The sequence below is a fragment of the Mustela erminea genome, chromosome 7 (assembly GCF_009829155.1).
Source record: "Mustela erminea isolate mMusErm1 chromosome 7, mMusErm1.Pri, whole genome shotgun sequence".
NCBI lineage: Eukaryota > Metazoa > Chordata > Mammalia > Carnivora > Mustelidae > Mustela > Mustela erminea.
The window spans coordinates 52,213,417-52,335,312 of NC_045620.1; the positions used below are offsets into that span (position 1 = coordinate 52,213,417).

Below are 121,896 nucleotides of genomic sequence, written 5' to 3' on the forward strand. Positions count from 1 at the left end.
CAGCACTGTCAGAAATACAATAATATGTAAGTCTTCCTCTAAGCCAACCCCAAAGGGACCCAAGGTCATGTACCAGGGTAACTAAGCATCAAAGAGAAATAATGAGTTTTGAGGGCTTACTAAGTATATATTGATATTAATCTCTAGACCAAAATATCTCTGTGTTCTACCGTTCAGAGCAAATCTGTAGCATATTCTACTGACAACTGTAATTTATGCTTTTGAGAAACAGCTGCTGGTTTCTTACTGAACTCTTGTAGAGACTGAAAGTTTGACCACAGAACACCAAATTAGTAGGCAGCACAACTTGACATCATGAACTGGGTGCTTTCTGATCCACCAAGCAATATGGCTGTGCATGCACAGCAGGAATTCATTATCAAGTGATAAATGCCTTACTTCTTTTGATGTGTAAGAGTCTCTTGGACAGAGAAAGGTTTTACAAGATACCATGAGGATAAATAGAGCATTCTTTGACCCCATCAATAGGGGGACTAACAGAAGTATTACAGGCAGAAGGCATTGGGAAGTTATTAGATTAGACACAAACGTGATCATGTTCCATCCATTTTGAGAAATCAGACCCCCTTCCCTAGATCTCCTTGTCATAAATCTTCCAGTTTTGTTCTAGGTCCCCAAACAATCAACCAAACCATTAGCCACTGTCTAATGATTCTTATCTCTGGCTATCTCTCCCGTTCAGCAAAGAACTCAAAGTTCTGTCTACTGGGGAGATTTCTCTTCACCACTGTCCTTCAGGCCCACCTTGAAATGTCTGAATGCAACAGCAGTTTGTTTCTTGTTGGTGCTACCTAATGTTGTGTGGATACATCACATAGATCCAAGTTTCTATGTCCCTCTCATATCATCATAGGGAGTTTCTATAAGGCTTAAGTTTGGAGGAAGGGAGGGGCAGCAAAACAGCAAGAGTGGACATCAAGACTCTCTGCCTTCTGGACCAGCTTAAGGCCAATCTTATATATATTTATTTATAGGATCAGCTGGGAAACAATGTTGGAAGGGGGAGTTACCCTATAGAATGCCTCCAGCTGAGAGCAATATATGGTGCCATTTTTTCCACAGAATTTATAAGTCCAGAGATCAATGGGGTGGAATTGTTAAAGAACACTTTCACCGTTACCTGATAGTCTATCACAATTCTTGAAAACTTGGTCTAGAGGTTTAGAGTTTTGGGTTGTCAAGGGGCAGGGTAGGATGCTTTACCAAAGGGATACAGAATGTTCCCACTGACTCACGTCATGAAATGTGGCAGTTTGGGGCCTCCTTATGCCACTGCCTCAGAGCAATAGGCAGATAGAGAAGGGGACTTCATGAGCTGTCTAGGTAATACATCCTGAATCCCAAGGGGATATTAGTTTGTTTCTGTATAGTAGGGGTAAGAGAGGACCAGGTTTGGCACCCAGGGGATTTACTGAGCTCTTCTTAGTACTTTCATGCCCAAAAGTAAAATTCAGTAGAAAACTACAGCTGTCTGTTAAAGGTAGGACCACTGAGGACACACATGACTCAGAAATAAAGGTTTGTGTCATTCTATCCGGTAAAGAATGCCAACTACATCATGGCAAAGGGAATTTGGAAAGGGTGGTAAAAATATAGTAATAATAATAATATCATCCTAATGACAGTTTCAGAAATGAGAACTATAGTAGTTTTAAATAATAAAATAGAGGAAATATATAAAAATAAAAACATAACATACCTAAGTTTTTAAATTATACATACACACATCCACTTTATCTGTTGCCTATTTTTTTAAAGATTTTATTTATTTATTTGACTGAGAGAGATCACAAGTAGGCAGGCAGAGAGAGAGGAGGAAGCAGGATCCTGGCTGACCAGAGAGCCCGATGCAGGGATCGATCCCAGGACCCTGAGATCATGACCTGAGCTGAAGGCAGAGGCTTAACCCGCTGAGCCACCCAGGTGCCCCTGTTGCCTATTATTTTAGATAAGGAGAATTGTTGTTATTTAACCTGTGTAGTTCATTAACCACATGTGAAGCCACAGATAACGATGTATGCACTTTGAGGTGGATCCAGAAATTGCTGGGGCTTTGTGTCTCTCTCTTTGAAGGAAGAGAGTATCTTAAGGGGAGCCGATCCTGGTAGTTGGATTCAGTGACGTTATTGTATGGGAATTAAATATGCCCAGATATATGAGAATAGAACCACAACAGGAGTTGCTGTGCCAGTTATTTTTCAACTGCTCTCATACCTTCTCAGCCCTCAGCCTGCCTGCTCTGCTCTATCAGACTTTATTTCACAGACTTCCTTGCCAGCTTCCAGTTAGGACTGGCCAATGGGAGGAACTGGCAAGAGATTGGCAGGAAGGAAAAGGAGAGAAGTAGGGCACTCCTTCTCCATTCTCCCTCCTCTTGCAGCATCTCCTTCAGTTCTGACTAGGTGGGTTCTCTCCCATAGCACCAATTCTGGTACACACAGGGTCTGCTGGCTTTTGGATATCAGGCTTCACGTCCTTTCTTTATCCTTTCTGACCTAGGGAGGTAGTGCTTCCTGAAATCACTAATGTCTGGAATACCTTGCCATCCACTGTGCTCTATCAGCTTCCTAACCCATTGTTCCTAATTCCCCAGATTCAATTCCCCCTGTTGATCTGTGTTATTTAGGCTGTGTCTCTCAAGCCTAATTACTACTATGTGTGCTGTCACATCACTAGAATGTAAGAATGTCTATTATCTGCCTTTTTCCCCACAAAATCCAAAAGAGCCCCAACATTTGTGAACCAGTTAAAAAGTCAAATTCACATACATCAGTGCCCTGCAAAGGACATCCAAAACTGAGCTTGCTCTGGGAAGCTTTAGGACTATTGCAGTCTTGCCCAAAGAAAAGGTCACAACCATTTTACAACAAACAGCTGCGTCCTAGAATTGTCCTTTAATCATATATAGTAATCATGCTAATGAGCAAGGGGTCATGGCCTCCAAGGAGCTAATTATCAGTGTGATGGCTTTTCCAAGTTCATCTGCCTAAGTAGCCACTCTTTTCCCCTAAATACACGGGCAGGGAAACCTTTCTTAAAGGAAAATTATATTCTAGAAATCAGCTCTCCCAGACCTGGGGCGCCTGGGTGGCTCAGTGGGTTAAAGCCTCTGCCTTCAGCTCAGGTCATGATCCCAGGGTCCTGGGATCTAGCCCCACATCGGGCTCTCTGCTCGGCAGGGAACCTGCTTCACTTCCTGTCTCTCTTTCTGCGTGCCTCTCTGCCTACTTGTGATCTCTGTCTATCAAATAAATAAATAAAATCTTAAAAAAGAAAGAAAAGAAAAAGAAGACCCAGATCTACTGAGTGAGTCAGGAATTCAAATTTCAACATGGTTCCCAGTTGGTTCACTTTCACCTTCAGGTTTGAAGAAGCACAGTTCCATGGTGTAGAGGTTTTTATTAAAGTAATTTTAAAAAGTTAAAATAGTCATGGGTAAGCATACAGACTGTCATGGTTTGAGTCTGGGTTCCGGCACTGACTGTCTTGGGCAGGTTGTGGCACTGAAGGAAGAGCAGAAGGCAGGTCTGATCCCCTGAGGCCCCACGCAAGCCTGCGATAGCAACTACACAGGGAGGGCACGTGGCTTATTTTGAATCAGAGCATCTCCTCCCCAAACCCTGTAAGCACAGAGAACTTCAGACACTGGAAGTGACACCCATTCCCTCCTGCTTCCTTCTCAACAAGGCAATGCCCTAGGCGGACATCCCTACTCCCGGCTTTGGGTAGACCCTGGTCAGCTGAAGGCCCATGTGCTCTTTCCTTAAAGAATGAGGGACCTTTTCCCAGAGTTCTCCAGCAGCCTTCCCAACACATCTCATTAGCCAGGATCAGTTGCTGGCCCTTGCAGAATTTGCCTGGCAAGACAACAAACATGGCAAAGGGCCAAAACTGACCAAGATTTCTATACTGAGGTAAGGTCACCCTCCCTGACAGTGGATCCCTGACCATAACTGGGAAGGAGCAGCTCTGGCATGAGAAGGCAGCCACATCCATGCTACTAAAAGTAAGGCCCTCGGATGTCAGCATGCACAGGGGGTCTACCAGGCCAGCTGAAACAAATAGGTATGGGAAGCAGGGGAGTGTAGGAAGAGGCCAGGGCCCCACCTTCCCCTATGCTCAGGACCTACACCCTCCCTGTCTGCTGCATTCTGGGGAGGTGGAAGCCAACAGTAGGGGAGGCTGCCACCTCAGAGGTGGAACATTTCCTGTTGGACCTGAATCCAGAGGAAGTAGTTTGCATCATTCTCATTGAGGAAATGATATTCCCCAGGTCCATAGGAGCAGAAAGCAGCTACTCATCTTTCCTGGGGGTTTCAACAGGTAAGGATGGAGAAGGACATCAGAAATGTTTCTATTTCCTCTCCTCTGGTTTTGCCTTCCACCCCCAAGGGCCGTGGGCCAGAAGTGTGTTGGAGGCATTCCCAGGCACAGGTGCAGGAAGGCCAGGCTGTGGAATCCCATGTTTGCTTCCGCAAACACACTGGAGAAGCACTTTTCCTTCTGTGTGATTACCTCCCATGGCCTTGGTAGGAAGAACAATATGCAGAAAAACAGAGCCAACCTGAGAGGTGGCTGAAGAGCAAGCATTCTGATTTAAGCAGCCAGCCTGAACAGAGAGGGCCCAAGGGCACAACAGGCCTGCTTTACTCAATGGTTGAGATCAGAAGCTATCCTTGCGGGCCTTCTCTTATCAGGGACTCAAGGTGGCTATTAAATACATTGTCAGCCCCTATAAAGGTCCCTTTCCCAAACCAGGGCTCACTCACCCATTTCTGGCTGAGACACGTAGAGGGTCAGAGGTCTTTGAGAAAATTCCCTCATCTTGGAAGGAAGCTCCGGGGAGAAACGGGGTCTCCTACCATAGGCAGTGTCAGTGTCTGGCTATAATGGGGGCCCACATCCACAGCCCTGGGGGGTTTCACCTGAACACAGCAGTCTAAGGATGACAGAGCAGAGTGATGGAGTGAACCTGGGTCCCTGATGATATCACTGAATGACCATGATACCTCGGGAATGTTGTGTGATAAGAGATAATGAATACTCTTCCTAAAACAACTTGGTCTTGTTTTTTGTTTTATTTTTGTTTTTTTGTGGATTTTTTGGAACTTAAAGATAGTAAGAGTCCAAAGTCCTCCCAATAACAGAGTAGCCTTGCTACTCACACTGATAAAGCAAAGTCTCTTCTCTGTGGCCGGTTTATTAAGGTAATATTTTACCTTGCACCTGTATATTCCTTCATTATTTGTCAATACACATGGTCACAACCTACCTGCTAATGTATTTTGGGGTTACCTGGGGGGAGGGGTACTCATTCTTCCATCTTCTGATATTGGCTCTGAGATGGATAGAGTGTTTTGGTTAGGGCAGCAGCCACTCTATGGGAGGAGGACCACATACATCTCTGAGTTTTTGAGGGTTTGCCTTTGTAACACACCCATCCTGACCCCCGGAAATGGTGATCCATGAGAGCCTGACTAAGCTTTCATAGGTGACATGCAATTACTGCTGTGAGAATAAATGTCATGCTTTCCTAACTGCACCACTGCCTGCCTCCCCAGGTTACACCTGCCAAAGGGCTGCAGGATGTGGTCTGACCTGGTGATAGGACTCCAGCCCAGGTGATCTCATCCAGGCTCCCCATGTCATCTATGAGCTCTCGGCCCTGACCCAGACCCTCCCTAGGCTCTAATTTCCAACTGGCTGCCTAACCTTTCCCCTTGAATAAGTATCTCAAACTTAACCTATCCTAAAATATAACCCTTGGTTTCCCCCTAAAACTTGCTCCTCCCACCAGTTCATCATCTCAATAAAGCCATCAAATTGTTCAGGTAAGACAATGGGGATCATTTGACACAAACCAAATAAAACTAACTGGTGATGTTGGAAAGCAAACCAGTGGTTCCCTCTGGGGAGGTGGATGGAGCAGGGACTTGGAGAGGCACAGAGGGGCTCTGGGAGCTGATAAGGTGACTTTCTTGGTCTGGGCAGTGGTCACCCAGTGTGATGATTCATTAAGAAGCAGTAGCTTACCCCTTACTCTCCCTTCAGAAGAGCAGACAGGCCCAAGGGTATTGCTTTGCTTCATTTGAAATATGTTGGTATTTAATATTACCTTACATTTGTATGTTACTCTTGGATTTTTGTATGTTGAGGCTATTTGGATGTATGTTATTGTTATTTATTTTTTTAAAGATTTTATTTATTTATTTTTGTGAGACAGAGAGAGGGAGGGAGCATGAGCTGGGGGGAGGGGCAGAGGGAGAAGCATACTCCCCGCTGAGCAGGGAGCCCATGCAGAATTCCATCCCAGGACCCTGAGTTCCTGACCTGAGCCAAGGCAGACACTTGATCTACTGAGCCACCCAGGTGCCCCTATATATTTTCAAAGTTTATTTTAATATTCTTTGAGATTGCTACATATTAATGTTTCCATGACTGTCTCAAAAATATTAGAATGTCACGTGAAATGACTTGGAGCCTAATTCTTTAGAATGGGCAGAAATTGATGCAATGTGGTGGTCTTTGGTCAGGTGGCCTGAGTTTGAACCCTGGTACTGACAATTAAGTTTTAAATTGTGTCTCAGCTTCCCCATCTGTAAAATGGGCATGGTGATGATAAATATGGCATTCAAATGCAGTAATGTACATTCAGAAAGGTGTCTGGCAGGATCAAGTGTCATATAACATCAGCTCCTTCTTTTTAGAGAAAAATGCTTAATGGACGATATCATTCATATACAAAAGAAGAAGGAATGGCATACTGAACCACACACATCCAAAATCAGGCTTCAGTAATTATCAACACATGACTGGCCTTTTTCCATTAAGACTTCTATCTGCTTCCCCCTCCCAGCCAGACATAATACCATTTTACCCAAATATATTTTAGTATATAGGTCTAAAAGATAGGCACTCTTTTTGAAAACATAACTGGGATTCATTCTTGACTCTGTTCCCCAGATTTCTCCATTCACTCTGTCAGCAAGTCCTGAGGATGCTAACTCCAAAACAAATCTCCTGCCTGGACCTTGCTTTTGGCCTCTACCCCTTCTCCTGGTCGAGGACTCCATTATTGCTGGGACTGCTCTCTGGTGTCCCATCTCTACCTCTCGTCCTCCAGCCCACCACTCCATTCTGCACAAAACAGTCAGCAATATGCTTTTAAAAGATGTAAATCATACGATGTCACTCTCTTCCAGAGACTTCCCACTACATGGAGAATATGGTCACAGATTCCTGCCAGCCTTCCCTCAGTAGCCAGCCCTGGTCACTCTATTATTTCATTCTCTCTTCTTCCTTCCTAGATTCCTCTAATGTTTGATTTCTGCTTATGTGCCCAATTACTTGCTTACTTTTTTCACTCCCCCAATGGATTGTAAGCAACTCCAGAGCAGATATGGGGGTCACTTGCCACTAGCCACAGAGCTTCGCATGGGGGTGGAGTGCAGTAAGGTGACCAAGGAAGGTTTGTGGAATGATATGTGTTCCAAAGTCTGAGTCACAGCTGTGCTCCAAAGGCTTTCAATAGGGAAGGGCATAAAAGCAAGTCTAGTTTTGTTCTTAGGCTATAACTTTGCAGATCTAATGAGTTGTGCAAGTGACTTCTATATTTCTATGCCTCCCTCCTCTAGGAGGCCTGCTAATCTTCTTCTGGTTTCCCTGTTATATTCTCTCAGGTGTTTATTCATAAGATATGAGTTACTTATGACACTGAAATGGAATCATTTCTGTTTCAGCATTCATTCAATTCATTCATTCCATCAAAGAGAGCATCCTGAGGCTGGAGGACTGACTCAAAGGACAGCCCTCACCTGAACTCCCACTTAAAACTATTGGCAGAGGAGCACCTGGATAGTTCAGTTGGTTAAGCATCTGCTTTTGGCTCAGGTCACAATCCCATGGTCCTGGGATCAAGCCCTGCATTAGGCTCCCTGCTCAGTGGGGAGTCTGCTTTTTCCCTCTGCCTCCTGCCACTCCCTCTTTCTCTCAATCAAATAAATAAATAAATAAATAAAATCTTTAAAATCAAAAAACTATTGTAAGGATCAAAATGGTAACTCAGGTAAGTGCTAATAGCAGAATAAGTACTACTTAAGCATTGATTGTGAGCAGCCATTCTAAGAACAAATATTTACTTGTGAAGAATGGGAGTCTCTGTAATCAAGCATTTATAAGTTCTAGAGTTGCTTTGGGATCATGATATCACAGTAAGAAACTATTTTACCCGTCGCGTGTGTTTGTTTACATTAATAAACTAGTATTAAGCACCTGGTATTTTTCACTCCTGTGCTAGATACTGGGGAACGAATGGTGACCAAACAGATGTAGACCCCCGCCTCCAGGGAATTTACATTCCAGCAGAGAAGACAGACAATAAAACGTTCTTACAAATATTTGATTGCATAATTTGAAGGGACTTACCTTGGTCTAGGAGTCAGGGAAATATTCTCTGAAGAGGTAGTGGTTAACCAATCAAGCTTTCTGCAGTGGCTTGAAATAGCCGCTCTTGGAACTGCCCTGTATTACCTTCCAACTGCTAATTGGATGTTAATATTATCTTCCCTCTCTGACCTTTCTTATATATTGTATTCATGAATCTATGGTCATTGCCCAAGACAGCGATACCAAGTGAAGCCATGTTACTAGGGCTCCACCACCCTATTTGACTCACTAAATTTGCCTCCAGGGTTTTGTTTTTTGTTTTTGTTTTTTAATTCTAAGTAATGGAAATCCACCTACTCTAGCTAAAAGGTTAAAAAAAAAAAAAAAAAAAAGACTGATCGATAAGGACACGAATGTAGATCATGAAACCCACTGCAGCTTCACAAGGAAATACCCAGGACATTGGAAAAAGTTGTTTCCAAGTCCTGCTCCCAGCCACAGGGTCACTTGACTCCATTTCCATCTGCACATGGCCCAATTTCTGCCTTTACATATTGTAGACGTGAAAATGAAAGAACATGAGTTCCAACCTTGGTAAGTTACAGGTAGAGACTACACCAGGTGGAGTTGTCACACAAAGGGAACTTTATTTGCGACAAATAAGGAGATCACAGGGAATAAGTTCCAAAACTGGGAGTTAACCTATAAGCAAGTTCTTTTTATTTAGGATTTAGGATGAATATTCAGAGCGAGGAGCTTTGTCATCACATGTAAAGGCAGGCATAAAGCTGTGCAGGCACACTTAGAAAAAATACCTACACATGCCTGCATACATATGTTAATGAAGCTTGTGCTCCTCCAAGGAGCACAGGGGTGGAGACTTTAACATTATAATGAAGCAGATATAACCCACTGGCAAGAGAAATGGGCTACAGGTGTGACAGGCACAAACTGGATGTGGTTTGGGGCTCCCTATTGATTAAGTTCTAGAACCTAGGTGAGGTTCAGTGGGCTGAGGTCCGGAGCCGATGACCAAGAAAGAATTCTTGAGACATTTTTGGTGCAAAATGGTGGTTTATTAAAGCACTGGGACAGGACCCATGGGTAGGTGGAGATGCAGCTGCCCCGGGTTGTGAGGGATGGCAGGTTATATACCCTGCGGTTGGGGGAAGGTGAGGGGAAGGAAGGGGTCAATGGAGTTTTCATATGCTAAAGAGGGCCTACAAGGTGCCAGGATGTCCAAGGCCTACCTGAGGCCTTGCCCTTGCGGCTTGATCAATGTTGTCTTTAGACCAGCCATTAACATTAAGATAGTTGGGAGACTTTTTGGTGGGGTTTCACAGTCCTGCTACCAATTGTCTTTGTTAGTGAGATTTAGGACATTTGTAAGCCAAGGGAGACTCCAGTCTTGCAGGACTGTGAGCTCTGCAAGTTAACTATTTGCTTATTGTTCATGGCAGTCAGGGCTGCCTGAGGGATGCTACACATATGATTGAGGGGGAGCGGATGGAGATGGGGTGCAAGGCGCCAGCTTTTGCTATGTCTTCAGCCAGCCTTGTGCTCCCTCATCATTATTTCTGTAAGGAATGCAAGGCCTTGCTTACTTTTGAAACAACACAGAGAGTTTCACTACTGATTTATCATCTCTGATATTCTTAGGCTATTTCCTGGCCTGGTAGAGACTGTTAGTTTTTGCATTCACTTTGTTCTCTTAAAATCTTTACTGAGTTTTTTGCATTTCTTTGTAATCCTGACACCTCCTAGGAAGTTTCCCAAGAAGCCTGCTTGGGCAAGTAGAGCAGGTAAGTAGGGCAGATAGATCCTGGAAACTAGCTGGGGGCTTGAAAGGACTTCCCTTCTGTCACAAAAGCCAAGTCTCATCTTTCTTTTTCTGAGGACCCTAACTCTTTCTGCATACACAGCCATAGCTATCCTCTTATCTCCAGGCTAGCATGTCCTTGTGCAGTGGCCAGCACAGACGGGCTTCTCTGGTCCCAATTCCCAATTCTCAATCAAGATCTACTGTGTTTGGTACAGTTTGGGTCATGCCTTCAGATGTGTGAAGGAGCAGGAGCTGGCTGAGGACAAAGCAAAAGCTGGCGCCTTGCACCCCCCCCTTCACCCGCTCCCCTCCATATGTGTAGCATTCCTCAGGCACCCCTGACTGCCATAAAATGATAAATAGTTAACTTGCAGAGATCACAACCCTCAGCGTTATCGGCAACGAGCGCCGCAGAGGTCCAGGTTCGAACCTGCAATAAACGACCCTTGCTGATTGGCTTTGACTCACGTCTCTGGTGGTCTTTTAAGGTGGGGGTAATACTCGATTGGCATTTCATGTGTTTGGGAGGGTCACCTGGGACAGATGTGACCTTGCAGGGACCACTGCTCGGGGTGGAGGAACAATGTTTAAGTAAAGAGAGCCCTTGGTTGGGCTGATGCCTCGCCAGATGCATACACATATTCCAAGATCACCAGATGTGGAAAGCAAGCCAGGGGCCCTGCCAAGCAGCCATATTGGAGCCTGAGGCAAAGGGTAGAAAATGTTGGTGCTCCCTTTAGATTTTCATGTATTTTGTAATGATTTTTCCCCCAGAACATTAAAGTAGTTAATGGTTAAGAAAATTTTGAAACAGGTTTATTAGAATTCCCTTAAAATTATTTTAAGTTTAAATATTTTACTTACACTCAAAACAGAATTATAATTTTACTTTCCAGGCTTTAATGGAAAAACCTTATTAATAATACTACATCAAGGGGCGCCTGGGTGGCTCAGTGGGTTAAGCCTCTGCCTTCAACTCAGGTCATGATCTCAGGGTCCTGGGATAGAGCCCCGCATTGGGCTCTCTGCTAAGTGGGGAGCCTCCTTCCTCCTCTCTCTCTGCCTGCCTCTCTGCCTACATGTAATGTCTGTCTGTCAAATAAATAAACGAAATCTTTAAAAAAAATACTTTATCAATACTTCATTAGCCATTTTAAAAATACGTAAAAATGGGGTGCCTCGGTGGCTCTGTCATTAAACATCTATCTTCAGCTCAGGCCATGATCCCAGGGTCTTAGGATCAAACCCCACATCAGTCTCCCTGCTCGGTGGGAAGCCTGCTTCTCCCTCTCCCACTCCCTCTGCTTGTGTTCCCATTCTTGCTGTCTCTCTCTGCATCAAATAAATAAATAAAATCTAAAAAATATAAATAAATAAAAATACATAAAAACATGAATATAGGGAAGCACATTATTCCCTTTATCTCAGGCTCCAATGTGCCTTGGATCTTCATTTAAATTTTGAATATGTCATTCATCATAGATTTTTTGCATTCATGTGATTTTTTAAAAATATTAAATCAAACTATTAATCAGATGACTGAATTTTCTAGCACTGTCCCCCTCACAGCTTGTGCTCTAGGTAAATTCCTCACCCTGGTCCTTAACTGAAATATGAGGGTCAGTCACCTGAAAAGAGATTAAAAATATAACCAACTGACAGAAAGTAACCTAGGGAGTGTGCGCAGTGAGGTCTCCCTCAGAAGACCAATGTGCCTGAGGAGGGAAGGTCAGAGGTCAGAAGTAGGAAGTAGCCTGAATGTGGTGCAGCCCCATCCCACCCTGTCTCTTAGTGCCCTGTGTAGCTGGTGTCAGGCTTCAGAGTTCCTTTGCTTTTAGAACCCGTTGGTTCTCCCTTGTGTCTTAGTGAAGTTTTTTCAAATGCCGCAGCTTTTCTGCAAGGAAAAAGGGCTTTATCCACCCTGGGAGCAGAGAGTTTAAAATGGGAATAGTGAACTCCTGGAGCTAGTGTGGGGTGACAACCATAATCAAGTAGTTGTAACATTCATACTGGGCTTCCTGTGTGTACACATGGGCCTCAGGCCCAGAACCACGACTCTCCCACCTGTCAGTGCACCAACCCCCTGAGCGTTAGCGTGCCGTCCTTACCTGGAGAGTCTCCTTTCAGATATAAACTTGGGAAGACCTGGGTTTATTTTAATAAAGCATGGGCTCATTTACTAATGGCTGCAGCACTTGGCTTTACACAGAGAACAAAATCTCAGGCTGAAAGGATGCATGTTAGACATCTCCCATCAGGGATTTGGCCAGAAGAGGCTGGGTACCCACTCTTTTTACTGCTGTAGGGCAGGTAGTTGAAGTTACTGACTGGATTGTTGAGGATATGCAGTGCTAGTCCCACCTCCATTGCCTTCTTCTGCCTGTCTCTAAACCTCGCAAGATTATCCATGCACTCTCTTGGCAATCGAAGCTCAAAAGCAGTCTGCAAGGAATTAAATTCACTGGGTGCATGAAGGCGTGCATTATAAATAAAACGCCAGTGGAGGAATTTCACCAGTGGATTGAAGAGTAACCTTGCTGCTAGCATTCACTCTGACCTTTAGGATCCCACTGGCTTGTGAATCGAGGTTTTGTTCTTTGGGGCCACATAGTCCGGGAAGCAAACAAAAGCTGCTCAGAGTTAGCACTGCATTGCTATTCCTGGGAGTGGGGGAAGAGCAGGAACAAACCAACCAGGGAAAAGTCCCTAAAAGTAGACAGTGTGAGCAGAGTGTTTTCTGCTGACTTCCTCTTCTGTTTGTTCTAAGTGATAGGCTCTGGACCCTGGCAGTCGATGGGGTTCTGTGATCTGGAAATCAAATATTGACAAGCCGCTGAGGAAACAGGGCAGGAAACAGAGTCCAGGTTTGGACAAGAGTTCCATTTCTTTGGAAAGTGGAGTGCTGGCCTCAGCTTTAAATTCCAGTCCAAGGCTGAAATGAGGCAGCATTGCTGCAACTTCCCCAGCTACAGTGCTCTGGGTGCTCTTGGGGGTAAAGAAACACTGGAGCCAATTCATAGTTCCTGCGGTTTGAATGTGGTCACTGCGAAAACCTGATTTTCTTTTTTTACCTTAGAGAAACTTTGCACATGCTTTCTTAGTATTCATTTTAGATTCTGGAACATTCTACGTAACACAGACTACTCTCCTTCAACCATGCTCTCTCCCTTCGAGACTTAATTCAGGCCTGTGGCCTTAAATACCATCAGTGGCTGATGGCTCCTAACGTGCATCCCAGCTTCATTATCTCCTCTGAGCTGCACAGCTGGATGTTTAACTGTGCATTGACACTTCTAATCACCTCAAACTCACTATGGCCAAATCTGAACTTCTGAGTGCTGCCTCTCCCAGTTTTCCCCTCAACAAGTTCATAGCCATCCTCCCAGTTGCTCAAAGCCAAAAACCCAAGAATCACCTACTCTCCCAAAATATATCCTGAATAATTCTGCTCCCATCCTCTCACTGACAGAACTAGAGTGTAAGGCACCTTCCCCATTCGCCTAGGTTATTATATTGTGAAAGCTTCCCTCCTTCCTTCTCTATCACTTATTTTTACTTTTTTATGTTTTAAAAAATCCTTATTATGGAAAATTTTAAACATACAAGAAGTAGAGAGTATACTATAATAAGCCTCCATAAACCCATCAACCAGCTTCAAAATATCAGCATTTTGCTCATACTATTTTTTTTTTCACGCACATACTGGTATTTCACACAAACACTGACTGGTATTTTATTTTATTTCAGAACATTTAAAGCAATTTTATCCTGTCACGCCACTTTTTTCTATGAATTCTTCAGTATGCTTCCGTAAAATTCTTTCATTTTTTAGATTTTATTTTTTTATTTGACAGAGAGACAGTGACAATGAGGGAGGGAACACAAGCAAGGGAAGTGGGAGAGGGAGAAGCAGGCGTCCCACTGAGCAGAGAACCCCATGCAGAGCCCTATCCCAGGACCCTGGGATCATGGCCTGAGCCAAAGGGAGACACTTAACAACTGAGCCACCCAAGCGCCCCATGTAAAATTTTTAAGAAACATAATCACCAAAGTATTATCATAGCTAATAAAATTTGCAATACTCTTTTCATACTGTACATATTGTCTTAAAAACCTAATTTTACAAGTATTTTGATGGGATCAGGGTCCAAACAATTTCCACATATTGCATTTGGCCAATTTGTTCCTTAAATCTCTTTTATAATCATCTTTCCCCTCCTTCTATGCCATTAATTTGGGGGGAACTTGGTCATTTGTCCTGTGGAGTTATCTGGATTCTGAATCAATTGATGACACCCTAAGGGTGTCATTTAAATTGTCTCACTGTTCCCTGCTATTTCTTATAAGAAAAGTGGTAGCTAGCTCTAGAGGTTTTATTAAGTTTAGGTTACATTTTTATGACAAGAATAATACATAAGGGATGCTAAAAACTTCCTTCTGCATATACCAGGAGGTTTAAAGTCTATGATTCCAGTTTTAGTGCATCTATGACTGACTTGTGACTTATTTTATATAGGCTACTATTCAGAATCCCTTCAAGTCAAAATTAATGGAATGGTGCTATAATTTTTAAAATTCTGTGAGAATTCTATTTGGTGATCCAAACCTAGAGTCTACACAGTAAGTGGGAAGAGTGAAACAACATGATTAGTTGTTACTGCTGAAGACAAGGGATAGGGATAAGGACATGGTAATAAGGCATCCAAAAATCACAGGTCTCCTGTCTCACCACTGGGATCAGATACTGAATGGATCTCACCCTGATATGAGCTCTTGACCTTGACTTGCATCCTTTTCTTCCTCCAAGGTGCGACCCTCACCTTTACCCTACCAGCCCTTTGTTCTGTCTGGACTTCTGGAGAAGGGTGCTCTGCCAGAAGGGGGTCTTTGCTGATGTTACATTGACTTTTACATTCTCCTTTAAAGAGAAAATGCCAGTTACTTCACAGCATAGTCAGTACTAAAAAAAATTATTGGTCTCACTAAGAATGGGCCAGTCATCTCTTGAATGATTTAGAAAAATGATGAAACAAGATATTTTGAGTTCTGAGAGTTTAAGAAAAACCGGTCAAGAGAACTTTAGCCAGCAAGAAGTTGAGGATAGGGGAGCTGACAGTTCGAGGCTTAGGACAGGACAGATACTAGAGTAAAACTTTTCAGCGTTAGTGTCTGCTTAACAATCCAATCTTCTTAACAGTCCAACCCATCCATCCACTGCAGGCTTTGCCCCAAAAGAAGATAGGTCAAAGATACATTCTCTAGTGACCCCGTTATTATGAGGGATAAACTGCGTGTATCAAGAGGAAGGGACAGTGTTTTGGAAGGGAAGAGACTAGACCTTGGGCTGCTACCTCCTAATAATGTATAATGGTTTTAAGATTAAGCAGGTCTATGAATTGCATTTCAAGCTGTGTAGAAAGACATCAAGTTAAACTTAGCATATACTATCTTGTTGAATTCCCATAACAAGCCTATGAGATTGTAGGTATTATTCATCTTTATTTTGCTGATGAGAAAGCTGAGCCTCAGAGAAGTAAATCACACTGATTTAAGTCTCACAAGCTAGTAATGTGTTTTTTTTTTTTAATGGATTTTATAACTCTGTCCTCTGAAAGGCCTAGAAACAGTGATAGACCCAATAGCAATGTGCACCCTAGTTTTCTCTATGGCATTTCTCACACACACACACACACACACACACACACACACACACAAACCACAACAAAAACTAGGCTTTTTTAAAGAAGTGTCCAATTCCAGGTATGGCAAGGGAAATGTACAAAATGACCTTGCAACATATTAAGGAGGAAGAAGGAAAGCAAAGAAGTAACAGCGACTACTAGAGCTGTGTCAAAATGAGTTATTAGCTAACTTGAGAGCCAACAGAAGTCAGAAAGACCCTCTCAAGTTGGCTATGAAAATTAGAGCATCATCATCATAAAAAAAAAAAAGATAAAAGAAAATTAGAGCATCAAAAATAATTAGGGAGAGTTGAAAAACATTAAATATGTTAAAGCTTACGATTCATAAATATATCTTTAAAATCTCATTCCCTGGGCACATCTGGAAGATTCTAGGAAACCATTTTGTTGTTTGGAAAATTGACAAATAAAGGGGTAAAAACCTATGCATCTATCTTTCTTTTCCCATATGAACTGTATCTCAGTATGACTGAATAGTTGATGAGAAGTTTCTCTTTACAGAAGTATTCCAGCTAATAATTGAAGAGGGAATGATAGAATTAGGAGATAACCAGTTGGCAACACTTAATGAAATAGTGTATCTAGACACTCATATTCAATAACTGCAAACTTCACACTTATATATACAAACAACAGATATTATGGGTCTCCTGATAAATGTACAGAATACCACTTATGAGGTGTTATTGGCAAAATGGAACCTGAATATAATTAAGCCTGTAGATATAAATACTAATTTCCAGGAAATAAGGGGATAGAAGAATATACTAAATGACACCGTGGGGATACAGTTGGCAAGATCTAGACTGTGGGAACTCTACAGGAAAAATGAACCAATTTCTTCAACAAATAAATAGAAACTACAGGGCACCTGGGTGTCTCAGTTGGTTAAGTGTCTGCCTTTGGCTCAGGTCATGATCTCAGGGTCCTGTGATCAGGCTCGATACCAGGCTCCCTGCTCAGCAGGGCATCTACTTCTCCCTCTCCTTTTGCCTCTCCCCAAACCCTCTCCTTCTGCTCATGCTCTGTTTCGAGTTTTCAGTCTCTCAAATAAATAAATAAACTCTTCTAAAAATAAATAAATAAATAAATAAATAAATAAATAAATGCTATGAAACTTTTTTTTTTTGATGGAGTAATTGGGGGAGAAACTTTTCAGTTAAGAGACTTAACATATAACCAATTGAAGTGCATGAACCAAACTTGGACTGTGTTTAAAAACAACAACAACTGTTTAGAACTCTGAGAAAATGGGGGAAATTTGGACACTCTGGATATTTGATGATATTAAGGAATCATTGCTGATATTTTAGATATGATGATAATATTGTCATTATATGATTTTGTATGTGTGTGTGTATACACATTTTCCTTTTAGGGACAAAAACTTTAATTTTGAGTTTTATTAAGAATTTAAAAATCTAGGGGCGCCTGGGTGGCTCAGTTGGTTAGGGCCTCTGCCTTCAGCTCAGGTCATGATCTCAGGGACCTGGGATGGAGCCCCGCATCTGGCTCTCTGCTCGGCGGGGAGCCTGCTTCCCCCCCCCCACCTGCCTGCTGCTCTGCCTACTCGTGACCTCTGTCTATAAAATAAATAAATTAAATATTTTTTTAAAAAAAGAACTTAAAAATCTAAATATTTCAGGGCACCTGGATGGCTCAGTTAGTTTTGGTTCAGGGCATGATCTCAGGGTCTGGGGCTCCTGGGTGGCTCAGTGGGTTAAAGCCTCTGTCTTTGGCTCTAGTCATGATCCTGGGGTCCTGGGATCGAGCCCCACATTGGGCTCTCTGCTTGGCAGGTAGCCTGCTCCCTCCTTTCTCTCTCTGCCTGCCTCTCTGACTACTTGTGATCTCTGTCAAATAAATAAATAAAATCTATTAAAAAAAAAAAAGATCTCAGGGTTCTGGGACTGAGCCCCACATCCAGTTCTGCTCTCAGCAGAGAGTCTGCTTAAGGATTCTCTCTCTCCCTCTCTCTCTCTCTAATAAATAAATGAATCTTTTTTAAAAATCTAAATCTTTCATAGAGGACTGGGAAGCCTCCCCGGACACTACACACTCCTGCATTAAACACCCTCACATACCTCACTGCACACACACCTTGATGAGGTACAATTCAGCAGCACAGGGAGTGTCTATATTTTTAAAATTTGTATAAAACAGGCATTTAGATTTCAAAATCTAAATTACCAGCAGCAGTTTTAAGCATTTCAACAATGCATATGAATGTCACTTTTTCTGATGTCTGGGATTTTCTTCAAAATAACAGGAGACATGTGGTGCCTGGGTGGCTCAGTGGGTTAAGCCTCTGCCTTCAGCTCAGGTCATGATCTCATGGTCCTGGGATCAAGCCCCACATCGGGCTCTCTGCTCAGCGGGGAGTGTGCTTCCTCCTCTCTCTGCCTGCCTCTTTGCCTACTTGCGATCTCTCTGTCAAATAAATAAAATCTTAAAAAAAAAAAAAAGATTAAAAAAAATAACATGAGACAAGGGAAAGTGGGTAGGAAAATAGATGAAAGAGGATTTGACAAAACAGCCAACAGTGGAGCCTGGTTTGTGGGTTCACTGGGGCTTATAGATATTTTCCTTATTTTTGACGTATTCCAAAATGACGTTAGCAACAACAGCTAACTGTTTCCCTCAAGATAATATCCTTGGCTCTTAAGAACCTACAATCTTTTGAGAGCAAATCCTATTTCCTGCCTTATCTTCTACTTCTTGAAAGTCACTTTCTTCTAACCAAAATATGTTATTCATTGTCTTCCAATGGCAAATGAAGACCCCAGACTTTGAGGACATGCATTATATTGTCCTGTTGCTGGACCCATTCCATCCATCATCACTCTAGGTACATGGTTCCTCCATCTCTCTCCTTTAATCCTTCCCATTGGACTATACACTTTTTCCTCTGGGAACATCAGTGACACATTAGTATGTGTATCTCACCTTTAGCACTGACATTTTTAGTTACCTTTCTGTATACAGGTGACTTTCCTCCCTAAGATATAAGTCCCTAGGATCCAAAACCTTGTCTTGTACTTATTGGTACACACAGAAGACTTGGCACTATGGTCTATAGTAAGTGATGAAATAAATATGATTTAAATGGCTATAATGACTCAGATGCTAGAGGTAGAGCCTTTGAAAGGAAAAAAGATGGTGATATCTGAAAGCAAAGGTGGGGAAAAGAAAAGCTAGAAGGAGGCAAACTTCCCAGAAGAGAAAAAAAAGTTACCTGGTGACAGCCTTTTGAATACTTTGGGTTTAGCATGGGAGGATTTTGTCTTATGCCCTTAGCAAATAATATTAGCAGATTTCCCCAGGCTCTAAGTAAAGTGTCATTTTGTGCACACATAAGGGACTTTTATTTCCTGCTTACAGCATACCACTTCTGTCTGTCCCAAATGTTCAGTTGCCAAAGTACACAAACTGGCTGAAACATCCCTGAACCGCTCATCAAGTGGACATTACTCAGTTCCTTTTATTAATCCTAATTTCTTTCTAAAATGTATCTCAAACAGCCAAAGGAAAATAAAGAAAGGCTATTTGAGAAACGGAAAGCTCGCCTCTGCCATTTACACTGCTGGCTAGAATATTATCCCTTTCTTCCCTAATTCATTTTTTTTAATGTGGCAAATACACATAACATAAAATCTACCATTTTAGCCATTTTTAGATCAGTTCAGTGGCATTAAGTACATTCCATGGTTGTGCAACTATCACTACCATTCATCTCCAGAACTTTTTCATCTTGCAAAACTGAAACTCTATACCCATTAAACACTATGTCCCTATTCGTTATCCCCCAATGCCCTGGCAGCCCCCACTTGACTTTCTAGCTCTATGAATTTGACTACTCTCAGTAGCTCACATAAGTGGAATTATACAGTATTTCTCTGTTTGTGCCTATCTTATTTCCCTTAGCATAATGTCTTCAAGATTTATCCGGGTTATAGCATGTATCAGAATTTCACTCCTTTTTAGGCTGAATAATAGTCCACTCTATGAGTATACCACATCTTGTTTACCCATTCACCTACCAATGTCATTTGGGGTGTTCCTACATTTTAACTATTGTGAGTAATCCACTATAAACACTGGTGTAGAAATATCTGTTCAGGTCCCTATTTTTCAATTCTTTTGGGTATATTCCCAGCCTAACCCATGTTTGGAAGCCATTATTTGCAGTTACACTTCTTAGGCATACTGAATATTTCCCTTCTCCCTTCTCTCATTTTTTAAGGAATTCCAGAAGATTTATCTTCAATTACTAGCCTTTGGTATAAAGCCCCATATAAAAACCAACAGCCTCTGAGTGTCAGGAGATTGCCAGAGTTGATTTGGAAACAGGAGCCAGGTGGGTATGGATGGGCGCCAAGCCATCTGATTCAGTCCTTCCTGCTATACCTGAGCCTGATTTACAATAACAGATGCTTCAGTCTCTGGGCTTAAGGATTTGGAACGACTGTTCAGTAAACAGCAGTCAGACAGGGTAAAAACAGAGTCCAGGAATCTGAGCCTCCCATTGAGCAATGGCTGAGTGTGGCTGTGATTCACGGGAGCAGGAAGCTGGCAGCCAAGTTAAGGATCACAGTGACACACTGTGCTAATGAGGCATTGCTGTGGCCCTAGGTGACTAATCAATTCTGCCCTTCGCAGGCTTGAGTTTATCAGCTTTTAGACAAGGGATCCTGTGAAACAGCCTTACTGTTCAGAGCCATTGTGAGGAAAGATTAAATATTTAAAGTGTTTCGGGCTTTGCAAAAAAGAAATCATATAATTCGTAAATGTTTCTGTGAATCCCCCGCTATTGATTAGTGTAGGCTTTCCGAAAAAAAGTTGAAGACCAAAGAAAGAGAGAAAATCTGCAACCCCTTCTGAGCAAGCAGTTCTGTGGGTTCTTTTCTGATCTAGTACTGTCAGAAAACATGAGTGACCTATAGTAACCTTCTGTAAAAGGCCTGTCTGGGCCTTTAGATTACAAACCAATTTCCTCACATGATTTCCAGAGTCAAACAACTACTTAATTAAAACCTGCAGAAGATTCTGGAGGGATTCTCTTTACCACAACGCCCAGTGAGATGGAGAAACATCTGCTTTATTTTCTTAGCATAAATTTGGACTATTTAAATCCATCACTATTATTAATTCCTCAATTCAGAAAGTAGAGAATAAAAGCACTTGAAAAAATCTCAGTGATTCTCTGCAGATGGGGAGGTGCTGTAGATCAAACTACCTGAACATGTGAAAGGTCTGAAAACAAAAACCATTCTAAGCATTAGGCAAACTACTTCCTTCTTTCCAAGATTATTGGCTAGAAAAGCCAGGTGACACCTCTTTTAAATTGGCCCCATGTTTGCCATAAAGGGATTTGGCCAGTAGCAACATTTGTTGAATCCAGGCTCTGTTCTGGAGCATGGCCAGAACTCTCCTGGAGGTAGAAAAAAGTCTCCAACCTCTATTTCAAGAAACATCATCTCAGGGTGTTGGCAGAAGAACCAGGGAGTCTTACAAGAGCATCAGCTCAACAATGCAATTTCTTCGGCACTTAAAACTGCTTTTTAACAGTTTCAGTGGTTTTTAATGGTTTTCAGCAGTTTAGTGGTTTTTCTGGAAAGCCAGTTCTAGTAGCTGAAATCAGGGCCTTATGAATGAGCCATTAAAAGAACCTAAAAGACAACAATATTGTATTATAGTCACTAATCTTGCTAAGAGACTAGAACTTAATGATTCCAATCACTAAAAAAAGAGGATAATTATGTAATGTGATGGAGGTGTTAATTATTGCTACAATGGCAATCATATTACAATATATAAATGTATCATATTATCATGTATATGCTTTAAATTTAGACAATGTATTTATCAAATATATTTCCATTAAAAATAAATAAAAACTATTTTAAAAGGATTTTTTAAAGTATTGAATAATGGGACCCCTGTTGCTAGGCTCCATTTGAAAAAAATTTTTTTATTACTTTGCAAACCTACTCTTTGTATTACTTTGTATTACTGTGTATTACTATATTAGGGAATCAGAAATTGATTTTCTTTCTTTCTTTCTTTCTTTTTTAAGATTTTATTTATTTATTTGACAGAGAGAGAGAGAGAGACAGAGATCACAAGTAGGCAGAGAGGCAGGCGGGGGGTGGGGAAGCAGGCTCCCTGCCGAGCAAAGACCCCCAGGGTGGGGCTCAATCCCAGGACCCTGAGATCATGACCTGAGCCGAAGGCAGAGGCTTAACCAACTGAGCCACCCAGGCGGCCAGAAATTGATTTTCTTAACATATGTGTGAAAGCTGAATTGAAATGGATTGCTTTTTAAGCTGGTCAATGGAAAAAGTTCACACAGAAGACCAGCAATTAGATCACTATCATCTTTTTGTAAATGGCTAAGCTCCAGGCTTCAAAGTCATTTTCAAAGCCAAGTTCAGGACAAATAAGAACAATACACACCAGTCCAAATAGGTAACATGCACATCTGGTGGGAAATTTAGAACTTGGGTTTGCTTTTATGGAACATAAAAATGAAAGTTTCAGGAAAAAAGTTAAATCTGATATGGAAACTACTTTCAGAGAGCAAACCCAGTATTTACCGCATCTTTAAATGAACTTAATTGTTCCAGTGAATGCTAACTTAATTCTTGCATGATAGTTTTGTTCTTTCACCTAATTTTTAATGTAAGTTGCATTAAGAGCACAAAAAATTTCGTCTTTTGTCCTGATTCCCCAAATGTTTTTTTTTTTTTTTTTTAAAGATTTTATTTATTTATTTGACAGAGAGAGAGCACAAGTAGACAGAGAGACAGGCAGAGAGAGAGAGAGAGAGGAAAGCAGGCTCTCCACTCAGCAGAGAGCCCGATGCGGGACTCGATCCCAGGACCCTGAGATCATGACCTGAGCCGAAGGCAGCGGCTTAACCCACTGAGCCACCCAGGCGCCCCATGATTCCCCAAATGTTAACATTTGCCACATTTGCTTTAACTTTCTCTCTTGCTATTTTTTTTTTTTCCCTTGAGCCATGTGAAAGTAAGTTGTAGATACAATGCTCCTTAGCCCAGATACTTAGTGTGTATTTCCTGGGAAGAAAGACATTATTTTACACAACCACAATGAGTAAAGTCAGAAAACTAACATCAAAATGTTAATTTTGATGCCAAAATGCCATTATAATCTACAGACATTATTCAGATTTTGTCAATCATCTTAATAATGTCCTTTACAGCAAAAGACAGACTGGATCCTGTGTTGCATGTGATTATCATATTTCTCTAGTCTTTTTTAGCCTGGAACAATTCCTTTCTTTTTGTCTTTTATGATATTCACATTTTTAAAGACAGCATGTCAATATATTATAGAAAGTCCCTCCATTTGGGTTTGCTAGATGTTTCATAATTATTCCATTCAGGCCATATACCTTTGGTAGAAATTTCATGGAAGTAATTTCATAGAAAAGTAAGTATTCTTTCCAGTGCCTCATATCAGGAGGCGTATTATGGTAGTACACAATAAGTTCTCATCAAAAACTATGTCTTGGCATGCTCTTCTCAGTAGGAAACACATGAGAATTGTAAGCCATCATCAGATTCTTAATAGCCTTAGTATCATTCTGTATTTATTTACAGAATATATATAGAGTACGTCTTATTCCTGTCTACAATTTAGCACCCAGAAAAGTACACGACATCTAATTGCACTCACTAATACCTACTGAGTGAATTACTTTTCAAGAGGAGAGCATTCACTTCATCTTCACAAACCATCTTTTGTGACATGGCAACCCACTCTGGATCTCCTCAGTCTTGGCTTCTTTCTCAACTTAGACAGGATCACACAGCGGTCCAGTCTAGACACAGCTCCCTCTTAGGATATGACACGTGATTCCCCTCTGAAGCTCAAAGTGGTAAACTGCCACTCACTTCAGTGCTGGAGAATGTTGGGTCACTAAATAAACACATGTTTAGAATGAATATGCTAAGTAATTTTCTCACTTCTGCCAAATACTGAAGTTTCATAAAGTGGATTGAAGAACTAACTCATTAACATTCAAAAACATTTTGCAATTCATAGAAAATATTAGGATCATCAATTTCAGACTTCCCTATAAATTGGTGTTAACACTCAGGATGTAGGTCCTTGTCATACCCTATGTGTTAAGGATGGCTGACAGATGACTAAATAAACAGGTCAGCAATAGAATATTTAACTGGAAAAAGATGATTATAATTGTTTACCAGGTTTTAATTTCTTCATAGATACTCATTTGTGGTTTGACTTTATAGTATGCACAAATTAGTATTAGAGTGAACATTTATCTTTTTTTGCTGTAGATCTAAACTCCTTCCTATGTTCTCTCTTAATTTTTAATATTACAAGTGATTGTTATTGTTGTATTATACAGTCAATAGTCCTTTTTTAACTTGCCCACATATGCACATCAATGTACACATCACCACATATGTCTCAAAATTTCCGTCTGGGATTACTTTGGCTTTTTCTCAATATAGTTCTTTAATGACACAACTATGTTAGCAGCGAATTCTTTCAGTTTTTACTATCTGAAAACACCTTTGTTGTGCCTTCAGTCTTGAAAGACCTCTCAGCTTCATCGTCAATTACAACTGACTTATTTTTGTCAGTGCAGTGTAGCCATCATCTCCTTGGCCTTATGGCCCTTACTGCTCTTATTGCTATTAAGAGATTAGCTTTCAGCCTGCCTGTCCATTTTGGAGAGATAATGTGCCTTTCTCTCGGCTTACTTTAGTGCTCCTTCTTTGTGCTTGGTGTTCTTCAGTCTAAGTATAACATACGCAGCTGTCAGTTTCTACTCGTTTATTCTGGTTGTGATTTGTTGGACTTCCTGATCAATGATTGCCATTATAATGCCAGCTGGTATTTTTCATCAGTCAGGACATCAGAAAATTCCATCACTGTTTCTCTATCTCCTACTGGAATCCTAAATTCATGAATGTTAGGTTTCATCCTACCCTTTATGTATCTTACCTTATTTTTTACATTAAAAAAAAATCTGTCTCTGAGCTGCATCTAGAAAATTTCTTCAAATGTATCTTCCAGTTGATTTATTTTTCTTCTTCTTCTGAAATGTTCACCTGGTATAAGGCAGGCTGTTCATTAAGTTTGTCCATTTTAAATTTCAATTACTATATATTTTATTATGAAAGTTTTGTTTAGGAACACCTGGGTGGCTCAGTAGGTTAAGCGTCTGCCTTCAGTTCAGGTGTCATGATCCCAGGGTCCCGGGATTGAGTTCTGCATAGGGCTTCCTGCTTAGCAAGGAGTTTGCTTCTCTTTCTGCCTGCTGCTCCCCCTGCTTGTGCTTTTTCTCTCTTTGTCAAATGGATAAATAAAGTCTTTTATTTTTTTTTTAAGATTTTATTTATTGACAGAGAGAGAGAGAGAGCACAAGTAGAGGAGCAGCAGGCAAAGGGAGAGGGAGAAGCAAGCTCTCCTGCAGAGCAGAGAGCCCCATGTGAGGCTCAGTCCCTGGACCCTGAGGTCATGACCTGAGCTGAAGGCAAAGGTCAACTGAACTGAACCAACTGAACCACCCAGGCATCCTGGATAAATAAAATCGTTTAAAAAATGTTTTGTTTAATTCTTTTTCAAATAAGTTTATTCAACTTAGAGTTTCTCATTAGTTGCTCACATTTTTGTGATGATTGTTCAGAAAGGAGTATGAAGAAATCTATGCCCAGAGAAAGCTCACCACATAGTAAAGAAAATAGGTAGAAAAACTAAATTACAACATCATAGGGAAAATGCAACAGGGAGCATATAACATATAAATGTAGCCAACTCATCAAAGGGTTCCTAAAGAAAATGACTAACTACAAATTGCAAGTTGAAGTTACCAGTTAATCCGTATTTCTCTTGAGCAATAGCATTCATATGATACCAGCTGTTGCATAAACTAGATTTTTAACAGTATTAAATAGTATCAACTCCAAGCCACAGGAGAAAACAAATATCCATGGACTTTTTGAAAATCAACCAATCTCTGACAGCCCTGGTATCTCCCAGTCCCTAATTTTGAGTCTTAACAGTCATTCTTTGTGCTAGATACCATCCATTCATCCCCAGATTCATTCTCTCCCTAGGGGACAGATAATCTGGGTTTAACTGCTTCAGTTCCAGTCACTGCTGAGAAGCACAGGAGGAGGGAAGCTGACTCGCTCCTTGCCCTTGGCTGTAGTTCTGCAGTGGCTGTGTCCTTTGGGATGAAAGGACTTGCTAGACAGCGCCTTTCTCCAGCTTTCAACAGGCGCTGGTAACATTTCAGGCTTGAGGGTTTCCCTGGGTGCCTCAGGCTTCCCTGCTGGTTTCTTATTCCTCCCCATTCTTTTTAAACTTGTTCTGAGAACAAGACACCACAAGACTTAGATATCAACAGTTAACGGACAAGATGAGTTCCTTCGTGTCAAGGGAAAAAACCCCGAAAATTATAATCAGGCTGAATGACCACGAGGAACAAAACCAGTCAGCACCAAGATGACAAGCTTGCACAAAATTCATCAAAATTTGCAGAAAGATCCTGCTATGCTACGCATCTTATCGTACTCTTCAGCGGTAGCTGCCACATCCTGAAACTGCTACCAGAAATGGTGAGCTGAGTCTTGCTGGTCACTCTGCTCCTGAAGTTTGCAGTTGGGCGCCTGAGTCTGACCAGTTTTAGAGCGTACTTTTGGTTTGCAGCATAGGCTGTGTCTCCCCAGTTTATAAACCTCATGGCAATAAAGTTTTTCCTTCCCTCTGACCAAATCTTTGCATTCCAAGAATTTTTGTTAAGAGTTCCTTCATTCAAAAGTCTTTTTAAAAATTCCAGTGGAACATGCCTTCTATTTCCCATCAGGATCCTGCTTACTACAATTTCCCAAAATGGTTTTCCACAAGTCTCAGAGGGTCCCCTTGGGTTTGATACTTCACTAGAACAACTAACAGACCTCAGGAAAGCGCTATACTTTATAAGTATAGGTTTATTGTAAAGGATACACATAGGGAAGAATCTGGGAGGGTCCAAAATGCATAGTTTCTGTGCCTTCTCCCTGTGGAATCAGGGTGTGTTACTATTGGGGTTTCATTATATGGACATGGTTGATTAAATCATCGACCACATAATGAACTCTATTTCCAGGCCCATCCCACCTCCCGAAAGGTGTGACTCAAAGTCCCAACCCTCTAATTACATAGTTGGCTTTTTGTTTTTTTGACCAGCCTGCCATCCTAAAACTATTTAGGGACCTATCATGGGTCACCTCATTGGCAAAATGAAAACACTCCTATCATTTAGGAAATTCCAAGACATTTAAGAGACTCCATGACAGGAAGCCAAGACAAAGACCAGAAACATTCTTTATTATACAACAATGATTATGAAATGGCTTAATGGACATGTAGCTTCTCCCAGAGCACAGGATTGTCGAACTTCATATTAGTAGTGGGAAGGGACTTAACACACAAATCAATATACAACTTAATTTGAATGCTATTTGGAACTAGGGTTTCCCAAATTAAGGATTTGGCAAATTATGACAGATGTTGTCATTAAACCTATGAATTGATATCTATATACTTACCTCACTTTCCAAAAGATTTGGGACCATGAACAAGCCGCCTTTTCAAAGATCCTAAAAGTATAATTCACTCAAACCATAGAAAATAGTCCAAGTGGAGGCAACAAATGTGAGCTGAGGGCTCTGTGGGCTTAGATCCACACCCTATCTCAGCCACAATATTACTCTTGCCTTATCTCTGCTGCTCCATGTATAATACCAAGAGCTGGACAAGATGATATCTGCCATTCCACGCCTGCCACAAGTCAACTGCCAGTTCCTACAATGATAGCATCATGTGTATTTAAGTTTCAAATAGCTAGCACTTGTAGACTATTTATGATATATAGTTCTCAGCTTTTAATCTTAGAAATTTTCTATCATATATGATATTGAGATTTAAAAATCAATTCTCCAGGCACCTGGGTGGCTCAGTGGGTTAAAGCCTCTGCCTTTGGCTCGGGTCCTGATCCTGAGATGGAGCCCTACTTCAGGCTCTCTGCTCAGCAGGGAGCCTGCTTCCCTTCCTTTCTCTCTGCCTGTCTCTCCGCCTACTTGTGATCTCTGTCAAATAAATAAATAAATAATCTTTTAAAAAATCAATTTTCAATTTAGTATATGTATATATATATATACATATATATATACACACATACATATATATAAAGTTAATTTTTATATTAAGGTAGAGATTTATCATTTTTCAAGTTTGTAGAAATAAGGCCCAGAAAAATGAAAAATCAATATAATTTATTAAAAAAGAAAAAACTACTTTAGGCCAAGTAACATTTGTACTTGCTGGTGGCTATTCAGTAGTATTTATCCAATTCCAAAATATTTTACATTTAGTCAGACATTTAACAATTAAATAATTCCCAGATTACTTGTCAAAAAAAAAAAATGAGATTCTTCAAGAAGAAAAGGAATAACAACCAGAACTACTTAAGTACTTTTGTAAGATTGACAAAAGTTGCCATTTGGAAAGGTACCATGTCATCATATTGATAAAATGCCTTGAAATAAAATGAAATGTGGGTAGATTTTAGAAAATATAAAACAAGCAGACAGATTGGGGGAAGAAAAATGCATCCACATAGAAAACGTAAGAATGTTAGTAAGCATATAAAGGGGAAGGGCTTACCCTAATAAACTAAATATGGCTATAATGGGAATAACAGGAAATATATTCTTTAAAAGTTCGTGATCAGTTGTTCGTAACAGAAATCAGGAAAGGGGTATTTACTGCAGTCTCTTAGGTGTCTTGGAACATCTTTGTGTTAGCAAGAAGGTTGTAGGCTGAGCTTCTAAAACCCTCCCAGAATACTACCACAGAAGAGGACCACTGGAGCTGCCACCTCTGTTTCTGTCTGGGAGATGGAGAATCAAGAAGTCACTGTTCCAGATGGACCAGAGTTAAAAAGCTATGATACCCTGCCACCCAGGATCTGTCACCAAAAGCCTTTTGTTGGGATATTCATAGCACACTCATTATAGCCCTAAAAAGAAACTACTAAATTGACATAAAAGACATAAATTGTGTTATAGTCACACAAGTATACAGTAATGAGAATAAACAACCAGTCTGCAATCAATAACACAACTGAATCTTACAAACCCCATTCAGGAAAAAAGTCAGACACAAGGAGTATATACTATATGATTCCATTTATGTAACATACAAAGTCAAAATTAATCTGTGGAGTATTTCATATACTCCCATAAAAAAATTTTAAGTACCTGCCTCAACTATGGATCCAGGCCCCACTGTCCTAGCCCCAGTCCACACCAGCAAACTCGATGCCTGTGCTCTGCTCTAGACTTGGATGACTCTAAGGACCAAGGCTCTACTCCCAGGAAAGATCTCCATCCCCAGCTTGCCTGTGGAATGACAGAGACAGAAGAACCTGCATATCACCTTGACCTTCCTAATCTGCACAGCAGTAATTTGATGGAAGCCAGTCTAATTAAAAGTTCTCAAATTTGAGGGTTTAAGAAGTATAGCTGCAAGTTTGGAATATGCCAGTTTCCAGAGTGAGGCATAGGACAGGGGGTTAGGATGGAATTGTGGGATCAGTGTGCAACTCAGCATCCTTTTACCATTCACTAGCTGATGTCCTTGATATTTGCCTCTTTAGTTTAATCCTGCCTCATCTGTTAACAGCTTGATGCTGTAGCCTTCTCAGGGACTATATTTTATAAATTAGATTTTATTGTAAATACATTCAGATAAACAGCAAAACAACGAAAAATGGAAAAGTCATGACAGGAAACCAAAGTATGTCTTTTTTATTTTTTTATTTTTTTTTGACTTTTTCCCCCTTGTGCAATATTTCAAACATATAAAAAATGGTGAACAAATATATACCCATCACCCAGCTGTACCGTATTTAAACATCTTGCTATGTTTGATTCTGCTCCTTTTTTTTTTTTTAAAGATTTTATTTATTCATTTGACAGACAGAGATCACAAGTAGGCAGAGGGGCAGGCAGAGAGAGAGGAGGAAGCAGGCTCCCCACTGGGCAGAGAGCCTGATGCAGGGCTCTATTCCAGGACCCTGGGATCATGACCTGAGCCGAAAGCAGAGGCTTTAACCCACTGAGCCACCCAGGTGCCCTGATTCTGCTCTTTTTTTATTTTTTATTTTTATTTTTTTATTTTATTTTATTTTTTATTTTTTTTATTTTTTTTTAAAGATTTTATTTATTTATTTGACAGAGAGAGATCACAAGTAGGCAGAGAGGCAGGCAGAGAGAGAGGAAGGGAAGCAGGCTCCCCGCTGAGCAGAGAGCCCAATGTGGGACTCGATCCCAGGACCCTGAGATCATGACCTGAGCCGAAGGCAGCGGCTTAACCCACTGAGCCACCCAGGCGCCCCTCTGCTCTTTTTTTAAAAAGAAACAGAACACCACCGATATAGTTATTTCCTCATTTCATTCTCCTTCTCCTGCGAAGGTAACAGCCATACTACATTTGGTATATATCACCCCATGCCTTTTTTTTTTTTTTTTGCTGCATATGTTTGTATCCCCAAATGAAAGAGTATTATTTTATTTTCAAATCATATAAACTGTATCATACTGTACATTTCAGACTGCAATTTGCTTTCCTTTTTCACTTAACACTACAATGTTGGTATATATAGCTTTACTTCATTTATTTTTAACTGCTTTATAGTATGTCACCATATGATAGTACTACAATGTATCTATTCTCCTTGTGTTGGAAATTTGGGTTGTTCCCTTTTTGTTTGTTTGTTTTAAAGGCTATTTATTTGAGAGAGAAAGAGAGAGGGATTGAGAGAACGAGTTTGGGGGGGCGTGGCACCTGGGTGGTTCAGTCATTAAGCATCTGCCTTTGGCTCAGGTCATGATCCTAGGGTCCTGGGATCAAGCTCAGCATCAGGCTCTGCTAGGTGGGAAGCCTGCTTCTCTCTCTCACACTACCCCCTGCTTGTGTTCCCTCTCTCACTGTTTCTCCCTCTGTAAAATAAAAAAATAAAATCTTTTATAAAAGGAGAGAGGTAGAGAAAAAGAGAGAATGAGTAGGCAGAGGGGCAGAGGAGAATCACACTCCTCACAGAGCAGGGAGCCTGATGCAGCACTCAATCCTAGGACCCCAGGATCATTACTTGAGCCAAAGGCAGACCCTTAACCAACTAAGCCACCCAGGGGCCCCCTTTTTGGTTGTTATTAGAAACAATGCTGCAACAAACATGCACTTGTCCTTGCTAGATTTCCCTAAAGCCAAAGCTAGCTAAATCCTGGGATCTTGTTGAAATGCAATTTCTGATTCAGGAAGTATGGGTGGAGCCTGAGATTCTGGACTTCTAATAAGCTACAAAGTGATGCTGATGCTTTAGGTATAAAGACCATCCACTGGGGTACCTGGTGGTGCGGTCCATTAAACTTCCAACTCTTAGTATTGACTCAGGTCCTGATCTCAGGATGCTGAGATCAAGCCTTACTCCATGCTTAAGGCTCTCCCTCTGCCCCTCCCTGCACTTGAGCATCTCCCCTTCCCTTTCAAATAAATAGATAAATCTTTAAAGAAAAATAGAGGGTACCTCCTGAGTAGGGTACGTATTAAGAAGTGGAATGGTTGGCTTAAAGAGTATAGGTATCTTCGGGATGCCTGGGAAACTCAATTGATTAAGCCATTGCCTTTGGCTGAGGTCATGATCCCAGGGTCCTGGGACTGATCCCACATCGGGCTCCTTGCTCAGTAGGGAGCCTGCTTCTCTGCCTCTGCCTGCTGCTCAGCCTGCTTGTGTGCTCTCTTTCTCTCTGACAAATAAATAACTAAATAAATCTTAAGAAAAAAAAAAGAGTATAGATATCTTCAACTTCATTCCATTTTTCCAAATTCCTCTCCATAGTGGTTCTATCTTATACCCTTTTTACAAATGACAGTTGCTGTATATTTTTCCTAACTCTTAGTATTATAAGAAAATAAACTTGTTGAGATGATTACATAGTTTTTCTCCATACTGGATTGTGGTATATTATATCAAACAGATTTTCTGATTTTGAAACAGCCTTTCACTTCTGAGGGGAGTACCTTACTTGAATTGGCCAAACTTGATAAGCTATTATTAAGGATTTTTAACTCTAGTTTAATAAGTAAAATTGGCCTACAGTTTTGTTTTCATGTACTCTACCAGTCTGATTTTGTTGTCAAGATTACATTAAACTCATAAAGTGAGTGTTTCTTTTTACATTCTCTGAAACAGTGTATGTTAGAAAGTATTTGTTTGTTTTGAGAGATTACAGTTTCTGGAAAAGAATTTTATTTTATCTTTTTTAAAAATTTTATTTATTTATTTGACAGACAGAGATCACAAGTAGGCAGAGAGGCAGGCAGAGAGGAGGAAGCAGGCCCCCTGCCAAGCAGGAAGCCTGATGCGGGACTCGATCCCAGGACCCTGGGATCATGACCTGAGCCAAAGGCAGAGGCTTTAACCCACTGAGCCACCCAGGCACCCCGAAAAGAACTACTTTTAATTAACAACTCAATATCTTTAAAAAAATTTTTTTAAGATTTTATTTTTTATTTGACAGATTGAGAGAGCAAAAGCAGGGGGAGCAGCTGAGGGAGAGGGAGAAGCAGGCTCCCTACTGAGCAGGGAGACCAAAATGGGGCCCAATCCCAGGATCCCGGGATCATAACCTGAGCTGACAGCAGATTCTTAACCAACTGAGCCACCCAGGTGCCCCAACAACTCAATTTCTTGAATGGTTATTTCTTTTTTAAAGATTTTTTTGGGGGGGGGTGCCGAGGTGGCTCAGTTGGTTAAGTGTTTGCCTTTGGCCTAGGTCATGGTCTCCAGGATCCTGTGACTGAGCCCCAAGTTGGGCTCCCTGCTCAAGGGGGAGCCTGCTTCTCCTTCTCCCTCTGCCATGCTCACTCTCTTCCAAAAATATATAAATAAAATCTTAAAAAAAAAGATTCTCTATTTTTAAGTCTTTTTCCCTGAAAACATTATCTATTTCATATTTTTCAAATTGTTACTGTAAATTTACTGTATTGTTTTTGTATTTATCACCATCTTTAAGTTTACTATATTTCTAGTTTGATTTGAGTGATTTACCTAATTTCATTCAATAACATGAGTTGATGAAAAATCTGAATTATAAGATAAGTGCAATTCATTTCCATTTATAAACTCCAACTAGGCTGACAAAGTTCTGCTTCAACATAGGTCCCAGAATTAATGAATGCCTGCAGCTAGGCTGGGGCATATAAGTAAGCATCTATATCACAGATTTTTTGGGTTAAAATGACCTCAAAGTTTATCCCGTCCAACTTCCCACAGTTCAGGAATTCTCTCCTCAATATCCTATACTAATGGTAGTATTCACCTTGAATGAAAGGCATATAGTGGTGGTTTACAGTCTTCACCTACCAATGTTTCCCTTAAATACTCCTTTATTCTGTTCATTTGCTTACCAAAATATCACTCCATAAAAGTTAAGAACTTAATTTCAGCACAATCTAAATCTGAATAAATTTTCTGTGTATACCCAAGAGTCAGAGATATATGCAAGGAGACACAAAGACACAAGGAGAGAGTGAATTTGAACAGTCAGCATAAGAATTACACATGTCTAGGGGTACCTGGGTGGCTCAGTGGCTTAAGCCTCTGCCTTCCACTCAGGTCATGATCTCAGGGTCCTGGGATCGAGCTCCATATTGGGCTCTCTGCTGAGCAGAGAGCCTGCTTCCCCTTCTCTCTCTGCCTGCCTCTCTGCCTACTTGTGATCTCTCTGTCAATAAAATAAAATAAAATAAAATAAAATAAAATAAAATAAAATAAAATAAAAGAATTACACATGTCTAGACTACACTCGTTAATTACCCCCCGCCAAACATACACACAGGGAAAGAAAAGAAGAGCAACTTGCAGATGGTTTCAGAAGGATATCTGAAGGAAAGTCTAGGAGAGTGAAAAAATGTTCATGAAATGTGCAAGGTGGATTGAAATCATATATATCACGGTGAGGTAGAAGGCAGGGAGGCGAGTGGCAGGGGATGAGGCCAGAAAGAAAAAAGTGGACCCTGGGAGATTGTGAAAACCTTGTCAGTCCAAAGCCAGGGAATGGCACAGTCAGATGGTCCTTTGTAAATATCCCTCTGGAAAGGGTGCCACGGACTGGCAATGGGCATATGGAGATTGAGCAAGCATCTTAGTGCAGATTCCTGTGGTACCCAAATTGCAACAAGTCCTACTCTCATCTCTGATGCCTTAGAATTAAGGTGTCCTTAGGTGAGAATCTAAATACTTGCTTTTTGTTTTTTTTTTTGCTTTTCACTATCTGTATTAGGTATAACCCAGTAAAAACTGAAAGAACTATTTTAGACCATGGAGAGGGGATAGCCTAATTAAAGTCTGATACCCAACAATATAGAAGGAACCATTAAGCTGAAGTTACACTGGGGAATGTAAATGGGGTAAAATGAGTAGTTTTTACTTCTTCCCCTATCTGATTCTATCCTGTCATTTATTTAAATCCATGAACATACATTACATTTTATATATAAAAATAGCTAATAAAGCAAGGTATTTTTATTCATTTGAAGTACATATGTAATTAATTGGGTGTCAAAGTTGTAGGAAGTGACTCATTTTTAAGATCAGTTTGCAAACAAGGGACAAATATTCTTGAAGATTCTGTTCTTTTTTTTTTTTTTTAAGATTTTATTTATTTATTTGACAGAGGTCACAAGTAGACAGAGAGGAAGGCAGAGAGAGGAGGAAGCAGGCTGAGCTGAGAGCTCCCCGCTGAGCAGAGAGCCCAATGTGGGGCTCAATCCCAGGACCCAAGATCATGACCTGAGCCGAAGGCAGAGGCTTAACCCACTGAGCTAACCAGGCGCCCCAATATTCTGTTCTTTAAAATATATGAACATCACCCTTTGTGATACAGCCAAGGCAAATTTATGACTATTCCAAAATGAGTTATCAAAATTCAGACTCATTGGGTTAAAAATTGGTAAGTTTATGGCAAGGAAAATGGATAACATATTGCTGGTTTTCTCGCAGGTTGACCTTTAATCTTAAGATTGTGCGGAAGCAGCGAGACTTCTATTAAAGCTTAGTGCTCAAAGTGAGAAGAGGCTAGGGAGAGGGGAATTGAGCCTGAAAAAAGAAACATAACCATACCCTATACATTTTAGCAACTCTATCATTCTGAGCTAAGAAAATGATCTTTCTCAGCCCAAATGAATTTCATCCTAGGCGAGAAAGAAAAAAGCTAAACACCTAAAAATCTAGTTTTAATCTTATTCCTATGCAGCAATATCAGGTACTAAAATCGTATTTACCTCAATCACCAGTGCTTGCCTGTTGTTTTTGTTTTGTCTCTTGTACAGGGACTGTGAATTTTCTCCATCATTTCTACATCACCCGGTGGTAGCCTTGTAAGCTTATGGCCAGTTGACTATAACTTAAGTTCCCAGAGAAGTGGCATAGTTTAGTGCTTACCACAAACCCAAGAATCGAGTTGCCTGGGGTTAAGACCGGGTTTTACTACTAACTAGCTTTGTGAACTTGGACAAATAGCCAGTTTCTGCACCTCAATTTCCGATTAATAATAGAGACAAACTACAGTCTAATGGGGATGAAGCTGGGAGAATTAAATGGCTTATTTTTTATTAAGTGCTTAAAACCTTGCCTGGCATGCATAGTAAGCTTCCTGGAAGTATTACCTGTTTCTATACAGCCAATGAAAACCCTTCTCTGGGTTTAGAATCTCCTTAGTGCAACTCAGCAGGCAGCCACACGATTGAACTGAAGACCAGGACCAAACACTGCCTCACAAAACTCAAGGATCACATTTACCAATATTGGAAACTTCTCGACAAATCTTAGGAATTCAACACTTCTGAGAGACCCATAAGCGTATTCTAACACATGTTTCCTGGTTCATCAGAACAGCATAAATTTGGGTTAAAAAAATTATGTTATGCTACTTCACTGGGTAACTTCAAAGTCAGGCCATTTTCAGCTAAAAACTTCAGTCAGAATGAATACGGCCTAGAGCAGTGTGTATCAAGACATAATCAGTCACAAAGTTTCTTTAGATCTATTTTAACTTCTCAGGTGCTCCTATAACCTCTGATCAATGATTTCCAAGGGCTGTGTTGTGCCTCCTGAGACAGTCCACGGCATGGTTAAAGTGATTATTAGTAAGTTCTCTAAGCTAAACTTAGAGGTGACTCTCTCTTTTGCTTTTTGGGGTTATACAAAGTAGTCATTTGTATACATGATAATACTTAGAATATTTAAAGTCAGTTAAAGTAGATTTTCCTATGGTGAACCTGGGTGGCTCAGTGGGTTAAAGCCTCCACCTTCGACTCAGGTCATGATCCCAGGGTCCTGGGATCGAGCCAGCTCAGCAGGGAGCCTGCTCCCCCAACCCTCACCTCTGCCTGCCTCTGCCTACTTTATTTATTTATAAATAAATAAAATCTAAAAAAAAAAAAAGTAGTTTCTCCTAGGGATTATGTACTTGAATCAACTTGTAAGGTAAAACTTTCTTATAATCAAATTTACTCATGAAAATCTTTTAAGTTGCTCTCAAAGTAAAATCCTATTAAAGCAGATTTTACCTCTGGGGTTGAAAGATTGTTCTTTGGCTGGTCTGTAAATGAGGTGGTTGGCTAGCATTTAGGAGCCAGATCCTATGGAAAATACCTTTGGCATAAATGTGTATCATTGAAATTATCCATATGATGTGACATTATGAAATATTTTATAGTGTTTTCCACTAAAAAAAAAAAAAAACCCATACACACCCACTCATTATCTCCAACACACCAGACATTGTGTGAGGGTGGAGACTTGTCCAATATTCCTTACCAATAAATGTGGAAAAAGAGACAATTTTTTAACTTAAGGGGGAAGCCACTCCTAAGACAAAACTTAGTTTTAAAGAAAAGAGAGAAAAAGTATAACATGAAAGTGATATTCTTCAAAGGAAAATAATTAGATATGACACAAACAACTCTACTTCCGAATCTTAAAAAATGAGTCCACAAAATGTAATTTTCCAACTTAACTTCTAATGTTATTCATGAAAATTTGACTCATCACTGAAGAACAATGGTTTGCAGTAAATTCCCAGAGTATTTATTTTTTAGGATTAACTTCTAGGAAACTCCAAACTGCCATTTATTTAGCAAAATATAGTTTTTCACTAAGACTAAATACAAAGATCCTTCAAGTGGGCTGTTCAATGAATCCTTCTAAGATACATACTTCTCAGGAAAGAAGTCATTCTAGAAACAGAAACTAAACTTAGTCCTTCAGGTATATGGAAAAATATTTTATAAGTTGTCATAAAGCAAGAGTGGCAATAAAAATCCCCAGCAGCAATGATAATTGGATCTTCCCAGGTGCACAATGGCAGAAAAAGTACATCAAGTCTTCCCACATATCCTTTTGCCATCTGAATAGAAGTGAATTTTGTTAGAGATTAAAGTATTTATTTGGTGAGGAAATGAGCTCATTAACGACCAAAGCAAATGGATACTGAAGAAAATTAAAAAAGGCATTCCCATATGTTTAAGATCTGTCTGGGTTGGAAGGGTTCAGGTTAGTTGGTGTGTGCGTGAACTATACTTTTTTTTTTTTTTTTTTTAATGTAGTGGTGGTACTACCCCTTCTGTCCAAGTTGATTCCTCCAACACTGAAGCCAAACTACAGTTGTTTTGCCCAAAATTGGCAATTTGAAGTGCAGAAAATATTGTAGAAAAGCACTTAATCTTAAAATCTTGCTAGCTGCCATTTACTTCGTAACCCTGAAGAGCCATCAATCTTCATTCCCTTAGCAACTTTAAGGAAGAGGAAAGGGATCTAATGAAAATGGCAACTTTGAAAGGCACTGTTAACTATAAAATACTACACAGGTAAAAGTATAAAGGGCTACAGTGATTTAGACAATTCAGAGAAAAAACGTAGTGTGAACCTTTTATTTTGACAAAACAAACTTTTACAAATTACACTCTCTATAAACTCCCAAAGCTTCACTCATTTAAAAAATAAGAGACGAGGCATCCTGGACTCCCAAGATTTCAGTCATGATTAAAATAGTACCAGATTTTCAAGTTATATAAACTAGCTGCATTTTACACACCATGAAAGTGAAGAGAATTGTGACCAAACATTCACTAGTTTCAAGTGTACCTATAAGAAACACACGGACATACTTGGGTTGTCTATATCACACAGTTTCATATCAACAAACATCTAAGTAATTGACATACTTATTTTCATAAGACAACTCCATAAAATCAAATTACACATATCATTTGTTTTTAATAATCTCAATTTGGAAACTGAAAAGAAGAGGAATGTAGAGTTTAAGTAGCTGAAAATGCTATACTCACTGCACACAAGCACATCATGACAAGGAATGCTAGAAGTGGTTCCTCTTAGGAATGATTTTTGAAAATTTAAAGTTAGATTTTATTGGAAGTTAAAATCTTTAGTGTGAAAAGCAGGTTAAACTGAAGTACTGACTCGACCTCTAAAAACCCAGTAAATTATAGATTTTGTGCAATTAGTTACTAATATATACGTTTTGAGATTAATACCAACCTCAATAGAACATTTAGATGGTTCTGAAGTATCTACATTCCATAGTTCATTTTAGCTTTATATGTCAATGAAATGTAAGATTCCTCAGCGGGAAGTTATATTGCTTGTTCTGCACTAGATACAGGTATATATATATATATAGAGAGAGAGAGAGAGAGAGAGAAAGAGAGAGATACATATAGATATATATAAATAATTCCAAACAAATGACTGCTTTTCATCTTCAAGGAACCTCTAATATACAAAATTAAACTGTTTTTACCCATATGTATGGTTAAAAGTGCTTCCCAAATGTACATAGCCTACTTCCATAATCTAAAACCAAAAGCCACACAAATGGGTAATAATTTATGTATTTTATGTGAATATTTCCGATATGTCTTTAAACAAATTCAATTGCTATCTAGAAAGGTGTGACACACATGGTACAAATTTCTAAAAACTGGTAAAGTAAAGATCTAAGAACTCCCTAACCTTCAGTTCTGTGCCATTTATATACTGGTTCATTGACTCTGCAAGCTGTTAACTCACTCCTTAACCTCTAAGGGCTCCAGGTACTTAGTTTCAGCAGTTCGGAGACCAAAAAGACTAAGGGAGCAGAACTTGTGAGAATTAATCTCCCAGGAAGTTGTTTTGAATCCTGTTACAAATTGATTTAATATGCTTGTGAGTTAAATTTTATAATAATTCTATAGACATTTAACAAATTTGAATGAAATGTGATTAAGAACTACACTTAACGCTGTAATCGTAATGAAAGGTATTTTTCCACTTATATACAAAAAGAATTCAATAGCCAGCAGCTTTTAAATAAAGAAATAGTTCCACCTTTTCTCCCTTTTATAAAGTGCTATTTTTAACTGGGTAGATTTACTACACAGCTTTTCAATAATTTCACTGTACGCCTCTAACAAATTCAAGGAAACACTGGAAAATTTAAAGTCTTTAGCACTAGAAACATATGCAAACATTGCTACAAAGCACAGACTATGAGCGTACTTTATTAGTAAAGTGTACCTTACGTGAGAATCATTGATTTAATAATTACTTCACAGAAGCATAGGCTCACTAACATTTATGCTAGTCATCTAAATTAGAAACAGCTTCTGTAGGCAATTCACTTCTAAGTACCAAATAGGGTCTTATCAAATAGAACCAATGGTTATATGATCCCTAGAATTAAAACTCTGGCAAATTTAGACTTTTAGAATAGCAAAACAAATTAGTGAGAATCAGAACCAAAGACAATGTTTTACTTAAAAGTACCATAGATTGTGTTCTCTTTAAATAAAATAATTTTTGTATTAAAATAATGTACCTTAACACTGAGTGCAATGATATTAGAGTTAAGAGGAAACCACTCTACGGATTACCTCAAAAGTGAATACTGCTTATTTCTTTAGTTCAGTGATTAGAGTTGAAATTGCTTTTTAAAAAAATAGTTGAGCACTACTTACAATATAAACAGGATACCATTTTTATTCACTAAATAGTATTTTCGCTTTTCAACTTTGACCTGACCTTCAGTAGTATTTTAAAAGGTAAATGCAATTAGTGAAAAACAAAAAACCAAGGCAGTATGTAGTTTTGTTCACTTAAAATTTCATTATAACTTGCACTCCTTGTTGCCCTTTGAAGAGTAACCACTTTTAAAAACAGAAACATTAAAATGCAATATTCCTTATTTTGCATGGCATCCAGTAATTGTAAAATCAAAGGAACCCTCAATCACCAATTCTGTACACCCAATTTAAATACATTCCCAGTCCTCAGAAACCGGGACTCCAGTCAGAGGGGTGGCACAGGAAAAAGAGGCCTAGGGCAGGTTTGATGAAATCACTTGGAAACCTACTTAACCCAGAATGCTAGGGGAATTCCTTCCAGCATTCCAACTCCCCAAGTAAGAATGCAAAATTTAGCCTCTTTTCTGGTCTCACTTACTAGCCTACAGTGTGTACTCTATTCCTGAAGACCAATAAACCTAGAATTTTCTAAACGAAATTATTTTTACCCAAATACATTGGATTTCGGCCTCAATTTGAATGAAGATGAGTGACCTTTAAAAGCCCGTTCCTCCTCTTCCTCCTCCCCCTCCTCCAGTGGCTGCTCCTGGTCTCTGAAAGAGGGTGTAGTGTGGATGATCTGGGTCCTGAAGCGGATTTTGTTGAGTCTGGGTTTTATTCGTCCACTAGAGCTGCTGGAGGCCTTGCGACCTGGATCCTTTGCTTTGCCTCCAGCCCATCCCTCAGTCAATTGGTGATGGTGGTGGTGGTGATCCCCTCCATCCTCCAGGACGTGTGAGAGTTTGTAGGTGATGAGGTGTGAAGGGAGCACTTTTGAAAGCCTCCAGCGCCCACCCCCGCTGCCAGTGGCACTCTCTCCATCATCCTCGTCCAGGGCTCCCACCAGGTTCTTGATTTCCTCCGCGATGCTCTGACTCAGGTACTGAGAGGCCTTTTTCCCACTGTAGTCCCTGATGTCCACGTCTGCATCGTAAGCCCCCACCAGCAACTTCACCACCTCCACGTGCCCGTGCATGGCAGCTAAGTGCAAGGCAGTGTAGCCTCCGCTTGTCCTGGCGTTGATGTTCACTGGCAACTGGTGTTTGTTAGCGAAGTTGACCAACATGGCCAGGAGCTCCTGCCTGCCATGCTTGGCGGCCCAGTGCAGGCAGGTGAAGCCGGTGATGAAGTCTCGCTTGGCGAGCAGGCCAGGCTCGCAGATGAGCAACCCTTCCAGGCTGTCCCACTTGCCGTCTGAAGCTGAGAGCATCCACGCGTGTTCTAGAGGGTCCAGCGTCACCGAACCCCCGCCGCTGCTCTCCTCCTCTGCCGAGGACGAAGCGACCGATGCACTGTCTGAATCGCCCCCGCCTTTGACGCGTACTCCCCCAGAGGAGCTCCCCGGGCTGCTCCCTCCTGGACAAACGCTCCTCTTCAGCTGCGGGGAGCTGCCCATCACAAGGTCCCGGAGGTTCTGGCGGGTAGACCTTGGGGTGGCCATCCCCCCGGGGGAGCTGCCCGAGTCCATTTCCCCGCAGCCGTGGGGCGGGGGCGCTAGGTCCTCGCTGGGCCCGGGGACCGGTCGCCGGGGGGGAGTCTGCACGTCTCGCCGCGAGTTTTTCCTCCGGGCCCAGCCATTGAAGGGCGGCCCATTCCGGCTCTCTCCGGCCGGGCTTGGCTGCCCAAGCGCTGCGGCCGGGGGCTCTCCATCGCTCGGCTCGCAACCCGGACTCGGGGACGCCGCCTCTGGGCACAGGCCGCTCTCCCGGGTCTCGACCAGGCCGTCGGACGCCCCCAGGGAGCAGCTGCTGGATTCGGGTTCTGCAGTCACCGAGATGCTCGGCAGGTCCCGGGGGGACACGGCTTCGGACGACGTGGACCTCTCCAAGAACCTCTTTTTAAGGTGCACATACTTAGAGCCGTCGGCAGGGTCGGTGCGCACCGTGGCTACGGCATTGACCAGCTCCTTGAAAAGGGCGCGGGCGCGGGTACGTTGCTCGGGCTCACCGCCCAGGGCACCCCTGAAGTGCTGCACCAACTCGGCATGCGGGGCCCGACCCCCGCGCTCCGAGAGGAAGCGCAGCACGGCTTCGGGGCTGAGCTCCGCCGACCTTTCCATTCTTGGCCGCGCTGCTCGTCCGGCGGCGGGCAGCTTAACCCGGCCCCATTTCGGCCGGCTTCAAAACGCTGGCTTCTGACCGACGTAGAATCGAACCGTACAGCTACTCGGTATTCGCGCCTGGGCGTCCCTGGCGGGAGACGCCACCAACGCCTTACTGGGGCCGCGCCCCGGGAGAACACGCCCCCGCCGGCCCCGCCCCGCTGGCTTCACTCCGCCCCGGAGCCCGCCCACTTCCGGTCCCCGCGGTGGCCGCTAGTTCGGCTCCGGCCAGCCGCCGGCGGGCACGCCCCCTCCCCGCCTCATGGCCCTCCCACTTCCGGCCTCCGCGCGGGCCTGCAATCACTGCACGTACCCGCGGCTCTCCGCCGGCGGAGGAGATTTGTTTCCTCGCATCTTCTTCCGAACCTCCTCCAGTCACCCTCCCCCTGCATGGATTTATCGTTCTCTGAGACGTCGAAGGGCACTCTTCTGAGAAACTCGCTTCGCGCGCACGCGCGCAACGATTTTGTGTGGCTAATGGCGCGCGCCCTGCCTCGTGGGGCCTCCGCCCTCCCGCTCCGCGCCCTCGCGTCACTGAGGCCACTTGGCTTGGCTCCTCCCCTTTTCCTGGACTCCCCCCCCCAATAATACCGCCCCCTCCCCCAGCGGAGGCTGGTCCCGCCCGTTATACCCGCCTCCGGCCGGTTCCCCGCGCGTTCCACCCTTCCCGGCCCCACTTTGCTCGGTTCGTGGTCTGGACGCTCTGATCAGGGGCTGGAACTGAGACCCCCCGCTTCGCTGGGACCGCCCCCCCGCCTTCGTTCAGCTCTCGCTCGGGACCATGACCTCTGAGGTGGCGCGGCACCTGGTGAGTCTCGGTCGACCCCTCACGCCCCCTCTGCTGCCCAGCACTGCCTGCTCCCCCAGGGCCCGACTCCCAGGACCCCCGCCCGGCGTTTCCCGAGGTCACAGCGTAATTTCCTCAGCGCGGGGCTCGGAGCTCGCAGCCCAGTCACGGCCGCGGCCAGTCCAGGCGGGGATTGTGAGCCCCGCCCCTCCTCAGCCGCTACTGCCCACTCGCCGGGTCCTCCCCGGGCGCCCGCGGCCGGCTGGTCCGACGCGGGTGGGGAGGAGGGGTTCTCTTTCTCCTGCGGCAAGGCGGGAGACGCCGGGCGGGGCAGTCCCTCTCCCCCAGAAGCGGGGCCCGGGACGGACCCCAACGTAGCTCGCGGAGAGCGCGGTGCTGGAGTGGCTGGAAGTTTTGCAACTGCTTCCCTGTCTTGCCCAAAGTTAAATCTGAAACAGTGATTGCGGGTCCATCATTTTCATAACGGTTTTGGACGTGCGGAGCGGATCAATCCAACAGTAGTGTAGTAGTTTACGGTTGTACACTCTTCCCTGACCATACTCAACTGGAGCCCAGCTTTCTTGGACTTTGAAGAAGCTCCCTCGGACTTTGAAGAAGCTCCCTCTTTTTACCAACTGTGCGCTTGTCCTAGTTGTCCTCCATTAGGATTTGAGCTTTTTTTTTTTTTTTGGCAGCCTGGAACATAAAAGAATGTATGTTTTGTTCAATGATTTGTTCAATGTTTTATACTTTTAAAATCACTTAAATAATTACCTCATTTGATAGTAAGCCAGTGGTTCTCAAAGTGTGGTCACAGTTATTTTCATAACCATACCAAGGAGTTACTTGCCCTTTTCATCCTCTTTCTAAGTATACATTGAGTTTTCAAGAGACTATGTGAGGTGGGATGACCTCACCTTTCTGAGGCCTAATGTGTGTACTTGTCTTTTAAAAAAGTTCTTTTAATTACCTAATACTGTAAATATTAATGGTTGTAATCCAGGTAAGTGAAAGCTCTTTGGGGGCCTGAGACCAGGACGTTTGGGAACTACGGTAGCCTTAGAGGTAAGGTGATGTGTGGAAGTTTTACAGCCAGCTTCTTTGATAGAGCCTGGATAAGGATTTTTCTCCCTGATACAGCCCAAGATCTCTTTGCACTTTTATTACGTGTTCAGAGAACTTTGTTTTTCTGTCTGAACTGTGTTACCGTTCCTTGGTGTGGGTATGTAGATGAGGAAAATGTGCTTTATAAACTGATTCAGAATAATCTTCAGAATTAAACTTGATCTAAAGAGAGCACTTTATTTAATTGGTATTGTATTTCTTGTGAGTTGGTGTACTTATTTTGCAATAATGCTACCTTTATTTTCTAATTAAACCTTTTATTTTGAGGTAATTGAGGATTCAGATGTAATCGTGCAGTTGGTAAATAATAGAAATCCCCTGTACTGTTACCCAGTTTTCTTCAGTAATAATATCTTGCAAAACTATAGTACAAGACCACAAACAGGGCATTGCCATTGATACTGAGAATATAGAGAACTTGCCATCACCACTGGATCCCTCAGGTTGTCCATTTATACCACATCCACTTCATTTCTATACCACTTCCACCTTAACCCCTGACAACCACTAATCTGTTTTTTGTTTCTATAATTTTCTCATTTTAAGACTGCTATATAACAGAATCACAGGGTACCTAACCTTTTTGGATTGGATTTTTTTCATAGAGCAAAATTCTCTGGAGATTTCATCCAGGTGGTTGCACGTCATTAGTTTGTGCCTTTTAATTGCTGAGTAGTATTCAATGGTATGGATGTATCACACTTTATGTGAGGAACACTTAGTTGTTTCCATTGTTGGGCTACTATGAATAATGTTGCTATAAACATTGCAGTACAGTAACATGTCATGTAACATAAGTCTTCATTTCTGTGGGATAAATGCCCAGGAGTATAGTTGCTGGTTCACATGGCAGTTGCATGTTTATTAGTTTTTGTTTTGTTTTGTTTTTGTTTTTTAAGATTTTATTTGTTAGAGAGAGAGAGCAGGGAGAGCAGCAGACAGAGGGAGAAGCAGGCTCCCCACTGAGCAAGGAGCCTGATGCCAGACTCCATCCCAGGCCCTGGGATCATGACCTGAGCGGAAGGCAGACACTTAAACTGCCTGAGCCACCCACTGTCCTGCATACTTCGTTTTTATGAGAAACTGTTAAAACTGCTTTCCATGGGGTGCCTGGGTGGCTCAGTGGGTTAAAGCCTCTGCCTTCGGCTCAGGTCATGATCCCAGGGTCTTGGGGTAGAGCCCCACATCGGGCTCTCTGCTTGGCAGGGAGCCTGCTTCCTCTTCTCTGCCTGTCTCTCTGCCTACTTGTGATCTTTGTCTGTCAAATAAATAAATAAATAAATAAATAAAAATCTTAAAAAAAAAAAAAAAACCCGCTTTCCAGAGTTTCTGTACCATTTTACATTCCCACCAGGAGTGTATGTGGGGTCAGTCTCCCTGCATCCCCATCAGCATTTAGTGTTCCTATTTTTTATTTAGACATTTTGGTCGATATGTATAGATATGTATTATATATTATGCAGGTATCTGGTTTTAATTTAATTTGCATTTGCATGATGGTTAATGATTAGCATCTTTTCATGGGCTTATTTATCTGCATGTCCTCTTCAGTGAAATGTCTCGTTTCTTTTTTTTCCTTTTTTTTTTTTAATGACGTTCAGTTAGCCAACATATTAGTTTTAGTTCATTAGTTTTTGATGTAGTGTTCAACAATTCATTAGTTGCCTGTAACACCTACTGCTCTTCACAGCACATGTCTCTTCATTTCTTTAGCCCATTTGCTAACTGGATTTTTTTTCACTGTTAATTTTAGAGGTTTTTTTTTTTTTTTCTTTTGTTAGATATATGTCTGGTTGCCTGTCCTTTCTTGACATGTAGTTTGCAAATCTTTTCTCTCAGCCTATTGCTTTTTTTCTTGTCCTCTTAAAAGACTCCTTTACAGAGCAAACATTTTTAATTTTGATGAAATCCATTTTAACAATTTTTCCTACAATGGATTATTATTTTGGTGTGAAGTTATAGAACTTTTTGCCTAATCCTAGATCCCAGATGTTTTCTCATCTTTTTCTTAAAAGTTTTAAAGTTTATTATTTTATATTTAAGCCCATGACCCATTTTTTTTTAAGATTTTATTTATTTATTTGACAGAGATCACAAGTAGGCAGAGAGGCAGGCAGAGAGAGAGAGAAGGAAGCAGACTCCCCGCTGAGCAGAGAGAGCGATGCGGGGCACCATCCCAGGACCCTGGGATCATGACCTGAGCCGAAGGCAGAGGCTTTAACCCATTGAGCCACCCAGGTGCCCCATGACCCATTTTTTTAAAAAGATTTTATTTATTTATTTTACAGAGAGAGTGTGAACAGAGGGAGGGGCAGAGGGAGAGGGAAAGAGAAATCTCAAGCAGGACTCCTTGCTGAGGGTAGAGCCCGCTGTAAGGCTCCATCTCATGACCCCTGAGATCATGACCTGAGCTGAAATCAAGTTGGATTCTTTTTTTTTTTTTTTAAAGATTTTATTTATTTATTTGACAGAGAGAGATCACAAGTAGGCAGAGAGGCAGGCGGGGGGGGGGGGGGGGGGGGGGCGGGAAGCAGGCTCCCTGCTGAGCAGAGAGCCTGATGTGGGGCTCAATCCCAGGACCCTGAGATCATGACCTGAGCTGAAGGCAGAGGCTTTAACCCACTGAGCCACCCAGGCGCCACCCAAATGGCACATTTTTAAAAACAGGTTTTCTTTTTAAATTTTCACTGTTGTACAAATTTCCATCAAAATATCATCTCAGTGGGCAGAGAGAGAGGAGGAAACAGGCTCCCTGCTGAGCAGAGAGCCCGAGGAGGGGCTCCAACCCAGGACCCTGAGATGATGACCTGAGTCGAAGTCAGAGAGAGGCTTAACCCACTGAGCCACCCAGGCGCCTCTCTCCCCATTTCTTTATATTTTCTTTCATTTCTTCCATCAGCATTATGTAGCTTTCAGCATATAATCTTGCATGTTAGATTTACACACATTTCATTTTTTAAGCAATTATAAGTTGTATTTTAATTTCATCATCCACATATTCATTGTTAACATGTAGAAATACAGTTGATTTCTGTATGTTTATCATGTGTCCTTTGACCTTGCTGAATTCATTTATTCTTGGAATTGGGATTCCTAGTAGATACCTTGGGATGTTCTTCATAGAAAATTGTATCATTTAACACATAATGACAGTTTTATTTCTTTCTTTCCAGTCTGTTTGCCTTTTCTTGCTGCTTCATTTGTGCTGGTTAGGATTTGTAGCATTATTTGAATAAGAGTGGTAAGAATAAATATCCTTGCTTTGTGTTGTTTAGAGGAAGGCATTCAGTCTTCTGTCACAGATGTAGATTTTTTTTTTTTGAGGATGTTTTATCAGTGCATGAGGTATATTGGTATTGGTCTCTAGGTTTTTGGTATTGTCTTTGTCTGGTATCAGAGGAATAATAACTTCATAAAATTAATTGAGAAGTGCTCCCTCCTTTTTTTGTTTTAAGAGGAGTTGTTAACTAGGGTAGTCCTATATACATGGATGAGATATTTTCCTATTTGAAAATTCATAGCTAGTAATGCTCAGTCTGCAGAGCAGTGAGTCAGGGCTTCAAAAACAAAGAGACACTGAATTATCCCCCATCTATATGATCTTCATTATTTTCCCATTTATAATGCATGAAATCCACTTATTAAAAAGTCTTTCCTTCTCTTGTGAAAGTATAGCTAGCTCTGGAAAGGCAGTGGGTCACTTTCCTAATACCTAATACCTAATGGAATCCAGAAAGGTAATCCATTAGGAGTGAATACAGCTGAGCAGTTTTGATTTGGGGCCAGACTGGGGGAAGAGACTAGAGTGGGCAGAACAGCATGGGAGAATGCTGCAAAAGCAAGGTGGAAAAAGACAAAATGGCAAACATAGCCTGTTTCAAGGTTTATCTAGAGTAGTATTTCTCTACCTTTTATTTTCATCATTGCCCCTTAAGGAGAAAAATTAAATTTAAATCAAATTTAGTTTAGCTCCTATTAAATCAAATAGGAGATTTAATTAATCCCTTAAAATTAATTATTCTAATTAACCAAATAACTTTAAGTTCTCCCTGATAAGAGGAATTCAATACCAAAGAATAATTCTTTTAGGTAGGTTGAGCTTGGGAGGGCTACAGACCACTGAATTTGGGGTTTTTCATGCCCCAAGAACTGATTTCTGCCACCTTTCTGTGGGTTAGTAATACCTCCATTATGAATGCATGATCTAGAGTTGGTCTTTCTAGGAAGAGGGCAACAAATAGCCTTTTTCTTGGTTAGCTGCTGGATTTGAAAACTTAATTTAGGACTATAAATTGTTTGTATATCATAGGTAAATAAATGAGGCATTTGTGAACCTACTCAGGGCCTGAACTCCATTTATAATATTGTTTCTAATGGGAACTGTATTCTAAATTCAAAAAGCTTATTACTAAAATGAACTTTTGGAAAATACAACCTATTAGTAAGATTATGATTTGTACTAGTTTTAAGTTATATAGTGAAGACTTTGCAAAAGTTCAATATTGAGCTAAATATTAAAGGAAGAGATGGCCATAGATTAGAAGAACTGGCTAGATGCTTTAGGTAGGAGGAAGATTCGGTATTTCAGACTCAGTCTGTATATTCAATCTTAAAATAACATGAGATGCCTTTTAATTATATTGACTAATCATGAAAAATTCCCTTCAGAATTTTTGAGGTATAGTTGTAAAAACTAAAGATAAATTTAGCCATTCCTTCCAATTTCTCTGGACATATTTTTATTTCTTTTAGTGGCCTAGTAACCTCTAAAGATCTTTGCAAACGTTAAAGTATTCAAGATACTTTTAAAATTTTTTGGCTAAAGATGTATTTGTTTACGAGAGGGAGAGAGAACATGAACAGGAGGGGCAGAGAGAAGAGAGACAATCTCAGACAGTCTCTGTGCTGACACAGTCCAACTGGGCTTAGGCTGGGATCCCATGACTGAGACCATGGAAAGCAAGAGTTGGACGCTTAACCGATTGAGCCAGCCAGGTGCCCCTCTAGATATATTTTTATGTGGATTTCTCCTTTGCTGCTTTGAGTATATCCACCAGCATAATTGAATGCTACCAAATGCTAAAGTGCATTCACTATGACAAGTACTTTGGTTGTATTACCACATTTGTTTCGTAACCCTAGGAGCTAAGTACTCTTACTCCATTTTGGGAGGATGAACATTAACTTTCTCAAATTTTGTTGAGAAATCTTGCTTTTTGTTTGTTTTTTAAAGTTTTATTTATTCACTTGAGAGAGGCAGAGAGAGAGAGAGAGAGAGAGAGCAAGCAGGAGTGCGGTGAGCGACAAGAGGGAGAAACAGATTTCCTGCTGATCAGGGAGTCTGATGCAGGACTCGATCCCAGGACTCCAGGATCATGACCTGAGCGACTGAGTCACCCAGGTGCTCCCAGAGAAATCTTGTTTTGTTCATGTTGTCGTCGTACCTCCTCCTACAGGGCTTCGGCAGTTACTTTGTGCTCCAGCAGTTTGCATCTGTTACCACTATAAGCAGTTTATTCTAACAGCCTTCTTAAGCTGTACATTTATACTGATGTCATGTTAACTCTTCTCTACTGTGACATGGACCATTGAGATCATTTCTAGGGCTCTCTGTTTTGGGAGAAGATAGGCTGCTTGTCGTTTAGTAATAGAGATTCTGTTGTATAGAATAGAAATATAGTTTACAGTTTCCACATAACTCTGAGAGCCAGAAGAACCTAATGCTCAGTTGTAATTTGAACAGTTGGAGAAAAATTTTTTTTTTTTAAAGATTTTATTTATTTATTTGACAGAGAGAAATCACAAGTAGATGGAGAGGCAGGCAGAGAGAGAGAGAGAGAGAGAGGGAAGCAGGCTCCCTGCTGAGCAGAGAGCCCGATGCGGGACTTGATCCCAGAACCCTGAGATCATGACCTGAGCTGAAGGCAGCAGCTTAACCCACTGAGCCACCCAGGTGCCCCAGTTGGAGAAAATTTTTAATTGCCTTTTGCATTTGCTTATTTTGATGTATTTACTTTTTTTGTTGCTTACAGATACGTTGTCTGAATTACTTAGTTTATCCTCAAATGTTCTAAGTTTTTGTTAGCAACTGCTTTCCCATGTATTGCTTCCTTATATTTACTTAGAAAATTGTTATATCTTCATTACTTTTTTTTTGTTGAGGTATAATATATGTGTAGTAAAATTTACCCTTTTTAATACAAAGTTCCATGAGTTTTGATGAACACATTCAGCTATGTATCCACAACCATAATCAAAGGTATAAAACCATCTAACCCCCATTCCTTTATGCTTTGTTGTCTTCCTCCTAATCTCTGATTAGTTTTCTCTCCCTATTGTTTTGCCTTTACCAGAGTGTCCTATGTATGGAACTGCTGTAGCTTTTGAGCTGGCTTCTTTCACTGAATATAATACTTTTGAGATTGGTCCCTGTTTTATGTTCCTTTTTATTGCTGAGTATTATTCCATTGTATGGATGTGTCACAGTTGAGTTTGTTCATTCTTTCTCCATTTGAGGAACATTTGGGCTGTTCCCAGTTTTAATAGTTTTAAATGAAGTTACTGGTTACATTCACATACAGGTTTTTATGTGAATATAATTTTTTATTTCATCTGGGTTGATATCTAGGAGTAAGATTGCTGAGTGGAATGGTGTTCATTTAATTTAAGAAACTGTCAAACTGTTTTCCAAAATGTTTGTACCAATGTGTATTCCACCAGTAATGACATGTTGCTCTGCATCTTTACTGGTGGTGTCAGTTTTTTAAAAAGTCATTTTGATAGGTATATAGTGATAGCTCGTGATTTGGCTTTACCTAATAACTGATGATGTTGAGCATCTTGTCATATGCTTATTTGCCATCCCTATATTCTTGGTGAAGTGCGTGTTCAAAACTTTACCCACTTATAAAATTAAGTTCTTGTATAATTACTGAGTTGTACAAGCTTTAAATATATATGTATTTCTCATATATGTCCTTTATGAGATAAATGACTTAAAAATGTGTCATCAAAGTATGTGTAATGTGTTTGTATTCCCTTAATAGTGTGTTTTGAAGAACAGAAGTTTTTTCATTTGTTAGATTCAATTTATCATTTTTTTCTTTATGGATCACACTTTTGGTATTGTAGCTAAGACGTTTTTGTCTAACCTAAACTAAGGCCATAAAGTTTTACATCTACAGTCTGTTTTGAATTAATTTTTGTATATTGTACAAGGTTCTACAAGGTTCCTTTTTCTTCTCCATCTTCTTCTTCTCCCCCCCCCCTTTTTTTTTTTTTGCATATGGGAGTCTAATTGTTCCAGCACCATTAAAAAAAAAAAAAGACTGTCCTTTCTCCATTGAATTGTGTTTGCACCTTGTTGGAAATCTTTCCTTCTCCCCATTATCCCTTTGACTGCTCTGGTTCACATCTCTCTCTTCCCTTCCTAACACTGACCATACCCTGCTTTCTTTAACTGCCTCCTCTTCACTAAGCTCCTTGAAAGGAGGAACTTTTGTATGGGACCAAGGATGGAAAGGGTATCCAGGCAGATGGAGTGACAGTTGCAAAGCGCCTTCCTGTGGTGGCATGCAGCTTTGGCGTGTCTGAAAACATGCCCAAAGTGGGGGCATCAAGAACAAGATGAAGCTGGAGAGATAGATAGATGGTGGTCAGATCCTGTAGGACCTTAGAGAGGCCATGGTACCAAAGGAGAGTATGGCCCAGGGAAAAAGGATTGCCCTACAGAGGGAACAGGGCATCATCACAGCATAATATTCCTCTTTGTCAGTACAGATGAAAGAGGAATAATAAAATTTTTCACTTATTTATTGCTTGTGTCTTGTTTCACAGTTCCCTAGAGAGTTCTGCCCATTGCTTTTCTTAGGTTAGGAAGGATTAAGCCTTCCTTATGTATTTGTTAATTTAGTCAGAGTATGGTAATATTTTACCAGTTTTACATGTGACCAAACTTTTCCCACAGGGGATTTGTGGGGGCGTTGTTTCAAGGCTTACTGTCATTAATGGACACCCCTTATAGTATGGAACCTATTATCACAGCATATGCTTTATGTCTGTCTTCCCCTAACTGGAATGGAAGCTTGCTGATGGCCTGGACTTTTTTCTGTTTTGTTAAGTTATACTTCCCCTGTACCTAGGACAGTTCCTGAAATGTAGTAGTCGCTCATACACATACATATCTGTTGAATAAGTGCCTTTTTATAGGTATTTTAAAAATACTTATTTCTTTTTTCCTTTCAGTCTTTGTTAAGTTCATATAAGTGATAATATTAATGGATATCAATAAAAAAGGTAGTATTTATTCTCCTCCTTCTAAGAATCAAACTCTTTATGCTTGTTCATATGTAAATAACTTATAACCATGATGTCAATGCAGTCTTAAATTCTTATTTTGTCATTTAATCTCACATCATATCATTTCTCTTAATTTTCATAATTATTGCTTCCAGTTGTTGTGATAATATTCCCCATAGTATTTCAATATAGACTTTCATATGCAATTTTTCCTCTTTTAAATTATTTTTTTATTTTTTTAAGATTTATTTATTTATTCATTTGACAGAGAGATCACAAGTAGGCAGAGAGGCAGGCAGAGGGGGTTGGGGGGAAAAAGGCTCTGGGATTATGACCCGAGCTGAAGGCAAAGGCTTAACCCACTGAGCCACCCAAGTTGCCCCACTTTTTCCTTTTTTAAAAAAACATTTCTTTTTCTGACTTACAAAAATGGAAACTATCTCCTAAACTGCAGCCTACTAGTAGTAATATAGCATTAACTATGTTCAGTCTAAAAAGTAAGACTGACTGACTAAATGAGTTAGGCTAAGTTTTTTAGTGCTCTAAAATGTAGAAGAATTACCGATATGGATGAATTCCAGTTTTAGAGAAGCAGTGGAAACTTAGAAATGAGAATTATCACTGTATTTTTAATAATCATAAAAAATTACCCTAGATTAATTATATACTTGACTAAAGATTTGGGTGATTAGACTCTGTAAGAGATCCAGAGGGGAACCTTAAACTCAGCGTTTCGAAAATTGCATCAAACATATGCTGATTTATCTCATTTTCTTTCCTATTTCACAGTAGCATCTACCAGATTATCTTAGGTCAAGACACTTGAAGGTGGGCAGGCCTTCACTTTAAGGCACAGTGGATGTTCAGCCCCCTGCCTCCTTGCTTTGTCCAGGCTCACCTTTTCTGTCCTCCTTGCACTTAACCTTAAGCCTCCTTAGGCTTAAATGATAAAGAGCTTACTGCTGTTTCCCATCCATTCCAAGTATACTTGCATATTTTGCGCATATCAGTTCCTCTATTTTCTTTTCCCATTGGCTAGGAATATTTGTATTTCTCCTTCAAGTCTTTACTCAAGCCTTATCTTGTCAGTATCTTCTCTGACCATGCAGGTTTCCTTATTCCCTGAGCTATCGTTGTGTCCTGTTCATAAACTGAAAGGCTGTTTTTTCACTGTACTAAAATTTAAATTGCAAGGATATTTGACTTATTCACTTTTGATCCTCAGTGCCTGGGTATTTCTGTCCTGAAAATGGAAGTCCTTTTAGTAAGTATGGTGTGCATTTGGGAACAATTAAAAAGCAGTTGTGTATTGATTGTTTTCACCTGATTCCTCAGTATTCTTTTTTTCTTCAGATATTCCTTTTCAATTTTAAGTCTTTTTAATGAGTTTTTTTTGCCTTCCCCCTTCTTCAGTTCCTTTTCCCATTTGCTTTTTCTGGGTGAAATAAATGACTTTTAAAATTTGATTGGCTTTTTTGTCACCTAGTCTGCATGGAACATACTCCTTCTCCCAGGAATTCAAGCTGTCTACTTTTCATTTAATTAAGCCTTGAGATTTAGTTTCAAGAAGTCTTTTCACCAACTAGCAGTTTTGTTGTGCCTTTCCTTACTTCCCCTTGTCTGAGCATGCAGTTTCCATGACTCATTCTTCATTCTCTAACACATCACATCCTTGCTCATAGGTATACAGTCATAAAATCGAGTTGAAAGAGACCTTAGAAGATCATTATTTTTGTTTCCCACTTAGTGCCGAAATTGGTCTACTGTTTGACCAGTTGATGACTGTATCACTATTTGAACCGCCCCCCCGCCCCCCCGCAACTACTGCCCTGGGGAGGGCAGTAGCTAAATCCTTTCACTCTTATTAGACAGCCATTCCACTCTGGCTAGGCAGCCCTAGTCCTTCAGTAATTTCTCCTCACTGTGTCAGATTGGCTTCTCTAGTCCATTCATACATTCTAATTTTTCCCTTGGGGTTTCGTTTCCCTAAAACAGACTATGGATGTTTGAATGTCCCTTAACGGAGTAGTAGGCTAAGGATGTTGGGAAAAAGTCAGATTGCCTTGACTCACACAGTGCTAGAAAATAATTTTAAGACAGCCTAAATAAAAACTTATGTGAAAGACATGAAACCCTAAAAGAACTTGGGAAAAATTTAGATGCATTTTATTTAAACCTCAGGGTGTGAAAAGATTTTTTAACCTTTTTGTTTAGGGAAGAAACCATAAAGGCAAGGATTGATAAATTGGGCTCTATGAAAATTGAAAAGGTCAGTGACAGATCAGGAAAAGATATTTATAATACATATTGCAAGTACAGGGTTATATCCAACGACTTTTGTTAATAAGAGGAGCAAAAAATGGATACCCTGATGGGCAAATGGCAAAAAACATGGAACTGATGATTTATGAAAATATGCTGAAAAAGTGTTGAGAATACTGGACATCAAATTAAGATGTCAGTGTTTGCCTGTCAAATTGACAAACACTTAAAAAGTGTTAATACCCTGTATTGTTGACTAAATAATGAAATGAACATACCAGTTTTGATTTTTGGTAATATTTTTGAACATACGAGTTTTAGAAATGTGAGTAGGTATAACCTTTTTATTTTTTAAGATTTTATTTATTTATTTGACAGAGATCATGAGTAGGCAGAGAGGCAGGCAGAGAGAGAGGGAAAATAAGACTCCCTGCTGAGCAGAGAGCCCAGTGTGGGGCTCCATCCCAGGACCCTGGGATCATGACCTGAGCTGAAATCAGAGGCTCTAACCCACTGAGCTACTCAGGTGCCCCAGGTATAGCCTTTTTGAGGGGCACTTAGGCAATATGTTCGTACCTTTGACCAATAATTATATTCTAGGAATTTATCATGAGGAAATTATCAAATGCACAGAATGATTGATGCTTATACAGCTATTGCCCATTGGCTCCTCCAAGAAGCAGATGCTGAACTTAGGAGTGTAAGAGGTAGATTGGGGATAGGAGGTAGGGAGGGGAGAACAGAAAGGAGGAAACGGATTGGAAAGGAAGAGCCTTCAGTCTCTGATGCAGTTGCAGACAGCCAGCTGTGAAAGGAAAGAAGCTGGGAAGCTAGAACCTGGTGAAGAGAGCCTCAGACGCCATGCAGGTCTGGCAGAGTCTGGGCCAAAGCAGTGCAAAGCTCTCTTGACTGTTAGGGCTGCCCATCTAGTACAGAGGGGGCCAGGTCCTGACACCCTCACTGTGCTCAGTTCTGGGCTAGGGCCTTCCAGGGAGGATTGGTCTCCAGAGTACTAGGCAGATCCTGAAGGCTCCATCCATAGCTAGAGGCTGTCAGCCAGCTGCATTCTTTGTACTCAAAGGGCAGGTTCTTGCTAGAAGGGAAATCTAAGTAGTGTACCACAGGAGGGATGTTCATTGCAGTGTTATTAAAAAATGACACAATAAGGAATGGTATTTTTTTCCTATAATAAACATAAAATACTCCCATTTCTTATTAAAGGGAGAGAAGTAATTTCAAAATAAATTGTATTTATTATTTTAAGCGGCCTTCTAATTACTGTAAGCTTTTGTTAAGCTTGATACCCCTAACTCTTTATTACATGAATTTCAAGAATTTCCATGTCTTGATCTTCTGAGGCTGAAATTTAGACTTTGTAGTTATCCTCTAATTTTTATATTTGTTGGAAATGATGGTAACACTAATATATATATATATATTTTAAAGATTTTATTTATTTATTTGACAGAGAGAGAGAGATCACAAGTTAGGCAGAGAGGCAGGCAGAGAGAGGAAGGGAAGCAGGCTCCCTGCTGAGCAGAGAGCCTGATGTGGGGCTAGATCCCAGAACCCTGGGATCATGACCTGAGCCGAGGCAGAGGCTTTAACCCACTGAGCCACCCAGGCGCCCCACTGAGATGATATTTTGATGGAAATTTGACTACCCCAAGCTGCCCTAAACTGAGACTGCCCTGGGAGAAATCCAGGCGGGATATGCACACACGGGGCTGCTGTATTGCTTTGCCTTATGCTCTCCAGTCTTACTGGTTTCATCTGAATTCTTTCTTTTCCCCGCTGGGTTGTAATTAGCATCCACTTCTAGAGTCAGTAACGTTATTATTACTTGTTTTTAGGAAAAGTTTAGATTGGCGCTCTTTTAAGTTTAAGATTCCTTAACCTGAAGAGTTAATAAAATGATTTTAAATAATGAGTTCGTGGAATCTTGCAAAATATTATTTTAAGTCAAAGAACTCTGTCATCTTAAACCCATAAAATAGGCTCAGGTAATTATTTTGACCACTCTCTGCTTTTCATTCTCTCTTACTCCACCCCCAGACCCCCGCACCCTCGTTTCTCCTGAAGAACTCCAGGAAACACCAGGGAACAGTTTGAAAACTTTGGTTCTATTTCTTGGATTAATTTTATAAAGAAAAAAAAAATGTAGGACAAAGATAAAGCCAAGTCACATTTCTGTTCCTGTAAGGTTCATTGTTATACCTAGAGAGAGGGGCAGTTTCAAAATGTTTACAAGTAAGGAAACTTGTTATCTGAGGTCCTATTGTGAAAGAATCACCAAATGTTTCCCTGTAATTGGCTGATAGGAAAAAGGTCATCTATTGTATGTCTCCCACAGGACCCCAGAACAAGACCCACCTCTGTTGTATTGCCCATACTCTGCAAACTGAAATTTTGAATAAAGTAGAGCGCCCATCTCTTCCTCCAGCTGCCCCAAAATGTTATGGCCCCTTTTTCTATGATTCATTATATATTACAACTTTAAAAAAAAATTGTGGAGAAGAATCAATGAAACAAGATGGGATTGGGAGGGAGACAAACCATAAGTGACTCTTAATCTCACAAAACAAACTGAGGGTTGCTGGGGGGAGGGGGGTTGGGAGAAGGGGGGTTGGTTTATGGACATTGGGGAGGGTATGTGCTATGGTGAGTGCTGTGAAGTATGTAAACCTGGCAATTCACAGACCTGTACCCCTGGGGATAAAAATATATGTTTATAAAAAATTAAAAATTAAAAATTTTTAAAAAAAGTGTGTTAGACTTCGCCAGGAGTTAAAGGTGCTGTATGTTGTTTTGTTTTTCCTTGTAGGTAGTGTGTAGATAGTTCTAAATTTTTTTATGTGTTTGTGTATGATCTGTATATGTATTTAAAATAAAGTAAAAACTATAGAAAAGCAAACTGAGTAATCAAGTGTAGGTGGTGATTTGTAGTCTTCCTTGGAATGAGATTGATCAATGGATTTGTGTTTCTCTGAGGTAAGTTCTTAAGATCAAGGACTCTGTTTTATTCCTCCTGAGACCCCAGTACCCAGCACAGTGATTTACACATAGTAAGTGATCATTGGTATTGCAGACTGGAAATCTGCTTCTAATTCTTTTTAGCTTAGCGTTTGCCACTAGAGGGACTTGGTCAGCTCTTGTCTCCGTGTTATTTTACCTTCAGTAATGTCTTGTTAATTTGTTAAAAACTTTATTCTAAAACTTGGTTTGGAAATGTGACTAGTCAGGTAGTGGCAGTGGGAATATTAAAAACAACTATTTTTAATACTTCTATGTGACTCATTCATACTTCCTGATTAAACATTTATCTACAGAGATACTAAGTAGACTTTTTTGGGCAAGTATTCAGAAATACAGGAAATGAACAATCAAAAGCAGATTTGAAATGAACTTCCATAAATGACAGAAATATAATTGAGGTTTTATTAGTCAAAATTTAATGATAAACTAGTACAAAACCTATCCCATTTAAAAAAAATTATTTATTTATTTATTTGACAGACAAAGATCACAAGTAGGTAGAGAGGGAGGGGGGAGCAGGCTCCCTGACGAGCACAGAGCCTGATGCGGGACTTGATCCCAGGACTCTGGGATCATGACCCGAGCCGAAGGCAGAGGCTTAACCCACTGAGCCACCCAGGCACCCCCCATCCCATTTTTTAAGCATATTTTAGTTATCAACCAAAGTGCTTACTCAGCAAGTATTTAACAAAAATATGCTAGTCATTATGTTAAAACTATGCAGCTTTCTTACCATAATTTTTTGACATCAGGAAGTACCACTGGCCATGGACTGTTCTACTCTCCCACTGAGTGTGTCTAAGGCAAGCTCTAAACAGGGCCCCCTTTGCCTTTACCAATAAGTCAGACTCTTGATATGGGCACTTCAAAATTCCTCAGTCAGATACCTATCTGTTGTATGTAATCAGTTTCTCAACCTCATTTATAAACTTATTCGTAACTACAATAGGAAACCAATGAAGTTTTTTTTTTTTCCCTTCCACGAAACTCTTATATTCTCTGTTTTCTTACTCCAAATACTAAATCCTACCTCCTTCTGATACTCAGGGATTTTTTTTTCTACCCTAAATGCCACCTTCTTTCTTGCTATATATGTCACTTTTCCTGACTCATTGCAATATCATGGTCTTCTCTGAAAACTGCTTTGGCCTTTAATGATCTCTTTTTCCACATCTCCATAACTACCACTGCTCTTCTTTGCTCTTGCTTCTGTGTTCTGGCATGGGAGAGGGACATGAGCTACTGCCGATATGGCACACAATGACTAGGGACAGAGGAGCTGGCTGGAGGGACTAAGTTGAAGTATGCATAGTTAAAAAACAAAACCATAAGCCAATTTGATGTGCTTGTGTATTTTTCACTTTTTTAAATTGTGAAAATACAGCCAGTACCTAAGTATTCATCACAGAACTTTTGTGTGCTTTATGTAAGGACATCTTCCAACTGACAAGAGGACAAGAGTCATTTCATGTTGAAACAATGTGTTCAGTTAGGTACTCAGGATTTGGAAACACTGTATATGTAGTAATTAAGTTACAAGGCTTGCTTCAATAGCTTATATTACCCAGAATGTACAGAGGGAAATTGTTGTTAGCATTCTGTAAAATCCAGTCATGATCCACACCTGTGTATCTGTGAGATTACATTCATAATCCCAATGTGTGTGTGTGTGGGGGGGGGGACTTCAAGGTGCCAAAACCACTATTCTCTTGCTGCAGTGGTAAGATTCTCCCTTTCATCATACATGTGGTCAAAGCTGCTCATTACAGTATAGTTTATTGTAATTAAAGACTAGGGAATAAAGATAAAATAAAGATAGAGATCCACATATATTGTTACATATAAAACAAAATACTATACTACTGAAAGAATGAAGTAGATCTGCCTAACAGTGAAACAGTCTCCATGAGAGATTAAGGAGAAATACCACAATGCAGAGCAATAGGCCACTGCCATTTTTTTTTTTTTAATAAATTAAGACACCTGCTTATTCACATATACTCATAAAATGCACGGTCTTTCTCTGGAAAGATACATAGGTCTGTTGAGGTCCTAGTAAATTAAGGATAGAAGAGGAACTTACTTTGCACTATTTCCTTACTGGCATTGTTTACATTTTTCTTACTATATCCGTATGATGCTACTTTTTAAAAAATGCCACATTTCCTTAGTATCTTGTGCTGCACTCAAAAGTACAATAGCAATTATTGGGGCAGCATTGTTTGGAAATTCCCACTTCTCTTGTACTTTTCTTCCCCCATTCCTCACTGTTGAAAATAGTGAACATTTGTTTGGCTTATAGCCAAACAAATTGGGACAGTAGTGGAAGGAACATTAGCTTCACAGGCAGGTCAGACCTATGTCTGTGACTAACTGGCTTTTGTGATTTCGGGTATGTTATGGAACCTTTCAGAATCCTAATTTTCTCATGTAGGCTGTGGGAATGGAATATGTATAGCTCAGAAACTAAGAAATGAGAGGAGTCAAGATGGCAGAGAAGTAGCAGGCTGAGACTGCTTCAGCTAGCCGGAGATCAGCTAGATAGCTTATCTAAAGATTGCAAACACCTGAAAATCCATCGGCAGATCGAAGAGAAGAAGAACAGCAATTCTGGAAACAGAAAAACAACCACTTTCTGAAAGGTAGGACCGGCGGAGAAGTGAATCCAAAGCGACGGGAAGATAGACCCCGGGGGGAGGGGCCGGCTCCCGGCAAGCGGCAGAGCAACCGCACACAAAATCAGTACTTTTAAAAGTCTGTTCCGCTGAGGGACATCGCTCCAGAGGCTAAACCGGGGCGAAGCCCACGCGGGTTCAGCGTGGCCTCAGGTCCCGCAGGGTCACAGAAGGATCGGGGGTGTCTGAGTGTCGCAGACCTTGCGGGTATTGGAACGGGAAAGCCGGCTACAGAGACAGAGCCGACAGTAAGCTCACAGCTCGGTGTTACCTTGAACTGGTCGCAGGCTCGGAGAGCTCGGAGCGCGGCCGGAGGTCAGGCAGACGGGAGTAACTGGGCGCTGTTCTCTGAGAGCGCACTGAGGAGTGCGGCCCTGGGCTCTCGGCTCCTCCGGGCTGGAGACCAGGAGGCCGCCATTGGTATTCCCGTCCTCCGGAACTCTACGGAAAGCGCTCAGGGAACAACCCGAGCGGATTACTCACCCCGGCCCCGGGTAAGGGCGGTGTAATTCCGCCTGGGGCAAAGACACTTGAGAATCACTACAACAGGCCCCTTCCCCCAGAAGATCAACAAGAAATCCAGCCGAGACCAAGTTCACCTACCAAGGAGTGCGGTTTCAATACCAAGGAGAGCAGCAGAATTCCAGAGGAGGAGAAAGCCAAGCACGGAACTCATGGCTTTTTCCCTGTGATTTTTTTTTAGTCTTGCAGTTAATTTAATTTTTTTCTTTTTCATTTTTTGGTTTTTTTTTTCTCGCCTTCGGGTAAAACTTTTTTTTTTTTTTAACTGTTACCTTTTTCTTTTTTAACGATTTTTTACTAGTTTATCTAATATATATATTTTTTCTTTTTTACATTTTTCTTAGGTGTTTTCCTTTTTTTTTTTAATTCTTTTCTTTTCTTTTTTCTTTTTTTCTTTTTTTTTTTTTTTCCTTTTTTCTTTTTTTTTCTTTCTTCCTTTTTGAACCTCTTTTTATCCCCTTTCTCCCCACTCACGATTTTGGATCTCTTCTAATTTGGTTAAAGCATTTTTTCCTGGGGTTGTTGCCACCCTTTTAGTATTTTACTTGCCCCTTCATATACTCTTATCTGGACAAAATGACAAGACGGAAAAATTCAACACAAAAAAAAGAACAAGAGGCAGTACCGAAGGCTAGGGACCTAATCAATACAGACATTGGTAATATGTCAGATCTAGAGTTCAGAATGACAATTCTCAAGGTTCTAGCCGGGCTCGAAAAAGGCATGGAAGATATTAGAGAAACCCTCTCGAGAGATATAAAAGCCCTTTCTGGAGAAATAAAAGAACTAAAATCTAACCAAGTTGAAATAAAAAAAGCTATTAATGAAGTGCAATCAAAAATGGAGGCTCTCACTGCTAGGATAAATGAGGCAGAAGAAAGAATTAGTGATATAGAAGACCAAATGACAGAGAATAAAGAAGCTGAGCAAAAGAGGGACAAACAGCTACTGGACCACGAGGGGAGAATTCGAGAGATAAGTGACACCATAAGATGAAACAACATTAGAATAATTGGGATTCCAGAAGAAGAAGAAAGAGAGAGGGGAGCAGAAGGTATACTGGAGAGAATTATTGGGGAGAATTTCCCCAATATGGCAAAGGGAACGAGCATCAAAATTCAGGAGGTTCAGAGAACGCCCCTCAAAATCAATAGGAATAGGCCCACACCCCGTCACCTAATAGTAAAATTTACAAGTCTCAGTGACAAAGAGAAAATCCTGAAAGCAGCCTGGGAAAAGAAGTCTGTAACATACAATGGTAAAAATATTAGATTGGCAGCTGACTTATCCACAGAGACCTGGCAGGCCAGAAAGAGCTGGCATGATATTTTCAGAGCACTAAACGAGAAAAACATGCAGCCAAGAATACTATATCCAGCTAGGCTATCATTGAAAATAGAAGGAGAGATTAAAAGCTTCCAGGACAAACAAAAACTGAAAGAATTTGCAAATACCAAACCAGCTCTACAGGAAATATTGAAAGGGGTCCTCTAAGCAAAGAGAGAGCCTACAAGTGGTAGATCAGAAAGGAACAGAGACCATATACAGTAACAGTCAACTTACAGGCAATACAATGGCACTAAATTCATATCTCTCAATAGTTACCCTGAATGTTAATGGGCTAAATGCCCCTGTCAAAAGACACAGGGTATCAGAATGGATAAAAAAACAAAACCCATCTATATGTTGCCTCCAAGAAACTCATTTTAAGCCCGAAGACACCTCCAGATTTAAAGTGAGGGGGTGGAAAAGAATTTACCATGCTAATGGACATCAGAAGAAAGCAGGAGTGGCAATCCTTATATCAGATCAATTAGATTTTAAGCCAAAGACTATAATAAGAGATGAGGAAGGACACTACATCATACTCACAGGGTCTGTCCAACAAGAAGATTTAACAATTTTAAATATCTATGCCCCCAACGTGGGAGCAGCCAACTATATAAACCAATTAATAACAAAATCAAAGAAACACATCAACAATAATACAATAATAGTAGGGGATTTTAACACTCCCCTCACTGAAATGGACAGATCATCCAAGCAAAAGATCAGCAAGGAAATAAAGGCCTTAAACGACACACTGGACCAGATGGACATCACAGATATATTCAGAATATTTCATCCCAAAGCAACAGAATACACATTCTTCTCTAGTGCACATGGAACATTCTCCAGAATAGATCACATCCTCGGTCCTAAATCAGGACTCAACCGGTATCAAAAGATTGGGATCATTCCCTGCATATTTTCAGACCACAATGCTCTAAAGCTAGAACTCAACCACAAAAGGAAGTTTGGAAAGAACCCAAATACATGGAGACTAAACAGCATCCTTCTAAAGAATGAATGGGTCAACCGGGAAATTAAAGAAGAATTGAAAAAAATCATGGAAACAAATGATAATGAAAATACAACGGTTCAAAATCTGTGGGACACAACAAAGGCAGTCCTGAGAAGAAAATATATAGCGGTACAAGCCTTTCTCAAGAAACAAGAAAGGTCTCAGGTACACAACCGAACCCTACACCTAAAGGGGCTGGAGAAAGAACAAGAAAGAAACCCTAAGCCCAGCAGGAGAAGAGAAATCATAAAGATCAGAGCAGAAATCAATGAAATAGAAACCAAAAAAACAATAGAACAAATAAACGAAACTAGGAGCTGGTTCTTTGAAAGAATTAATAAAATTGATAAACCCCTGGCCAGACTTATCAAAAAGAAAAGAGAAAGGAGGCAAATAAATAAAATCATGAATGAAAGAGGAGAGATCACAACTAACACCAAAGAAATACAAACTATTATAAGAACATACTATGAGCAACTCTACACCAATAAATTTGACAATCTGGAAGAAATGGATGCATTCCTAGAAACATATAAACTACCACAACTGAACCAGGAAGAAATAGAAAGCCTGAACAGACCCATAACCAGTAAGGAGATTGAAACAGTCATTAAAAATCTCCAAACAAACAAAAGCCCAGGGCCAGACGGCTTCCCGGGGGAATTCTACCAAACATTTAAAGAAGAACTAATTCCTATTCTCCTGAAACTGTTCCAAAAAATAGAAATGGAAGGAAAACTTCTAAACTCATTTTATGAGGCCAGCATCACCTTGATCCTAAAACCAGACAAGGATCCCACCAAAAAAGAGAGCTATAGACCGATATCCTTGATGAACACAGATGCGAAAATACTCAACAAAATACTAGCCAATAGGATTCAACAGTACATTAAAAAGATTATTCACCACGACCAAGTGGGATTTATTCCAGGGCTGCAAGGTTGGTTCAACATCCGCAAATCAGTCAATGTGATACAACACATCAATAAAAGAAAGAACAAGAACCATATGATACTCTCAATAGATGCTGAAAAAGCATTTGACAAAGTACAGCATCCCTTCCTGATCAAAACTCTTCAAAGTGTAGGGATAGAGGGCACATACCTCAATATCATCAAAGCCATCTATGAAAAACCCACCGCAAATATCATTCTCAATGGAGAAAACCTGAAAGCTTTTCCGCTAAGGTCAGGAACACGGCAGGGATGTCCATTATCACCACTGCTATTCAACATAGTACTAGAGGTCCTAGCCTCAGCAATCAGACAACAAAAGGAAATTAAAGGCATCCAAATCAGCAAAGAAGAAGTCAAATTATCACTCTTCGCAGATGATATGATACTATATGTGGAAAGCCCAAAAGACTCCACTCCAAAACTGCTAGAACTTATACAGGAATTCAGTAAAGTGTCAGGATATAAAATCAATGCACAGAAATCAGTTGCATTTCTCTACACCAACAGCAAGACAGAAGAAAGAGAAATTAAGGAGTCAATCCCATTTACAATTGCACCCAAAACCATAAGATACCTAGGAATAAACCTAACCAAAGAGACACAGAATCTATACTCAGAAAACTATAAAGTACTCATGAAAGAAATTGAGGAAGACACAAAGAAATGGAAAAATGTTCCATGCTCCTGGATTGGAAGAATAAATATTGTGAAAATGTCTATGCTACCTAAAGCAATCTACACATTTAATGCAATTCCTATCAAAGTACCATCCATCTTTTTCAAAGAAATGGAACAAATAATGCTAAAATTTATATGGAACCAGAAAAGACCTCGAATAGCCAAAGGGATATTGAAAAAGAAAGCCAACGTTGGTGGCATCACAATTCCGGACTTCAAGCTCTATTACAAAGCTGTCGTCATCAAGACAGCATGGTACTGGCACAAAAACAGACACATGGAACAGAATAGAGAGCCCAGAAATAGACCCTCAACTCTATGGTCAACTAATCTTCGACAAAGCAGGAAAGAATGTCCAATGGCAAAAAGACAGCCTCTTCAATAAATGGTGCTGGGAAAATTGGACAGCCACATGCAGAAAAATGAAATTGGACCATTTCCTTACACCACACACAAAAATAGACTCAAAATGGATGAAGGACCTCAATGTGCGAAAGGAATCCATCAAAATCCTTGAGGAGAACACAGGCAGCAACCTCTTTGACCTCAACCGCAGCAACATCTTCCTAGGAACAACGCAAAAGGCAAGGGAAGCAAGGGCAAAAATGAACTATTGGGATTTCATCAAGATCAAAAGCTTTTGCACAGCAAAGGAAACAGTTAACAAAATCAAAAGACAACTGACAGAATGGGAGAAGATATTTGCAAATGACATATCAGATAAAGGACTAGTGTCCAGAATCTATAAAGAACTTAGCAAACTCAACACCCAAAGAACAAATAATCCAATCAAGAAATGGGCAGAGGACATGAACAGACATTTCTGCAAAGAAGACATCCAGATGGCCAACAGACACATGAAAAAGTGCTCCATATCACTCGGCATCAGGGAAATACAAATCAAAACCACAATGAGATATCACCTCACACCAGTCAGAATGGCTAAAATAAACAAGTCAGGAAATGACAGATGCTGGCGAGGATGCGGAGAAAGGGGAACCCTCCTACACTGTTGGTGGGAATGCAAGCTGGTGCAGCCACTCTGGAAAACAGCATGGAGGTTCCTCAAAATGTTGAAAATAGAACTGCCCTATGACCCAGCAATTGCACTATTGGGTATTTACCCTAAGGATACAAACGTAGTGATCCAAAGGGGCACGTGCTCCCGAATGTTTATAGCAGCAATGTCCACAATAGCCAAACTATGGAAAGAACCTAGATGTCCATCAACAGATGAATGGATCAAGAAGATGTGGTATATATACACAATGGAATACTATGCAGCCATCAAAAGAAATGAAATCTTGCCATTTGCGACAACATGGATGGAACTAGAGCGTATCATGCTTAGCGAAATAAGTCAAGCAGAGAAAGACAACTATCATATGATCTCCTTGATATGAGGAAGTGGTGATGCAACATGGGGGCTTAAGTGGGTAGGAGAAGAATAAATGAAACAAGATGGGATTGGGAGGGAGACAAACCATAAGTGACTTTTAATCTCACAAAACAAACTGAGGGTTGCTGGGGGGAGGGGGTTTGGGAGAAGGGGGTGGGATTATGGACATTGGGGAGGGTATGTGCTTTGGTGAGTGCTGTGAAGTGTGTAAACCTGGTGATTCACAGACCTGTACCCCTGGGGATAGAGTATTATGCCTCCATCAGAAAGGATGAATACCCAACTTCTGTAGCAACATGGTCGGGACTGGAAGAGATTATGCTGAGTGAAATAAGTCAAGCAGAGAGAGTCAATTATCATATGGTTTCACTTATTTGTGGAGCATAACAAATAGCATGGAGGACATGGGGACTTAGAGTGGAGAAGGGAGTTGGGGGAAATTGGAAGGGGAGGTGAACCATGAGAGACTATGGACTCTGAAAAACAATCTGAGGGTTTTGAAGGGACGGGGGGTGGGAGGTTGGGGTACCAGGTGGTGGGTATTATAGAGGGCACGGATTGCATGGAGCACGGGGTGTGGTGCAAAAATAATGAATACTGTTATTCTGGAAATAAAAAAATAAAAAATAAAAAAAAAAGAAACTAAGAAATGTACTTAAATAAAAAATGTACTTAGTGATTGGCATATGACAGGAATCCTATAAATGATAATTATTTCTGTTTTAATTGGATAGCTAAGGGATTTGTTCAGATTTTTAAATGCTTATTTTCCTAACTATACTGAAATGAGATCATTAACATTTGTATTTACCCTGGCATGCTACTGTGGAATATACCAATCTTGAGTATCTTCTTGCTCCTAGAATATTTTTTAGTGAAATAGCTTTTTTCCCCTTTTTAATCCTGTGAAGTCTTTCAGTTTTAAAAGTTTTTAATTTAAATTCAATTTAACATACAGTTTATTATTCATTTCAGAGGTAGAATTTAGTGATTCATCAGTTGCCTATAACACCAGTGCTCATTTCATCAAGTGTCCCTCTTAAGGACCATCACCCAGTTACCCCATCTTCCCCTCCATCAACCCTCAATTTGTTAACTATGGTTAAGAGTCTCTTATGGTTTGTCTCTCTCTCTGATTATGTCTTGTTTTATTATTCCCTCCCTCCTTTCATGCTCCTCTGTTTTGTTTCTTAAATTCCACATATGAGGGAAATCATACGATGATTGACTTTCTCTGATTGACTTATTTCACTTAGCCTAATACCCTCTGTTTCTGTCCATGTCCATATATGTGTGTGTGTGTATAAACACATCGCACACACATATATAAATATATATATAAATGTATTATATATATATATACATGTGATGTGTTTATATATTCTTTATCCATTCATCTGTCGGTGGACATCTGGGCTCTTTCCATAGTTTAGCTGTTGTGGACATTGGTGGTATAAACATTGGGGTGGATGTTCCGCTTCGAATCACTATATTTGTATCCTTTGGATAAGTACCTAGAAGTGTAATTGCTGGGTTTTAGGATAGCTCTATTTTTTTTTTAAGATTTTATTTATTTATTTGACAGATAGATCACAAGTAGGCAGAGAGGCAGGCAGAGAGAGGAAGAGAAGCAGGCTCCCTGCTGAGCAGAGAGCCCAATGTGGGGCTCGATCCTAGGACCCTGGGATCATGACCTGAGTGGAACCCACTGAGCCACCCAGGCACTCCTAGGGTAGCTCTATTTGTAGCATTTTGAGGAACCTCCATACTGTTCCAGAATGGCTATACCAGTTTGCATTCCTACCAGTGGTGTAAGAGGGTTCGCCTTTCTCCGTATCTTCGCCAATATCTGGGGTTTTCTCAGTTGTTCATTTTAGCCGTTCTGACAGGTGTGAGATGGTATTTCACATCTGTCAGGTGGTTTTGGTTTATATTTTCTTGATGTTGAGTGATGTGGACCATTTTTTTCAAGTGTCTGTTGGTCATTTGTATGTCTTCTTTGGAGAAATGTCTGTATATATCTTCTGCCCATTTCTTCACTGGATTTTTTGGTGTTTTGGGGGTGTTGAGTTCGGTAAGTTCTTTACGGATTTAGCCCTTTATCTGGTAAGACAGATGCAAGTATCTTCTCCCCTTCCATAGGTTGCCTTTTAGTTTTGTCAATAGTTTCCTTTGCTGTGTAAAATCTTTTTATCTTAATGAAGTCCCAATAGCTCATTTTTGCTTTTGTTTCCCTTGCTTTGAAAGACAAGTCTAAGAAGTTGCTGTGGCTAAGGTCAAAAAGGTGGCTGCCAGTGTTATCTAATAGGATTTTTTTAAAAAAATTTTTTTTCAGTGTAATAAAATTCATTGTCTATGCACCACACCCAGTGCTCGATGTAATATGTGCCCTCCATAATTCCCACCACCAGGCTCCCCCAACCTCCCATCCCTACCCCTTCAAAACCCTCAGATTGTTTTTCAGACGTCCATAGTCTCTCATGGTTCATCTCCCCCTCCAGTTTCCCTCAACTCCCTTCTCCTCTTCGTCTCCCCATGTCCTCCACCAGTAAGTGAAACCATTTTATAAGTGACTCTCTCCGCTTGACTTATTTCCCTCAGCATAATCTCTTCCAGTCCCGTCCATGTTGCTACAAAAGTTGGGTATTCATCCTTTCTGATGGAGGCATAATACTCCATAGTGTATATGGACCACATCTTCCTTATCTATTCCTCCGTTGAAGGGCATCTTGGTTCTTTCCACAGTTTGGCGACCATGGCCATTGCTGCTATGAACACTGGGGTACAGAAGGCCCTTCTTTTCACTACATCTGTATGTTCGGGGTAAATACCCAGGAGTGCAATTGCAGGGTCATAGAGAAGCTCTATTATTAATTTCTTGAGGAATCTCCATACAGTTCTCCGAAGTGGCTGCACCAACTTGCATTCCCACCAACAGTGTAAAAGGGTTCCCCTTTCTCCACATCCCCTCCAACACACGTTGTTTCCTGTCTTGCTAATTTTGGCCATTCTAACTGGTGTAAGGACGTATCTCAATGTGGTTTTAATATGAATCTCCCTGATGGCTAGTGATAATGAACATTTTTTCATGTGTCTGCTAGCCGTTTGTTTGTCTTCATTGGAGAAGTGTCTGTTCATGTCTTCTACCCATTGTTTGACATGATTATTTGCCTCACGTTGAGATCTTATATCCATTTCGAATTTATCTTTGTGTATGGTGTAAGAGAATGGTCAAGTTTCATTCTTCTACATATAGCTGTCCAATTTTCCCAGCACCATTTATTGAAAAGACTGTCTTTTTTCCACGGTATATTCTTTCCTGCTTTTTCGAAGATTATTTGACCATAGAGTTGAGGGTCCATATGTGGGCTCTCGACTCTGTTCCACTGGTCTCTGTGTCTGTTTTTGTGCCAGTACCATGCTGTCTTGGTGATCACAGCTTTGTAGTAAAGCTTGAAATCAGGCAACGTGATGCCTCCAGTTTTGTTTTTCTTTTTCAACATTTCCTTAGCAATTCAGGGTCTCTTCTGGTTCCACAAATTTTAGGATTATTTGCTCCAGCTCTTTGAAAAATACCGGTGGAATTTTAATCGGAATGGCATTAAAGTATAGATTGCTCTAGGCAGTAGAGACATTTTAACAATTCTTCTGATCCAAGAGCATAGAATGGTCTTCCATCTTTTTGTGTCTTCTTCAATTTCTTTCATGAGTGTTCTGTAGTTCCTCGATCTTTTACCTCTTTGGTTAGGTTTATTCCCAGGTATCTTATAGTTCTTGGTGCTGTGGTAAATGGAATCAATTCTCTAATTTCCTTTTCTGTATTTTCATCGTTAGTGTATAAGAAAGCAACTGATTTCTGTACATTGACTTTGTATCCTGCCACATTACTGAATTGCTGTATGAGTTCTAGTAGTTTGGGGGTGGAGTCTTTTGGGTTTTCCATATAAAGTATCATGTGATCTGTGAAGAGAGAGACTTTGACTTCTTCATTGCCAATTTGGATACCTTTTATTTTTCTTTGTTGACTGATTGCTGTTGCTAGGACTTTTAATACTATCTTGAACAAGAGTGGTGTGAGTGGGCATCCTTGTGTTCCTGATCTCAACGGGAAGGCTATGAGCTTTTTCCCATTGAGAATGATATTTGCTGTGGGTTTTTCATAGATAGATTTTATGAAGTTCAGGAATGTTCCCTCTATCCATGTACTTTGAAGCATTTTAATCAGGAACAGATGCTGGATTTTGTCAAATGCTGTTTCTACATCAATTGAGAGGACCATGTGGTTCTTCTCTATTCTTTTACTGATATATTCTATCACATTGATTGATTTGCGAATGTTGAACCATCCTTGCAACCCAGGGATGAATCCCACGTGGTCATGGTGGGTAATCTTTTTAATGCGCTGTTGGATCCTGTTAGCTAGGATCTTGTTGAGAATCTTAGCATCCCTATTCATCAGCGATACTGGTCTGAAATTCTCCTTTTTGGTGGGGTCTTTCCCTGGTTTGGAGATCAGGGTAATGTTGGCTTCATAAAAAGACTGGAAGTTTTCCTTCTGCTTCAGTATTTTGAAACAGCTTCAGGAGAATAGGTGTTATTTCTTCTTTGAAAGTGTGGTAGAATTCCCGGGAATCTCTCAGGTCCTTGTTTTTTGGGAGGATTTTGATCACTGCTTCAGTCTCGTTACTGGAATCAGTCTATTCATGTTGTCACTTTCTTCCTGGTTCAGTTTTGGAAGTTTATAGTTTATAGTTTTCTAAGAATGCATCCATTTCATCTAGGTTGCTAAACTTCTTGACATTAACTGTTGATAATAACTTCTGATGATTGTTTCTATTTCCTTGGTGTTAGTTGTGATCTCTACCTTTTCTTTCATAATTTTATTAATTTAGGCCTTCTCTCTTTTCTTTTAGATTAGTTTGGTCAGTGGTTCATCTATCTTATTGATTCTTTCATAAAACCAGGGTCTAGTTTCATTGATGCGTTCTACTGTATCTCTAGTTTCTGTCTCATTGATCTCTGCTCTAATCTTGATTATTTCCCTTCTCGTGTGTGGAGTTGGCTTAATTTGTTGTTGATTCGCCAGTTATTTAAGGCGTAGAGACAGCTGGTCTATTCTGGATGTTTCCATTTTTATGAGGGAGGCTTGGATGGCTATGTATTTCCCCCTTAGGACCGCCTTTGCTGCATCCCATAGGTTTGGGACCGAAGTGTCTTCATTCTCATTGGTTTCCATGAATTGTATAAGTTCTTCTTTGATCTCCTGGTTGATCCAAGCATTCTTAAGCAAGGTGGTCTTTAGCTTCCAGGTGTTTGAGTTCCTTCCAAACATTTCCTTGTAATTGAGCTCCAGTTTCAAAGCATTGCAATCTGAGAATATGCAGGGAATAATCTCAAGTCTTTTGGTATCGGTTGAGCCCTGCTTTGTGACTCAGTAGGTGGTCTGTTCTGGAGAAGGTTCCATGTGCACTCGAGAATAATGAGTATTCTGTTGTTTTAGGGTGGAATGTTCTGTACATATCTATGAGGTCCATCTGGTTCAGTTTTATTGATTTACTGCTTGATGATCTATTACTGAGAGTGGCATGTAAGATCTCCTACTATTTTACTGTATTCATATCAGTATGACTCTTCATCTTGATTAACAGTTTTCTTATGTAATTGGCTGCTCCCATATTGGGGGTATAAATATTTACAATTGTTAGATCTTCTTGGTGGATAGTCCCTTTAAGAATGATGTAGTGTCCTCTGTATCTCTGACTACAGTCTTTAGTTTAAAATCTAATTTGTCTGATATGAGAATCACTATCCCAGCCTTCTTTTGAGGCCCATTGGCATGAAAGATGCTTCTCCATCCCTTCACTTCCAGTCTGGGTGTATCCTTAGGTTTGAAATGGGTCTCTTGTAGACAATAAATGGATGGGTCCTGTCGTTTTATCCAATCTGCAACCCTTTGTCATTTTATGGGTGCATTTAGGCCATTCACGTTGAGTGTGATTATTGAGAGATATGTTTTTATTGACATCGTGTTACCTGTGAAGTCTTTGTTTCTATAGATTGTCTCCATATATTTCTGTTTAATAATATTCTGAGGAGTTTTCCTCTTTTATAGAACCTCCCTTAATATTTCCTGCAGTGTTGGTTTGGTGGTCACATATTCTTTTAAACCTTGCCAGTCTTGGAAGCTCTTTATCTCTCCATCCATTTTGAATGTCAGTCTTGCTGGATAAAGTATTTTTGGCTGCATGTTCTTCTCATTTAGTGCCCTGAATACGTCTTGCCAGCCCTTTCTGGCTTGCCAGGTTTCTGTGGACAGGTCTGATGTTACTCTGATGGGCTTTCCTCTGTACCTAAGGAATTTCTTTTCCCTCACTGCTTTCAAAAGCTCCTGTCTACAATTTTTTTTTAATAAAGATAAGTGGTTTTTATTTATTTATTTATTTATTAAGATTTTATTTATTTGACAGATAGAGATCACAGGTAGGCAGAGAGGCAGGCAGAGAGAGAGAGAGAGGAGGAAGCAGGCCCCCTGCCTAGCAGAAAGCCCGATGCGGGGCTCGATCCCAGGACCCTGTGATCATGACCCGAGCCAAAGGCAGAGGCTTTTAACCCACTGAGCCACCCAGGTGCCCCTCCTGTCTACAATTATGATTCATCATTTTCACTATCAGGTGTCTTGAGGTCTTTCTAGATTCCTTGGTCTTGGGGGCAGACCTTTCCACCTCTAGTACATGAATGCGAGATTGGGAAAATTTTCATGGAGAATTTGTTCCACCGTATCTTCTAGTCTTCTTTCTTTCTCCTCCCCCTCAGGGATTCCAATAATTCTGACATTGGAACATTTCATGGCGTCATTTATTTCCCTAATTCTGTTTTCATGGCTTCTAAGTTGTTTATTCCAGGCTTTGATCTTTTTTCTCTTTATGTTTGTCCTCCAGTTCACTAATTCTATCTTCTGACTCAGTTACCCTGGCTTTTAGAGAATTTAGATTAGATTGGAACTCATTGAGAACATTGTGAACATCATCCCTGGTGGCTATCAGTTCTGCCCTAATCAATTCCATTTTGTCATCAAAGGCTTTCTCCAACCTAGCTATTGCCTGGATATTTGTTAGCCTGAATCCGACATACTGTCTATGTCCATATCTAATAGCTCTGTTGCAGAAGGCCCAGTCTCTGAACTTTTTTTCTGTTGGGCATTCTTCGTTCTAGTCATTTTGGTGAGAGATGGCTGAATGGATGTGTAGCTGAATGTATTGACCGTGGTGCAGGCAAGGTCCACCCTGGAACGCTTCTGAGAAATCAAGAGTCCCCACCCAAAAGGAAGAAAAAAGAAAAGAAAAGGAGAGAGAGAGACAGAGGGAAAAAAAGAAAGATAAAATAAAAGAGACTTCCCAGCCCAAATGGGCCCCAAGGTAAGATTTATGAAATATAGAAACAAAACAGACAAACAAAAAGACTGACAAAAGTAGATGACAAGAGAAAAACAACAACAACAACAAAAAAAGAAGCTCATGAAAAACAACCCCAAGTATAAGATTTATATACTACCAGGATAAAAGCAAATACATAGAAACACTGGCAGAAGAAAAGATGGGAGAGTGGTTATAAATTCTCAGTGTGGGCGAGGAAGGTTATTTTGATTCTTCCTGGATGTATTTTGGTATCTTTGTTAAAGGACTAAACTTTCCTAAGATAAAGGGAGATTAGAAACTGGTTTACCTATAGGGGTAGCATTGATTGGGGAAAGAGGATTACCTTGAAGCTTAAGTTTATATGAATATTAAAAAAAATAAATAAAATTAAATTAAAAAATAGAAAAGTAAAAAGAAAAACACAGGTATATGTATCAAAAAGTTCAGCTGAAAAGGTTATTGTGGAATTTGATGTTGTGGACATCTCACTGTGATGATAAATAGGTTAGTGGTGGTTGTCCTCTTGTCTTTTTTTTTTTTGGTTGGCTTTTTGGGGGAGGGGCCTGCTGTGGTTTTTCAGGGAATCTTGCTGGAGTTATGTCCTCCTGCCCCCATCAAGGGGGTGGGCTCTGAGGAAACCACTTTTCCAGGCTTTTGTTCTCTGGAGGTTTTTTTGTTGGTTTGTTCATTTGTTTTCTCTCCCTTTGGCAGCTTTTGATGGTTTTTGGAGGTTTAGAGGAAAGCAGACAGCACCCAGACCTCCTTCTCAGAGAGAAGCCTCTGTCTGTTCTCCTCTGGGTGTTCCAGAGCACATAAATTCCCCCTCTGCCGTTAGCAGATCACGTTCCCATTCATGGTCTCTGGGGTCACAGGAACTTTCGCTTGTACCTAGAACCACGAGAAATACTAACCGCGGCTGTCTTGGCAGGGCTCTGCTCTCCCAAGCAGAGACAGCACACTGAGATCTTCCCGCCAGCCTGGGCTGGGAGTGCTCAGACTCTCCAAGTCGGGGAGAGCTCGGGCGGCACCTGCACACACCTCTTTCAGGGGAGGCTGTGGGGCGCAACTCAGACTCTGGTCACAGGGCACGCGCATGGAGAGTGCAAAAAGACTGTGGTTGTGCAGGCTGGCATCTGCACACACCTCTCAGGGGAGGTTATGGGGCCCAACTCAGACTCTTGTTGCGTGGCTTGCGAGTGGAGAGTGCAAAGGGCTGTGTTTCTGCCCACTGCTGAGGCTCTCTCACCCTCACCGGTGCTGCCACCCTGGTGCTCTCAGGCGCGATGGTGGCTCAGGGACAGAGACCTGGCTTCTTCACCACATTCTCTCTGGCTCAGTGCCAGCAGTGACTTTCCTGGGTTGGGGGGGACTTAAGCCCCTGTCCCTAACTGTCTCAATACCCACAGTTTTCCCCCAACGATCCTTTGCTCTTTTTGAGTGCTTTCAACCATACTCGAAGTTAATGCTAGTCCCAATCACAGAGTACTCTCGTATTGGGGTATTACTTTCCAACGGGTGGCTTCTGGTGGCTCCCTCCCCCTTTTGTTTATCTTCCAATGTCAGTCCGATGTTCCCACTGCGCTTTACCTGCCCACTGGCGTCTTCTGCCCCCATAGAGATCCAGAAGTGTATAATTCTAATCTCAGGCTGATTTCATGGGTGATCAGACGTCTTTGGTAGGTAATCAGCTCACTTTAGGGTACAGGTTGAAATGGCGCCTCCTCCTACTTCCCCGCCATCTTGTCTCCCCTCTCTTCTAGGATTTTGATGGATTTATGTCTCACAATTAGGTTCTTACTCACTTTGAGTTTATTTTTGTGTATGTTGTAAGAAAGTGGTCCAGTTTCATTCTTTTGTGTGTCATGGTCCAGTTTTCCCAAGACCGTTTGGATATTCTTTACTGCCTTGTCGAAGATTAGTTCACCACAGAGTTGAGGGTCCATTTCTGGGTTCTCTATTCTGTTCCACTGATCCGTGTGTCTGTTTTTATGCCAGAACCATACTGTTGTGATGATCATAGCTTTGTAATACAGCTTGAAATCTGGAACTGTGATGACTCCAGCTTCAGTATCCCCTGACCCCCGCCCCAACATTTCTTTGGCTATCCAGGGTATTTTCTTGTTCCACTATTAAGTCTTTTTTTTTTTTTTTTTAAAGATTTTATTTATTTATTTCACAGAGAGAGAGATCACAAGTAGGCAGAGAGACAGACGGGGGTTGGCGGGGGGGGGGGGGGAGAAGGCCCCCTGCTGAGCTGAGAGCCCGATGTGGGACTTGATCCCAGGACCCTGGGATCATGACTTGAGCTGAAGGCAGAGGCTTAACCAACTGAGCCACACAGGTGCCCCACTATTAAGTCTTTTAAATAAAAGTAATGTTCTTTGTCTTCCTGGTTATAAATGGAAATTTACTCTTTTACAGTATTTTGCATGTTTGGGTAAGTATGTTGATGTATATGTTGAATATTACATATTATTTACTTTTGCATGTATTTACGCAGTAAGAAAATCATGGTTTTAAGTATGAGTCAGTTGTATAGATTGCAAGTAAAAGCTTGATAATGATAATATTACAATTCCTTCTTAACATAGATATATTATTTAGATACAAGGTTTTTTCAACTAATACCTGTTTTAATTTTTTTTCTTTTTCAGCTCTTTCAGTCTCACATGCCAACAAAAACAACCTGTCTGTCCTCACAAGTATCTGAAGATGAACAGAAAGTGAGTATACCTTTTAAATAGATCCATACTGTACTCTGCACGCCTCTAGGTTTTCAAAATAACTACTCAGAGACCTGACAGACTTTTGTTTGTACCTTGAATATAAATTAACTTCTATGTTGATTGAAATTAAAAATCAGTTTAAATAATTGTTGAGTGTTTTCAGTGTCTCTTTCCTAAGGGACATGAAGCAAATTAAAACTCTGGCTGCTTCCATAGCATTCAGTAGGAAGACTAGCACTGCTTTAATAGTGCATACTTGAAGAACTTGGTGTTTGGAGAGAACTCCTTTAATAATAGAACGTAGGAATTCACTGGATGGCCCTGTCAGATGGCTTGCCTGAGTACCAGATTGGCCCTTAAAGGTTCTTCTAAGTGTGCCCGCATAGGAGGGGTATGTTTTGGTAATTCATATTAAAATTTATATTTAAAAAGAGAGATAAATTTAACTTGGTGAAAGGTGAGTTGATGATTCTTTAAACAGAAAATTGCAAAAACAGATTAAGCATCTGCCTTTGGCTCTGATTGTGATCCCCTGCATTGGGCTCCCCGCTCACCGGAGAGCCTGCTTCTCTTTCTTCTTCTGCTATTCCCCCTGCTTGTGCTGTCTCACCCTCTCTGTCAAATAAATAAATAAAATCTTTAAAAAAAAATGAAAATTACAAATACAAGCTTGGATAATTCAGTAAGATTTAATTATTTTTTTAGTTCTGTGCCCATTAAGCCTCTTCTTGTTTTCCCCTCTTCCTTCACACATGCTAAAGGCCCCACAGTTTTGTGTGTGTGTGTGTTTTAAGATTTTATTTATTTATTTGACAGAGAGATCACACGTAGGCAGGGAGGCAGGCAGAGAGAGAATGGGAAGCAGACTCCCTGCTGAGCAGAGAGCCCTGAGATCATGACCTGAGCTGAAGGCAGAGGCTTAACCCACTGAGCCACCCAGGCGCCCCAAAGGCCCAACAGTTTTGATAAATTGTAGCTTGACTGCAAAACTATTGTTCTTTTTAATGGTTTGGTAATAATAGTCTGCCCCATTTTTATCACCTGGCAGACCTTTGGAATTATTCTTTATCTGCTTTCTGACACATTGCTCTGCTGACACTACTGTCACAGTCACTAGTAATACTTTAGTGACTAATTCACTGAGTGGTCATTGCTTAATCTTCATTTTCTCTGGCCCCTCTTCACTGAATTATGGTGACTACCACCACATTTTTTTGGAAAGCTTCTGATACCATGACCCTAAAATCTTACAACTTTAGAACAGGAAGGAATTCTGTAGGTCATTTAATTCAACTTTTATCTGGTAAGTGTGTGTTTATCACGTAAAAACTCTAACAAGTATTACTCTAATCTTCTTGAACACTTTCATGACTAGGAAGCATAGTGTTTCTTCTCTCTCAACAAACGTGACTACTAAAAGGAATTCAAAGGGTAGAAAAGAGAATATAGTATACTAGTTTTCTGTTGCCCCATAACAAATTGCTATGAATTTAGCTTCTTTAAAAAACACCTATCTACGGGGAGGAGTCAAGATGGCGGAGAAGTAGCTGGCTGAGACTGCTTCAGCTAGCCGGAGATCAGCTAGATAGCTTATCTAAAGATTGCAAACACCTGAAAATCCATCGGCAGATCGAAGAGAAGAAGAACAGCAATTCTGGAAACAGAAAAACAACCACTTTCTGAAAGGTAGGACCGGCGGAGAAGTGAATCCAAAGCGACGGGAAGATAGACCCCGGGGGGAGGGGCCGGCTCCCGGCAAGCGGCGGAGCAACGGCGCACAAAATCAGGACTTTTAAAAGTCTGTTCCGCTGAGGGACATCGCTCCAGAGGCTAAACCGGGGCGAAGCCCACGCGGGTTCAGTGTGGCCTCAGGTCCCGCAGGGTCACAGAAGGAGCAGGGGTGTCTGAGTGTCGCAGAGCTTGCGGGTATTGGAACGGGAAAACCGGCTACAGAGACAGAGCCGACAGTAAGCTCACAGCTCGGTGTTACCTTGAACTGGTCGCAGGCTCGGAGAGCTCGGAACGCGGCCGGAGGTCAGGCAGACGGGAGTAACTGGGCGCTGTTCTCGGAGGGCGCACTGAGGAGTGTGGCCCTGGGCTCTCGGCTCCTCCGGGCCGGAGACCAGGAGGCCGCCATTTGTATTCCCGTCCTCCGGAACTCTACGGAAAGCGCTCAGGGAACAAAAGCTCCTGAAAGCAAACCCGAGCGGATTACTCACCCCGGCCCGGGTAAGGGCGGTGTAATTCCGCCTGGGGCAAAGACACTTGAGAATCACTATAACAGGCCCCTCCCCCAGAAGATCAACAAGAAATCCAGCCGAGACCAAGTTCACCTACCAAGGAGTGCGGTTTCAATACCAAGGAGAGCAGCAGAATTCGGAGGAGGAGAAAGCCAAGCACGGAACTCATGGCTTTTTCCCTGTGATTTTTTTTTAGTCTTGCAGTTAATTTAATTTTTTTCTTTTTCATTTTTTTTTTTTTTTTTCTCGCCTTCGGGTAAAATTTTTTTTTTTTAACTGTTACCTTTTTCTTTTTTAACGATTTTTTACTAGTTTATCTAATATATATATTTTTTCTTTTTTACATTTTTCTTAGGTGTTTTCCTTTTTTTTTATTTTTTAATTCTTTTCTTTTCTTTTTTCTTTTTTTTTTTTTTTTTTTTCTTTCTTCCTTTTTGAACCTCTTTTTATCCCCTTTCTCCCCCCTCACGATTTTGGATCTCTTCTAATTTGGTTAAAGCATTTTTTCCTGGGGTTGTTGCCACCCTTTTAGTATTTTACTTGCCCCTTCATATACTCTTATCTGGACAAAATGACAAGACGGAAAAATTCAACACAAAAAAAAGAACAAGAGGCAGTACCGAAGGCTAGGGACCTAATCAATACAGACATTGGTAATATGTCAGATCTAGAGTTCAGAATGACAATTCTCAAGGTTCTAGCCGGGCTCGAAAAAGGCATGGAAGATATTAGAGAAACCCTCTCGAGAGATATAAAAGCCCTTTCTGGAGAAATAAAAGAACTAAAATCTAACCAAGTTGAAATAAAAAAAGCTATTAATGAAGTGCAATCAAAAATGGAGGCTCTCACTGCTAGGATAAATGAGGCAGAAGAAAGAATTAGTGATATAGAAGACCAAATGACAGAGAATAAAGAAGCTGAGCAAAAGAGGGACAAACAGCTACTGGACCACGAGGGGAGAATTCGAGAGATAAGTGACACCATAAGATGAAACAACATTAGAATAATTGGGATTCCAGAAGAAGAAGAAAGAGAGAGGGGAGCAGAAGGTATACTGGAGAGAATTATTGGGGAGAATTTCCCCAATATGGCAAAGGGAACGAGCATCAAAATTCAGGAGGTTCAGAGAACGCCCCTCAAAATCAATAGGAATAGGCCCACACCCCGTCACCTAATAGTAAAATTTACAAGTCTCAGTGACAAAGAGAAAATCCTGAAAGCAGCCCGGGAAAAGAAGTCTGTAACATACAATGGTAAAAATATTAGATTGGCAGCTGACTTATCCACAGAGACCTGGCAGGCCAGAAAGAGCTGGCATGATATTTTCAGAGCACTAAACGAGAAAAACATGCAGCCAAGAATACTATATCCAGCTAGGCTATCATTGAAAATAGAAGGAGAGATTAAAAGCTTCCAGGACAAACAAAAACTGAAAGAATTTGCAAATACCAAACCAGCTCTACAGGAAATATTGAAAGGGGTCCTCTAAGCAAAGAGAGAGCCTACAAGTGGTAGATCAGAAAGGAACAGAGACCATATACAGTAACAGTCAACTTACAGGCAATACAATGGCACTAAATTCATATCTCTCAATAGTTACCCTGAATGTTAATGGGCTAAATGCCCCTGTCAAAAGACACAGGCTATCAGAATGGATAAAAAAACAAAACCCATCTATATGTTGCCTCCAAGAAACTCATTTTAAGCCCGAAGACACCTCCAGATTTAAAGTGAGGGGGTGGAAAAGAATTTACCATGCTAATGGACATCAGAAGAAAGCAGGAGTGGCAATCCTTATATCAGATCAATTAGATTTTAAGCCAAAGACTATAATAAGAGATGAGGATGGACACTATATCATACTCAAAGGGTCTGTCCAACAAGAAGATCTAACAATTTTAAATATCTATGCCCCCAACGTGGGAGCAGCCAACTATATAAACCAATTAATAACAAAATCAAAGAAACACATCAACAATAATACAATAATAGTAGGGGACTTTAACACTCCCCTCACTGAAATGGACAGATCATCCAAGCAAAAGATCAGCAAGGAAATAAAGGCCTTAAACGACACACTGGACCAGATGGACATCACAGATATATTCAGAATATTTCATCCCAAAGCAACAGAATACACATTCTTCTCTAGTGCACATGGAACATTCTCCAGAATAGATCACATCCTCGGTCCTAAATCAGGACTCAACCGGTATCAAAAGATTGGGATCATTCCCTGCATATTTTCAGACCACAATGCTCTAAAGCTAGAACTCAACCACAAAAGGAAGTTTGGAAAGAACCCAAATACATGGAGACTAAACAGCATCCTTCTAAAGAATGAATGGGTCAACCGGGAAATTAAAGAAGAATTGAAAAAAATCATGGAAACAAATGATAATGAAAATACAACGGTTCAAAATCTGTGGGACACAACAAAGGCAGTCCTGAGAGGAAAATATATAGCGGTACAAGCCTTTCTCAAGAAACAAGAAAGATCTCAGGTACACAACCTAACCCTACACTTAAAGGAGCTAGAGAAAGAACAAGAAAGAAACCCTAAGCCCAGCAGGAGAAGAGAAATCATAAAGATCAGAGCAGAAATCAATGAAATAGAAACCAAAAAAACAATAGAACAAATCAACGAAACTAGGAGCTGGTTCTTTGAAAGAATTAATAAAATTGATAAACCCCTGGCCCGACTTATCAAAAAGAAAAGAGAAAGGACCCAAATAAATAAAATCATGAATGAAAGAGGAGAGATCACAACTAACACCAAAGAAATACAAACTATTATAAGAACATACTATGAGCAACTCTACACCAATAAATTTGACAATCTGGAAGAAATGGATGCATTCCTAGAAACATATAAACTACCACAACTGAACCAGGAAGAAATAGAAAGCCTGAACAGACCCATAACCAGTAAGGAGATTGAAACAGTCATTAAAAATCTCCAAACAAACAAAAGCCCAGGGCCAGACGGCTTCCCGGGGGAATTCTACCAAACATTTAAAGAAGAACTAATTCCTATTCTCCTGAAACTGTTCCAAAAAATAGAAATGGAAGGAAAACTTCCAAACTCATTTTATGAGGCCAGCATCACCTTGATCCCAAAACCAGACAAGGATCCCACCAAAAAAGAGAGCTATAGACCGATATCCTTGATGAACACAGATGCGAAAATACTCAACAAAATACTAGCCAATAGGATTCAACAGTACATTAAAAAGATTATTCACCACGACCAAGTGGGATTTATTCCAGGGCTGCAAGGTTGGTTCAACATCCGCAAATCAGTCAATGTGATACAACACATCAATAAAAGAAAGAACAAGAACCATATGATACTCTCAATAGATGCTGAAAAAGCATTTGACAAAGTACAGCATCCCTTCCTGATCAAAACTCTTCAAAGTGTAGGGATAGAGGGCACATACCTCAATATCATCAAAGCCATCTATGAAAAACCCACCGCAAATATCATTCTCAATGGAGAAAAACTGAAAGCTTTTCCGCTAAGGTCAGGAACACGGCAGGGATGTCCATTATCACCACTGCTATTCAACATAGTACTAGAAGTCCTAGCCTCAGCAATCAGACAACAAAAGGAAATTAAAGGCATCCAAATCGGCAAAGAAGAAGTCAAATTATCACTCTTCGCAGATGATATGATACTATATGTGGAAAACCCAAAAGACTCCACTCCAAAACTGCTAGAACTTATACAGGAATTCAGTAAAGTGTCAGGATATAAAATCAATGCACAGAAATCAGTTGCATTTCTCTACACCAACAGCAAGACAGAAGAAAGAGAAATTAAGGAGTCAATCCCATTTACAATTGCACCCCAAACATAAGATACCTAGGAATAAACCTAACCAAAGAGGCACAGAATCTATACTCAGAAAACTATAAAGTACTCATGAAAGAAATTGAGGAAGACACAAAGAAATGGAAAAATGTTCCATGCTCCTGGATTGGAAGAATAAATATTGTGAAAATGTCTATGCTACCTAAAGCAATCTACACATTTAATGCAATTCCTATCAAAGTACCATCCATCTTTTTCAAAGAAATGGAACAAATAATGCTAAAATTTATATGGAACCAGAAAAGACCTCGAATAGCCAAAGGGATATTGAAAAAGAAAGCCAACGTTGGTGGCATCACAATTCCGGACTTCAAGCTCTATTACAAAGCTGTCGTCATCAAGACAGCATGGTACTGGCACAAAAACAGACACATAGATCAATGGAACAGAATAGAGAGCCCAGAAATAGACCCTCAACTCTATGGTCAACTAATCTTCGACAAAGCAGGAAAGAATGTCCAATGGCAAAAAGACAGCCTCTTCAATAAATGGTGCTGGGAAAATTGGACAGCCACATGCAGAAAAATGAAATTGGACCATTTCCTTACACCACACACAAAAATAGACTCAAAATGGATGAAGGACCTCAATGTGCGAAAGGAATCCATCAAAATCCTTGAGGAGAACACAGGCAGCAACCTCTTTGACCTCAACCGCAGCAACATCTTCCTAGGAACAACGCAAAAGGCAAGGGAAGCAAGGGCAAAAATGAACTATTGGGATTTCATCAAGATCAAAAGCTTTTGCACAGCAAAGGAAACGGTTAACAAAATCAAAAGACAACTGACTGAATGGGAGAAGATATTTGCAAATGACATATCAGATAAAGGACTAGTGTCCAGAATCTATAAAGAACTTAGCAAACTCAACACCCAAAGACCAAATAATCCAATCAAGAAATGGGCAGAGGACATGAACAGACATTTCTGCAAAGAAGACATCCAGATGGCCAACAGACACATGAAAAAGTGCTCCATATCACTCGGCATCAGGGAAATACAAATCAAAACCACAATGAGATATCACCTCACACCAGTCAGAATGGCTAAAATAAACAAGTCAGGAAATGACAGATGCTGGCGAGGATGCGGAGAAAGGGGAACCCTCCTACACTGTTGGTGGGAATGCAAGCTGGTGCAGCCACTCTGGAAAACAGCATGGAGGTTCCTCAAAATGTTGAAAATAGAACTGCCCTATGACCCAGCAATTGCACTATTGGGTATTTACCCTAAGGATACAAACGTAGTGATCCAAAGGGGCACGTGCACCCGAATGTTTATAGCAGCAATGTCCACAATAGCCAAACTATGGAAAGAACCTAGATGTCCATCAACAGATGAATGGATCAAGAAGATGTGGTATATATACACAATGGAATACTATGCAGCCATCAAAAGAAATGAAATCTTGCCATTTGCGACAACATGGATGCAACTAGAGCGTATCATGCTTAGCGAAATAAGTCAAGCAGAGAAAGACAACTATCATATGATCTCCTTGATATGAGGAAGTGGTGATGCAACATGGGGGCTTAAGTGGGTAGGAGAAGAATCAATGAAACAAGATGGGATTGGGAGGGAGACAAACCATAAGTGACTTTTAATCTCACAAAACAAACTGAGGGTTGCTGGGGGGAGGGGGTTTGGGAGAAGGGGGTGGGATTATGGACATTGGGGAGGGTATGTGCTTTGGTGAGTGCTATGAAGTGTGTAAACCTGGTGATTCACAGACCTGTACCCCTGGGGATAGAGTATTATGCCTCCATCAGAAAGGATGAATACCCAACTTTTGTAGCAACATGGACGGGACTGGAAGAGATTATGCTGAGTGAAATAAGTCAAGCAGAGAGAGTCAATTATCATATGGTTTCACTTATTTGTGGAGCATAACAAATAGCATGGAGGACATGGGGACTTAGAGTGGAGAAGGGAGTTGGGGGAAATTGGAAGGGGAGGTGAACCATGAGAGACTATGGACTCTGAAAAACAATCTGAGGGTTTTGAAGGGACGGGGGGTGGGAGGTTGGGGTACCAGGTGGTGGGTATTATAGAGGGCACGGATTGCATGGAGCACGGGGTGTGGTGCAAAAATAATGAATACTGTTATGCTGGAAATAAAAAAAAAGTAAAAAATAAATTAAATATTAAAAGAAAAAAAAACAAAAAAAACACCTATCTATTAGCTCATTGTTTTGTAGGTTAGAAAGCCAGGCCAGCACAGCTGGCTTCTCTTCTCTGCCCAGGGTCTCACTCAGGATGTTGGCTAGTTGGATTCTTATCTGAGGCTCCCCTTCCAAATTCTTTCAGGCTGTTGGCAGAATTCAGTTTCTTGCTGGCTGGTTGTTACTAGCTGATGTCCTTGCCATATAGTTCTCTGTCATCCATACAAGAGGGGAGAACAAGGTTTCAAATCTCTTTGACCTGGAAGCTCCTGGTCGTTTTTTAAGGGCTCACCTGATTAGGTCAGCCCCACCCAGGGTAATCTCCCTTTCTCAGGTTAACTGATTTGTGACCTTAATTATACCTACAAAATCCCTTCATAACATCATGTAGATTAGTGTTTGATCAGAAAAAATAGAAGAGGCCATCTGTCATGGGGTCCATGTTAGAATTTTATCCACTGTACAGTGTAAAAAGTGAATCTTTCTCACCTGTATTCCCAGACCACTCCCTCAACTTCCAAGTGCATTCTCCAGTAGTAACCACTCTCCATAGTCTGTCGTTACCCTTTGAAAGATTTTTATCCATATTCATAGATATGAGAATATGAAAAAATATACTTTAATTTTTTAGTCAAATCACAGTAAATAAATCACTTAATTTTTGAGACTTAGGCATATTGTGGCATATATCAGTAGTTTAGTATTCCATTGTATGGATATACTACGTTTTATTTCTCTGTTCACCCATTGTTGGGTATTGGGTTCTTTCTGGTTTTTGACTATTAGGACTAAAGAACATTCATGTGTATTTTTATTTACCTTGGGTACCTACAGGTGGAGTTTTTTGGTTGTATAGTAGTATGTTTTAACTTTATAAGAAACTGCCCACCTGTTATCCAAAGTGCCTGTACCATTTTGCTTTCACACCAGCAAATTTATCAGAGTTCCACTTCATAATATCTAATACTTGATATTATCAGGCTTTCAAATTTAGCCATTTTGGAGAGTGTTCAGTGATAACTTATTGTAGTTTTAATTCACATTTCCTTGATAACCGGCACTGTGACCACTCCTTCATTTGCTTGGCTGTCTTTGTGAAATTCTATTTGAGTCTTTACCCATTTTCTAAAAAGTGGATTGTTATTATTAAATTATTTGAATTCTTCAGATATTCTGAATATAAGTGCTTTGTCATGTATATATGCCAAGTATATAATATTTTCTTTCAGTCTGTGATTTACATATTCCTTGCTGATCACAAATTTTAAATTTTTTTAAAAAAATTTTTAATTTTAATTTTTTAAAAGATTTTATTTATTTATTTGACAGAGAAAGAGAGGTCACAGGTAGACAGAGAGGCAGGCAGAAGGGGAGGGGGAAGCAGGCCCCCTGCTGAGCAGAGAGCCCGATGCTTGGTTAGATCCAGGACCCTGGGATCATGACCTGAGCCGAAGGCAGAGGCTTAACACTGAGCCACCCAGGCACCCCACAAGTTTTTAATTTTGATGAAACATACAAATAGATAAATAATTAGATTGTCACAATATCATACTTCCTGGTGATTGTAGCTTCATGTTTAGGTAGTTAAGTCCTTCAACTTTGTTCTTTTGCATAATTGTTGTAGTTGTTACTGATTGCCTACATTTCCATATAGATTTTAGAACCAGATTGTCATAGAGTTGTTTACTCTTTTATCCAGTCTGATAATTTCCTTTTAACCTGAAATGTTTAGACATTCATTGTCCAGTGTGGTAGCCACTAGCCATGTGTGGCTATTTAAATTTAAATCAGTTTAATAAAATGTAGAAATCAATTCCTCAGTTGCATTAGTCACATTTGAAGTGCTCAGTATCTGCATGTGGCTGGCTGGTGGGTTCCTGTTGCACAGCTCAGATATAAAACACTTCTACCATCATAGGAAGTTCTGTTGGATATCACTGGTTTAAACCATTCACATTTAATTTAATTATAGACTTGGCTAGGTTTAAGTCTGCCAGTTTGCTGCTATTTTCTTTGTCACATTTGTTCTTTCATTTTTCTTTCTTCTATGCCTTTTGGATTATTTTTATGATTGCATTTCATCTTTACTATTGACTTACTGTCTGTATCTCTTTGGCCTTTTATTTCTTTAAAATAGTAATTGGTGTAGGCTTTACTTTATCACACATATCTTCAAACAATATTATAATGCTCCATGTATAATATAGAAACCTCACAACAGTAGCTCTCCATTCCCTCTCCCATCTGTTATGCTGTCACTATCATACATTCTACTTCTCTGTGATTACAAACTCTGTGATACATTGTTGTTGTTGTTGTTTTAAACAATCATATTTTCAAGAAATTAAAACTAACAAAAAAATTCTCTTACAATTACCCACATTTCTACTTTTCTGGCTGTTTTCATTTCTTTTTATAGGTCTGATGTCATTTTCCTTTCTCTTGAATAACTTTTAACATTTCTTAATAGTGTAGGTCTGCTATTAGTGTATTTTCTTAGATTTTTTTTTTTTTTTTGGTCTGAAGATGTCTTCCTTTGACTTTCATTTGTGAATGATATTTTTATTGGTTATGGAATTCTAGGTTGTCATTTTTTTTCTTTTGGCATTTTATTGATGTTCTGTTGTCTTATGGTTTGCATTGTTGTTTATGAGAAACCTGTAGTCATTTTATATGTTTCACTTGTCTATAATATGTCTCCCCATATTTGGTAGCTCATAAAGTTTTTCTTTATCTTTCTTTTGAAATATTTTGCTCTAATGTGCCTAGTTATGGGTTTCTCTGGATTTTTTCCTGTTTGTAGTTTGCTAATTTGGATTTCTTAGTTCATGTTTAGAAAATTGGAGAATTTTCGGTGACTATCACTTGGATATTTCCTTCCCTCCCCCAGTCTCTCCCCATCTTTTCTGTACGGCATTCCAATTACAAGTATGTAAGACCATTTGATATTGTTCCACAGTTTTTTTGGACTCTATTACAGTTTTAGTTTTTCTATAAGATATTTTTAGCTTGGATTGATGAAGATATTTAACTTGGATATAACTATTGAACAAATATTTCATTCCATTGTTTGAACTGCTGTTAATTCTGTTCAGTAGGTTTTTTTATTTTAGATGTTGCATTTTTCCTTCTAGGAATCCCATTTGTTGCCTTTTGTTGTTGAGAGTTTTCAAATCTCTCTTGTAGCTCGCCACCCATTATATCTATCTTCTTTTCCTGTAGAAAAAGAGGATTTTTTTTTCTTCTTCAGCATATTTGTCATAGTCATTTTTTAAAGTTTTTATCACCTGATTGAATATCTGGTTCATTTGTGGATCTCTTTCTTTTGACTGTTTTCTCCTGACTGCGAATCACATTTTTGTGCTTCTTCCTCTATAGTAATTTTTTATTGTATAGTAGATGTTATGGATGATACATTGTAGAGGTGCTGGATTCTTATTTCTTCTTCTGAAGAGTGTTGACCTTGGTTCTAGCAGGCAGTAAATTATTAGCTTGTTGTATTGTTCATGTTGAGCCTTAGTTTTTTTTTTTTTTTTAAAGATTTTATTTATTTATTTATTTGACAGAGAGAAATCACAAGTAGATGGAGAGGCAGGCAGAGAGAGAGAGAGGGAAGCAGGCTCCCTGCTGAGCAGAGAGCCCGATGCGGGACTCGATCCCAGGAACCTGAGATCATGACCTGAGCCGAAGGCAGTGGCTTAACCCACTGAGCCACCCAGGCGCCCGAGCCTTAGTTTTATACTTTGTTATTAGGGTAGGTCTATTTCAGTTGTGTACTAGGGAACATTTCTGATTCCTGGGATATGATCCTTACTCTTAAAATATGGTTCATACAGGTTTTTAGTGGAAAGTCTGAAATGTTTATTCAGCCCCTTTAATTTACAGAGTTAAACTTCAAGCTTCCTGGGCTGACATTCTTGAAAACTCTACATAGCTCCTTCCGATTTCCATTTTCCCTTTTCTAGGCTCCTTGTATTTCCCCTGTACTCGTGCAGTTCAGCAGTCAACCAGAGATTTGAGGGGAGTGCACTTGCATATTTTGGACTCCTTCCTTTCTGTAATTTTCTTCTTCAATTTTCAGCTGATACACCTGCCCTTATTTCCAACTTCTCAACCCATCCTGAGGTCTGTCTTCTTTGTGCAGCAGTGACTGGGGTATGCCTTCAGAAAGACCTTGAAAATGTGCATCTCACTTTACATGGTTTCCTACTCCCAAGAGTTTCATTCCCTCCAGTGCCCATTGGACTTTGGTTGCACTCCACTGATTTGGAAGAATAGATTATAAATGTTATTAGCAGGTGACATAAGTTACCATGCCATTACTGGGAGCTAAAACTGCATAATGTATTGTGCATTTTTCATGTGACTTTTTTTTAAAATATTTTATCTATTTGACAGAGAGTGATGACAGGTAGGCAGAGAGGGACAGAGAGAGAGAGCGAGGAGGAAGCAGGCTCACTGCCTAGCAGAGAGCCCGATGAGGGACTCAATCCCAGGACCCTGAGATCATGACCTGAGCTGAAGGCAGAGGCTTAACCCACTGAGCCACCCAGGCAGCCCATGTGACATTTCAGTGTAAAATTTAAGTTACCAAATACTTATCATAAACACCTATAATAACTTTATTCCATTTTGTGGGTGACTCTGCCATAGTTTACATGATTTCCTATTTTTTGGAAATCAAGTATTTGAATGTTGTAAGTAATGCTGGACTCTCATTGTATGAAGAGAATAAGAAATGTGTTTGTTTTCAGGGTTTGGAATCAGGTTTCTCACAAATTAACTTAACATGGTTGTATCTTGATGAAGGTCTAATGATCATAAAATCTTTAGTTTCTTTGGTAAATTATATTTATCTTTTCAAATGTGCCTGCATCCTATTTTAGTAAAAGTTTTTTTTTTTTGCTTTAATGAATTATAATTAAAATTTTAAATTTAATTTAAAACAATTTTAATTAGTTGTTTTAAATTATTGCCATTGTCTTTGTTTTCCTTCAGCAAAAAAAAGAAAATATTCGTTCTTTAACTATGTCTGGCCATGTTGGTTTTGAGAGTTTGCCTGATCAGCTGGTCAATAGATCCATTCAGCAAGGCTTCTGTTTTAATATTCTCTGTGTGGGTAAGTGGCAAACTCTTCCTCTAAATTATTCCTTTATATTCCTTGTGTTCTCTTCACTCTTGGAAGCAGTATGATGCTCATGTTATTAATTTGAGATCATGATTGCAGATTTTTTTCAGTTACTTAAATCCTATCAGTTTTGGTTTTCTTTGCTGTACTGCTTTAAACTTTTTTGATCTTTAAACATTTCAGTGCTTTCTTCAGAATCCTGAGTAACTTAGCATGTATACTAGCTTTTCTGTTCTGCTAATGACTCAGTGGACCAGCCTTAACTTGTATGTCTTTCATAGACAACACAGTCTTTGGAATGTTTGAAATATTTGGGATCCTTGAAACCAGTCTAAGAGTTCTTCTTTTTCTCATTTGTCCTCTACTCCTGGGACAATGTACCTTTGTTTCTTTCAGGGGAGACTGGAATTGGAAAATCAACGCTGATTGACACATTGTTTAATACTAATTTTGAAGACCATGAATCCTCACATTTTTACCCACATGTTAAACTTAAAGCTCAGACATATGAACTCCACGAAAGTAATGTTCGATTGAAATTGACCATTGTGAATACAGTAGGATTTGGTGACCAAATAAACAAAGAAGAGAGGTACATGTTTTCTTATTGTAATTGTCTTATTTTAAGACATTTGTCTTGTCCCAATAGGCATGATTTGGTTTTCTACTATGGAAATTCATACCGTTTCCTCCCAGACTTTATTTTTTTAAAGTAAATCAGCAGTGTTTATGACATTTTTCTACCCAGTTGTCTTAATTCTTTTTAGCATAATTTGACTCGAATTATTGAAATGTGTACTTGGGCAAAAATCATATTCCAGTTTGGTGTATAATAAGTGATTTGTACTAATTTTGAGGCAGGACTTATTTTGTTGAAGGGGAAAAAAAGTAAGACATACAATAGCAAATATATAATGGCCAAAATCATGGTGCATGAATTTTTCTGTGTGTAAAATTCTAAGCAAATCAGCCAGGTCCACTATTAAGCATTGCAGGAAAAGTCTGATAGTTGAAATTATTATTTATATTTTGTATTATGTCATTCTTCCTTCTATGGTATTATAAAGTGATTATAGATTGTGTATGAAACTCAAAATATGAAACAGGGAAATAGGTTGCGGTTAAGCAGGAACTTCTTATTTTTTCTTTTTGAAATGCGTATTTTTTCATTGTTAGAGGTATATTTCTAATTTTCTAAGTTTGATTTAGAGGGGAAATAGTTTGCATAATTGATTCCCTTTATGTGACTTAACGTGAGCCTTTCAGCACATTTATGTGGACTTTGCAGAAGAAGCAGATTAGTGGTAGTCAAAGGCCTATCACAAATTGCTTTAAATCTTCATAATTTCTTCTTTATAGTTTTCTATGTAGAGCTCTTATACATCTTTACTTAAATTTATTCTTAGATATTTGGCATATTTGATGCTCTCATAGATGACATCTTTTAGAAATATTTCATTTTCTATTTGGTGTTTAGAAATATAATTGATTTTGCATACAGTGACTTTTGTAAATTCTCTGATTAATTCCAACAATTCATCTCTAAATTTGTGTAGATTTTCTATGTATGTATAATAGTATAATCTGCAAATAGTAACATTTATATATTTTTTTCAGTTCATCTCTTTCTTTTAAAAAGTTTTATTGATGTATAATTTAAACAGAATAAATAAAATGCTTCTTTTTTAAGTGTACAACTCAGTTAATTTTGACAAATACATAGTTTTCTAACTACTACCACGATTATAACATAGGAAATATCCATGGTCTGAGGTTCTTTTCTCACATGTATGTGCAGGTTTAGTGCTTCACCACGGACTGGAGGAAACTGCTGTCTATCTAGATTATTAGTACTTTTGTTGGTGCAGGGCCTTCTATTCAGTGTCCTTACCTACCAATTCTAGTTGCCTTGGCCCTCCTGACCTCCTGTTTCTGTCTCTTCAACTCAGTGAGTCCACTGTGCTCTCTGCTTTCTTGTGCTGTGCTCTGGAAACTTGCCTTCAGGCAGTAAGGTGGGAGAATCATAAAGCTTTTCTCATTTATTTCCCTTCTCAATGAACACAATTTTACACTGCCTGTTGTCAGATGTCTGAAAGACTTTTTTGTATATTTTATCAAGTTTGTAGTTGTTCAGAGTGGGAGAATAAATGTAGTCCTGGTTACTTCATCATGGCTAAAGACAGTTTTAATTTTTCTTTCTTCCATTTTTAAAACCCAACAGTACTGGGTAGGACTTACAGTATTATGTTGGATAATCATGTTATTAGTGGGTATCATTGCCATGTCCTGATGCAAAGGGAAAGCTTTATTTTTTACCATTTATTATGCTTGCTTCCTTTTTTTTAAAAGTTGGAATAAGGAAGTTCCATTGTATTACTAGTGAGAGGTTTTTTTATTATTATGAGTAAATATTACCAGACATTTTTTGGTTTTGCATTCTGTAGAGAAGATTGTACATTTTCTTTAATCTTTAACAAGATGAATTTTAGTAACTGACTTTTCCTTGGTAACTTAGCCTCAAAATCTTGAATACCATTTTGTATTCTTTATATATTAGGTATAAAATTAGAGTTATTTTTCTCTGAAGTGATTGGTGGAACTCACTAATAAAACCGTCTCAGTCTGGAGTTTTCTGAGGTTTTTAATTAGTAACTAATTTTCTTTAATGATTATAGGCCAATTGAGAGTAGTTTCTTGAGAGTTGTAATCTTTTTTTTTTTTTTAAAGATGTTATTTATTTATTGAGAGAGAGTGAGAAAGCATGACAGGGGAGAAGGTCAGAGGGAGAACCAGACTCCCCATGGAGCCGGGAGCCCAATGCAGGACTCAATCCCAGGACTTCGGGATCACGACCCAAGCCAAAGGCAGTCGCCCAACCAACTGAGCCACCCAGGTGCTCCTTGAGACAGTTGTAATCTTAACAGTGTTCCAAGTGTCCATTTCATCCAAATTTTCGAAGATACTTATTTAAAATATTTGATAATATATTCCTCATATCATTTTATTGTTTACATCATCTGTGATGCTATCTTCATTTCCTTTTCTGTTTCTGATTATTTGTGCTTGTTTTCTTTTCCCTTTGATCAGTCTCAACAAAGCTTTGTTCGTTTGTGTTTTTATTGTTGTTGTTTTATGTGGAATTCTTAAAAATTTTTTTTTTTATTTTATTAACATAATGTATTATTAGCCCCAGGAGTACAGGTCTGTGAATCTCCAGGTCATCTATTTTTTTTTTTTGGCTTTATTATTGGTCTTCTCAATTTTATATTGCTTTTTCCCTACTTATTTCGCCTTTCTTTGAGTTTTGATCTAATTTGCTCTAATTTCACATTGATTCTCAGCTTTATGCTCTTAAGATTAAAAATTATTTACTGATGTTTGTTTTTTTCCTTTGATTCTCATTCATTGTGTTTTTTTTTTTCTTTTATGCTTGGTTATTTTTTTATTGTAGATTTCATGGTCTTTGGAAAAGTTTTTGCAGAGATACTTTGAGGTCTAAGATGAAGTTGTCTTCCTTTAAACAGATTTGGATATGTTTATGTTTGGCCCCTATTGGCTTTAATACTCTGAGGATCCTTAAACTCATTTTATGACTAAGGGTTCTCAGCATCAAAGAGGCACTGTGAACCTTGGCTTCGAATATGTGTGAGAGCAGACCCTGTGACTTCAAGTTCTCAAGGGCTTTTTGTCCCCCTTTTTATTTTCCCTGATTCATTTAGTGCCAGGGCAACCTTTCCTACAGAAACTTGGGGAGAGAAAGGGAATTGTAGGTTAATTTCTAGTTCATTCTTACCCTGAAGGTGTGGCTTTTAGGACCTCCATTCAGTGTGGGGAGGCAGTTTCTTAATAGACTCCTACCTGTATGGTCCCTGGGCTTTGATTTTTTCCTTCTTGTCCTGTGAGTCCTTTAGAAGTGAGGCTCAGGAACTAGATTGACAAGTGGCCTCAGGACAAAACTAGCTCTGATGCTTTTAGTGCAGGGGTTAGTAAACTCTTTCTGTAAAGTGCTAAATAGTAAATATTTCAGACTTTGTGGACTTACAATCTCTGTCCAAACTACTCAAAGCAGCCATAGGCAATACATAAACCAGTGAACAGGGCTATGTGATACAGACATTATCTGAACTTGGCCCATTTCCTGACCCCCTTCTCTAGTCTTCTGCTCACCTCTCTCAGGCTTTACTGTCTCTTCAATTTTGACCTGGTAATTCCTTATCACTTTGAAAGTTTTTAAGGAGGTGATTTTTATATTTTAAGCCATTGTCTTTTGTTTCATTGGAAGACTGAGTATGCAGTGTATTAGAATTGGAAACCTAGGGCAAATTACTGTGGAAGAACTTCTAATGGTATGCTGTTTATTTAGCAGAAGATGTTTTGGTCTTCATTTATGACAAGTGTAATGCAACACAGTCATGTAGAGGACTGTTTATGGCTATTAGGTCATAAAATAGGTCATGTTACTGATCTCCTTCAGGTCATTAATACATGCTTCTTTGGATTTTTCTTATGTTAAATATGTACTTACAGATTAAGTTTTACTATTTTATTATTTTGGGGAGGGAATCATGTTGGATCACATTTAGACAGGTTTCCCAAGGATAGTGTTCCTGATAATGAATACTTGTGCTCCTAATACTCTCTCTGATAATGTTCAAAGTGTAGGCTAGGTATTGTAGAGAACACAGAAATATAAGATAACTGTCTCTGTTCTCACATTTGTTTACCATCTGCATGGGAAGAACGGTATTCTGCGAGATTAAAAAAGGTGATGATCCTGAAGGACTAGAAGGATCAGGCAACTTTATGGAAGAAGTCAGTTCTGTGCACATTTATTGAGTCCCTAGGCTTCTCAAAGTACATCTCCATTTGGGCTACAAAGATAATTATAAAGGTGTCCAGGGAATTTGACAGAGGAACTATTTGCTATTATTTTTACTTGGAAAGTCAGGTTTACTTAAGAAGAGTAGGAAGTTGAATTGTGTAGATAATTTTTAGTATATCAGAATGAAGTGGAACATTCACAAACTAAGATGAATGCCCATGTCCATGCAGTGTGATATGATTTGCATCTTGAAGGATGAATAGAATGAAATAGCTAGAGGGAAAAAGGCATGCCAGGAAGAGAAGTGATCTAAGCAAGGACTTAAAGTGTGTGTGCCTTTCCTTTACTTGTAATTAAAGATAAAATCATGCCTGTATTACTGGTTATTTTCATTTGATGTATGCCTTTCCTCCTTTCTTTGTTACTGTTCTTCATGCCTTATGAATCTGATTTAAAAAGCAAGAAGTCATAGAATTTGACTTAAATGTCTTTTAGGTTATTAATACTCATGCCTTTTCTCAGTTAAATAATATGTTCAGTTTGGTTGTAGTTAAGTGCCTGAGCTCATTGAGCACCGTGGCAAGTATGGGAACCCTTATCAGAAAGGGGTGCAGTGTGTGAATGAATGTGAGAATGAGTCCATGTACCTTCATTCAGTTTCTATAAAGCAGTTTAAAGCACAGGTTGTACTGATGGTTTTAAAGTTCTACCTTTGTATGCATATTCTGTGCAGTTTGTTTTATTATTAAAGTTCTCTGTTTAGCAAAGATGATAACTATTTATTAATTGGTTAAAGTATAGATCTCACACCTTAGAATTACATAAATATCTTACTTAGGTAACATGGATATGCTGTATTAAATAATTAAATATTTATTTTTGCAGCTACCAACCAATAGTTGACTACATAGATGCTCAGTTTGAGGCCTATCTCCAAGAGGAGTTGAAGATCAAGCGCTCTCTCTTTAGCTACCACGATTCTCGCATCCACGTGTGTCTCTACTTCATCTCCCCGACAGGTCACTCTCTGAAGACACTAGATCTCTTAACAATGAAGAGCCTTGACAGCAAGGTGGGCTTGGAAAAGGACTCAATTTGTCATGCTTTAATATTTATTTTGAACTTCTAAAATATCTTTATTATATATATATATATATATATATATATATATATATATACACACACACACATATATATTTTAACTTTTATTCTGTGCATTTTTAGAACATTTGATAAGTTTCAATGTTAGGTTCTTTCCCAGAGAAATTCAGTTTGGAAGATGAGCTGCAAAGAAAACACATTAACATAAAATTTTAGTCCTTTTTTTAAGTGATTAAATTGCATGCCAGAATTTATTTGACACTAATTTTACTTTACGATGCTACTAAATGAGAAGAAGTTCATTGACAAAGATTAAGGTCTAATGTTTCATCATGTGTTATAATAAATTATGTTTTAATTTGAACCATCTGAAAACCTGCTTTTGAATTTCTGAGCCAAAGAGTGATATATAAATTCAGGGAGCTATAAAAAGTAATATCTACAAATTAACTAACTTGGTGGTTTTTTTTGTTTGTTTTTTTAAATCCATGTTAAAGGTGGTTGAGGACTGCTATCTCTACTGAAAAAACTAGTTTTCCTATAACCTCTGATGGTGTGAGAAATGCAGCTTTCATTATACTGGCTAATGATTTTTTGAGAAAGGATTCAAGAAAAAGGGCATTCTGGCCAGTAGTATTTTCTGTATAAAAATCAGTCTGGAAAAGCATAAGGCTGCCATTGAAGTTGTGATTGATTGACTTTTGGCTAGTTGCACAGTCCCCTGGCTTTAGCAAAAACTTGATGAAGCTTTTATGGTAGTTTACTTATCTGATCAGATGTCATAACCATTTATCCAGTATTTTCATAGTTGAGTCTAATTATATAGAAACTCTTAAAATCAACATAAAACCAAGAGTGTGCGAATTTTTCTTAGCTAGAGAGAAACAACATGATGTAATCTGTATAAACTAATCTGTATAAACAACATAGAATTTGGTGTCCTTGGAGGCTGGTTTTAAATCCTGGCTGTGTCACTTAATAGCTTTGTGTTCTTTGATGAGTTTCTATAGTCTCCTGAGCCTCAGTGTCCTCACATCTAAAATAAAAATTTAAGGAGAATAATGCCCTACTTCCGGGGGCAGATGTGAGTGTTAATTAAATTGATAGCTTGTCTTTCGTTCCTAAAAGCAGAATACTCCTCTGCTTGAAATGAAAGTTAACCTTTTGCAACCAGTGACAGGTTACCATCAGTGTGAACCATCTTTTTCCCTGCTCTTAACATACAAATATATGTACAGCTTTCAGTTTAGCTTTCAGTCTGTGATGTACCCTGCCAGCCTAATTATAGTGATATTCTTGGCTAAGAATGCCTGAGGTACTCCCCAACTATATTGTTCATAGCAAGCCCCACAGACATTATCCCCAGGGCCAGTGTCATGACTGGGCCAACCCTTGTGGCTCTTACTATGATCTTGGGACTTCAGCCAGATACCATCAGGAAACTTTGAAGGACAAGGTCTGTTACAGGTCCTAGAGGGTACATGGCATGCTGAAAGGCCACACAATGGGGTTAAATGTCATCCTGGGCTCTGCCTTTATTAGGGTTGAGCGTCAGGTGTCTCAGGTTTTATAAGTTCACTCTTTATTGGCAAATTTAAAACATAAGAGTGGGATTAGGGCATGCTCAAGTGGTCAGTTATCAAGGTCACCCAGGTTTTTTAAAAGGAAAATGTTATGGGTAGAGGTCGCTTTGTGCCTTATCCGGTTTTGCTAGTAGCTGTGTCATACAGCTAGCAATATGTTTATTCGATATGGATGTCTTTGAAATGAGCACCTTGACAATCAAAGCTTAATATCAGACACTTCTATTACAGAGTGCTTTTGCTATCTACTGTGGAAGTAATTATAAGATGTTAACTTGGCATAATTTATTGACAGTCTAAGTATATAATATTGAATCCAAGAACTTGGCATCAAATTTGTATGTACTTTAGCTAATTTAGCATGAAAGCTGTTTACCCACTATTGCTGGTGAGTTTTCATGGGTAGATGAGAAAATCTTTATTTCTTCTGGAGCATATTTATAAGACTAATAAATTGAATATGCACAGTAAGTGTGGAATTGTAGAAGAGCAAGAAATTTAAGAATAGAATTGATTTTTACTTTTCATTCTGAAAATTACATTGATACCTCACTCTCTTGATACTAGTTAGCCTGAAATTTTTCACTGAAACCAACTAATAACCAAAAAACAAAAAAACCTACAAACCCTAGATTTGTGGAGACCTCAATCTTTTATGGGACTGATGTTGCAAAGATAGTCTTCATGACCCCAGGGTTTTTCCTTTCTGGCCAGTGATAGGACTTTAAGGCTGAGAATGTCATGAACACTTTCAATTGGTATTCATAAAATTTCCTTTCTTCAAACAATTAGGTAGGAGTCTCTCACAACAGAGTACAGATTAGATGGATTCACTGGGAAGGCGATCTGCCAAAATGAGAGGAAGAAGGAGAAACTCAGCTGCTTCATAGTTTTGCAGAAGGATCAATTATCCTGATTATTAATGCTTAGATTATTAAGAAATAAAAAATAGTACAGATTAGATGGATTCACTGGGAAGGGGATCTGCCAAAATGAGAGGAAGAAGGAGAAACTCACCTGCTTCATAGTTTTACAGAAGGATCAATTATCCTGATTATTAATGCTTAGATTATTAAATTAAAAATACTTAGTGAATTCAGCAGGTGATCTCAGCTTCCTGCTTACATTTTGTGTGTGACAGAATTATGAGAGACTTTGAGAAATAGAAGAAAATGTAAGATTTCTAACCCTAAATTCAGATGTAAGATTAATTTTGTAAGAATTCTGCTTTTTATTTTATTTTTTTTTTTAAAGATTTTATTTATTTATTTGACAGAGAGAAATCACAAGTAGTCGGAGAGGCAGGCAGAGAGAGAGAGAGAGGGAAGCAGGCTCCCTGCTGAGCAGAGAGCCCGATGCGGGACTCGATCCCAGGACCCTGAGATTATGACCCGAGCCGAAGGCAGCGGCCTAACCCACTGAGCCACCCAGGCGCCCAGAATTCTGCTTTTTAAAAGCAGTTACTATTAAGGCCAGCATCTACAGAAGTGATTTGTGTAGGGGAATATGGTGACAGTGACAGTCAGGTTAGGAGTTGGCAAGCTTTTTCTGTGAAGCTGTGCTCTAGTAAATCTTAATTTATATCAACAGACAACTGTACCATAGTTTGTTCATTCCCAGATCTAGGTTACGGAAGTTAGTCAGAGACTGAGTGGTTTTGAATGCAAAACTACAGAATTAAAAAAATAAATCTCCAATTATGATATTTTGTTTTTCTTTATTGTTAATAGGTGAACATTATACCAGTGATTGCCAAAGCAGATGCAATTTCTAAAGCTGAATTACAGAAGTTTAAGATCAAGCTCATGAGTGAATTGGTTAGCAACGGTGTCCAGATATATCAGTTTCCAACAGACGATGAAACTATTGCTAAAATCAATGCTTCAATGAATGTAAGCTCCTAGTTGAATTTTAATTTTATTTACATGTGAAAAGACTAATTTATAAGTGACATTTATGCTAACACACTTTCACTTGTGTCTTCCAAAAAGACTTCACACTTACTGAATTTTCAATAAGTTCAATATAGGAAAATGTTTTATTTTCTAGAGTTGGAAAAAATATATGAGAATGTATTTACTTTCACCTAAATAAAATGATACATTGGCAAGGCTGGGATTTTCCTTTTGTGGCACCATGTTTACTAATTGCCTTAGAAAGATGCCTTTTGTCCTATCTTTAAAAAACATGTGAAGTCTTTCTATTCTCCTTTGGAATGCTTGGGAACTTTAAAATCTTTAAGGACATATTTCCGATCTGGTATTTAAGCTCATCCTCCCTTACAGCATCACATGTACATATTAAACATTCACATAACTTTTCTTTTCTTTTTTTTAAAGACTTTATTTATTTATTTGAGAGAGAGAGAATGAGAGAGAGCATGAGAGAGGTCAGCTGGAGAAGCAGACTCCCTGCCGAGCAAGGAGCCTGATGTAGGACTCGATTCTGGGACTCCAGGATCATGACCTGAGCCAAAGGCAGTTGCTTAACCAACTGAGCCACCCAGGTGCCCCAATATTCACGTAACTTTTTATCTAATATGACTAAAGATGGCTGAGTTCTTTGTGATACTTTCTTCAGGCTACTAAATTTCTTAAATATCTGGTTATATTTTGAAGAGTCATTGGTTTTAACTTAACCATATGTTCTTGTGGGAAATACTAACCTCCCTGAGATTGTTAACTTACCTACAAAATTGGGTTAATACCTGCAGTTGGGTTGTGAGGATTTAGTCTTTGTTCACTGCTTAACACAGTGACATTCAGTAACTGTTCATGCCATTTCTCCTTTTCCTTTTCTGATTTTTCATTAAGATACTTTAAATATATAAAAAACTGACTAATGTAAATGAAGTGATCTCAATACCGATGTGTTATATTGTCTCTAAATATAATTTTATTATTTGTGCCCACTTGGAATAATTTTTCAGAAAGACACCATTAAGACACATATCAGTTATTAAAAATTAAACATAATACTTAATACTTAAACATTAGACCTTTCTCCTGTATTAATTCTCACCTTCAGACATACCAGTCTATTCTACTACTATTCTCTAAATCTAGCTGTTACGTGTTTGTTCAAAATCTTCTCCTTACTTAAGTTAGTTCTTACTCTCCTTGGTCCATCTCTGGTTTGGGTTATATCGTCCTGCTCACAGTGATTCCTCATTCCTCTAAGTTTATGTAACATTTTAGTACCTTTTGTACTAGTTTGGGGCTTAACTACCATTTTGTATTAGTACCATGCATCTGTGCACACATTAAACATAGATATATATTTTAGTTATTCATTTGGTATGTGTAAGTGTGTGTACATGTGTAATTTCCTCAACATTATCTTTGTCTTTTAGGGCAAAGATAATATTGAGGGAAATGATACCTATACTAGAATCTTTTTTTATACCTTGCATGTGGGGGATGCTCAATGATTAATTTTCTTTATGGGGCCTGAAATTTACTCGTATAGAACAGTTGTCACATATTCACAGCCAAGTTTTAAAATTGGAGGTATAGGGATGCCTGGGTGGCTCAGTTGACTAGGTAAGCATCTGCCTTCTGCTCAGGTCATGATCCCAGGGTCCTGGGGATTGAGTCCCCCGCATCAAGCTTCTTGCTCAAGAGGGAACCTGCTTCTTTCTCTGCCTGCAGCATCCCATGCTTGTGCTGTCCCTCTCTCTGACAAATAAGTAAAATCTTAAAAAAATAATTTTAAAATAAAATCAGAGGCATAGCAGATCATTTGATTTTAATAACTTTGTTATTTAGTACATTTTCTCTAATCTGTTACTTTCATAAAACTTTTTTAGTTAGTGATTTATCATAATAGTGTGAGATATGATTTGGTATCATGGTTCCTTTCCAGGGACATTTGCCATTTGCTGTTGTAGGAAGTATGGATGAGGTAAAAGTTGGAAATAAGATGGTCAAAGCTCGCCAGTACCCGTGGGGTGTTGTACAAGGTAAATGAGATGAATGATGACTGGGAATACGCATGTCACCTAACAGTCTGAAAGTTGCATTCAGTGCATTCTCTAAGGTGATGCTTATTTTGGGTTATGATTTGCTTATCAGAACAGTGGCATGTATTTTGTTTTGGCCAAGTATGTGGAGGCTGGGCTTTCCCATTTTCTTTATTATATCACACACATTTTGTGCCTGGTGTGCCAAGACATTCAGAAAGTGGGAAGCACTAGACAGAGCAGAATTTGAATATAAATACTGGTGTTTAAACATGATACATAACTAATTACTAAAACATAATTCTAGGCACAATAAACCACCTCGTACATTTATGTATTTCCAATTATCAAAGTATTGCCAACTATTTCCAAAACTAAGTCACCCAATTAAAAAATTTTAGGATTTATCTAGCCTTGTAATGAATAAGTAATTATTACTATCTGGTTCATTCATTTACTTGTAGTGCTATTAGTGGGAAATGGATTACCCCTGTTAGTACTGGTTTCCTAATACTGCTGATATTTTAATTGACAGATTTGTAATTAAAAGATATTGACAAAACTTAACATTTTTAATGTATAAAAATATAAAAGTAGTAATTGTACTTAAAACTATTGGTTATATAATTAGTTACATAATTATTTGTAGTCTTCCAGTCACCATAACCCTAGAAGAAGGACCATGTAAGGAGAACTAAGTATATTTATTCACTAATTTTGAATAGTGTCAAACACAACATCATAAATATGGCATTGTATATAAAGAGTTTGATAATTATAGCATGTACAGATGGTATCTTGAGTATGTAGAATTACTACTTTGAAGTTTTAATAAAATAATGTTACAGGGTCTTTTTAAGCACTTTGTAAAATCTCCTAAGGATGGTTTGTAAAATGCTAACAAAATATTAGTGAAATAATTGGAACATATTAGTGACATAATATAATGTATTTCTTTCCTGTTTATCCATTGCCTACTAAATTTAAAGTAGTTTCCCAATCTGTTACATTGCTTATAATTCAGTGTGTGTAATGCAAGAGTTTCTTCCTTGGTTACTTACATAAAACAATCATAGGTGTTAGGCTGATCATTTCACTGTTATTTCAGATGTGTTTTTATAGATTCTTTCATTCAACAAGCACTGTGTGCCAGGAATTAAAAATTGGTGTTGCTGTTTTCTTGTTTTTCTGGCTAGTGGAAAATGAAAACCACTGTGATTTTGTAAAGCTCCGGGAAATGCTCATTTGTACAAACATGGAAGATCTGCGAGAACAGACCCACACTAGGCATTATGAACTTTACAGGCGTTGCAAACTGGAGGAAATGGGCTTTACAGATGTGGGCCCAGAGAATAAGCCCCTCAGGTAACGGGATTTCTGTGAGAAGCCAATCAAAGAGGAAGTTATAGAGGATTGTACTTTGTTTTATATCCAGGATGTTGGAGAATGTGGTTTTCAGAAACCTGGCAAACCATGAAGTAGAATCATTTGCTTATGATTAATTATTGTGCTTCTCAGATCACTTGAGGCTTTCTTGCCTTTGAAGGGTCTCTAATACTTCATCTGATTCTAAGAGTTTAAGAAAGAACATAATGGCAGAAGCCCATTATCTCAGTACATGCTGAAATGAATAACTAAAGGAAAGAATTCTCATTTGGTTTTATATTTGTATTTTTCTGAGAAAGATAAAAGTATATTTATCTGTTCTTCTAAAAGAAAGTTGGAATGTGAATCATATTAAACCAAAAAACCCGTTGTTTTTAGCTTGATGAAAGTTTGGAATGACTTAAATTTAGGAAAATGTCTTCTAAAGGAAGAATGAAAGTGCTTGTAGGAAGTCAGGGATTAAACTGTTTCTTAAAATATTCCAGGGTAGTTATAAGAATTTTAAAGCCTGATGACCTTCTTGTTCAGTAATTATAGCATTCAGTGTTATAAACTTGCTAGGTAATTTTATGTGGCTTTACATTCCTGACTTGTTTTTATTAAGATACATAAACATGAAACTCTAATCCTTACCTACTACATCAGATTTGATATGATGTAGCATTCCAGAATAGGTTTTTTGCATGGAGGAAAGTAGGAAATCTTCAGGAAAAAACACTCTAAAACTCTGTTATGGAACTAAGGATTTTTTTTCCATTTCATTATTTGCATTTTGGTCATTTCCCTGACTCTTAGTATTTGTACTAGAGTAAACACAAAAAGGAGAAGGAGAACATTACTTCAGTGATGCCATTGTATCTGACCTTTGGGAAGATTTAATAGTAGATGAGGTTAAATTTTTCAAGTTTTTAATCTATTATGGTTTTAATTAGTTTTTTTTTTAGCTCTAGTAGTATGATAAATTATGATATCATCATATGATATCATCATGGGAAGTTAGAATATTTTATATGATATCATATAAAATATGATAAATCTAGTAGTATGATAAAAAAGAATTACGTATACTCAACCCCTCTTCACCAATTTCAGGCATGCTGTGCTTTTGATCACTTCTGATAAAACTATTTTCTCTATTGAAGATTTGGCTTCACTAGTGTTTTCTAGAGGAGGCTTCATGTCTCATTCTTTCAAGTCTAAGGGGCAATTCAGAGGTCTCAGTGTACGTTAGTAAGACACAAATACTGAGTGAGAGCAAGTGGGGCAGCCTTTGAAGTACCCTGAGAAGAGGGATTCAGGTTGCCTGGTGGGTCAGTCATCAGGCATCTATGGAAGATTAAGAAATGCAGGTTCAGAACTTCTACGGATAGAGCCTAAGAGTCTGCATTTAAGTTAAATTTTCCATTCACTCATCTAACAGATACTTGCTGTTCGTCTCCCATATGCTTTCACACACTGCTGGTCAGTGGGTAGGTAAGCACCGTGGGCTTAAACAGAAACTGCCTTACAGAATTTCTGGGATGGAGGTGGGAGGAGGACCCTCTGGCCCTTTGTGGAAAATAGAGTCGGGGTGCTCACACAGTAGTCCTGGTGAGACCATAGAGACTTGGTAGTGTAGAGGTGGTCAAAAGCACATTTAGGACATGTAATTTGAAGGTAAAGTTCATAGGACTCATTGATGGTTTGGGTATGGGCTGTAAAAGGACAGAGGAATCAAGGATGACTCTAGTCATTGAGAAATGACCTGAATTTGGCTAAATGGTGGTAATGTTTACTGATAGGAGCAAGACTGGGGAAGGGATAGATTTTAGGGGTTATGATCATTCAGCTCGTGGTTTCAGCTCATGTCATGATCTTATGGATTATGGGATGGAGCTCTGCATTGGGCTCCACACTCCGCAGGGAGTCTGTTTTGAGCATTCTATTCCTCTGCACCTCTGCCCACTCATATATGTACATGTGTTCTCTGTCTCTCTCTAAAATAAATAAAGCTTTTAAAAAATAAATATTCCAGTGAAAAGTTTCAGTACATTATTACATAAATGAATCTGGCATTTAGGGAGAAGTTAAGGCTGAGATAATAATTTGGGAGTCAGCAGTGATTTAATATGAAAAATCATAAAATTTTATTTTATTTTAAAAGACTTTATTTATTTAACAGAGATAGAGCCAGAGAACACAAGCAGGGGTAAGGGCAGAGGGAGAGGGAGAAGCAGGCTCTCCACTGAGCAGGGAGCCTGAGGAGGTGTTCCATCCCAGGCTCCTGGCATCGTGACCTGAGCCACCCAGGTGCCCCCAAATCATAAACATTTTAAAAGTGTCTGCTATTTGCAAAGCTCTGGGCTAAGTTCTGGGGATATAATACTGAGGAAGAGCCTATAGACCTGCTTATCATGGAGTTTACATTCTTATTGGGGAGGCCAAAATCAAATTGCACAATTAATCACAGTTGTGAAATGTCTGCTAAAGGAGAGATGGTATGTAGTGAGGGAGGGTTTCCTGACTTAATTTGAAAATCAGAGAAGATTGTCTTGAGGCAGTTACTGTTTTGAGCTAATAATTTGGGGAAATCAGAGCAAGACATGAAAAGACTGCAAGCAGAGAGAGAATGACATCTTCAGAGCTCTTTAAGAAGGTCAGCGCAGCTAGAGAGCATAAGATTGAGAGAACAGGTAGGCAGTAATCAAACTGTGGATCACTTGGTTGGGATTTGTGCTTTGTTCCAAGGAAAAGGCAAAACAACCATTCAGGGAGTTATCATTACCATATTTACATTTGAAAAATCACTTTTAGCTAGAATGCAAAGAAAGTATTAAAGTGGTATGCAGAGATGCTTAGGAGAGACCAGTGGGAGAGTATTGCTTGGACTGAAGTAAAAGTGGTAAAAATAGAACTGGATGTGTTTGAGACATATCTAGAAGATGAAATTGAAAGAACTTAGTGACTGGATATAATGAGGTAAAGAAGCAGGAAATGCCAGAAGATGCTGCTTTTTAAAAAAAGAAAAAAAAAGGCATCTAGTTTCCTGGTATTATGGTTTCATTGGCTAGGTAGATGGTTGTACTTTTCCTCGAGACAGGTTATCTCTGGAAGGACTGGCTTTTTTGTGGAGCTGCAGTGATGGGCATGATGGAGCATAAGCTTGGTTTGGGACCTGCTGACTTGAGTTTCCTCTGGAACATACAAGTGACAGTGTTCCACTTTGGGTATTTTTCTGGAGCTCAGGGAAGAGGGCTGGGCCAAAGTAATAAACTTAAGAGTCATCAGCATTTAGATGGCTAACTGAATGTATGAATAGGGATGAGATTGCCTAGAGAGAGAAGTGTGTCTGAAAAGAAAGGTACCTTGAAAACAGACTTGAGTCACTCTGATATTTGTCAGCTGGAGAAGTAGATAGAAAAGATTGAGAAGTCTTGGGTAGAGGAAGGAGGTAAGCCAGCAGTGTCATGTCTTGGAAGCCAAGTGAAGAAAGTTTCAGGGAGAAGTCAGCTGTGTTGAAGCTGAGGATCAAGTTCTTGCTATAGAAGTACAGCAGTGTAATAAAATCCAGTTGCTTCCTTTACAGCTCTTTGAACATAATGAAGACCACTCCTCTAAAACAAAAAGGGCAATAAGTTCTATGAAAGACTACATCAGCCAAGAATTACAGATTCAAAGGGAAACCTTAGAACAGGTAGAAACCAGTTTCATTCTGTGCTGGGAGTGGAGTGAATGAGCTGAAACCATTTCCAGCCTTTTTTGGTTTCTTCTTGACAATTTACAGCCTAGTCCAATATGCCTGGCTTAGGACATGTACCCTTTTTGTCTTGGCCAGAGTGGGCATGAATCTAATTAATTGTCCCACCAGACTATATCCCCAGGGAGAAGAGGTAGCTCTCCAAAATTAATCAGGCTAACAATACCAAAAGGAGGTATAGGTAGATGGTGGACATTCAGAATCAAAGACTGCTTAGAACATCCATGTTTTTTAAAGCATTTCTTTAGTTTGGGGAACATCTGCTCACTGATCAAATGAAGAATGGAAAATTGGAAAATGGAGATTCTTCAATTTATACTGGGTAACATTGGGTAGGGAACAAGCAAGAAAGGATGGGGAACTAGATCTTATGTAAGGGAGGCCTCTGCCTGCCTGCGTCTTCTGCCCTTCCTAGGCTGCTCTTCTTAAGAGAGAAGACATTTCTTACTGGATTTCTTGAATCAGGCACGGCATAATGTTTCTTCTCTTGGTGTTTTATTTGCGAATAAATTATTTGATAAAGCTTCTGTAGTTCATTATAGCTTGATGTCTTAGGAAGGTTCTACAGTTTCAAGAAGTTATATTCGGTTTTCTGGGCAATATTTTCCATTTAATTTGGGGTATACCTAATAGTAGTCACTCTGATTTGGTTGAAAGTTCATCCCTCAATACTGTATCTATCAATTAAAAAAATAGTTATATAAACTTGTTGGGATGACTTTTAATTCTCTTTACTACCCAATCTTCTTTATTGCCAGAACCTTCAGCTTGTTTTCCATTTCCATTTTATTGTGAACAATTAGGCTGAGTCATAGTTATTGTCCTAATCTCTCAACACTACTCATGTGCTTATCATGAGGTCCCAGTAAATGGCATTATACTCTCCTCTAATCTTAATTAGCTGATCTTTAATTATTAAAGCTAGATCAGAAGTGGTTAATAACCTTCTTAAATCCCTAAGTTATTTTAGATTAACATAACCATTTTCATTCCCACAGTTAATCATCTTTAACATTTAAGTACAAAATCACTGCCATTTGAAGTGTTGAGGGACCTGTAGTTTTGAAAGGAAGAATCTTGTAGTATTTTAGAGTTAAGTGTTTGACTTAATTTTTTTGTGTTGTAAAATTTGTGTCTTTGGAACTCTCAATTTAGTCTAGAGCCGAAATGGAAAAAGCTTAGCAGGCTTTTTAGAACAGGATATAAAACACAAGTCCTAAGTGAAGGGACTGTAGTGATTTTCTTGATGAATATGAGCATTTGAGAATTTTTTTTTCTTCCTCTTTGATTTTAAACTTTGCTTTAAACAGTGATATTTACATGTATAGTAATGTTTCATTGAATATTAAGCTAATCTCATACTAAAAACAAGAATTTTTACTAAAATAGCAAGAAAACTTTTTCATTTTTGTTTAATGAATAAATCCATAATAATAAACAGTAGCTGCATTAGTTTTATAATACTATGTAAATTGTTCCCTTACAGATCTTCTAGGAATTCCTTTACCACCTTTTGAAAGATAGTGCAGGTTTCTTTACTTAGAATTGATTTTACTTAAAATTTACTTCTGGTTGTCAAAGCTGAAAAACCTTGAGACGTGACAGAAAATATGCAGGAGGAGTAACAATGATTTTTTAATCTTTTTTTTTTATTTATTGTATTTTATTTTATTTATTTATTTTTTTAAGATTTTATTTATTTATTTGACAGACAGAGATCACAAGTAGGCAGAGAGAGGGGAGGAAGCAGGTTCCCTGCCCAGCAGAGAGCCCGATGTGGAGCTTGATCCCAGAAACCTGGGATCATGACCTGAGCTGAAGGCAGAGGCTTTAACCCACTGAGCCACCCAGGCGCCCCTTTTTTTCTTTTTTAAAGATTTTTTTTGCTTATTTGACAGACAGAAATCACAAGTAGGCAGAGAGGCAGGCAGAGAGAGAGTGGGGGAAGCAGGCTCCCTGATGAGCAGAGAGCCAGATGCAGGGCTCAATCCCAGGACCTCTGGGATCATGACCTGAGTTGAAGACAGACGCTTTAACCCACTGAGCCATGCAGGTGCCCCTTTAATCTTTTGATAAAACAAAAAATCTGACCTGGTTCAAATTCTAGCTTTTTACTTAAAACTATGTTGCTTTGATTACTTTACTTCTCTGAGCTTTAGTTTTCTTATCTGTAAAAGAGTATTAGTGCTAGTTCTGCTTGGGTGCTATGGGAATTAGGTAGATAAAGGATTCCAGGAAAGTATCTTGTTGGGAGCAGCTATTCAATAAATATTAGGTCTTTTCTCTTTGCCAGGTAGATTTATTTTCCTTTTAAGCAACTCAAGTGTTTATATACACAGATAATGAGAACTTTCTTAAACATACATTTGGTACGAATTCAAAACATTATTTAAGTCATTTGTCATTAGAGACTATCAGTCCAATGTAGGATCAGTGAATTGTAGTGAGGTTTCTGAAAACAATGAAAGTAGCCTGATATAGAGGCTTCTTTAAAATAAAAACAAAACAAACATAGAAAAATAAAAAGCCTGGTAAATGTTTCCTTAAGATCTGGGGCATTAATGTGGTTATCTAGGGCAGTTTGTACATTTTGCTTTTAAAGATACTGTCTAGGATATTTGCCTCTTCAAAACACTTGCTACTCATACCCTGCACAGTCGGCCATAACAGCTGTTGCGTAACGTTTCTTATTCTAATTCTCCTTTTACTTCTAGAATTCTATACTTAGAAGATTTATTTTTCCAGTTAGTGGAACAGTGACTAGGTTGGTATGTCTGGAACCTTAGGAGGATTAGATTTGTTTGGTAAGAGATGAATCTGGAAGGATAGAATTAGGCCAGATTGTGAAGTTCCTTAAATGCTATTTAAAGGAGGTGGTACCTTATTTAAGGCTGTAAAATTCCTTAATTCATCATACTTATTTCTATTTAGATATAAAGTACTTATGTAAGCAGTAGAAATTTCTTACTGTAAAACAGCTGGAAGGCACATTTGTGTTCCCTGTTAAATCTTTGGGATAGTCTCATAGTGTGTTAAAATGGAAGGGCTTGGTGTCTGACATATATAAGAAGTCTGTGATACCTCTGAATGCTGTAAGTAAGAAAGGGCAGCTGGGCATAGTGTTCCAGGACAATCCTTGCTCTGCTTGGTTAAATCGAGCTCTACTTCCTGGCAATTTCTGTCATTAAATGAACATTTACAAAGACCTTGATGTGTCTAGAGAGCTTTGCTGGGTAGTCAGTTTACAGAGATAATGATCTATTAGAAGAGAGAGACAGGATATAAATGCCAAAGAAGAGTACGAAGTGCCATGAGAGTGCTTAGAAGGCATAGCTAGTTCCAACAGGGGGTAGGAGAGAAGGCTTTTTTTTTTTTTTAAGATGTTATTTTTTTATTTGTCAGAGAGGGAGAGCAAACATAACCAGGGGGAGTTGCAGAGGGAGAAGGGAGCTTTATGTGGGGCTCCATTCCAGGACTATGGGATCATGACCTGAGCCAAAAGCAGATGCTTAACCATCTGAACCACCCAGAAGGAAGTTGCATTTGAAATTGGACTTGAGGAGTAAAGGATTAGCTGGGTAGAATGGGGGTTGGCAGGTGGGCATTAGTGTTGAAAGCACAGGAATTACACAAGCTAAAGCATGAAATCTGTGATATTAGGAAGAATGACTAGGTTGGTATGGCTGGCACCTTAGGAGGATTGGATTTGTTTGGTAAGAGACGAATCTGGAAAGGTAGAATTAGACCAGATTCAAAAGTGTAAGTGCTGTTCAAAAGAGGTGGTACCATATTCTGTAGATAACTAATGCTGTGGAAAAAAAGATAAGAGGTCTGTGCGGTTTTTCTGGAAAATCTAGGAGTGGCAAGAAGTAAGAAAATGAAAGAAAGGGGAACTAAAAGCCCAGAGGTCAGTTAGGATATTAATTTATAATAGTGAAAGCAAAAAAATCACCAAGTTTGAGTTGGGCTGTAACAATATCTGTAGAAATCAGAAGATGGGATTAAAATGATGTCAAGGTCACAGACTGAACTCTCAGACCTTGGTGATCAGATACAGAGATAAGGTAAGGGAAGAGTCAAGGATGACTTCAAGACTTCAGGGTTTCCAAAGACAGTGATGCTAATTAAGACTGAAAGAGGAATTCATTTGGGGTAATATGAGAATACTTCTTGAGAAGGACTTGATAAATCAGAGATTTCAGAAACCTGGTATTCTGTAGCTGTGGCATCTGTGGCTTTTTATGTTTCATGCTGTAGGAAATGTCATGTTTCAGGTTACTCTGTATAAGAGGGTATTGGTAATTGTTATTATAGTATAAGGCTTAACCAGAGAAGTGTGAGTGTTTGGAAGTTTCCTACATCATTTTTTAACATGAGAGTACCACAAATAACTTTTTAGTCTTCAAGAAACCTATGAAGCTAAAAGACACGAATTTTATGGAGAACGTCAGAGGAAGGAAGAAGAAATGAAGCAGATGTTTGTGCAGCGAGTAAAGGAGAAAGAAGCCATACTGAAAGAAGCTGAAAGAGAGGCAAGTATGCTGGTTTGATGTGATCTACATTTGTTTTTTAAGTATCCTACTGGGGAGATTTAGCTCAAGAATTTAGCTGAGATGCTTTTGGAGATTACTTGTTGTTCATTAAAAAGTAGTTATTGTAACACATAGTCTTTGAGTACAGACTTCAATTTTGGCCTTTTTGCGTAAATAGTCTTCCATAAGAAGTGGTTCACCAAGGACTTTTACATTGGCCTAGGTTACTAATAAGGGTTTTAAATGCTTTAAGTTTGAACCAGAAATGTTTTAGCTGTGGCTTGATAAAGCCTTTCTTGGGAGTTATTGAGAGTTGTTGGAGTTGATGCTTGCTATGAAATGGGTAACTATGAAAGCAGTTAAGTAGTTCTTTGAGTTTGAAGTCAGGCTTTCTAGATGAGTCGGGTGGTTGTATGACCTTTGGATAATCTTGGTACACATGTGTGCTTGCATACACATAAACATCACGGTTAATTTCCATAATTCTGTGTGCTTCTAGTTCTTCAAGCAATAATTTTATATTTGGGTTAAACTCTTTTCTGTGGACCTAACCACAGTGTCTACTTTTAAGTGAAATGGCCATATTCAAGATGACGGTCAAAAAGGATAAGCTCAAAAGGGAATTTGCCATCTGTATTTTATATATGTGTGTTTATGCATCTGAGGGGAGGATGTTTTTTCCTGGTCATCTGAAAGCTAGTTGTAGACATCATGACACTTTATCCCAAGACCCTTCAGTTTGCATCTCTGAAGCTCAGGCATGTTTTCCTCCATAACCATTGTACGAGTTTTACACCTAAGAAAATTAATAGGAGTGCCATAATCTCACCTGATCTCTAGTAGGTATTCACACTTCCCTAATTGTTCAGAGATGGCCTTTTGTTGTTGTTTTGTTTTGGGGGTTTTTTGGTGATTTTTTTTACTTTGTGTTTGATCTGGAATTCGGTTATAGGTCTCATGTCACATTTGGGTATTACCTTTGTTTAGTCTCTTATATTGGAGAATAGTCCCCTAGTTTTGAGTTATTTTTATTTATTTATTTATTTATTTAAGATTTTATTTATTCATTTGACAGACAGAGATCACAAGTAGGTAGTGAGGCAGGCTGAGAGAGAGAGAGGAGGAAGCAGGCTCCCCCTTGAACAGAGAGCCCGATGCAGGGCTCAATCCCAGAACCCTGAGATCATGACCCAAACTGATAGCAGAGGCTTTAACCCACTGAGCCACCCAGGAGCCCCGAGTTATTTTTAAATACAAATATTGAGGAAAGAGTTGTGATGAGTAGGAAAAAAGGATGCTGATATTTTTTTCTATTAGTACATTCATCTTTTTTTTTTTTAAGACTATTTATTTATTTGACAGAGAGAGGTAGGGAGGCAGGCAGAGAGAGAGGGGGAAGCAGGCTCCCTGCTGAGCAGAGAGCCCAATGCGGGGCTTGATCCCAGGACCCTGGGACCATGACCCAAGCCAAAGGCAGAGGCTTTAACCCACTGAGCCACCCAGGCGCCCCTGTAGATTCATCCTTAAGATGGTAGTAGAGTAAAACTCTTTTTATTTAAGAGTTTCTCACTCATGTATCATGATTTTTAGTTTCTCCAGTGAGGAGAAAAGATGTATAAGTGGTTTTTATTTGAGTTTTTAATTTTTAAAATCCCACATAAGAATATTTTATTTAAAAGGAAATTAAAAATTCACGGTAGCAAAATTGTTGAAAGGAAAAGAGAAAGACTATTTGTCAGCAGATCCTTTGTAGACTTTTATTTTTATGGTTCAAGTGCTTTTTTGTGAAGTGTAAAAAATGAAGTTAATGTAAACAAACCTAAGGCATCAACAACCAAAGTTCTCACGAGAGTTTTAAACTTTTAATTATATAGCATTAGTGGCAGTAGATTCCAGGCCTCTTTTATTAATATTACAAGGTACTTCATGACCAGTTTTTTAATTCTAAAGTCAGTATCATTAAATACTTAAGAGTCAAGTTCAGAAAAACAGAAGACCTCTGTGCTGTTGCTAACTTCTCACCAATGCCCTTAAGACAATATCACCAGTATGGTACACTGCTTTATCTTTTCTAAACACTACTTCTGAGTATTTGAAAATATATTTGAATTAAATCCTTAATGTTGTGAAAGTTGTGAACCATGAGTGAGTCTTGTATATGGTATAGATTGTTGCAATAAAAAATTGTGAACTCCTGATGTGAATAGTAGTTACACCTACCTCCTCCTCCCCTTTTATTTATTTTTTAAAAATATTTTATTTTTAATGATTTTTTTTAATTCATTTGAGAGAGAGAGAGCACAAGGAGGGGGAGAGACAGAGAGAGAGAGAAGCAGAGAAAGAGAAGTAGACTACCCCATGAGCTGGGAGCCCGATGCAGGGCTCAATCCCAGGACCTGGTGATCATGACCTGAGCCAAAGGCAGATGCTTAACCATCTGAGCAGCCCAGGCGCCCCCTTCCTCACCTCCCCCTCCCTTTTTTTGGTTATGATTTTATTTATTTATTTGACATACAGAGATCACAAGTAGGCAGAGAGGCAGGCAGAGAGAGGAAGAAGCAGGCTCTTCGAGGAGCAGAGAGCCTGATTCAGAGCTCGATCTCAGGACCTGAGCCGAAGGCAGAGGCTTTAACCCACTGAGCCAGGCCCCCTTTCCCCACCTCCCTTTTTAAAACATTTTTCTCTTTATAGGATTTCTGCAATTTTTAGTCAAACTTATGAATGAAATATGAAGTACCCTATAACCTTTCAAGATTTAACTATGCATATAGAGTATGCAGCCTCCATTTAAGTAATCAGAGATTCTTTATTAATTTATATAAATCCACTCCTGTATCCTCTTTTCCTGGTTTTACTTAGCTGCTCTCCCGCATTTATAGGAAATGCACACATACTCAGTTGTGACTCTCTTATTTATACCACTGATTTGAATGACAACCAGATATACCCCACCCTTTAAACACACACACACATATACACACACACACACTTAACGTAGCTTTTTGCAAAAGCAGGAACTATATAAATAAGTAGATACTAAGGAACAGATGCTTCTCTGAAATGCCATCCTTAAGAAGGCAATAAAAGAATCTTAGGGTAGGAGAGTCTTACTGAATCTGTTTCAGTTCTTTTCTCTGTCCATTTAAATACATCTCCTGTCAGGCTGTACTGGTGTACAGCATGACTTCTTCCAGATTTGGAACGGTTAATTTTTATTAGGATGGAGTTCAGCTCTTCAGTTTCTATCTTCAACCTCTGATTTTTAGCAAAACATTTCTTCAGTGGGCCATCTTTTCTAGAAACCAGGTTCTACATTTTTTAAAAAGATTTTTTTTTATTTATTTGAGAGAGAGGGAGTGCCCATGTGCATATGGGCAGGGTAGGGGCAGAGGGAGACGCAGACTCCCCACTGATCGCCTCACCTGAGGTGAGGTCTGATCAGAGGATCCCAGGATTGTGACCTGAGCTGAAGTAGGATGCTTAACTGCCTGAGCCACCCAGGTGCTCCAAGTTCTACTTTTTTATATGAATGCTTCCCAGAACTGAAAAATACTTAATATAACTAGATTAGATAATTTTTTTTTGTTTCTTTTAGATTAGAAAATTTTAAAAGTTGCCTTCTTTGATCTATATTCTAGATGTTGTATTTGTGTTCTTGGCAGGCAAGGCACACAGCTGATTGAGGTGGAATCTGCTCAAGTCCCTAGGGAAATTTCACCTTGTAAAGTTAAAACCTTTTATGGACTCACTTTAATAACTGCATTGAGTGTACTTAGCATAAATTTATTTTTTTTACTTCATTAGACACAGGCTATTTTTCACATTATGGTGTAAATTCTACTACAGTGAGTATTTTTATGAAAAAACCCATTCAGTTCAGGATTTTTTTTTTTTAAGATTTTATTTGTTTATTTGACAGACAGAGATCACAAGCAGGCAGAGAGGGAAGCAGAGAGAGAGGGAGAAGCAGGCTCCCTGCCAAGCAGAGAGCCCGATGTGGGCCTCGATTCCAGGACCCTGGGATCATGACCCGAACTGAAGGCAGAGGCTTTAACCCACTAAGCCACCCAGGCACCCCAAATTTAGGATTTCTTGATTTACTTTAGATTTCAAGAAGGTTAATGGCTGTATAAAAATGTAATAGATTTTTAAGGATCTTGATTTAAATTGATAATTGACACTTTTCAGATAGGTTTACCAATGTAACTTTTTACCGTTTCACTATACTTGGTAACTTTATTTGGAAAATAAGGTGTTTTTTTGATAACTTGATTTTGTGATTTGTGTCCCTTTCATTGAACATGGATTTTAGAAAGTTTATTTGCAGAGGGGGGAAAATACAGAGCAAGAAAATAAAAACTCTAAGAAAAGGTCAAATGTTTTAAAAGCAGGTTTTGGGATTTTTATTTATTTTTCTGTTCATGCATTTTTTGGATGGGAACGCATTTATAATTATAGTTACTGGGGCGCCTGGGTGGCTCAGTCAGTTAGGCGGTCTACCTTCAGCTCAGGTCATGATCCCAGGGTCCTGGGATCAATCTTCTCCACCTTTCTTTGCTACTCCCCTTGCTTGTGCTCTCTCACTCTCTCTGTCACATAAGTAAAATCTTTAAAAAAATAAAAAAGCTATTAAGGCAGTTTCTTTCATTTTTTTATTAACATATAATGTATCATTTGCCCCAGGGGTACAGGTCTGTGAGTCATCAGGCTTACACACTTCACAATACTCACCATGGCACATACCCTCCCCAGTGTCCATAACCCAGCCACCCTCTCTCTATCCCACTACCTCCCAGCAACCCTAAGTTTGTTCTGTGAGATTAAGAGTCTTTTATGGTTTGTCTCCCTCCTGATCCCATCTTGTTTCATTTTTTTCCTTCCCTACCCTCCACAACCCCCTGCCCTGCCTCTCAAATTCCTCATATCAGAGAGATCATATATTTGTCTTTCTTCAATTAACTTATTTCGCTCAGCATAATACCCTCTAGTTCCATCCACGTCATTGCAAATGGCAAGATTTCATTTCTTTTGATGGCTGCATAGTATTCCATTGTGTATTTATACCACAAAACCATTTGTATATAAAGATATCCAAAACCATCTTTATCCATTCATCTAGGTTCTTTCCATAGTTTGGCTATTGTGGACATTGCTGCTATAAACATTAGGGTGTACATGCCCTTTCGGATCACTGCATTTGTATCTTTAGGGTAAATACCCAGTATTGTGCATGCTGGACCGTAGGGTAGCTCTATTTTCAACTTTTTGAGGAACCTGCATGCTGTTTTCCAGAGTGGCTGCACCAGCTTGCATTCCCGCCAACAGTGTAGGAGGGCTCCCCTTTCTCCTCATCCTTGCCAACATCTGCATTTCCTGACTTGTTAATTTTAGCCATTCTGACTGGTGTGAGGTGGTATCTCATTGTGGTTTTGTTTTTCCCTGATGCCAAGTGATACGGAGCACTTATTCGTGTGTCTGTTCGTGTCTTCTTTTTTTGTCTTTTAATATTACAATTTTATTATTTTTATCAGCATTCCAAGATTCATTGTTTATGCACCCCATCCAGTGCTCCATGCAATATGTGCCCTCCTTAATACCCACCACCAGGCTCACCCAACCCCACACCTCTCCCCCCTCCAAAACCCTCAGTTTCTCAGAGTCCACCTTCTCTCATGGTTCATCCCTCCTGTGATTTACCCCCCTTCACTTTTCCTTTCCGTCTCCTACTGTCCTGCATGCTGTTTCTTTATGTTCCACAAGTAAATGAAACCATATGATATTTGACTCTCTCTGCTTGGCTTATTATGCTCAGCATAATCTCCTCCAGTTTTATCCATGTTGATACAAAAGTTGGTTATTCATCCTTTTTGATGGAGACATAATACTCCATTCTATATATGGACCATATTTCTTTATCTATTCATCTGTTGAAGGGCATCTTGGCTCTTTCCACAGTTTGGCAACTGTGGCCATTGCTGCTATGAACTTTGGGGTACAGATGGCTCTTCTTTTCACTACATCTGTATATTTGGGGTAAATACCCAGTAGTGCAATTTTCTGCCTATTTCTTAATTGGATTATTTGTTCTTTGGGTGTTGAGTTTGGTAAGTTCTTTACAGATTTTTGATACTAGCCCTTATCTGTTATGTCATTTGGGAATATCTTCTCCCATTCTGTCAGTTGACTTTGGTTTTGTTGACTGTTTCCTTTGCTGGGCAAAAGCTTTTGATCTTAATGAAGTCCCAGTAGTTCATTTTTGACCAAGGCAGTCTCATATGTACATTTTTACTTAAAGCATGAACTTTTGAGACATCAGGAAAATTTGTAGATTACTGTGTAGGTTAGTGTTAGCAATTGTTGCTTAGCTGGAGAACACTCTTGTGTGCGTGCTGCCACACTGTGTCATTGATGGGAATTGCACCTTTGTTTCACAGCTACAGGCCAAATTTGAGCACCTTAAAAGAGTTCATCAAGAAGAGAGAATGAAGCTTGAAGAGAAAAGAAGATTCTTGGAAGAAGAAATAATAGCTTTCTCAAAAAAGAAAGCTACGTCGGAGATATACCAGAACCAGTCCTACCTGGCATCAGGCAGCAACCTGAAGAAGGACAAGGACCGTAAGAAGTAAGCTATCTCCAAATCCCTCCACTCTGGAGGTCCTCTCCCCCATTACTTTCTGTTTCATTCCCTATTTGATCTTACACTTATTACAGTCCATTTCCTTATTTATTGTCAGCCTCTGGCAACTAAAATATCAGCTCCTTGAGAGCAGAGACCTGTTCCTCTTGTTCACTATTTCCCTAGCATCTAGAAGAGCATCTGGCACATATGAGATGTTCAGTAAATATTTGCCAAAATGAGCATAAGAATGAATGAACAAAATATCAGAATATAAGAAGGCTCAGTTTACCTGAGGGGAAAAATATATGCCCTTATTTCATTGTCTAGGCTGTGTTTCTAGCACACATCTAATAACTGCTGAACTACTGTTATGTTAAATTTCATGTGTAAATAGAAGCTATATAACTTTTGGGGGAATCATAGAAGTAAAATAATACTTGATAAGAAGAATTTAGTTTATCTTTTTTAACAAATTCTACTGATGATGATTTTGTGAGAATTTTTATTTTAATAAGGGAACCAGGCTATCGATTCGAACTCCTGTGCTTTGATGTCAGAGCTTGTGAAACCAATGGTGGACGTAAAGATGCAGAGGAAGGTAGAGAGGGTCCCCGTACAGTGGGGCGGCCATGAGTAGCATTTGGATGATAATCTCAAGGCTTATAGGTTTGGGGTATGTGTTAAAATCAAAGTTACCAAAATTTTAGAAAATAAGTTTTTTTTTCCCTTTTCTATACTTTATGTTCTTTATTTCTCCTACTTAAAGTATCCTTGTCATTTTGCCTGTTTGACTGTTCTTGAAATTCAGCATTGACTGGTTCTTTTGAGACTGCTTCTTGGTGACTCTCTGCCTTAATTTACTCTAGCTACCTCTGTTTTGGCAGCATCCAGCTTTCCTTTTGTTCCTCACAGAGCAATATTTATGGTTTAATTTTGTCATCACATCTTATTTCAAACCCAGCATTTTCAGAATACTGTAATTTAACTTCAAAATAATTAGGAGAGCTTAATGTTGGCCCATGGCAGCTTTCTATTTTTGAACTACGGAAAAGTGAATCCACAGAGTTTTGGTAGGATTAACTGACCTGTGGGTTTTATGGTTTGTGGGGAAAAGAGAAGGAATGAATTCTCACATCTAATCTTGCAATATAAGTTCTACATGGGCATGGATCTTTGTTTTGTTCATTGATGCATCCATCCCCAGAGCCTGTAGTAATAATAATAATAATAAACAGAGCCTGCTGTAGTAGTGGGCATACAGTTACTTGTCAAAAGAAATAATATGACTTTTAATAGCCATAATCATTGAATTTCAAAAGATAAACTATAATTTATTATGGCTTTAAGATATGCTTTGAAATATAAAGCTAAGGGACCTTTTACCTGTTCTTATCCTTTCACCTTAATCTAATCCAGTGTAATTTATAATAATTTATTATTATATTAAGATTGGATTTCCCAAGTTTATTTCATATATGAAAGACAGTTTACATTTGCTTTGTAAAAATTGTTGCCCTGCTCCACTTAAAGACCATTATTAGCATGTGCTCTTGTTTATAAAGTCAGGGCCAAGCCCCTAATTTTTTTGAGCGCTCAAAAGAATTCATATTTAAGAAAATACAGTTTGGTGTTTTTTTATTTTTTCTTTTCCAAAGGTATCCTATAGTATATTAGATGTATGTTTGCTCTTTCTGTAAAAGCTTTGTAAAACTAATGATTCTAGTAATTTTTATTTCCTATATGGTTTTTTTGTTGTACCAATCAAAAGGTTTTTTCTTCTCTTTCCAGCTCCAATTTTATGTAAAACAAAGGTTCCAGATCACAGAAGGTCATCACAAGCAAAAGTTATTAAAATGTTAGAAGTATGCTTTGATTTTCTTGCTGTTTTTATTTGCTGTATCAGTTATTCTATATCTGGCAAATGGCTATAGTTATTGCCATTTATGGAAGACATTCTTAAGTATAAGGTTAATGCATAAACCACAGTGTATGGTATCACTTTTATATTCGCTGTTAGAAGTTTTCAAGTTGCTGGTTTGTGAGGAATCTAAATCATTTCTCCTGTTACCCATTTATTGTCACTTACATGCATTGTACCACAAAGCGTCAGTGCCCCTGAAAACACAGAAGTCATTCATTGTATGGTTATCTGATTGCATTTATATTTCCAAGATGAACTCCTGTTTTTGTACATAATAAAGGTAAATTTTGGGAAATGTGTTTTAAAACATATTACCCACCTGAAGCTCTAACCTCTTGATAGTTTTATAGAACTTCTTAATTTTTGATATCATTATCCAGTTGGTAACATTATCCTAAGATTTGTATCAGATTATGTAACATGGCCTTCCATGCTTCAGTGTGCCTTACTATCATTGATGTTTTGTGATAAAACAAGTTGTGTTTTAAGGTAAAAACATGTAGGTATAAATCCCTTTTCTAGTGATGAGTACCTTTGAACCTGAGGTATTGCCACTCTATTTCATTAGAATGTTTTACATACTTATTGTTTAAAACTCTGTCTTCCAGGGGAAAAATCATAAGGTAGAATCATCTTATTACAAATATTTTTTAAGACCATAATTTTGAGCAACTGAATATTAAAGATATGAAAACTTAGGTAATTCATATATAAGGGGATATTTGGATTCAGTGCCTTTGTAGTATTCTTAGGACAATTTAATGTCTTTTAACTTTTTCTTAACAGTCACTGGTATATAATTTTTCATTTTTTTACTTGAATATCCTAAATAAAATTGACATTTACTCTTGATAAATAAAATATGTATCTACATATTTACTAAAATGTGGTTAAATTACTTTATCTTTTCTTTTTGCAAACTGTCATCTTAAACATTATCAAAATTCTTTCATTTAATCATGTTCTTGAATTATTTTAAGACAGAGGTATATATTACCAGTATTGTTCAGAAATCAAAATGTTTTACTTAGCCAGTGTTGGATTCTGAGCAGTGTATTTTTTCATGAAGTTGTAAAAGTTGCAAATAAAACCTTTCATTTCATTTCATTCACAATTTATCTGGACAAACACCTTAAATTCCAGTTTTACATTCACAAATGTAAATTCCACAAATGTCTCTTAGCCTTTTAAAACTTGAGTAAAGTAAGTTATAAGTGTCACAGAAAAAGCTCTGAACTTTCTTCTCTTGATCAGTAATCCCCAAGTTCTGGAATGTGGGAGCACAAGAGCCCATGAGTCCATGAGGGCAGGTAGCCTATCATACAGAGCCCAACCACTGCCACAGCGCTGAGTGTTAGCAGAGGAGAGTATCATCCCAGAAACTGAATTATGTGATGTGAGTAGTGATTATCTGTAGATTTATTATATCAAACTGTATTAAAGGGCTATCCTCAGCTTTAATAAAGTTACTTTTAAATGCCAGATTGGTTGTTGGCATGCTAAAACAAAGTTATTCAGTTCTGTAGTTGAAGAGATTATGGAAACCTGCCCAAAACTCTGAACTTAGAGGGGTGATCATCTTGTGCTTCTAGTGACTCTGCTGTGAGAAAGACTCACCACATATTCTTCAATCACAATGTGATTTTATGTATTTGGGATTCCAGGTAAGATTTTAGTTTAAAAGAGTTATCCTTCAAAGAACAAAATTTTTAGAACAATTACATTTTTATAGCAATTTGTATAATTACAACTTAAAATTTGTAATGTTTCTCCTTACAAAGCTGATTTATTTTTCACTATTCAGGCACAAGGTTACAAGGTAAGTTATGATCCACTGATACTTAAACTAACAAATTTCCTGGGAACAAAATAAAGCTAGACATGTTTTGTTTAAATGTTTTTTCCATAGAGTATGTGAAATAGTTAACACTCACTACCAGCCATTAATCTATACCCGATTTTTAAAGCACTTTCACATAGACTATGATTTCAGCTTCAGAACAACACAAAGGGAAACAGTTGCGTTATGGGGAGTATAATCTCCTTTTGGAAGATGAATTCCATTTAGGCCTCATTTTCTTATTGGGCTATGAAATGGGGATACACGTGGTTAAGGCTAGTCCTGCCCTCATGGAGCAACCAGAATCAGTCTGCTCTCAGTAACAAGAGATCAGATTTATGCATGGAATACTCTCAGAAGGCCTGAGCCTCCACCCGCAGAGCACAAGAAAACATCCAGGGAAGTGACTGGGCCTTGAAGAATTGGAACTGGTTAAATTATCTTTCCTTTTTGCAGTTTTTCAAAGACACAAATGGAGAATAGCATGTTTTTTATAAAATCTGG

At 39.2% G+C, this 121,896-nt stretch overlaps 2 protein-coding genes across 5 annotated transcripts; one reads left to right on the forward strand and one right to left on the reverse strand.

Moving 5' to 3' along the window:
- Positions 1 to 37,958: 37,958 nt before the first annotated feature.
- Positions 37,959 to 42,799, reverse strand: SOWAHC (sosondowah ankyrin repeat domain family member C). The gene has a single exon (XM_032351620.1). It carries the CDS (start codon positions 42,218 to 42,220, stop codon positions 40,607 to 40,609), a length of 1,614 nt encoding a protein of 537 aa, XP_032207511.1. The 5' UTR covers positions 42,221 to 42,799; the 3' UTR covers positions 37,959 to 40,606.
- Positions 42,800 to 42,873: 74 nt separating this feature from the next.
- On the forward strand, positions 42,874 to 121,034 carry SEPTIN10 (septin 10). Of its 4 annotated transcripts, none has more exons than XM_032351625.1 (12): positions 42,874 to 43,070; positions 76,414 to 76,482; positions 89,762 to 89,882; positions 90,288 to 90,483; positions 95,599 to 95,785; positions 99,128 to 99,289; positions 101,262 to 101,358; positions 102,555 to 102,723; positions 110,880 to 111,012; positions 117,447 to 117,634; positions 118,147 to 118,229; positions 119,420 to 121,034. In XM_032351625.1, exons 1-12 carry the CDS (start codon positions 43,044 to 43,046, stop codon positions 119,560 to 119,562), a joined length of 1,575 nt encoding a protein of 524 aa, XP_032207516.1. In that variant the 5' UTR covers positions 42,874 to 43,043; the 3' UTR covers positions 119,563 to 121,034. The 4 variants fall into 4 exon arrangements, with proteins under 4 accessions (XP_032207516.1, XP_032207513.1, XP_032207514.1 ...); XM_032351622.1 differs by having other exon boundaries at positions 42,875 to 43,070; positions 118,147 to 118,304; positions 119,420 to 119,498; XM_032351623.1 differs by lacking the exon at positions 118,147 to 118,229 and having other exon boundaries at positions 42,880 to 43,070; positions 119,420 to 119,536.
- The last annotated feature ends 862 nt before the right edge of the window (positions 121,035 to 121,896 follow it).

Excerpts from the sequence above, each read along its gene's own strand:
- SEPTIN10 (XM_032351625.1), top strand. The coding sequence starts at position 43,044 with ATGACCTCTGAGGTGGCGCGGCACCTG. Across the intron at positions 89,883-90,287 it reads TTTTAATATTCTCTGTGTGG|GGGAGACTGGAATTGGAAAA; the intron begins GTAAGTGGCAAA and ends TGTTTCTTTCAG. Across the intron at positions 95,786-99,127 it reads TGAAGAGCCTTGACAGCAAG|GTGAACATTATACCAGTGAT; the intron begins GTGGGCTTGGAA and ends TATTGTTAATAG.
- SOWAHC (XM_032351620.1), bottom strand. The coding sequence starts at position 42,220 with ATGGAAAGGTCGGCGGAGCTCAGCCCCGAAGCCGTGCTGCGCTTCCTC.